A 140520-nucleotide genomic window follows, 5' to 3' on the forward strand; every position below is an offset into this window, starting at 1 on the left:
AAGATGCAACTTTTTGGTTTGAAGAAAACCAAAAAAGTGGAGTGCTATCGTACAGCACAATGGAGTCTATCACTATAGCGCTTACTTTGTGGCTTTTTTGGAGTTGTTCGGGGCGCAACAATACACAGCCCTACCGCAAGCCTAAAAGGTTTATTGCTTATGCAGCGCAAGGCAGTTCTGTTCTCGGGCATGTTTAGCGACCACACTGATGCGTAGCGTGCCTGAGTCCAACCGAACCATGCCCTGGCCCACCTATTTCAAGCTGGCACGGATTTAGCGTGCCCAGGCACGGTACGGAACGATCACACTAGTCAAACCAACCGGACTTTGGGGGTCAAACGTACTCGGAGTGTGAGTACGCCCTGACACTTAAGCCACAGTATATGTACAATAAGTACAAACTATAAACATATGTACACAAATATACATATTCAGTACATACACAAAACATCCATAACATGCAATATCCACACACATTTACACAATAAAAATCATATGAGACACACACACACGCGCACACACATACACGCGCACACACACGGCAAGATTGTGTTATGTCATATTATTAAAACTCCCTGCTTACACTTAATGCTGGCTTTTTATTATTAAATCCACCAAATAGGGACATTCTGGCCATTCCACTGAGACTACCCCGGGCTATTACCACAGCAACGAAGAGAGAGGAGCTGGAGGTCATCTCCGCAATGGGTGCAGGTAGATAAATCTACATTATTAGTGCATTGAAGTTGGGTCATTGCTGGAGCAACGAGCAGGATACAGCAATGAAAGACGGCGTGTATAAAAATATAGACACAGAATGAACATACACTTTGAAAAACTGAAAGTCAATATGAAAAGTATTAGGCACTGATAGAAGCAGTGTAAAATGTATCGTTTTAGCCCCTTTACAGGTATGAAACATTTCGACTACCTCCTCGCCTTGTGTGACTGAATACATTTTATGATGTGTCCACACTTGACATACAGCAAAATAATGCATTTTAAGTGTGTGTTCTGTGGCACCATATAGTGGAAAAAGTGGTAAAAAATTTGCAATACATCATCTCCAGCACTACAAACTCCACGCAGGTAATAATATCTGTGTGATGATTATATTATCGGAATGTAATCCAGTTAGTCCAGTAACATCTGGAATGTCTAGAAGAGCTGTGTGATTCAATTATTTTATGCCATCCATGTGTGTGGGGAGCCAACAGGAAGTTAGCCAGCTCGGCCAGCGGAAGTCTGGGATGCACATTCGCTCAACTGGCTCAGCGGAAGGAGGATTGTAGTCACTACTCCAGTGTAGTGTATATGCTCAATGGGCCCTATAATGGCTAAGCCTAAAAACTTAAAGCCACTGAGGGGCTGCTATACGGACTTGAAACATAACGTCTATGGCTAGTAAACTAGCTGACGTAGCCTACTGTTGAAATCACTGACTCCAATAGTCATCGTTGCGTTTTGATGGTCATTTATTGATCACAATGTTCTTCAAATGAACGTGCAAGAATGCATGTGTCCATTAATTAATGTGTCCAAGGTTGGACACATTAATTAATGGACACATGCATTCTATTCATTCATTCATTAATATGATTTCCCCCAGCCTGCCTATGGTCCCCAAGTGGCTAGAAATGGTGATAGGTGTAAACCGAGCCCTGGGTATCTTGCTCTGCCTTTGAGAAAATGAAATGATTGGCCGATCCGGAATCTTCTCCTTATGAGGTCATAAGGAGAAAGGTTACCTCCCCTTTCTCTGCTTTGCCCGCCCAGAGGATTTGGCCCACCCATGAGAGAGAGACATCATGGCTTTCAAACGAGCAAAGTGGCAGTTGGTCAAGGCCACCCCCCCCTCTCCTCCTCAATAGCTACAGACACAGAAATGGCACATACTAAGGAAAGCTCATTGTGGGACTGGCTCTAGTGGCTGTAATTCTGCACCAAGGCTGAATTTCGGAAAGAGAACTTCAGATACAGTATTAGGGGACCACTAAGGTCTATATAAAAGAGACTTCAGATACAGTATTAGGGGACCACTAAGGTCTATATAAAAGAGACTTCAGATACAGTATTAGGGGACCACTAAGGTCTATATAAAAGAGACTTCAGATACAGTATTAGGGGACCACTAAGGTCTATATAAAAGAGACTTCAGATACAGTATTAGGGGACCACTAAGGTCTATATAAAAGAGACTTCAGATACAGTATTAGGGGACCACTAAGGCCTATATAAAATAGACTTCAGACACAGTATTAGGGGACCACTAAGGTATATATAAAAGCATCCAAAGAGCACCATGTCATGGGACCTTTAAGCTCCATCAACAAACATTTACACATCCACATGAGCCTGTTACCTAAATAGACATCCCTCACAAGCACACTAGTGACACCAGTGGACAATTTGTACACCCACAACAACACAACAAATGAGAATGGCTCTTACAGGCCCAATACGCAGATGTGAGGAAGCCTGTGGGTTTTTTTTCTGTGTATGCGCTCAGTGAGCAAATTTAATAGGAATGAATAAAGATACTGAAGTTGACCTTGTGGTAAGAAGTTTTCCAAGGTCTACAATAAAACAGCGTTTCTATATAATCCTACAATGTGAGACAGGCGATTACGGAGAAATGTAAAAAAAATAAACAAATGAGTACATAGCAACTTTTTAAACACTGACTGCTTGTGTTGCAGATTTCTGGACGTCTGATCTGAACCAGCAGGCACAGAACCAGGACTTGGTTTTGGATCACAACCACAGCAAACTGTACGTGTACATCAACCCAGTCACTGTAGAGGAGAGCCCCCACAAAGACCTGAACCACTCCTCTACCTCCAAACTTGATAGCATCGCCAATCAAAACATCACTCCCTCCCTGCAGAATGGAGAAGCCTCACAGAAGATCAGCACAGCCAAGGTCAAAGGTCAGACTAAGACCACACCCAGCCACGAGATTAAATACAAGCGCCCCCCACCCCGACCCCCCAGCCTGGGCTCAGGGTCAGGCATGGGCCTTCTCTTCTCCTCTCCCCCCTCGCCTCACATTTCATCTTCTGTGACACCAGCAGTTGAGAGAAAAAAGGAAGGAAAGGGAGGAGCAGGAGAGAGAGAAGAGAGGAAGTCAACGTCAACATCACTTACTCCATCGAGGCCGCCCGTCCCGCTGCAGAGCCGAGCCGCTCCCCCGCTGCCTCCTGCTCCTCTCCGTCGCACCTCGTCCAAGAAAAGCACTGACCGAGAGGTAGGAGAGGGGACGGAGAGAGAGAAGGGAGAAAAACCTGCAAAGAAAACGGAGATAGAGGGGGGAGGAGAGAGAGGAGAGGAGAAAACGGGAAGTAAATCAGGTCAGCTGGATGAGGGGGTTGAGCAAGAGAACAGTAGCCAGCATCAAGAGGAGGAGGTCAAAAAGGACGGGGAAAAGAGAGAGAAAGAGGATGAGAAGGATGAAAGAGACGTGAAAATGGATGAAGAGGAGGACAAACAGAAATCCAGCTCCCCGTGTTCTCCGTCAGTGAAAAAGCCGTCCCGTCCAGTCCCTCCGCCGAGGAGGAAACCGTGTGCCCCAAAAGCACCTGTGTGCCCCAACCAGGCGGGAGGAGGATCAGCCAATCAGACTGCTGGGATGAGAGGGCCCCCTCCTTCCCCGGCGCGGCGGCCAGATGTGTCGCTGTACTCGCCGCAGGGCGGCGCTGTGCTAGGAACTGATCCCGACTCCTGCTCTGCCAGCAGCACAGAGGAAGAAGGAGAGCTGAAACAGGAGCAGGAGCAAAACCACAAGTAGGTTTGGATTGGCTGGTGTAGAGAGATACTAAAGTTCTGGGCTGTTTGAAATTGCATGCTAATATACTACTCATACTATTCATACTAAGCACGACGTTTAAATTGAGTATGTAGCGTGTTCCAGCTGCACAGTATGTGGATTTTGTGTACATGAGAAATGGCCATATGTACAGTATACTAGATAGAGTAAAATATTTTGCACTCAAATATTTTATCATTTGAATTTGCCTTAAAATAATAATGGAAAATATCACATTTAGTGGAAGTTGACTTACATTTGTGATATTTTGCTTCTTTTTTTTCTTGGTGAAATAACGTGACAAAAAGAAGAAAAAAGTGTAACATATAAACAAACTGTCTCTAACTAAATGCAAATGGATAGTTTGAGCTTGTGAAAGTTTGAAAACCTGAGGGCTCTAAGGACAAAGATAAGATAAGGGGAACTGCTGTGCAGCAGTACAAGAAGAGAAGAGTGCAAATATAAAGAGTGCAAATTAAAAAGTCTAAGATAAGATATGACACAAATGTGTCCTCAGCTTTGGTACTTACTCTGTTAACCCTGTAGGTGTTAAAAGGCCACTGCTCAATCATCATATACTGTATGTAACCAGGGGGACAAGTAATGAATTGTGAAATTCATTCTGAAATGCACAGATGGTTGAAACCTGTGGTAATATAAATCTTTCTGGTTGAAAGCCATGCTGCTACATTCTGGGCTAGGCCTTTTATCATGACTAGCAGTTGTTTGCATGTCAATTTCCAAGGAACAGATTTAATGGGGAGAGTGTCAATCATCTTTGAATTATTGTGCAATATCCAACATGTAATGCAAATATGCTTCTGAGTCTAACCCGTGCATAGCATTGTAGTATGTGAGTGAGTAGATGCATTTCTAGTACATTAAGAGGAAGAAGGGTTTTCAGAATAGACACTAGAGCAGAGGATGACACAAAGTTACACATACACAAACATATTTGTTTTTATTAATTGTGTAAAACGTAGCATCAATATCAGCTTAACTACATCCTCTTGAAACGCTTTTTAGGCCAGAAACTGTAACACTGTAGTCAAGGCATGCAGAATATCAGAATGTACGAGGTTGTGGTTTTTTGTCGGTTACCATTCACATTACACACACACAGGCCCGAAATACACACACATGCACACAGGACCTATACACATGCATTATAAAGAGAGATGTCAGAGCTACCAGTCCACACTCCGTACTTGTGGTGCATTCTTTTTGTCTTGTAATCGCGACTAGTAGCTCGAGCGTGACGTCACATCCGTGTCGAAAAACGAATAACCGCGGGTTGTTGCATTCTTTTGTCACACAATACTACGAGTCGGAGAAAAGATGGATTTTTGTAACATTTTTAGTAACATTTAGGATTCTATTCACCCAGTTATTGACACATTAAACACATATATTTCACAGTTTGATACATGAAAATTACGTTTTGATTAACGTTAACGTTAGGCTACTGCTCTGCTTTCTGCTCAAGACTCGGCTTAACGCCATTGTTGTCATATAGCAACCGAGCGTCTCTAGCCAATTTCAGCTGCACAAGCTACACAATAACTAATCAGGCGGTATTTAACTCCTAATAAGACTGTAGCGACATGCCTATAGGTAGCAGTATACAGCGCTATGTGTACGACTTCTTCATTTGGTTACAACAAAGACAAAAGTGCTTAAAATTGTAGATAACCACAATGTTTACTACGTGTGATGCACGACGTAGCCATCTTTGAAAGTGAGCTCGATGTCCTCTGAGTTCAGACGACTTGACGAGTCGTAAATACGACCTCGGGGGCGTTCTTTTTGCAACTTCCGTGTCGTAACTCCGGAAAACAACTCGTAAAACGACTTCGGTGGACAAAAAGAACGCACCATTGGTCCACATGCATTTATTAAGACAGAACTTTGTACAGAGTTCAAATCATCAAAAGGTGTTGCGCTATGCGTACAAATTCCTCTCTATATATGACATTTCCATGCACAGAAGGTCCCAGACGAGTGAAGACTGGACCTCATAATAATCAATGGGTACCACTATGTTTGGTCAAAGGATTCAAAGTCACGAGTCATGTATTACAGAATGATTCTATATTTGAATGTTTCTAAAAGCGTGACATGAGTCACAAGGACACTGAATCAAACTGTATATTTCTTTCCAGTCGCCCTGCAGAGAGTCACAACCCAGTAAAGAGAACCTCCACCACTGTCATGTTGGACCGAGCACGCTACCGCCTGTCCAACGTCATCACGGGCCTCATCAGCCACGACCGCCGCCTCACACAGCGCATCGTAGAGCTGGCCAGGGACCCCCTGAGCTACTTTGGGAACCTGGTGAGTGAGTACACAGAGGGGAAAAGATCCTCATCCGTTTTGAGTTCAACAACCAGCGGATATATTTGGATTTCTCTGGATAACAACATCAACCAAAGGTTTCAAAATACAATTGGCATCAGGTTTAGCTTTCCTTTTTTGTATTTAGGTCAAAGAGCACCGTGCATTCACCCTGGAGACCATGTCGAACCACTCCTCCTCCACCGAGCTGTTGCAGGAGATCAGACAGATGATGACTCAGCTGAAGAGTTACCTACTGCAGAGTACCGAGCTGCAAGCTATGCTGGAGCTGCAACATCAGTATGCACAAGACAAACTGGGTAACTCTAAGACTATGTCATGTTTTATTAAAGATGTTTGTCTGTTTTGTTTCCCAAATGAATTCTTCAAAATCAGAATCAAAAAAGGTTTTATTGCCACAATAAGTACACTTATGTGGAATTTGCCTCGGTGAAAGGTGCATCCATAAACAGACAAACAAACATACATTAATATGAAATAAACAATAAATACAGAAAAAACAAATATATACATACAAAATAAATGTTGCATAAGAAAAGAAGAGGCTAAGTGGGTTGAGTGCAAAATTTGCAAAGAATATATAGTATATGCAATGGGCAGATGTAAAGTCCAGGATGAATGTTAGTGCAAGTGTAGTGACAAGGGATGGGGGGAGGGGGTTAAGAGTCAGTGGGGGTCCGGGGCCTTATGGCCATATGGGGAATTCTCTAAACCTGTTAATTCCTTTGTATATTTTACTTATTTATATTGTACTACTACTCAGCCTGTCGAAACAGTTGTGCCATGTCTTCTGTCTTTGTGAAATCTGAGAAAATAGCCCTGATGATGTCACAAGCCTGCGCAAAGAACTGGGAGCAGGAGGTTTGAAATATGTTAATATGTATATGAAAACATACTATTGAGTTGCAGTAGTAGGTTATGTCAGTCACGATGGTATTAAGATATTTTTTATCGCAGGATAAATCGTTACATCCCTACAATATTGTCATAAGTACTAATTAACGATGTATCAGTTTATTCTTACACCTGGGCAACAACTTTGTTGAAACCACCGCTGAGAGGCTGAGACAGGGAACAGTCAACACCTGTATGACGCACCGTTTTGTCCATTTAAAAAAATATGTGCCTAGGTGAACGTGGATAGGGTGAAATTTGGAGGGGCATTTTGTGGCCAACTGTAAATGTAGGAACCCAAACTCCGCCATGCGCACAGGTGTATAGTAGACAATCATAATTGTTAGACCCACCCCTGTGACGTGCTACCTTATATAATAGGTGAAATGAGAAACAAACAAAAATATACATGACTCCTATTAATTGGGCTCTGTATCATTCAAGAAATGTCGATACCGGTACCGATATCAATACTGTGACTTCGATACCAGTTCCTAAACGAGACTTTTTTCAATACCAATTTTTATTATAACAAAAATAAATTGCAATATAACACGTTACGGCACAAATCTTTTTATTTATTTTTCAGCTCTTACTACGTGAGCCCCGTCTCTGTGTGTAACATCAAGTTTTTCCTGCCTGCCTCTACAACGTGTAACGCCAAACAGCCAATCACAGACATTATTAGATCTTGGTACTGTAGAAGCATAATGCATGCTTATTGGCTCACTGACTCTGATGAGATTTACTTCCTAGGAATTGAAATTGGGCATTTAATGACGATGCATTTTTCGATACTCGACACTTTAGAGGCAATTTGGTCAGTGCCTAAAAGAAATGGAATTAGGTACCCAGCCCTACCTATAGCCTGTACAGTCTAATAGAATCCAATAGATCAAACCTGCAGTAGTTTGAGGTTTTGTGAAGCCCATACAATAGTGTTTAGTTTTTGTTGACTGTCAGAGAGGTGCTGATTCAACTACATGGTCATTTTCAAAGGCGTAGCGTTAGTTAGCGGGGGTTGTTTTCCATTTGTTGTCCATTTAGCAAATTAGAAACAATTGAATGAATTATACATGTGTGTGTCCATGCAGAGAGCATGGTAGAAGCTGCTCTGTGTAAGAGTGTACTGAAGCCACTGAGGGAGCCAATTTACCAGTGTCTGGAGAAACTGCACACCGACGACGGCAGCCTGAAACAACTGGCACAGAATCAGGTACAGTACAGTACATTTATATTCAAAGTAGTAGCAGCAGCAGCAGCAGCAGCAGCAGCAGTTGTGATGCTGATAGTGTGTGTTTTGTTGTGTGTGTCAGTCTGCCGTCCTAGGCAGCACCACCACGGCATTAGGAGTAACCACTGCCATCCCCGAGGCCTCTACTATGGAGAAGATCAGCATCAAACTGAACAGCCTCCATATGGAGTATTCTCCCCAGAAAAAGATTGAGTTTATGCTGAAGGCCTGCAAGATGATCTATGACTCCATGTCTGCCAGCAGCCCAGGTCAGAGCCATTCATTTAATATTGTATGTGGTGTTTTTCTTTTGCGGGATGCAAATGTTCCACCAAAAACAAGTATCTTTGCAACTGGAGCTCAGCGCTGCCAAGGACGATTTTTGATTTGTTTAAAGAAATGCACGGTCTCCCATCCCAGAATGTATCTGTGGTGTAGCCAGACCTATGCAAGACTATGGGAGACAGCAGCTGTGTGATAAGACAGGGCTGCCTGGAGCGCTCTCATCCCACCAAGGTCAGAGGGGGAAGTTAACACACAACACATACTCACATTCATACACACACACACACACACACACACACACACACACACACACACACACACACACACACACACACACACACACACACACACACACACCTAATGATAGGCTGTACTGCAGTTTGGTCTCGCTGACATTGTTTTCAGTCTGTGCTGAGGTGTTTGGGTTAATGATTTATCTTTGTTTACATTGAAGGGTTCAGCTAAACTTTAACACATCCATCATGAGTTTAAATACACCTACCGAAAGACAGGAACTTCTGAAGTTGGGATGGCACTAATCTATATCCCCGACGTTCCACTTCCGGGATCGCTCCGTTACCTTGGGCTTCCTTTGTGTTGGCATTTTAAACTTTATGAGGCCTATGGTTAACCATTTCTTAGATCTCTGCAGGATAAATCCAGACAGCTAGCTAGTGCCAATAAACCAGAGCACGTTTTTTTTTTTCCATCCTGGAATGCTTTGTGGACTCGCCAGACCCTCCTCCGCAGCGCTGTGGAGGAGGGTCTGGCAAAGCGAGACTAGGGTGGCACCAAACTGTACTGTTTAATCCTAAATTCTCCTCGATCAAGATTTCACTAAATGCTTCTGTGTAAGTCATCAAAGTCTCCTGAATCGTCTTCAAGTATGTGAATATGACTTGTGCTGCTCCTGAGTTTGTCCATAACAATTACTATTATTTTGTTTTTTAAAGTAAAGTCGCAAGGAGACATGTTTGCTGCTTCCTTCTTGGCTTGTGTTCCAGGTGTCTGTGTTTTTGGCTTCATAGCGATATGAAGCATTAGAGTCCTTCTCTGGCTGATTGGATATTAAACAGCTCTTTCATTGTTATTGACCTAATGGTTCAAATTGTTATAGTAGTAGAATTATTTCAGAAAAAAATTTACTTATTGTTCTAAAGCTGTTTTCTGTCATAAGGATTTTCTATGAGAAAAGGGCATTTTGGGCGAGTGGGCATCACGTAAACTGCAATTCAACTGCGGCTACTATGCCATATCACCTCACAGCCCAATGCTGTTTCTGGGGGGCTTGTGGTGGTCTCAATTGAGTTAATCTCTCATTGCCAGACCTATCTCTACAGCGCTGTTGAGTCTGGCTACACCACATATACATTCCAGGATAGGAGAAAGAAAAAAAACGCTCTGGGTTGTTTGCATTTCCTTAGACCAATCACAATCGTCTTGGGCGGTGCTAAGCTCCGGACACAGCGATGGTGGCTCTGCAAAATGGAAAGGAACAACCTAAAAAAGAAAACATATCCTTTGTAAATCTTTACATTCATTCTCCGAAAGAACCAAGCAGGCCTCCCTTGTTGCACGATCCAGATTTTCTTCAAAACTTTCAGCGTGAAGTTCTGGAAATGTACTTCTGTTGTTCCAGACTACAACTGAATCAAGAGAATCTTAAGTAATTAAGAAAAAAATCAATGTGCCATTATCCTGTAATTGACACCTGTAGCCACGGTGGCCGAGGCTTTACTACCCTGACAACAATAAAAAACCTGAGAGTGGCGATTTATTCTTAACATTTCTCAACTGCTCTTACTTAAAAAAAAAACAAAAAAACTACACATTGGCACAAAACATCGAGAATCTGCTGATTTTAGACTTACATGAATACGTGTATCTCAAATCTCAAATCATTTCCTCTCTGGAGTTTACCCTGGCAATATAGTTGTGTGTGTGTGTGTGTGTGTGTGTGTGTGTGTGTGTGTGTGTGTGTGTGTGTGTGTGTGTGTGTGTGTGTGTGTGTGTGTGTGTGTAGGGCGGGCCCATGGCGCTGATGACTTCCTGCCTGTAATGATGTATGTCCTGGCTAGATGCAATCTGTCCACCCTGAAGCTGGATGTTGAATATATGATGGAGTTGATGGACCCATCATTAGCCCTAGGAGAAGGTACCCTGAAAACACATCAAGATTTTCTCCGGTTGACTCATCTATATATCACATTTATTGACCATGTTCTTGTGTGTGTGTGTGTGTGTGTGTGTGTGTGTGTGTGTGTGTGTGTGTGTGTAGGTTCCTATTATCTGACCACCACCTACGGGGCTCTGGAGCACATCAAGACTTTTGACCAGCAGAGGACAGCAACACGGCAGCTCAGCAGAGAGGTTCAGGACTCCATCCACCGCTGGGAGAGACGACGCACACTCAACCAGGAACGCATGGCCCAAGGATCTATTCGGGTATACGCGCACACAGACACACAGACACACAGACATACAGACATACACACACAAACAGGTTTGTGGCACTATCTTTGTGGGGACCCATCATTGACATAATAATTTGCCAAATTCTGCACGGCGGTGTCACATAATTACAGTATGAAAACCAGTTTCCTGGTTTTTGGTGTGGTGCACAACTAAACACAAAATTTGCTGTGAACCTAAATTGAAATGCAGACCGGATCAAAATTTGCAAGGGGCTGGATTTGGCCCCCGGGCCTTGAGTTTGACACATGTGCCCTAGACCCTTACCCTAACCTTAACCATCAGAACTAAATGCCTAACCTTAACCCTTACCCTAACCTTAACCATCACAACTAAATTCCTAACCCTAACCATAACCTAATTCTATCCCTAATCCTACAACCAAGTCTTAACCCTCAAACAGCCCTTTAAAGTTGTGGGGTCCAGCATTTTGGCCCCACAAAGGTGTCGGGACCCCACAAGTATACTGGACTCCCACACACACACACACACACACACACCCAAACACAAGACATTATCAACAATGGCACACATCACATGCTCAAAGATACTGTACAAGGAAGTGTGGTATTTTATGCTGCCAGTCTTATGTGCTTTGGCTTAAAGCACATTTAAAGAAAATTCACAAATGAACAAATACACACTGATAAACATTTTTTTTTTGTATTTCTGTTGTGCAGGACTTTCTGACAGTGTGTTGTCCAGAGATTGGAACCAACCCAAAAACTCTGGGCGTCCTCCCCACCACGACAATGGAACAGCTAGCTGAGCAGTGTGCTGCACGCTTTGAACAAGGTGAATGTCTGAAAGATGCTGTCACATGTTACTGTCAGCACTGGCTTTTTACACTTTCTATTGTTTTATTTTTCATTTGGTCAGTTCCTGACCTTATACAGAAAATCCAGATTTTTATAGTGTTACGCTCAAATTCAAGACGTTACGTCTGTCTTCCGAAACCCAGCTATTTAACCTCTGTGAGGTAGTTTTTCAAAATGATCGATACAGCTTGGTCCGTGGATGCACCTGTGTTTAACCTATAGGGCTGGGCGATATGGACAATATCAGGATATATATATATATATATATATATTAGAATTAGAACAAGACAGTTGTAGACAGAAAAGTCGGGCAAGTGAGAGATAGGGGGAAGACATACAGCAAAGGGCCACAGGTCGGATTTGAACCCTGGGCCGCTGCAGTAAGGACTGAGCCTTTGTAAATGGGGCGCACGCTCTACCAGGTGAGCTACCAGGGTGCCCCAGATATCACGATATTCTTGACCAAATACCTTGATATCGATATTACGACGATATCCTAGGGTTGACAATTGATGCTTTCACAAAATATTTTCACAATGAGATTTTAGATAAATAATCATCAGCAATGTGGACATAATGACTAAGTGGGTAAAGGCAAATAATAGAACAGTTACAACAGCCTGTAAGTTCAGGCAATTACATCACTTTACTGTAATGTAGCCTTTAAAACCAGGAAAAGACAACACTTATGCCATATTACCATATCCAAAGTCTAAGACGATATCTAGTCTCATATCATGATTTCGATATACTGTAATATTGATATTATATCGTGATATGATATCTGATTTCATATCACGTTATCAATATAATATTGATATATTGCCCAGCCCTAGTTTAACCCTTCCTTGGATAACAATGACCTGGATGACTCAGAACCTTCACAGACAACTTCCTAACATTGTTGACAAGCAGAGGCTGCAATCTCTTCTAGATATCAAAATGACTGAAATTACATTACTGCTAATACTCCAAGAAACAAGATAGATAGATAGATAGATAGATAGATAGATAGATAGATAGATAGATAGATAGATAGATACTTTATTGATCCCCAAGGGGAAATTCAAGGTCCCAGTAGCTTACAGACATCACACACAACATACACATACATCATAAACAGGATGATAAAATAACAAATAACAAAAAAGAAAAAAAATCCACATGAATAATATGGACGATAAAAGTAAAAGCTACTAAATAAAAAATCCACATGAATGTACTAAGGGTACTAATGTATAAGCATGAGACGCTTGCAGTGACAGGGCAGGTAAGATGCTCTATGAGAGTGTGTGTCAGGGTGGTAGTGCAAATAAGTCCAATAGTGCAAGGAATGTAGACGTAGTAATATAAAAACTATACAGCAGTGCAAGGATACAGTTTAAAAAAAGACAGCATTAAATATGGGCATTATAAGGGAATAAAGTAAACAGTAGGATAGACACAAATCAACGGTTGATATTAGAGGTTTGAAGTAATAGGGTTACAGCCTTTTTTCAGTATTAAGTTAGACAAGTCATATTTGAGTCGTGTTTAAGTTCACCAGCGTCAAGAATTTGGTATTGACTGTTATTTTATTATCACTACAGTATTATCATATCAGTAACGTCATGCCTCATTGTTTCTTTCCCCCCAGACGGCTACGTGCTCAATGTGTACATGGATGGTGTTCACCAGCCCGTGGCTCCTACAGAGCTGGCCCTCACTGTTAAGAACAGTTCCCAACCTGGAGCCTACTGCTTTGTCTATCACCCTATCGACCAACCCATCAAGCAGCCTGGCCGCAGCTGCCCTACTGACCCGCCTCCGGGTCCACCCGCAGAAAGCTTCTCCCCATCTGACTTTGCAGCTGTCGACACTGTGGAGCCAGAGGCGGAAGAGGAGAGTCTGATTAGCTTGTAACTGCTCCAGCTGGTGACTGCATTTACAAGCAAAAATGTAGGAAAGGGTTTTAATCTCAGGTCTCGCTTGAAAGGTTGATCTAATTTAAACTTCATTGAAAAATAGAACTGATGTGGAGTAGCGCATGCAGGATTACAAAATATTGTGTGTGATGAAAAGGTGTAGTTTGTGGCTCCCTTCTTTTGAATCCATTTTACCTGCATCACCAAAGCGAGCAGTGACCAACTAAAATGACACAACAAAAGTGATAAATGACTGATTTTGTATCTCCAAATGGGGTCTGGAACCCCAGCGACTGCAGGAGGATATGGTTTTATAGAATGTAAAAACTATATGTTATTCTAACATGCACATATATGATCATGTTTATACTGTTTGTACTCTTTGATACTTGATGCTACTCTCTCTGATGCTCACAACTGTCTCCCGGGGTAGACTGTAATTTACCGATTATTGGTTCATGATTATATTAACAGGATGAATCTGTAATTTCTTAAAAAAAAAAAAGTTCACAGCATTCAGATCAATTTTACTTTGTGAAAAATAGCTGCAAAAGCCCTTGTTTAAGGGGGGTTAAAAAGGACTAAAAAGGCAATTTCTTTATTTAATACACAGCTATAAAGAAGAAGACACACTGTATTGAACCCCGAGGGGAAATGAGAAAGAAAATCACTTATTAAGTTAATTTTACACATTACACAGGCCCACACCTCTCCAGCTACCAGTCCACACTCTGTACTTGGTCCCGTACGGGGACTTGAACCGACGACCCTTCAATTCCCCAAGCCAAGTCCCCAAGTAGACAGAGCTACTGCCGCCCCAGTAGTATATGACACATAGTAGCAGCTATATGGACAATATATTTCATTTTCTTTTCTTTTTTAAGATTATATTTTGCGCATTTTTAGGCCTTTGTTGACAGGAGAGCTGAAGAAATGAAAGGAAAGAGAGAAAGAGGGAACGACATGCAGCAAAGGCGCGCAGGTGGACCCGGAGCCAACGCACGCGCCGAGGACTAAACCCCCATACATGGGCGCCCGCTCCACCAACTGAGCTGTCCGGGCGCCCAATCTATTTCATTTTCAATACAACATTCCCAGTAAGCGTCAAGCAGTTTCTTTCCCCATTTGTCTATATACTCATACTGATTGTAATGTAAATAAACTGGCATGTAAGATTTGAACTTCTTTCTCAAGGTGTATTTCACTCTTTCACAAAAAAATTAAAATATACAACCAAGTGTAATGCCACGAATGCTTCCAGCGAGAGACTACGGAAGTGTGCACCCTTAAAGCCATTTGTACTGTTCATTGTATTGAGGCTACAAAGGCACACAGAATTCTTGGAGAGAGATGTGGAATAAAGCCAGAAAGGGACTACGGTGTGTGTGTGTGTGTGTGTGTGTGTGTGTGTGTGTGTGTGTGTGTGTGTGTGTGTGTGTGTGTGTGTGTGTGTGTGTGTGTGTGTGTAGTAGGTTTGTGTGAATGTTGTTGGTCACTACGTCACCTGCGCACCTGTGTGTATGTGTGCTAATTACCGCAATCACAGAGGTTAGAAAGAGGGAATCACAGGTGAGCGGCGAGAGCGAATTAGGGCCTGGGAAGCCACACGGTTGTTCAACCGTAGCTGTGTGCGTGTGACAGTCTGCGTGTTTTTTGGTCTAGTCTGATTGTTTTTAACTTTTTCAGTGGGCAAAGTCAGTTTTTCAATTTAGATGTTTTGAAACGTATTGCTGAATAAAGTGTTGAACTCAGACGTCATGGCGGACCTCACTTGCAGGAGCACGAGTTGGAAATGCCTTCAAATTCCCTCCAGTGGCATTTTTGCTGTTGTTGTTAGATTGCCACCTCATTTTGTTGAAATACTACGCTTCAAAGGACTGAACAACTGGGTTTGCAAGACTGGAATCACGGTAGGACATAACAAGAATTGTTACAAGCTGTGTTGAAAAGATTGGCCTTCTCACAAAAGGAATAGATGGGGGGGGGGGGGCTACATCCTGCTACAATTTTAAATAAAGCCTTTGACAGTTCTGCTAAATCAATATCAAAATAGTGAAGTGTCTACAGCTGTCAATTAAAGTGAAAAGTCATTTTTTTTAATTCTTTATTCTTTATTGTATAATAGTGATACAAACAATCAAGGCACAATGTGTTTGTACATTTGTCAAAAAAAAGTGTTGACAGCTTTGAGGTAGAGACAAGGAATTTCTCCCATCTAGCGTTGAGATCATATATCGCAATCAACTGTCTCGCACCATGCAGTTCAAAGTAGGTATTACAGCTACGGTAGCCTTCACGCTTCAAAAAGCCGTCTCTTGCTCTTTTCAATCTCCTTTTTCTTTTTCTGGGTGAAGAAGAAGACTCCTGTTCCTGAAATTTGGATATTGAATACGTGTGGTCCTCCACGTTTCCTTCTTCAAACTTGCCGGGGCCGGGAAGCTACGATACCCGTTAGCAGCATTAGCAGCACCAGGCGGAGCAGTATGTCCTGTATGTCCCTTAATGGCTAATGTATTTCAAGATGGCGCATGAATATGGAGCGTCTACCCCAGTTCACGCAAATGTAAAATTTCAAGCCAAAAAATTTATGGTGGTGGTAAATATTCATGGAAAAGGACAAGTTTGTGAACGGGCAACACAGATTTTGATACTTAACACAACTAAACACATTACACACTGGACCTTTTTAAGCTCATTTTACCGTTGATGTGGGGTTTGACCTTTTTAAATACTTACACCTATGAATAAAATGTTTCCCATGTTCAATCAAGTTATTTATCAAGAACTCTAAATTCTTATCCTTTAAAAGTATTCCAGCTTTAATTGACATTTCATGTAATGGGTGCAGCAGTATACCTTTTTGAAGCCAGCATTGAAAAGACAGCCAAGTCATTTATCGGTTCACACTGAATGAAAATATGTTCAACCGTCTCAATATCGCTCTCACAGAAAACACAAGTTACTTTCCCAATTCAATTGTACATGTAGGAAGTGAATTGATGGATAAATATCATTTAATAAATGTTACTTCTTTGGCTTTTGGTGGGAGAGGATAGGATAAGGATTGTTTCCTAATCTTTTGTGCCTCTTCATCACTATAGTCTCAGAGAATATTTTCTTTTCCAGATGAAAGGGATAATATTTTATACATATTTTTATACATTTCTAACAAACTTGTTAGTGAACTGCTTGCTGTTCAAACTGACACCTTCAAGTGAAACATAAAATGTAGGTGGTAAATTGGAAGCAAAAATAATATCGCACCAAAAGGAATTCCAGGATAAAGAAACTTTACAAACTAACAAAGGAAGTTGGACAAATGTGTCTGAGTTGCAAACAGAGTGAAATGTTTTTGAAAACTGTGTTGCATGAATCATTATTGAAACCAATATAGGCCTAACGGAGTATGAAATGACAAAACAAAATGAATGGTTTGAAACCCAAGTGCACAGCAATCAAGCAATAATGGCCTTCAATAAATGGGGAAAGTGGTTGCTTGACAAAAAGGAGCAATGCAAAGATGGTGGGGGTGGTGATGACAATGATTTTGGCAGACTGAATAGAACTGTGCTCAAAGCTGCACCAGCCACAACTGTGGTCACTGATGATATTGGTCCAGGTGACAGCATTTCTAATGTTGGTGGTAAAATGGGCTTGAACCCCGAGGGGAAATGAGAAAGAAAATCACTTATTAAGTTAATTTTACACATTACACAGGCCCACACCTCTCCAGCTACCAGTCCACACTCTGTACTTGGTCCCGTACGGGGACTTGAACCGACGACCCTTCAATTCCCCAAGCCAAGTCCCCAAGTAGACAGAGCTACTGCCGCCCCAGTAGTATATGACACATAGTAGCAGCTATATGGACAATATATTTCATTTTCTTTTCTTTTTTAAGATTATATTTTGCGCATTTTTAGGCCTTTGTTGACAGGAGAGCTGAAGAAATGAAAGGGGAGAGAGAGAGAGGGGGGAACGACATGCAGCAAAGGGCCGCAGGTCGGAGCCGAACCAGGGCACGCTGCGCCGAGGACTAAACCCCCATACATGGGCGCCCGCTCCACCAACTGAGCTGTCCGGGCGCCCAATCTATTTCATTTTCAATACAACATTCCCAGTAAGCGTCAAGCAGTTTCTTTCCCCATTTGTCTATATACTCATACTGATTGTAATGTAAATAAACTGGCATGTAAGATTTGAACTTCTTTCTCAAGGTGTATTTCACTCTTTCACAAAAAAATTAAAATATACAACCAAGTGTAATGCCACGAATGCTTCCAGCGAGAGACTACGGAAGTGTGCACCCTTAAAGCCATTTGTACTGTTCATTGTATTGAGGCTACAAAGGCACACAGAATTCTTGGAGAGAGATGTGGAATAAAGCCAGAAAGGGACTACTGTGTGTGTGTGTGTGTGTGTGTGTGTGTGTGTGTTAGAAAGAGGGGATCACATGTGAGAGGGGAATTAGGATCTGAGAAGCCAGTTTTTCAGCCGTTGATGTGTGCTAGTCTGCGTATTTTCGTTCTAGTCTAATTGTTTTTAACTTCTCAGTGGGCAAAGTCAGTTTTTGTAGATTTAAAAAAAAAAAATTATTCATCAACCAGCACGAGTTGGAGATGCCTTCAAAATCCCTCCAGTGGCATTTTGTTGTTGTTGTTAGACTGCCACTACAGAAGTGTTCCAAAAACACAAAATACCACGATTCACTCCAATTTCTCCAGAACACTGGTTTTAATGTCATTTCCAACTGATGATTAAAACAATTCAGTGACGATGGCACCGATGGGACTTGACCGTGTTTCTGATGAGAATAGGCATTGTGAGGTGATACTACGTTGTGTCTGAAGCTTGTTATCCTGTATAAATCAGTGTGCTGCAGAGCCATTGTTAGGGCCAGCTGCTTCCTGTCTGCAGGTCATTATTTTCAGCAAGGACCATAATGAGGTACTTAAATGGTAACAAGCTACCTGTATGACCACCAACTCGGCACCCTTTGTCGTCTTCCGTTTCCATTTCAGTAGGCATCCACGCAAAGAAAATGTATCCAGGGTCAAAGTATCAAATACACGTGTGCGAATGGATCCATCCTTTTTTCTTTTTATTTTCTTTTATTTTTTTAATCCTGATGTTTGGAGATGATACTGACATACGAACAAGGCGTCTTTGTACAGTAGCAATGGCGGACGAGTGTCAACAAGCTCTCCATACATTGTAGATGCCATTGAGTGTAATAAATTCAGAGAAAATTAAAATTAAACTGATATAGGAAATGTTAGCTATGCAGCATTGTTTCAAATCTAACCATACATTGAGTCTACAGGTCTAAATGCAGCCTTAGTCTTTGAACATAAACACTGGCTCAGATGTGTAACGTGATAAACCAATATAGAATAATTACCATATCTTCATTCTGCTCATTGTTTTGGTGATGGAGTCCTTAACCAATTTTGATTCACTCTCTTAGCGTCGTTTTCAGCTGCAACAGTTAGCTATTTTCGGTATAAAATAATCCAAAAACCTGCTGTAGGCTTACATGACTTGCCCCAGCACCAAACAGCCGACAGACACCGTTAGCATCTAGCTGGTGAACATAGCTGATATATGGGAAAATATCTGGAAATGAGATGGAGACTAGAACAAATGCTGAGTTCAATGAGTTCAGACTAATGCAGCTTTATTCACACAACAAACACACTTTCATGAAAGAGAGAACAGTTGACCCACAAAAAATGCACAGTATATGCCAAGGTTTCTCTCCTAGAAAGGAAGATAACCATGTGTAGACACTCCTAAGAGCATGTACTCATAGTGTCTCTACGAACATCAGAATAACTCCTCCTTTATACTTTTTGTCCTCACACACTTCAGGCTATCTATTTCAGTGCAACAGTTTACTTCCAAACTACACCTTTTATGGCCGATGCTCCCTAATAGATTCCCACATTCCTGGCTCCAATTCCTCTGAAAGTTCTCATAATAGATTCTACACATTCTAAGCTGTTCCTGTGGGTGAAGGTTGTCCCCAGACTAACCTTCTTGTGTAGTACCCTACATACAAGATATGAAATACATTTGAAAACCTGAATGCTGAAATATCCAACCTATCAATAGCGGATCATTTAAGCAGAGCCAGATGGTTCCCTCGAGAGTCGATGAGGACCAAAAGAGAGCTACAAGGAGAGGAAATATTATCAGGTGGACACCAACAGGACTCCAAGTCAATGCTGAAAATAGGCACCTGTAGGCTAACAAGTTGGCCATATCAAGTTAAAATGTGACAATATACTGGTGTCAAGTCAGTCAAGCCAATTATTGCAGGTTGGATTTTGTGTTGTCTTACCTGGAATATTATATCCATAAAAAATAAGACTTATCGCGCTCAACTCGCACTGAAACTTATAAGACTTTGAAGGTTGCTGGATCCTAAATGTGGATAATAATATATAAAGGTACTTTGGACAGAATTCCAATTAATACATTTTGTTTTATTTTTTTTTATTTTTTTTGCCACGCAGACGTTTCAGGCAGGACGCCCTTCTTCAGCATGTTTCACAGGCAATACAACAAACAGGTGGGGTTGATTATAACCCACCAATACTCCCCTCCTGTGTAGTATAATACATAATATATCGGTGTCTAGTCAGTCAAGCCAGTTATAGCAGGTTGAATCTATTATTTTATCGGTTTTACATGATTTAGTTTCGTTTTATCTGGATTATTATATCCATATAAATGGGCTATCTTTTTTTTTACTGCATAGACAGCAATGGTTTATCCAGTGTTTGGTTAACGTGCCACAGGGTAATGAATAAACACACTCGCACATACACACAAGCACTATAATGATTTTCAGTAATAAGATGTCGGGCTCTCCAGAACAGCACCATGACTAAGAGCCTTTGAAACAGGACACTAACAAGCTAACGGCACTTCCGCTAGGCCTGTCCTCTTGCACGCTAAACTCAAAGTTGGTTTGATCTGGTGAAGGGTGTGTATGCTTGCGTATGTGTGGGTGGGTTAGGGGAGATGGGGGGGTTAAAACACTCCAGTCCAGGGGTATATAAGTATGTATGACAAGAAGCCGATACTTTTCAACCACCGTAGACCTGCACACAGACACTTAACAGAAGCAACCAGCAGTCCAAACGCATAATCCAAGTTTTTATCCAAACTTTTTTTTTTTTTCATTTAGAGTAGAGCGGAGAAGAAATAAGGTTTTGACGGGAATCGGCAAGAAACAGAAAGTACCTGACTGCACATACAGTACTCGCTGTGATTAGTCGCTGGAACCTATCTCCGCTTGTGTGACGCCTGACCTTTGACCCCTGAAGTCCAGCACTGAGAAGCGCCTTGATGGTACAAACTTTTAACAGACAGACAGACCAACACATCCACCTGAGAATCAGGTAAGAAATCAGCCAACTACCAACCGGTTATCAACTTTTAACAAATTCCATTACCAACACCTTTGCATGAAGCTAATTTTACATTTTTTAATGTGCCGCATGTTAGTCTATTAATTCTCTTCACCAAGCGGCTTGAGAATGCATTCTCAGAAAACCCATTTGTTTTTGAAGAATTAGAAAAAATGTGTCATTGATTGTTTATGATTGACAGATTTGGTTCCAGCTGAGCACATACTAAACCTCAAGAGAAAAGGCTTTTCAAATGTTGGGTTTTGTTACTGACTCTGTATTGAAGCACAGTTGCTGGTTATGTGGCCTTACATTTCTCATTAAAATATAATTTTTTTTTTAATCACACGTACACAGTATGTATGAATCACACATTCATACATACTGTAAATATCCTTTAGGCAGGGTAGAGCACCGCCTATTGTGTATTTAGTATTTAGTATTTATTTGAAGTGTGAGGATTTTGTATGTTTTCATTGTTAAAAACATACTGATATTTATTAATGATGATGAAATATAGGTTTTGCCTTTTTGTTTTATTTAGTTGTTAATAAGTTTGAAGATTATATATCACTTACACAACTCTGTTAACATGTAACGTGTATTATGTTAAGGAAGCATCTTTCTTCTATTTTTTTAAGGATGTCTGAGCTGCCTGCTTTCCCCCGAATGACCTTCCTCTTGCTTTGCATTCTGGGTATGACCTTGGTGACATCTGGCTTCCCTCAGTCTCGACTACCTCTCAGGTGGTTAATCACTTAATCTCACCTAGGCAGCAGCAACATATGCCTATATGCTTTAATGGTACAATTGTACCAAAATAACAGACCACTGAACTAACTAATACTTCAGATGCATAATTAGTAAATAATGTACTCATTTTGATATTCCTACATAATTCAACCAAATGTGTTTCCCAAGGAATCATTCAATTACATTTGATTTGATTGCAGAAGTCTTGATGATTCAGAGGAACCCACACGAGATGACTGGGATGTCCTCTTCCCCACCATCTCTCTCCGTGATTGGAGCATTCAAATGATGTCACCGCCCAGCCTCGGAGCAGCAGCCGACAGCAAGGCAGGACTGATGAGGGAGGCGTGGCTGTTTGGCCCCGAGAGGCCAGAGGCCAGGTAACTGCACAGCGAGGGGAAATGCTCTCATGAAGTTCTTATCAAAATGGATGTTACAAAGCAGCCACAGCACATTCTTACATTCAGTGACACTAATGTGTTCTAATAACATGTCCCCCACTGACTATGGGCTTGGCATCACATTTAGCTGGCTATTCCTCTCATTTCCTTGTTTGTTTCCCCATCATCTGGCAGAACTTCAGATTGTATTCACTATATTTCATTTAATGGGCCTGTTGAGTTAGATGAAAAGATTGATATTGCTCTGATGGTTAGCTTAGCGCAAAGACATGTTCCCACAGCCCAATATTCCCACAGCCCTATGTTCCCACATCCCAATGTTCCCACATCCCAGTGGTCCCACAGCCCTATGTTCCCATATCCCAATGGTCCCACAGCCCTATGTTCCCACATATCTAAGATTTTTCTTAAAATTAGGCCCTATGTTCCCACATTTCTAGGACATTTTCAAAATTAGGTCTTGTGTTCCTACATTTCCCTTCAATGTAAGCCCTATCCTCCCACAACATTTTTTAGGGTTAGGGGGATCAAATCTGATACAAATTTATGAAAGGAAATGTGGGAACATAGGGCCTAATTTTGAAAAAAATCTTAGAAATGTGGGAGTGAGAACATAGGCACGATCCTATTAGAAACAACTAGTTTTGTCCAAAGGTAACAAAGTCCGCTATTCATTAATCTGTACAAAAACCAAAGTGTAAAACATGACACAGGGAGTTTTGGCAGAGGTGGATTTTGTTACCTTTGGACAGAGCCAGGCTAGCCATTCTTCATGCTAGGCTAACTGGCTACTGGCTGTAGCTTCATATTTAACCAGCGGTATTGACTCGCTTCATCTAACTTTCGGTAAGAGAGTGAATAAGGGTATTTCCCAAAATGTCAGACTGTTCCTTTTAACAGGTAGTCTCAAAGGAAATGAGGTGCATGGTGCTATTGTGAGCTATACCAACATCAAGCAGTGCATCCTAAAGAAAAAAACATTTTATGACTATTAGGTTTCAGGGGTTTGTCAACTCAAACTTGAATAAAAAAAATAACAAACGGCAGTAATATATATTAGTGTTGGGAGACTCTGGTACATGGATTGTTTTCTGGTCACTGAACTTGTGGTCTTGTTCTTTGTATCTCTAGCGTGGAGAGGGCGTGGCCGGCCGAGTGGTCGCCTCAGGGTGCCGGCATGGTGAAGAGGAACATGGTGGTGGCTGATGATTCTGCCTTCAGAGAGAAGAGTAAACTCCTCACCTCCATGGAGAGACAGAAGTGGCTCAACTCCTACATGCAGAAACTACTGGTGGTTAATTCATAATGATAATTTATTCTTTACAGCCCTTTATTCAAATCAAACCACCTCTGCACCCTGGCCTGGCAAAAAGTTTTTTTTAAGGTATACCCGAAGTCTTATTATTATTGCTCAGTCGCTAACTTATGAGACAAGAATATACTGTAGACATCAATGGTCATTAACCCTGTGCTCAAGTCTAGCATCTTAATACTCATATTCCTATTTTTTGCAGCACTTTCACCATCTTATGGTGCTGAAAATAATTTGGTGTTCTAATGAATAATGAATAAATAAAAGGTGTAAATTATGTTTTCAATGACTGTAGCTTGTGTTTGACTTCATACAGTAGTACTGCTGCAATGACGGCTGGATTTTATAGTATTGCTATTCTAAAAAACAAAGTCTTTACGCAATTAAAGTCCAGTCAAAAGGAGGATTTTAGTGTTGGTATTTGGTTATGTAAAGGTCCATTGACACATTTTAGAGCAACATTTAGCTTTTAAATTAAGGTACAAAACGTTAAATGATAACAGATTGGAAGATACGCTTGTTTGCTTTCTTTGTGAGAGTGAGATGACAAGATTGATATGGTTGATGTATGGATTAAACAAGAGATCCATGTTGATAAATGAGATTTTTTTAGATTTTTTTTTTTGTTCACTTTGGACAAAACCAGGCTAGCTGTTTCCCCTTGATTTCAGTCTTTACGCTAAGCTAGGCTAACCATGTCTTGACACCCGCTTCGTACTTGATGTACAAGTGTATTTCCCAAAATGTTGTACTATCCAGTTCTTAAAACACTCCTACCCATTCTGAGGACACAGGGACTTTAATTCCTTCTCTCATCAACCTACACTGGCTGTGACTGCTGATCTTGTTAATATTCGCTGATGTTTGTGATGTAGGAATTTAATTTCATTCTGTTAAATTCAATGCAAGTTGTTTTGTGAATTAGATAAATGTCTAAAGTATTTATTTTTTTAAATTTGCTTGTAAACATTGAGGATAGCTTGCATAAGGAATTATGTATTTGCTTCATGTTAATGTTTTTTTTCTGCTGTATCTGAAATATCTTCTGTTTGTGAAGCCCTTAACTTTGTTAAAATAAAATAACAAAGGTTATAATAGTTTTCAGCCTCTGAACTCAAGGTGTTGAAAGCTTATTTGTGAAAGAGTATATGGTTTTCATCCAAATGTCAAGTGAATATTTGGCAAACTACAAAAATGAAAGTCCATATTGTGTTTATTTCTGAATTTTAAAAAATCAGCAGTTTGAGGATTAAAAAAAAAAAAGTCTATGGTGGTATCAACATCAGTTGGTCCAGCCTGCCAATCATCTTCTGCAGCTGCATCCTATTGGCCAGTCTCTGCCTGTCCCGCCTCTCCACCAGCAGAGCCTCTGTCTGAAGGAGCTCCTGCACAGCCTGAGACGCTGGGAGCTCGTCCGGATTCTCGGCCCCGCCGCGGGCCCCCTCTCCCGGGAGGCGGCCGTGTCTGACTGGCTTCTCAGTCTGGAGCATGGCTCGGTAGACCTGGGGGCGGCGGGGCAGGCAGGGGAGAGAGGAGAGAAGAGGAGGGAGGCAAAAGGAGTCCGATCCACCATGTAACCTGTCTCGTCCTTCTCGGTCCTCATCATCCCCTCTGCCTCTCCTCTGTGCTTCCTGGAGCATAAGATGAAAGGAAGAGACCGAAACACACAGCAGGAGCACAGATATTACAAACAATAACACTCCGGTCAATGTATTGTAGTACAGAATGCTATGTTAAAGGACAATTCCGGCGCAAAATGAACCTAGGGGTTAATAACCCGTGTGTACCGAGTCGACCATTCTCTGGGATATGTTTTCATGCTGATCAAATGTGTCTCTAGCTTTAAACAACCTGCCACAAAAGCGGTGGTTACCTGCTAACGCTAGCTTTCAGGGCAGATGATAAATCACTATTTGTACACCAGTAACAAGGCTCAAAATAGCACCACACTTCCACGGTAGCATAATGAGGGTCCCTACATATAAACCGAAGCATTGAGAACTTTGTAAGTGTACAGACAGTTTATTAAAAAAATTTATTATAAAGACCGTAGCATTCAGTTTTACATGTGGGCGCCATCTTGGAAAACCGCCATGACCAGTCGAACGACGAACGCCGTGTTTGAGCCATGTTACTGGTTGCACAGCGTCAGTGGTCGTCATACTGCCATATTTCCTTTTTTTCCATTACTATGGAGGCATAAGTAGTTTTAAGAGTGGGCTAGACATCAATACTTTTAGTACTAAACGAAATGTGTTTAAAGTACTTTTTTCGTAAAGTAACAAAGCTGGCATCAAATACGTAGTCCGATTTGTAATGTTTAATTCAGACAGCTAATGATTTAAATCAAGTTTGGTTTTCCAATGCTAGACTATTTAATTACCTCCGAAAACTTTCGTTTTGGTTTGTCTGTTTTTTTTTTTGTTTGTGGGTTTACGGAAAAACTACGGCCTGGTTTTCGTTAAATGATGTAGTATGTAAATGTAGTAGTATGTGTATGTAGTAGATGTAGTATGTAAATGCTCCGAATCACGGGGTGGCTACACAAATTATGTTTCACTTTCATCAACATTGCAATATTTAATTGGTCTGCGCTCTCTGAGTGCCTTTCTAGTTTAAGCTTAAAGGTGCTCTAAGTGATGTGACGCGTTTTTAGGTTAAACATTTTTTTGTCACATAGAGCAAACATCTCCTCCCTATCTGCTAGCTGCCTGTCCCCTGAACACACTGTAAAAAACAAAACAAAAAAAACACGGTCTCTGTAGACAGCCCAGGCTCCACAAACGCCAACAAAAACAAACTGCGCCAACCTGCACCACCAAACATAAACAGTGTTCCAGCCAATAACCAACCAGAAGGATTTGGTTGAGTCATGAACGCGCATTGTGGAAGTAGCCTACGTGCTAACGCCGCTGCAGTGATGGCTTGGCATTTGTTATGTTTGGTGGAGCCTGGGCTGTCTACAGAGACCGCGTTTTTTTACAGTGTGTTCAGGGGACAGGCAGCTAGTAGATAGGGAGGAGATGTTTGCTGTTTGTTTTGCAAAAAATGTTGTAGCCTAAAAAACACGTGACATCTTTTAGAGCACCTTTAAGCAGTCCTTCCAGAAAAAGAAAAAGAGTTTTTTGTGATTATTGCGGCCAAAAATCCTTGATTATGCAGCACGTTTTCTTAAAAAATGCGATGGAATATGCGGGATATTTATGCAATTTTATCTGATGAAATTGCGGGAACTTGCAAAAACTGCGGTTTGATGAAAAAAAGAAAAAGTGATTCCCCCAACACCCTGCTTTTTTAAACTTAATTTCCAAAAATAGTTTAGATATTCAGTCATTGCAATAAGTAAACAAATAAGATACAAAAATATATACAAATAATATAATATTAAAGTAAAAGTAATAGTCTAAACAGAGGGAAATAAAAGATACAAAAGAGACAGACTTTCAAAAATCGTTAATAATATCGACAGCAGGAGCACTTAAAGACATTTGAGTAGACCTCAGATATTAAGATAGCTTTCTTATTGGATACCAACTTAAGAGACTCAAAGTACATGTCAAATTCAACCTCCAACACCCTGCTTTTCGATGATGTTCAGGTCGCTTAATTACGTCACTTCATAACGTTCCCATGGCAACAGTGGCTGCTCAATGGCTGCCCTTGTGTGAAGTAAACGCAAAAATTTTTCAACTTTCTGCTAAGATATGTGACTTTTTTGCAACGAAAATGCGGGGATTATGAAATCATGCAAGCGTATCATATTTTGCGCGGAAATTGGCAATTTATGCGGCGATAGTGCGGCATATTTGAAAAAATGCGGCCCCCGCATAAATATGCGGACTTTGGCTGATTATGCATTGAATTATGCCATTGCATAATCGCGTTTTTCTGGATGGACTGTTTAAGTTCATGTATAGCTATGGTAACATAATGTTACTCTACTGTGCTAGAAATGGTATAAAGTGGACAGCAGAGGTTTGGAAAGATATAAATGGACGAGTTGGTCTTTTAAGTTCCATGCTTGTTTTAATGAAGTTAATGGGGGGTTTGGAAAAGATATCCCTGAAAGACGAATCCCATTTAGAACGTGCCAGTGTCTAAGAATTGTTTGTTTCATCAGTACAGATGCTTGACTATAAACAGCTGAAAAGCAAACTCATTTGGCCTCATTTTTGACCTGTAGGGAATGTCCATCTGCGCTCACTGCTCTCTGACAGGCTGAATCGATGTAACAGTGTGAGTATGCCCCGGTCCTGAAGCATTCCTTTAGTTCAATAGCTTTTGTTTGGAGATCGTCATCGTCACTGCAGTACAGTTTCGGCATAGCCTGAGAAACTCTCCTATGAAGAGGTTTTCTTGAGTGATACTGTCTGCTCTGAGGGGTGTGTATTTGCTGATTGCTATAGCCAGAAGGGAATGGGAATGACCTCTGTAGGGATCAACAACCTCTGTGTGTGTGTGTGTGTGTGTGTGTGTGTGTGTGTGTGTGTGTGTGTGTGTGTGTGTGTGTGTGTGCGTGTGTGAGTGTGTCTCGCACCTGTCCTGTAGGCAGTCTCAATAGCATGTCCTCCAATTTCTCTAAGCCGCGGTTTCTGTGGTGACACACTCTTGCGCCCGTATTGGGTGAATGTGTAGGCCTCTTGACGACAGGATCTGTCAGATGGCAATCCACCACACTGTCCTACACATTCACAAACACACACGTTTTGCGTCACATTTCCGGGCCCACGTCGTGGCTGCTGCCGTCTTGGAGGACACGGCGAGGAGAATCTGTTGGCTGATAGTAATACTGTATAACTGGGTCCAAAAATCCAGTCACACATAGGCCTACTCTTTGGTATGAATTTGCACATTTACTTTTTCAAAATGAACAATTTAAAATATTTTTCTTACGACATTAAACTACATCGCCTCAACTCACCATCCAGGTCCAGAAGACGTTCTCCACCTGTTTCCAGTTCAGATATGCTTCTAGGAGGTCACAGAGCTGCTGCATACAAACACAGTCCTATAAACACACACACACACACACACACACACACACACACACACACACACACACACACACACAATCACACCTGTTGTGTTAGCTCCGTATGAAGATATGCTCTCGGATGGAACATTAACACAGCATTTAATAAGATTCAGAAATTACGCAAACAACAATACAGACTTGCGACGACAGAGCAACTTTTTTGCGTGGAAAATTCTCACTAAATGTTTAATATTTAGTTGTAACACTGAGTAATGTATTGAGCCCAACTTCATTATCATGGTATTGCTACACACTGCTTTTCTTTTCACATGTATACAAACAACCAAAGGCTTGGTAATAAAGTGTCAAATAAACAAAGAACACGATACACTAGAATTGTATTTTGGTTGCCGTTTTGTTATTTTACTCTATGTATAGGCAGATCATATTAGTAATTCATTTTGATAACAACACACACACACACACACTCTTACCTTCCTTAGCACTGTTGAGCTTTGATCAGAGGACGAGGATACAGAGGAGGGAAGGCTGGCAACAACAACCTGAGAAAAATATAGATTTCTTGGTTAGACTTAAATATAACTTATTTTTAATCTGATTTTATGCTGAAAAATACTTAACAGCAAACAAAGGGATTTAACGCTGTGTGTCCATTGATGTGCCTATTCTGTATTTTGGGATGTTTGCATTATTGAGGAGAAAGGGATTTTGTGTACTTTGGCTACAGTTGAATGGAATGGAATGGAGACTTCTGTCATTTGCAGCATCCTGCACATACATATGCTCCAAAACTTCTAATCTGTCGAACTTTGAGCAATGGTTTCCATTGCAGCGACTGACAAACACAGAATAGCAGCATGCGCAAAACGTTGGAAAAGAGAAGATTTTCTCACAGCATGGAGCAAGCGAGTTCGCTCTTCTTGCATGGACAGCAGCGTCCGCCCCTGGTATCTCAGACAACCAACGAGCCACTGAAGCTTCCTCAGGGATGCCGAGTCTAACTGGAGCTCACTGGGAAGCTGAGGGTTAACCTAACGGAGAGAAAAATTATAGCTATGCCCATTTGCCAATACAGAATGCATCTGTATAATGTGGTTTACCAGTGGTACTTACAGGTGTAGGTGTGAGTAGGGTTTTGTCCAGTTGCTGTACTCGCTGTGTCAGCAGTATCTCCAGTTTTCCTGTAGCCAGCAGCCAGCCCAGGGCCAGGAGGAGGTCTCTGCTGGAGCATCTCCCTCCCTCTCCTCCCTCCTCTCCTTCTCCTCCCTGCCTCCCATACATCCAGTCAGCATGGTAGCCAGTCTGCCAGAGGCCTGCAGCTACCAGCTTCCTGTAGTCTGTGGCTATGCACAGACAGAAAACAACAACACAAACAGTCACTCAGCAAGTCCACTTAACTATTTTCAACCCTTTAAGACATGTCAGTCAGTTGGTCCAGATCTGTGCAAAGAGCGGCAAGCCTAATTGTTAGTGAGTGTCAACAGTTAAACTCAAAATCTGAGGGACTGCAGTGGTAATCAGTGGACTTAAACAAGGTTATCTACAAAGTGGGTACATGGCTGACAGGTTGTGAGCAAAAGACAACATGGAGTAAATGCTGAAAAGTTGTTTTTATAAGCACACAACAGATATTGCATTTTGGACAATGTGTCATTTCTCAATTTGGGTGCTTTTACATGTAGGCCTACCAATTTCAAGACTTTTAAAGGTCCAGTGTGTAACGTGTTTAGTTGTTCATTATCAAAATCTGTGTTGCCCGTTCACAAACTTGTCCTTTTTCATGAATATTTACCACCACCATCAATTCCAAGTATTCCTTTTGGCTTTTTGTTTGCATGAACTGGGGTAGACCCTCCATATTCATGCGCCATCTGAAATACGTTAGCCGGTAAGGGACATACAGGACATGCTACTCCGCCTATTGCGTTATCGCTGTCACATGATAACCTCACAGGTGCTGCTAATGCTGCTAACTGGTATCGTAGCTTCCCGGCCCCCAGCAAGTTTGAAGAAGGAAACATGGAGGACCACACATTCAAAATCCAAATTTCAGGAAGAGGAGTCTTCTTCTTCGCCCAGAAAAAGAAAAAGGATATAAGGAGCAAGAGACCGGCTTTTTGAAGCGTGAAGGCTACCGTAGCTGTAATACCTACTTTGAACTGCGTGGCGCGAGAGAGTTGATTGCGATATATGATCTCAACGCTAGATGGGAGAAATTCCCACACATTGCAATGTGTAAAGACAAATAATTGTTATTTTTGGGGGAATTTACACGTGTTTTGTATATAGGGATGTTATCAAGTCATGGGGGGAAAAAAACATCTAAGGGATAATCAGTAAAGTCCTGAACAAATATTAAAAAGCCATGAACAGATCTAGAAAAATAAACAAATGTGTGACTTACCTCCTCCTAGCTGTGCACTAGCTTCACAGGAAACACTGCTCGATGTCTGAAGGATATCGGCAAGGAGCTGCCAAAACTGATCCTCCTGGGAAACAGCAACAAGAGAGATGTCTGTAAAGTATGTCAATATATGCAACGTTAGAACAAGAACACACACTGCTTAAAAAAAAGAAAAAAAAAAGAAAAAAGGTCTAAAACTCAGACCTTTTTTGTGCTTCTTTTTTTGACACACTGTTGATTTTATTGTTGTTGTATTCCTTGCCACTTTTTATCCTGTATGTACATGTCTGCTCCTGCAGTGATCCAATTGGGATCATTGGAAATCATTAAAATTTGATCATTCATTTTACCAGAACACCATACTGTGATGACTTGTATGGCCATAAGTGATCATATATTTTGTATGTAAAATCAAGTTACTAGCAACCTGAAAAATAACAGTACTTATCTACCGTTTCGAGAAAGAGAAAATGCAATAACATTCCACCCCTGACAGTGACAACAGATGATGAACGTTACGTACCACCTCGAGTCCACCACCGAACTTGGCCCGTCGGAAGTTCTCCGGTGTGGGGACAGATTCCAGCCCGGTGGCCGCTAGCAGTCTGCACAGAGCTCCAATCACCTGCTTCACTTCCACTCTCACGGACGCTTTACTCCGCTGCATTACAGCCACCGTAGTTGACCAAACGTTTTTATCAATTTAGCCTTCACGGTTAGTTCAGCAGAGACTACATTTTAAAGACATTTTCTATTGTATTTCTACCGCTGTGAAGTTGAGCTGTTGATATTTCGCGGTGAAGACAACAACTTCCGGGTACGGGGCCGTTGCCAGGAAAGGGAATTGGAAGTTGTGATTGATATTTACGTTGGCCAATTATCAGTGGGATTCTGAAAGAGGTAGGCTGAACTTAATTTTCATTGGAGCGCTATCTGTTTATCCAACTGTTAAGTGTTTTCCATATCCTCAAACGATAAGATTATTTCTTAACCCGACTTGAGTTGTCTTTCCGGGTGAAAATTGACACTTTTTTTGACACGTTTTTGTGACTTAATACACAATATTAATATTAATAATATTATTATTAAAATGATATACTTAAAAAAACACACAACAACGTTTTTGTCTCTTTTCGACGTTATTTTTCAATGTTCTTGTAGCGTTTTCTTGCGCTTCCGCCCCCCCCCCCCCATTATCACCATTATACACTACACCAATTTATTACCACTATTTTTACACTCCATTTAGATCATTTAAGATCAGAGGATGTTGATGGATAATCACAGACTGTCAAAGTTTAGTCAGAATAATAATATACAATTAAATAAAACACCCAAAAGTCAGTGATAGTAGTGAACTGAGCCCTCATTTGACTTGTGAAGAGCGTTTCATGGAACCATCCCTGTTGATTTTGAGCAATTTGGTTGAAAGAAAAACCCAAATTTCTGCTATAGAAACTTTGAAAACAGTGGCAACTTGTGTAGACAAAATATGCCATTGGTTTGAAATACAAAAAACAACAGTTAACTCCTGTTTGTATCTAGTCAAACTCAAGTTACTCTAGAATATTGTATTTCAAGTGACAAGGTTCAACTGATGTACTTAAATAGTCTTTATTTCAAATAGCAAAATCATTTAAAAAAAAAAACACCTCACAATTGTATGTACAAACATGCCTGAGAAAATCATTTTTACACAGACGATGTAACTGATGAGGACATGCTACATGCATTAACCTTGGTATCACATCTTGAATAACAGCAGGAACAATGTGCAGTCTATGGATTTAAAATGAACCCAAAACGGACAGTAGAAAACAGTAAAAGTGCCTGTCCTTCAAAAAGTTTAGACAAATACTACATGACCTCAAACACAGTGCCAAACAGAGCTGTGAATGTATTTTGGTCATGAAAGGTTTCACTCTCAGCTATGTTGGCCCCACAGTCCTGCCCAAAGGCCGTTGTAATGTAGCTGCGTGGTCCCTTCACGTCCCGTGACGAGTGACGTAAATACTAATTTAATGCTACTAGCGCTAACTACCTGAGAAGTCAGAGTTTGGTAATAGGCCGTGATTTCATTGTATTCTTGAACATTGATAACAACTAGGAAAAACAGTACACTGTTTAAGTACCATGGCAAGATGCAACTATTTGCTGGAGTTTTCATTTTTGTGGTCGACACAAAAATTAATCACTCCAAGTCACTTTTTCTAACCATCAGTTGTTCCGCTGCTTAGTCCAATATGATTTAAAAGTAGCATAATATAGGTAATATTTAGCTTAATCTGGCCAGCTCTTCATAGTGATGATATGGAAGAAGGATGGTGTTAGGGATTTACAGCTAACTACTATTAGATTAGAGAAGGTCCAGCAGCATGGAGCTAATAGTATTAACTGATTAACATCTGGTCCATGCTAATGTCTGTGCTAACTAATGTGTGTGCTACACTGTGCTTTAGTTCTTGCTAGAGGAACATAAAGAGGCATATAAAATCAAGGAAACACTTTGTAGATTTACACTGTTCTTGGCCCAAAAATAGGACTGAACCACCAATCCCACAGTCAATTTTCAGTTAACAAGAACAAGTAATGCCAATATCCTTCATAGTTTTATAGTAAAAAAACAAAATCATAATGCTGTAGCATTAGGAAATGTGCCCAGTGCTGTGGAGATCAGTCTGGCAATGCGAGACTAGGATATGTGTAGTCATGTATTTCCACTTATATGGTCTCTTTATGGTCCCAAGCCCACAAGGACTTAGGTATTGACAACTTAACAGACTTTTCTAATTGTAAAACATACACATCTGTGTATGTATTGGTTATCTTGTGCTTGTCCATCTACAACAAAGTCTATGCTGTTTAAAAAGTAATTTAATATAAACAAAAGCACCATGACAAACCATACAAAAACTTTAAAAAAGGGAAGACTCTTCAGGGACAGGGTTGTAGTTTTGCAGAAAATAGTCATGCTTCTCGGCTCTCTCAATCTCCTTCGGCCACATCCTTGATGACTGGGGTTCCTGGAATAAACAGGAAAAGAGATCTCCAGTCATGGGCGTAATTTATAGTAGGGATGGCGGGGATATTTCCCTACCACTTTTCTGATTGCCTAAAATGATCCCCTAATGATCCTAATTTGATATTAATTGCATATGCGTTCAAATCAAATATAATTTCCATCGCCTCAAAGGGTTAACTCTCTCATGTTCTCTCTGGATGAGAAATAGTTTATATTTGTGTTTAGTTGCTTTGTTCCTGCCCTCGTTTGTAGATGCAGCGATGTGATTGCTGCGGTGCATGTTGGATGAATACAAAACAGCGCAGTGGTGGCCGGGTTTGCTCAGTTGGTAGAGCAGGCGCACATATATAGAGGTGTATATGCCTTGACGCAGAAGGTCCAGGGTTCGAGTCCAACCTGGACAATTTCCTGCATGTCTTTCCCATCTCTGTCTCCCCTTTCATATACAGCTGTCCTTTCCATTAAAGGCTGAAATGCCCAAAACACATCGTTTAAAAAAACAAACAGCACAGTGCACTAAGCTTAGTCAGTTGAGAGCGCTCGAGGCTAAAGCACGGGACAATCCAGGCTGTCTTGGCCTCATGTGATAATGTTTCAAGACCGGCAGCTCTGTGTCGCTGTCTCTGCGTCCCCCTCACTCATAGACACCTTTGCATTGTTTGGGACTGCCTCCCTACTCCAGGATGCTTCCCAGTGAAAAACTCGGGGAAGCGGCTGTGAGCTGCTCTTTAGCAAAGGTGGTGAAGTTAAGCCGTAGGTAGGACTGTGAAGATCCAGGACTTAGCCAAAAAATGTGAACATCGACAACTTCTCAGTCCCTCCCCCTTTTCCGCTAAAGCCCAAAACGGTCTCCTAAGCCCCTCCCCCCAAAAGGGAGAATGAATGCGTGTGCATGAGCAGTGATTGACACGCAGTTAGACACCCGGCCCTGATTGGTGCATCTGAACAGGGAGCTGTGGATTTTTGCAAATCACACTACAGGCTGTAGGTGGTGCCAGAGGAGCTGGATTTTTTTTAATTACCAGCTTCATGTAGTTCTACTGGAACATAGGGTCAGTTTCAGCAAATATGACAGAAAGTTAGTTTTATAAGGCTTACCTACTGCACCTTTAAACATTTTTGTCGACAAAAAGCCACACAATGGTGTGATTTATGCCTTATGTTTTCTGTTAGTTTGGGTTTTCCAGCTGTGATGATGAGCAGTGCACAGCCGGTTTACCTTAACTTTATCTCATCCAGCCTCATTACAGACACTTTTTAAGTCTGAAATCATATCTTATCTCAGTTTAGGATAACATTTGGAATTTTTTGTATTACAGAAGCATGTTTCCTTTTAAGAAAAAAAAATCCTACCTTATCTTAGGATAGGAATTTTATTTTATTAAACGTCCTAATTTTCCCAAGTTAATGCTATAGTGCGTAGTTTCTGCCGCTCCCATGAGGAATTCGAAGTAATGAAAGCAAAACTGTTGGCCTTCTACATGATACAATCCTTCCATGACCCCCCTCCCCACCCCAATAATATAAGGAGAACAAATATTTGAAAGCTTTACAGAATGCCTGAGAGTATTAATCTTCCTTATTAGTTGTACAGGAGTTTCTTGCCAAGTTAGTGTCTTGGAATTGGAATGTCCTTGAAAAAAACCCAGCTCTATTTAAACCAAAGTAAATATTAATTTATTATTATATATTTCACGTTACCTCAGCTGACTAATGAAGAGACTCTCAGGTTATGTTTGCAATTCATTTAAATTCATACAGAAATTACGGGCCAGTACAGTGTTGCCACCTTGTTTTTCAAAACACCCTGAAATCTCATAGTAATGATAGCTATTGGTTTAGTTTTGTATTAGTTCTATATCGAGCAATGTCTATACTGACAAGGGATGACTATAGCAGTAGGAATATAGAATAAACAGTAGCCGTTCTTACACACTGCCGCTGAAATACTCTTACCATCTAGTTTTTTCAGATTAGGTAGTCTTTTAGAGGCTTCATCCATCCAGTTTCCCTCAGCTGAATGCTTCTCCTCTAGGGGATTTCCAACAAACACCAGGTCTGCGAGACATGGCAGGTCAGCTAGCCTCACAAACTCTCCTACACAAAACAGAACATTGCCACATTGAGGAATTCCAACAGACCATCAACACATTAAACTTAAAAAATGAATTACTAAAGAGACCATTGCTAAAAACTAGAAACCTGTCCTAGCCTTAATTAAGCCTTTAAAGGTGCCGTAGGTAGGATTGTGAAGATCCAGGACTTTGAACATCGGCAACTTCTCAGTCCCTCCCCCCTTTCTGCTAAAGCCCAAAACGGTCTCCTGAGCCCCTCCCCCCCACAAGGGAGAATGAATGCGTGTGCATGAGCAGTGATTGATACGCAGTTAGACATCCCCCCCCCACCCCCCCGGCCCTGATTGGTGCATCTGAACAGGGAGCGGTGGATTTTTGCAAACCGCCCTACAGGCTAAAGGTGGTGCCAGAGGAGCCGGATATTTTTTTTTAAATATCCTGCTTCATCTAGTTCTAGTAGAACATAGGGTCAGTTTCAGCAAATATGACACAACGTTAGTTTTATAAGTCTTACCTACTGCACCTTTAACATTGTGTGACAGATTCAATAAAAAAAACTTCTCCATACTAGGGTTGCCCCGAATGATTGTGTAATGAACTGTGTAACTAACTGTGGCTGCCAAAAAAACGTGATCGGACCATCACTAAGAGGGTCCTGTGCTACCAGCAGAAAATCCAGTGAAGGTTTGTAGTGTCAAACAATGGAAGGAATAGACGGCTGATTTTAAAAAATCACTGCTGACATATTTAACCTCTTCATAAAACAATAATATGTTAGGCAACAAGTAACCAGGAATAAACACAACATTTTTTTATTATAATTGTGCAATCTAATTAGCTATGTCTATTTCAATTTGAATGTGTGTTGATTATATTTATGAATGTAGCTTACCCCATTCTTTGACCAGGTTGTTGGCCATATAGAGGACTTTTAAGTTCTTCATAGATTGAATTCCCTTCAGTTTCTCTATCAAGTTATAGGAGATCCACAACTCTTCTAATGTGTCCCCTATTGTCTCCTGCAAACACAAACACACACACACACACACACACACACACACACACACACACACACTTGATGCAAAATAATGAGCATTCAAAGTATGTATTCAGCATGTGTTACTACTGAAAATGCTTTAAGTTAGAAAAAGTGACAATCTGTGTCAAGAAAGAAAGAAATCAACAAGGAAGGGAAAGGGAAATAATTTAACTAAGTCACTATTACTGTTATTTATGTTTCATATGTAACTTACCAGCCCAGTGAGGGCCTTTATATTATTTCTTCCTAATGACAATATCCTCAAGTTCTCTGGAAGAACACAATACAACATCACATTACAACACCCCATTCCATCAGTGAATAGTGTGTTTGTGGTTATATGTATTTATGCAGTCAGTACTCACTCAGGCCATTCAGATTGGTTATTTTTTCAATGCAATTTGTAGACAGAGAGAGCTTTCTGTAAAGAATACAGTACAATAACATATTAGGTATTTGAAGGGTGGTTTTAAAACATTGGTGACTAAACACTATCAGTGTGATAGCTCCTCAGTTACAGTGATTCTCAGATCACAGATCTGAGACACTCACTCGCAATTGATGAGTGTGGAGAGAGAGGCATCCATCTTCTCTATAGGAGGAACCTGACCATACAGTTTTATGGCTTTAGCCTCGCCCACTTTCTCGCCTGCCTTCTCCTCCTGCACACACACACACACACACACACACACACACACAAATGATATGTTACAATCATGCAAATACACAATACAAATTAAGTATGGTATTCTGGCTGTGTTTGTATGCCACTCACCCATTTGGCCAGTGCTTCTCTCACAGTCGTTGCTTTGGCCTGGAGACATTACATGACATTCAATTAGACAGAGACAGGCTAGATTATATTGTGATGATTAAAATAGCAGATAGGTACAGGTACTATAGACAAGCTAGCAACAGTGTTAACATTACATTAAACACGCAATTTTTACTGAGCTGTAACGTTATGCCAGGCTTTTTATATACACTGTTTTTATTTGTATTATGTTTTTTTGTCATTTGACATTCTCAGTAAGCAGCCATTCGAACTAGTCCTCCCAATGCTAGTTAGATTTAGCAGTAGGAAAACTGGCAAACTAGACGGACATCTAGCTATACACTCTGCAGAGTTGATGTTAGCTAACGATAGCTAGCTAGCTATTATTAATGTTAGGTTAACTGACATTTAAGGTTAGCTAACTAGCTAGCTAATTCAAATTTGTCAACGACAATGATGTTACATGTAAGGTCAGCTATAGCTCTCATAAACGAAGCCATTGCATGTTCAGAAAGGTGGTTACAGTTAGCTAGGGTCGTAAATCTTCGCTTAAAAAACACGAAATAGCAACGATAAACACTCACCATGTTGATGGTTGATGTCTACTTTTGGTTGCTATGGCACTGACTGGCAGCCTTCAAGCTGCGCCTGCGTAGTGTAACGGACTCGGCTTGACCCCGTTTAGAAAACAAAATTTAACTGCAGAGGAACAAGACAACAGTTGGCTACTTTTATCATTACTGAAAGATAAAGATTTATCATCCAGTATCACCATTTTAACTCGCAGATGAAGTGGATTAAAGTTAGATCAGTTATACCTTTTTAAGAGATAAGGGGTGAACATGAAAAAGGACCGCACCCACTAATGTGGAGTCCCACCCATAGGCCCCACCTAGGATACTAGCCTGTCTGATATACAAGCTGACTTGGTGATGCATGCTACAGAATATTATTTAATCAATAATGCAAGGAAAAGGGGATAAGATGGGCAAAAGGCAAAAATCTATAGAATGAAGCATGCCATTGTTTCATTCGGATGCCCCTTCAGATTCAAACAGTAAGAGCCTGCCTGTGCCTGCCACATAAAAACATATTGCAGCCATTACTGTTATGATGTAGGCCTATTCTTTTATTTTTATTTTATTTTTTACAGTGTTTTAAACTAACACCTTAATACTTTTCTCACAGGATATTTTCCTGCAAACCTGTCAAGTTAAAAAGAAAGGAAAGTTATCAGATACTGGCCTTCTGTACTTGCAAAGTGAAGATGGCTCTTAATTCACAATGCTAAGAGGTTTGGGTGTACATAAAGACAAGAATGTGTGTTGAGTATGCTTTACTGCAGCTGATACAGCATTGCAATACTGCCCTCCAGTGATAAGACTTTAGTATTGCATCTAAGTCTGTACTCGGGCCTTGGTGTGCCTTGACTTTAACCTTGAATCAGCTCAGAGATTTCGTTCACATTTTAAACTGTTATTCCAATTAACTCTTGCTGTACAGTAATATGGATGTGGAAATACTGTAGTCAACTGTATATAAAAGGTACCAATGAAACATAATTGCGGCAATACTTTACTGTAATAATAATGAATTCAATTATATAACTTATTGTACACACAGATTATTTCAAGGAAGACATTTAATAATAAATTAGATTAGTTTGAATTGTGACAAAAAAAATGTTGTCACATAGAGCAAACATCTCCTCACTATCTACTAGCTGCCTGTCCCCTGAACACACTGTAAATAAAAAAAAGCGGTCTCTGTAGACAGCCCAGGCTCCACAAATGGCAACAAAAACAAACTGCGCCAACCTGCACCACCAAACGTAACAAACTGGTGTTCCAGCCAATAACTGACAAGAAGGAATTGGTTGAGCCATCACCGCAGCAGCGTTAGCACGTAGGCTACTTCCACAATGCGCGGAATCATTTATTTTCATTCCATCCATAAGGAACACAATGATATAATGTATGACTATTTTGGCCATGAGTTTCATACACTTTCAGTAATAAAACAGCTAAAAGCAAAAGTCCTGTCAGATGGGGACCCCTGGGACATAATCTTATCAAATGGAGGTCCGTGTTTTAATTTGGAAAAAGGCATAATCCGTCAATGCTACACATTTATACCATTCAACCATCCTGTTCACTCTGTTTGTCATGAGTCTTACACGGTATCTGAAATTTGTTTCCAACTTTTATCAAGAAAGACACTGTGGTAAACGCCAATGCACTTGGATACCTCCACCCCACTGTTCTGACCCAGGGACACTGCAATGACAGGATTCACATTAAAGTAACACACATATTACACTCGTTATCACTGGGGCTGTCTTATTTTTCAACAAACAAATATGACGGCAAACATTTTGCAATAGATTATCCTTTGTTGATACCTTCTAATGCCACACACTAGGGGTATAAGCCAAAGGCAGCTTACAACATTCCTGTGATAAAATTTCCTTCCTTTGCGAAAGTCACTACATCCAGATGATAGCCTACTAAGAATAGCTCTGACCTTTTAACTACATCATGGGTTGCCCCCGGGGCTCTTAAACTACTATACTGTATACTCAACAGTAGCCTATATTCCGATCTTGTACCATATAATCCGTTCTCATGATGGCATCTATTAAAGCAATAATTCTGACCTAATTCAAGTCACTGTTCTTTTGCAAGGATCATAGTGTATCATAATAATGTTATTGTGTCCACAAAGAGAGCACCTTTATTTTATGTCCTCCCATTGCTCATCCACTAGTAATGATCCTATGATCTTTGTGTGTGTGTGTGTGTGTGTGTGTGTCTGTGAGAGAGAGAGTGAGTGTCCTGTGAGCTAATGTAAGTCCCAACGCTCATGCATCATGTTAAATGGTCAGACTTGTTGACCCTAATAGACCTAAGAGTGCAAGAGTTTTGAGTCAGGCTGCCTTGTGTATTCTATTCTTTTTTTAAATACACTCACCTTAAAGATTATTAGGAACACCTGTTCAATTTTTCATTAATGCTATTATCTAATCAACCAATTACATGGCAACTGCTTCAATGCATTTAGGGGTGTGGTCCAGGTTTAGACAATCTCCTTAACTCCAAACTGAATGTCAGAATGGGAAAGAAAGGTGATCTAAGCAACTTTGAGCGTGGCATGGTTGTTGGTGCCAGACGGGCTGGTCTGAGTATTTCACAATCTGCTCAGTTACTGGGATTTTCATGCACAACCATTTCTAGGGTTTACAAAGAATGGTCTGAAAAAGTAAAAACATCCAGTATGAGGCAGTCCTGGGGGGCGAAAATGCCTTGTTGATGCTAGACGTCAGAGGAGAATGGGCCGAGTGCTTCAAGCTGATAGAAGCTCAACTTTGACTCAAATAACCACTCGTTACAACCGAGGTATGCAGCAAAACATTTGTGAAGCCACAACACGCACAACCTTGAGGCGGATGGGCTACACCAGCAGAAGACCCCACCGGGTACCACTCATCTCCACTAAAAATAGGAAAATGAGGCTACAATTTGCACAAGCTCACCAAAATTGGACCTTTCAAGACTGGAAAAATGTTGCCTGGTCTGATGAGTCTCGATTTCTGTTGAGACATTCAGATGGTAGAGTCAGAATTTGGCGTAAACAGAATGAGAACATGGATCCGTCATGCCTTGTTACCACTGGGCAGGCTGGTGGTGTAATGGTGTGGGGGATGTTTTCTTGGCACACTTTAGGCCTTTAGTCCTATTAATATGGGCCAACGTATCTAGAGAATGCTTCCAGCACCTTGTTGAATCAATGCCATGAAGAATTAAGGCAGTTCTTAAGGCGAAAGGGGGTCAAACACGCTATTAGTAGAGTGTTCCTAATAATCTATAAGGTGAGTGTATATTGTGCATTTGGAATAAATGTAGATTTGACATGTTTATTACAAAAGACAGTTGAGATGAAGACCTCCAAATCAAACAACAAAATGTTATTTGTCATTGTCTTTCAAAATAACACACAGTTATCTTTAGAACATCTTTAGTTTATTAGAATTAGTAAGATCTATTGATCAGAAAGACATGTTGGTAACACTTTCTACAACGCCCATGTCAATAATGCTATATAAACATAGTTATAATGTGTTATAATCAAAACAAGCCAAGTTAAATTTGATTGAAATAATAATGTCTACACCATCTCACATCTCACACATACACATCCCTCACTGGCTGTCAGTGGAAGAAGTGAGCTCACCATGGCCAGTAGGCTGGCCAGTCCATGCAGCTGGTGTACAGTGTCACAGACAAACACACACAGCTCATTAGACATCCACTGCAACATTAGCTGATGACTGTTGTGTACAGCGTCACAGAAAACATGTTTAGTGACGTACACGTCTAAACAAACTGAAAGGAAAGATATTATCTTCATTAATGGACAAATCCGGCGCAAAATGAACCTAGGGGTTAATAACACATGTGTACCGAGTTGACCGTTCTCTGGGATTTGTTTTCATGCTAATCGAATGTGATCAGTTTTAGCCCAAACGGCTAATTAGCTTATAACACTAGTCGTCGGGGCAGAGGGTAAAGTAAAAGAAATCTCTATTTCTATACCACTAACAAGGCTCAAAATAGCACCACACTTCCACTGTAGCATAATGAGAGTCCCTACATGTAAACCGAAGCATTGAGAACTTTGTAAGTGTACAGACAGTTTATTAAAAAGATAGATTATAAAGACAGTAGCGTTCACGTATACAGGCAGGCGCCATCTTGGGAAAACAGTCACGACCAGTCGAACGACGAACACCGTGCTTGAGCTATGTTGCTGGTTACTTGTTACACGGCGTTCGACTGGTCGTGACTGTTTTCCCAAGATGGCGCCCGCATATATACGTGAACGGTACTGTCTTTATAAACTATCTTTTTAATATAAAAGCTAATTAGCGGTTTGCGCTAAAACTGGTCACATTCGATTAGCATGAAAACAAATCCCAGAGAACAGTTGACTCAGTACATGTGTTATTAACCCCTAGGTTCATTTTGTGCCGGATTTGCCCTTTAAATGGCAGTTATTTTGTGGTGGACAGTCTATGTCAGAACATATGAGACTGACAGTGATGCATTAATACCAACATTTGGTAGATTATGTCAAAATTGGAGACATTCTAAAGTTTCTTGTCAGAATATATTGATACATTTTTTTTGTCCATTTCACTCAGTGTATGCTGCAATGGAAGTGCACACAGTCAGTGACAGCTGCTAAATAATCCCTCCTTCCTTTTCCACATTTGAGCAGAGCTTTAATTAAATGACGAGGAAGTGGATTTAGATGTCACTGAGGAGCTCGCAAGAACGTGACCTGAAACTAAAAACCTCAGCCTTAGGTTTGCGGTGCAGACCAAGTCCTTTCCTGCTCTGATGATTTCGTCCTATATATCCACAGTGCCAGATCAGATATCCTAAGTGGTGAATATTTTACAGGAGGCTCCATCTGGCAGACATGTTTGGAAGACTGTGCTGTCAGGTCAAGTCAAGTCAATTTTATTTATATAGCCCAATATTCCAATTTTGCCTCAAGGGGCTTTATAATATGTATAGCATACGACACCCTCTTTAACAGGGAAACAATGGTAGAAGCCTCAGGAAGAGCAACAGAGGAGGGATCATTCTCCCAGGAGTCTTTATGCTAAGCTAACCATGTCCTGGTGATTTGTCAAAGTCTGTTTCCCCACCAATTTGTGTTTTCCCGTGCCTTGATCTTAACTCAACCTGTCGTCTTTTGCAATGCTCAACCTGGAACCAACTTTTTCCTATCCCCCAACTGGTTAGCTTTGCAACGCTAACCATAACCTTACTAAGACCTAACTCCAACAATGGGGGCAACGCGACAGAAAACTCATGGAGAAAGACTCATCAAAGGGGAATTACAGTATGTTCATTTCCATTGAATTTGCATTTTTATTATGCACATTAAAAAACACAGGAAATTTGAGAGAAAAACATCCAAAATATCGTTTCTACATCAAGGGCCGATAAAAAGGAGAATGAAAAGTCACATTAATACATAGAATAAACATAAATGTCATATTTCCATTTCCATCATGTTTTTGTTCATTTAATGTTTGACTGGGGCTCTTTAAATTATACGCCATCTCGGTGCACCCTCTTCTTCTGCAATGGTTAAGTGACACCCCACTGGCGAAGTAGCACCACCAATTGTTTATATCAATGAACCAACTCCTAACATTTGCATAAAAGTTAATGGAAATAGAAAATAATTTGCATTATTTTTGACAATATTCTGTAAATTAGATTTAAAGTTTTAAGTTTACAGAATGTAGAAATGTAGCTTCTGACTCAAGACCGACTCCAGCTCTGTTCTGTACACACAGAAATGACATTGATATTTATATTCTCATCTCACTCTTAAAAAAAAAGCTTATCAGCCTATTTCTCAAAAAAAGTACTCCTTTAAGTGGTAAATTCATTTGAAGATCAAAAGTAAATTCATGTGACTTCACAGTATAGCAGGGGTTTTCAAAATGTTTTTAAACCAAGGCCTCCTCCTGTATTAAATGAAGTTGCATATTAAACTGGGCCTACAATAACGTCTAGGGCAGGCTAAAGCCTTTATAAATACCTTTTTTGCATAGAATACTAAGCTATTAAAATAATAATTGTCATGATTTTATAAATCATTATTTTAATGTTACACATACATGTGGCATAGTAAATCCTTATCTGTGGATGACTACCTTAGTGATTATTTTACCTATAGGCTTTCAAAAATTAACAATAATTTAGAGAGCCCCCCCTGCATTGACTCTCAGGACCCCCTAGGGGTTCCGGACCCCCTGTTGAAGATCTCTACAGTAGAGCATTAGAAGGAGGTGGGGTCAGATTGGAAAGGGGTTGGCCCCCCTGACCTCCCTGCTAGCAGTGACACTTCCAGTGAATTAAAGTGGTCTTAACAATCAAAGATCAACCTCTCCATTTACATCAGCAATTGACACTGACATGAAGGACTGACAAATGGTTCTCCTTTGTGGTTGTGTGATGGTGATGCATGGCTCTTCATCAACTGTGAAAGCGTTTGGGTCCTTACAGGTTACCAATAAAGGGTAATGTTACAGATCAAGTGACTGATCAGGGTTGTGTTGGAGTGTGTTTGTGTGTGTATGTGAGTTGGGAGGGGGGGCAGTGGGTGGGTCTTGAAGGGACAGGCAATATAAAGACAGGCTGACAGTTGACAGTCAAGTGGGTCCATGTGCGTCAAAGATGGATCCGTTTCTCGACAGAGGATGCAATAAGCTGTTGAAGCTATGACAAGTTCACACGCCGTTGTTCCCAACAAGCAGGACCGGTTAGATTTAAACAGAAGCAGAAGGTCCAGACGATGGGGATCAAATGTCAATGAAAGGAGAATTCGAACTTTGGAGATCAGCGTCCAAAGGATCGATTTACCAGTCGTCACAGACATCAAAACGCGGCCATCCATTTATCTCCAAGCAGCTGCGGCATTAGCTGACACTGCACACGTCCTAACCAGGTCAAAATGTCTCATGGGCCTGTCTAAACCAAGACAAACTGCGACAAGCATCCCTCTTCCACCTATCAGCCAATCGAGAACCATCTATGGCAAAGTTGAATGCTCTGATGCTCTACCATCACACAGAAAGGAGTCAGCCAAACCAAAAGGACATAGCACCCATTTACCAACTGGAAACACAGTGTTTCATGTGTCGGTTACACAACGCGGGAAAGTAAATCAGGAGTCTCACAAATATAGTAAAATCAGTGTTGCTCTTGCAGCAAGAAACAAAGCAGCTGTCCAGGACTCAGAGACTAGCAGCAGACTAATTAAACGGACCTTTGATGGTCTGCCAGCTGCAACGTTGACTCCAGCACCAGTGGACCCTCCGGTACGACAAAAGAAGAATGACGCTAGTGATCCTGGTGCCAATTACAGCAGTACGATGATGCCAGTCAGGGTAAAAGACAATACCAGTCTCTGCGAAGCAAGGCAACAACAAGCCTTCTGCTCCGATGACTCAGCTATTGAAACAGAATCTGAAGGCTGCGAAGGCAAAGGTCGTCCGGAGAGGCTGACGGAGGACAGTGATGATGAGTACTACACCGACCAGAGGATCACAGAATGGGTCCTTAAAGTCAACTCCAGCCTCTTCTCAACAGGAAATGATGAGCTGAAATGCTCAAAACCTGCAGAGGAGCAAGATGTGGCGACCATAAAGATAATCTACAGCGGAAACTGAACTGATATAGTACTGGTACTTTTCAAAAAACAAAATAGTTTCAACTCAAGTTTCACTTACTAGCTTTTCTTTTATCTTCCAATCACATCAACGCGGTCCTTTATAAGTGGATGGAGTTACGTATCAATCTCAAGTATTATCGCTATTGACTCTCCATTGATCCATATAGTTGCAATACAACAGTTTTATTAGAACAATATTCATTTAAATAAAAGAAATAGAATAGTCCTCATATTATTGAGGAGTCCAAAATGGATTATATATTATCTATCATAGCAAATTAGCTGTGTTGCACATTCCATTTTATTTAACCTCCTCTTTCAGGAGTGTAAACTGCTCCACGGAAGAGGAATGGTTTTCAGACAGGTATGAGATAAGAATTGAAGGTACTAATACGCCTTTTAAATTAAACTGTGTGAACTTATTGGGTTACACTTTACTTGAAGGTATCTACATAAGAGTGACATGACAGTGACAACATGTCATAAACATTATAAAAAAGTCATAAACGTACATGACATGACATAACGGCAACAGCCACTGCTAATGCTTGCTCTTGAGGGAATCACTGGAATTGTTGTGGCTTTGTAAATTATAGAGTGTGGTCTAGACCTACTCTATCTGTAAAGTGTCTCGAGATAACTCTTGTTATGATTTGATACTATAAATAAAATTGAATTGAATTCTTTCAGTAAGTGTCATTCGGTTTTTGTCATGACAAGTTATGGTTATGGTTATGGTTATGGTTAGAGTTAGGGTTAGGGTTAGAGTTAGGGTTAGGGTTAGGGTTCATGTGTCATGACTGTGTCATGAACACATAGATGTAGATACCTTCAAGTAAAGTCTTACCACTTATTGTCCTATTAGCCCTATGCTATTGTCCTATATAAAGAGCATTTATCCCCCTGCAGTTATTGAATAAATGATGTATCCAAAATACCAATGCAGTTTAGTTTGTAAGGGAACGTAATTTTTTAGGAGACAGGGTTGACAGAGAAAACTAAAAGAAGTTTGGAGAGCTATTCTGACTGACTTAGCGGTTGGCTCGGCAGCTACAGGACTTTACAGGCTGTGTGTCATTGAGCTTCTAGAACTGTAATGTATATTTTATAGTTATAGTTAAATACATAATTTAAACATTTAAATATCTGTCAAGCATACACTGTATATGTCATATACACCTACCTCAAAGTAAGCAACCTGCATTTATTTCAGCACCATTTACACTTTTGCATTGCCCCATTGTATTACTGTTTAAAATCCTCACAGAGGATTGTAAACTTCATCTACAGAAGACATCATACAGGATTTGCCAACCTTCCCTCAAAAAACTGGATGTGTAATCTGTGTTCTGCATTTGTATCTTGTATGTGTGGACACTTACTTGTTGGGGTGGCATTTGGGGATGTGGCTGAGGACAAACCAGGCCTGTGAACCTGTATGCATACATACATACATCTATATATGCTAATAATGTGCTATAGTGTCTGTGTGTGCAAAGCATGTGCAAATGGGGCATTGTGCAATCTATATCAGCATGTTATAAACTTGTGCAATAGGGCAATGTGCAACAACACTAGCACTCTTAATACATTAGCACTTAAGCACTTTAGCAGTTAACACCAAATTTGTTTGGTCCCCCAAATCTTGGTTTGTCGTGAGCAACATTTATCGTTTGTCAGTTTGATTATTGTACTCTTTTACAGCTATTTTTGTTTTTGTGTTGGCATTTGTTATTTTAAAATCAATCTGACAAAGGGACTTAAGATGTAAATTAGCCACCGGCTATAATCTTGTATATTTAAATAATATGAATATGTACTGTCACTATTTTAAATAAATAAATCTCAATATGTAAATGCATAATGTGTCTACCGTATGCATGTGTATGCAATATATTATGTACACGCTTTTATATACATTATATCTGTACATAGCAGTCCAATGTTTGTTTACCTTGGTTAGCTTTGTCCTTGTTTTTAGCCATAAGTCTATTTCTGTTTGTGTACATTGAAAGCAACAAAAAGCTGGGGTCAAATTTCTTGTATGTGTTCAAAATGTTGTACACTTCTGCCTCCTTATGGACAGCCACCATGCCACTGAACTCCTGCCGGGGACCAGAATGGCTTCCTGAGAGGTAAGAACATATCATGCAAACTTTAACATTGCAAGAGTCAGAGTCAAGAATGTTTCCCTGAGTTACAGCAAATATGGACATTACCCGGAGCACAGCAAACAAAAAGGGGGGCAGGCATGAGTAAAGTACTGGGCTTCTGGAGCAACAATGTCCTCTGTATGGCTACAAAATGCTTTGATTATACAACGGGATGTTGGAGAAGTTTTATGATCTACTATTAACAATAAAACTCAATGAGGTGTTTAACAAATCACAGCATAATTTGATCAACTGTACAAAACAAACAGCTGCACTTGATCATGTATTGTAAATAACTTAACTTAATATTTTTAAATGAGTGAGAAGTAAATGTATCAGGACAATAGTTACAATAATTAGAAATTTGTTACCACTTTGTAATGTGGCATACTTTGTAATGTGGCATACTTTATAAAGGGTTTACAAGTTGTAACTAATGGTCTTAATAATTGTATTGACGCCTTAGAGATTTGTAAAATGCCAATAATAACAACATTTAGCTTTATAGGTATTAAAAATTCTCATTCGCTGGTGTAAATTCTCCTCCAGCATAACTTGTTTTGTCCTTTTAAAATACCTCTTAAATTCATCATGCCATAAGACGAGAATAGACAGTTTAACTACTTGCAAAGCTCAAGTGCATCTCAACCGAAATCCATTTATTAATAGCTTATTAACATTTAAGCTGCACAACTTTTTTTTTTGTCCAGCATCAACTCTACTTGGGCTCACCACATGAGCACACAGGCCAAGAGGGCAATTGGGCTGAGGGGCACTTGAGCTCACCAGAGAGGAACATGTGTGACCCAGAAGGACATTTGTGCGGACCAGACACTAATGAGAGGAGCGCTATAGGGCTCTTTGGCTGACCAGAGCGCCAGTGCCGATGAGAGGGCAACAAGAGGAACACTTGGGCAAATCACAGGTCACAAAGACTAACAAGAAGGTACTTGAGCTGACCAAAAGGAACTGGGTCAACAACAGGGACACTGGGCCAAAAAGAAAGCACTCGGTCTGTTAGTGGTAATTGTTATACTTTAATGTGAAGTTGAATAGTAAATAGTCTTCAGGTTTAATATTGGGGCTATCATGAATAAGGGATTGTTTTGGTTAAGAGTAAAGAATAGTGTATTAGTGCAATAGTACATTACTCACAAATATATTGAGTGAGAAATGCCATTATAACTAAAACCACAAAGATACAAGCTCCAACATTATTTTATGAACACAGGTGTTGTCGTGTTTTTAGTTTTAGCTGATTGGACCTCTTCTCGGGTTGAAGTTGATGAAGCTATGCTGGGAATTACATGACTTCATTTAACTCTGTGTACTAATAAAGGTGCAAACAGGCTGAAATCTACTCATTTGACGAGGCAGTTTTCCTTGAATTTTTCCAATGAATTGATCACCCTTTCGATTTAAATCTGTGACTTGTGAAATTTCAAGGGTCACTTCACCCAAAAATCAAATGTACATATTTCTCCTCTTACCTGTAGTGCTATTTATTAATTTAGATTGTTTTGGTGCGAGTTTCCCAGTGTCGAAAAATATCAGCTGTTACAGTTCTTCTGAATTGCTAAAACAGTAAACCCCATTCTCTGAGCCAAATGCTCAGTGGCCTAAACCCATTTGTCGAATCAATCTCTCTTCTTGCAAAACTCTAAAAACATTCTCACTTGCTAAAACCAAGGGGATAAGTGAGCATCCGGAAAGCCTACCTCCTATGGGGAGATTGTAGGCTAACAAGCCATCACTTTCCACTAGCATTCCATTGACTCCCATTCATTTTGGTGTCACTTTGACAGCGAATAACTTTACATCTGAAGCGTTTAAAGACTCTATTTGTCCATTGTTTATTTCTAAAGAAACACGACAATGTATAACAGGCTCCATTACCTTGTACCTTCACGTTATGGCTCCGTAGCAGACGTTTTTGTAAAGATAGGCTAACGATTGTTTCATAACCACGCGACTTTCTGTCGCACAGCAGATAAATGACCGTATAGTCAGGAGAAGCTTGCAGGCAGTTTGGACTTACATTAGCTGTTTAAGTTGAATTACTAATGTTAACTAGCATTTTAGTTAGCAATAATTAGCCAGCGCCCATGTTATCTCCTTACACATACCTACACTCTCTGTCTCTGTAAGATTGGGAATGATTGAGATTTCTCTTGGCACAGCTACCAGAAGACTTCCAACTTTCAGACAGGTTGCTCACGTCACATCTACGTCTTCAAGCTCAGTTTGAGGCTGCGCAGTAATGCTCAGCCATCACCGGAAAAGTGACTTCACTGGTCTCTGTCGAAGTATATGGCATTGCTGTGTCGCTATGAGAATTTGGTTTTGTGTTTACAGATTTGAGAAAATGGGTGAGGGTTTTAATTTGATCCGTTTTCAAAAACATTTTAGTCAGAAATATGTTTCTTTCAACCAAATTGCCCAAAAATAAAATGGATGCATGTACATTGTATAGGACCCATGCAACATTCTTCACAGGTAAAATTAATTGTTTTTTTTTTCAATTTTATATCATTTGAAAAAAATGTTTTAATGGTTTCAAAAACAATATCCTGACTAAACTTTGACATATACCCGTCATTGATCTGCTTAACATCCTCTGATCTAAACTATTAGTCAAAAATAATTCATAATATCTGCTTTAGGTACAATGTCATTTAAATTGGGTTTATTGACCATGCATTAAAAAACAACAACTTTGAAATAAGTGGCAAACATGTTTTTAAGAAGCGCCAAAAATTCAATTCTTTACCCTGAAGAACAACAAGTTCATGGTCGACGGGACAACAACACAAGGGTTAAGTAATGTGTCTTAGCAATCGAGAAAAACTGTAAGATGTCTGCCTTGTCTCCAATATAATAGAACTAGATGGCACTCAGCTTGTAGTGCTCAAAGTGCCAAAAAATACATTTGAAAAACTCAACAGTAATGTCTCTTTCCACTAATCATGAGCTGGTAATTCAATATAATCCACATACCTTGTTGTGAGCATTATCATGTAGGAACTATTTTCTTTCTACCAAACTACAACTGCCAACTGTATCACCGCGCAGAAGGAAGCAGTCTAAAGCAGCTGAGTGGAGGGGCCAACGGACTGCCGTGCCGCTGATGATAGCAGGCAGGTGAATGTCAGATCTGTGCAGAATGCTGGGACAAAAACACAGACTGAGTAACGTTAATGCATCCCCTATATTATTGTAGCTCAGGTAATTAATTATTGCATTGTATAGAATTCACACTTTTGAGGCAAAACGGCCGAAAATATGTGCTGGTAAAACCATCAAGATTCCATGCAAAAGACGGAGAAATCAAAAATTGGCTTTGCTGTGTCCAGGAACAAAAACGTTAGCTGCTGTGGCTGAGATGCTCGCGATTAGCTTCATAGCTGGGTTAACGTTAGTGTTCAGCAATCAAAAGAAAGGATATAGCCAATCAGAGACAGAGCAGGGGAGGCTCTTCCCACAAGGCATACTGGGTAAGTGCGTTCAGCGAGTCAATTTCTCTCCCGACAAGATCGATTTTCGTGTGATCCCACGATTATCGTGTGATCTTGTGATCTATTGCGAGAATCCAGCTGCTGTGCAAGATAAATGGATACCCTACATGCTCGAAAATGTACTGTGCGCTGGTGCCTCTCTGCCTGCAGCTGGTTCCTTTTTTTTTTTTTTTTGCCCCTGTCCTTCAGACAGCCTACATCTGCCACTGTCCATCCTCTTCACTGTGTGTGTATGTCAGGGCTGGATTAACTGGCTAGGGGGGCCCAAATGTCCCCTTCAATATAACTAGAAACTCAACTTTTTTGTATTCAGTGAAGACATTTTACTGCTGGTGTTATGAAACTTTGTCCTATAAGAGACTAAATTTGGTACAAAAAGGAGTACTGACTCTGTGATAGGTTACTTCACACATAGGATCACCTTACTCTTATTTGGGGGTTTCACAAAGTACGAGTCCTGACGTCCTAGTGTCTACCACAGTGTTTTTGAGGCGGTCCCAAATCTTCACTTATTAGTGGAGGACACTTACACCAAAGGACACGCACGCACGCACACATACACACACACAGTCGTCCTCCAGAGGTGCAGCAGCAGCAGCCCGCACACCACCACACTGTTTCTATGTATGTGCCCCGGCACAGTGCAGACAGAGGTTGTAAACATGGCGGCGGACGGGATGGTGCTTACCAACCACGACCATCAGACCCGAGTGGGGATTCTGACGGGTAAGGAGACTGTTTGATAAAATTCTTCTTAATAGTGCACCTCTGTGGCGTTTTGCCGACGGTTGCCCGTGCACGTCGGTGTCACGATACGAGCTGTCTTCGCTGCCGAGCTAGCTATCGTTAGCCAGTATGCTAAGCTAACCGGTTTCGTTGACTGTCATTGCTCTAACCGCAGCTAACGTTAGCTTCCTGCCTCTTGACAGGTTGGATAGATATGGAATTTGCTTTGTAACGACGTTATTTGCAATTGTGTAGTGCAGTTTATGACGTATTTACATGGGAAGACTGGCTGTCACCATAATGCATCCATGGTCATATTCAGTGTTGTACGAGATAGCTACACTACATTGTAGTGATATATTTTAATTAACATTAGCGTCAATTGAGACAGTAGGAAAAAGACCGCCCAGCAAAGACTTTCAAAATTAGGGGGTTCAATGTTATTGCTTGGCGAGAAGTACTGCATTGAGTTTTTAACTAAGATTGGCGCTTTTATTTTGAAATCAAAACCACCGTTCTTCCGATCTTGTTGTGCTGTATGTTGCGATATTGACGCAAGGGAACGTTATATTTTCTAGCAATGTAACGAAACCGAGCCTACATCAGCTGCATTATTCATGTCCCTTTGCAGATCCGATATGTTTGCAGCTCTTGAGGGTGCTCTTCATTAACATTTCTTTTATGGTTCCCTTTGACGGCCATTTCATTCGGGCTTCATGTGTGTTTTTGGTTGAACTCAGAAATGTAACCTTACATTTATTAACGTTAATCATAAATTGTGCGTTTGGTAGCTATTAAAAGCTATTTAGAAGGCAAGGCGCAATGCCAAAGCGAAATGAATTCTGTTGTGCAGGTTGTTTTAGCAGCTTCCCTAATTAGCTCAGCTGATGTTCGCCTCGACTGGGACCACAGTATAACGTTACAGTCGTGTGACAGCCACCAGTCACCAGCAGCCCTGCTGCCTCCTCGACAAGGCAGGGGGAGACGTGAGAATAATGTTAAGAGGATTCGCCCCAGCAGCTGGCTGGGAAGTCTGTCGAGGTTTTGATGAGCTAGCATATGGGCTAACAGCAGCTAACCCTGCTGCCCATACAGCTGACAACTACAGCTTCATGTCACATGTTAACACACGTTCCTAACCCATTCGTGTGTGTGTGTGTGTGTGTGTGTGTGTGTGTGTGTGTGTGTGTGTGTGTGTGTGTGTGTGTGTGTGTGTGTGTGTGTGTGTGTGTGTGTGTGTGTGTGTGTGTGTGTGTGTGTGTGTGTGTGTGTGTTTTGACGGGTTTACACAAGACATTTTAACTGAGCAATTAAGTCAAGTTTGGGGTCACATATGGGGTTTAGAAAAGTTGAGGTAAGGCTTGCTTAAGGTTGCATATATGGAGCAAAAGGTGTAATAAAAATTATATAAAATAATATTGACAATGAAACAATTTGTTTTAGGCAAATTGTTAGACAGCATTAGGAAAACTAAAGATATGAGAAATTGCCTTCTGTGATAACTGGACAGAAGGAGCCAGGCTACACACTGTACGAGGTGTGCTAAATTTAGGCCAAATACTTTTGGAAATACTTCAAACACAGGCTATGGCTTTGCCAAAGAGAGCAATGTCCAAAGGGGAAACTACTTATGACGAAAGCTGCTGAAATTCTATATTTTACAACATATTCCATTAAAAATACCCAAACCAACAATGAATTGACCCTACTAAGAACTATTGTGTATGTATCCAAAGCCTGACATATGACTCCTCCGACAACACCATTGCAGTGGGTGACGTTCACTGTAGTTTATTTCGACTCAATACCTATACACCTTCCTGTTTCTGTAAATACTGACTAAAGCACCAAATGTCTATTAATCTGTAGCCAAAAATAGTCTCCAACAGTATTTCCCCGAACCGAGGAGCATTTGTGAAAAACTAGCTATATTCTCAGCTCAGCTGTTTCAGGAAATTTCTTACTTTGTAATACTTTTGTACTTTAACTTAATTTAGATTTTGAATGCATTACTTTTACTTACGTAACAGAGTATTTCTACACTGTGGCATTACTACTTTGACTTAAGTAAAAATCTGAGTAGCCTACATCTTCCACCATTGCAATTAAAGTATATTTAGCAGTCAGCTGACATTAGCTTATCACAGATGGTGTATATGTTGGCCAATAATTAACAAGAAATAGCAGTATAGAAATATAGAAATATATATATATATATATATATATTTTGTCATTTAGAAAATCACAGTTTGTTCTCCAGAGAGCTCTGACAAGTTTATTTTTTAACTGTAAAATGTCAGACTCAGTAAATAACCTGGTTACAATTCTTTAAAAAAAAGTAATTTAAGAGATCCTTATCAAAAATATTTGTTTATGTAAGTTTTGTGCCATAAAAAATCCTGTTTTGGAGGGTGTTTAAAATGAATAGGAAGGTACATCCAGGTGCCCCTAGTTTGTGTCAAAGCCAAAAAGCTTCACAACAGTTACCTAATTTAGCTTTGATTTATCCATTACTGAGAGATTATATATCAGTATGTGACATTTGTTTTCTCAGTTTTTGGAGAGAAGGGAGGCAATCTCAGTTGGCTTCACTCTATCAAATCAGCACACTGTGTAGTCACACAGGATCTAACCATTCTGTTCATTTTACAATAAGCTCATCAGTTTTATTAGTAAAATACAATAGGCACAGATTAATAAAGCCAATGTACTAATACATCATATACTGTATCATATATACTTTTCTATATTTTCTATTGCAATTTCAAAAAAACAGCAGCAGAACTGAGGCAATATTTACATCATTTGGACGACACTACGTTTTGATCTTTGCACATTATTTCATTCATTCATTTTGCACTTAGGTTCTTAATAAAATGAGAAAATACTCAGTGCTTTTCATTTGTCAAGTATTTCATTCACATGTAGGAGTATACAAAAATAGGCTCCGCCATGTGGTTATTTCATATAGAATATTTATGTATTGAATTACCAGAAAACATGTTATATAGTGATATATATTGTTATTGAGATATGAAACGACCTACTGTATATCGGGATAGAAGATTTTGGCCATATCGCCCAGCCCTAATCTAACCTTTGGTAGAAGCCAGGAAGTCTCATTGTTGAATCCCCACTATTGGATACAGCCAAACCTGCCAAAACTGCATTTAATGCAGTTTCCCTTTATATCAGAATAATCTATTTGGAAAATAGGGATCTGAATGGGATTATTTTTGTGGTGTCAAACATGGCTAAATTCTTAAATTCTCTCTGATGATAAAAGTCTAAAGAGCAAGAGAAATGAGAGAAGTTGTTAAGGTGAATTCCTCTATTCACACTCACTGACCAGTGATCAACTTGACTTGATATGTTAATACAGAACATTTCTTATGCATGTTTGGGTCTGTGAGTGATATGTTCAGGCTGGTTGTATCCACGCATGTGTTTGCTACTATTGTTCCAGAGCTATTGTAACATCTTAATATCATTTGGAAAGCTGGAAATAAACTCTCCTACCTTCTTGGAGAGTATAATCTGCAGAGTTAGTTTTTGAAGATGTTTATGTTCTGGTACTTTTGAGATTATTTGAAACTGAGGTATGTAAATACAAAATATCAACATTGGGATCAATATTCAAATCAAGCATATAACACTTATATAACACATAGGCCTACTTATGTGTATAAATTTCACTTTTAGACCGCTTGGGTTTTCTGTTATGAAGTCAGTTTAGTCACTTAGATTTGTGTTAGTGTTTAAAAATTTCATTTTAATATTGATTTAAAGCTTTAGTGCGTAACTTTTTTTATATTAAAGAACGTCTGTTACATTCAAGCCATTGCCAAATGAGCTGATACAAAGCTATTTCTCTCTGGATTTCTCAGCATGGCTGTGTTTAGAAATTGTTGTCGTCCGGCAACATTCTCGTGCAGAAACTCGAGAAAAGATAATTACCTCTTCTGAAGAGTCCATCAGGTTTTTTTAATTCTCAGTGTCCTCTTTGGCTACTAGCAACTGCATGGAGGAGGGGTGGGCATGTGCACGATAACGGAAGGCTTGTGTCATGTGGGTGCAACAACAGTGGTGTTGTCATTACTTAGAATTCCTCATGGGGGCGACAGAAACTATGCACTATAGCTGTAAATTGAATTTTTTTTTATTTGTATAAAGAAATGTTGACATTTTGGGAAGTACGATTATTCGCTTTCTTGCAAAGAGTTAGATGAGAAGATTGATACATCTCTGGACTTAAAGTGATGGTTCGGAGTAATTCACCCTAGGGTCCTTTGCACCATGACCTCGAGCCAAACACCCCCCCAGAAGCTTTTTTCACCTGGGTCGAACATTGGGAGAGTTAGCTAGAGTAGCGTTATCAGCGGAATAGCTTAGCGCAGGGGCTAATGGACCCACGTTTGTATCTTGTAAGTTACCCCACTAATAATGCCCGAAATGATACCAAATGTCTACAGTAGTACAAATAGGTTATGCTCTCATAAAACGATGGATTGGAAAGTTTGTAAGTACACCAGAAGTTTATGAACACTTGCCTGCTCTCCTCAGCTCTCTGTTGCTGCTGCTGCTACCTGCAGTTAGACGAGTGCTTAGGGCCGTCTACAAATTACTACACCGAAAAGAGATACAACAAAAATATTTATTAATTTAATGATTAAATAAGGTAATGTCTCCAAACTTACCTCAATTATTACTTGTCTCCTGCTAGTTATACTACAACACTTACTTTAAAAAAAAAAGTTAAATTAAAAAATATTTTTGTTGCATCTCTTTTCGGTGTTGTAATTTGTAGACGGCCCTAAGCACTCGTCTTACAGCAGCAACAACAGCAGAGAGCAGAAGCAAGCAGGCAATTGTTATTTACACAAACTTCTGGTGTACTTACAAACTTTCCAATCCATTGTTTTATGAGAGCATAACCTATTTGTACTACTTGTAGATGTTTGGTATCATTTAGATTTAGTTGGGTAACTTTCTAGACGATTATCCTAACCATAACTTATCAATGCTCTTATACTAGCGTTAGAGTATTAAAGACTGGAAACATGGAGACACAGCCAGAACCAGGCTAGAACAAAGTCTGAAGTTTGACTGATTAAATTGTAAGACACGCTGGGCAACTTTTTTAAATCACCGTTACACAATATCTTTAAAGTGGATCTAGACAATCTGAAGTTTTTACTTTAGCAATTCATAATAAAATAATAATAGACCATGAGTGAATAGATATCCGCTGTTCGTAGACTATAAAGGAATACTGTAGCTTCATATATTCAGGCATGTAAAACAGTAATTAGACACTGAGATGCAAACACGGTCAATTAAAATGCTGGGCAATAACATTAATAAAGTATACATGTGTGAACTTTAATTGAAATGTCTCATTAGTATCAGCCGGGGTTCCAATCTCTTTGTAGACAACCAATGTCAATGATCAGTTTTATTTTAAATATGTAGTAAAAGTGCATCGTATTCATGCTTGTTCTGTTCTGAACTTCTCTCTTCTTCAGTCAGTGACAGCTGTTTCAATAACTTGGCTGAGGACAGGAGTGGAGTCAACCTGAAAGACCTGGTCCATGATCCCTCACTGTGAGTCTACACACGGTCTATTATAGAGTCAGATCAGTCTCAATGTTAATGAATCCACACATTCACAAATGTATTTTGTGATTTATATACAAATGACTATACTCAAAAATAGTTACTGTTATACATAAATGTAAAAATAAATCCACATATAACAAAATAAGGTCCACAAATTCTGATGCACACGCAAATATTTTTTGCTTTAAATCAAATTAAATAAAAAATTAGATGCATATAAATAAAATGTTTTCCCCAGGATGGCGAAGGCATGTCCCGCCCTACTCTGTCTTTGTTTTCGGCTTACCCTGACATTCTAATCTCGATTTTCCTCTGGGAACGTCTGTGCTTCGTTCTGGTTGCTCACAGGGGTGGCGGTGCATCCGGAACGCATGCAGACGCGCCCAGTGGAAAATGGCTGCGATCAATCGAACCATTCAAGTCGTTGCTTGATATTCCACCAGCCGCACCCCGACATGTCCAAGAAGCGGCTCTCCGCTCTGCTAAAGATACGTGCCAGTTCTATTTTCTCGCGAGTCACGGGCCGTTTGGAAAGCCGGACAGGAAGTGAAGCGAGAGTATCCAGTCAATTTACAAGACCCCCCTATTATTATATACGTCTCCATTACAACACCACAGATGATCAGAGATTAATCTTGGAGGTGGAAAAACATAACAGACATCACAGATCCTTTTTTGATTTGATTTGATTTATTGGTTTATTTAGAAGGGGACAGTGCAATTTCATAAAACACATGAACAAACATGGTTAAAAAAGCCAGAATTAGCCAAATGGCTATTTTTCATCTGTAGTCCCCTGGCCAAGATGTAAAAGAAGCAATAAAATACATTCATGAAGAAACATTAACAAGTCTAGGGCAGATTGATAGCCACAATATAAACAACACTGTAAAATACCTAAGGTACACAGCACCTGTTACAATATTAAAACACATAAAAAACAAGTTCAAAAAGCTACGTTATATAGAATATGTAATACAGTGCGATAGGCTCTGATTTTAATGTTGGCAGACATAAGTGTTAATGAGCCAAATTTTTTGTGAAGGCCTTGTAAGTGGTGAGCTTTTTAACTTCTTCAGGAATTGAATTCCATTCTGAAGCGCCCCTCACTGACCAGGCCGAGCGACTGAAAGCGCTCGTGCGCAGAGGGATAACACAGTCCCCTCTGGCCGCGCCTCGAGTAACACGATCAGAGCCGTTTCTTTGGCTGATGAACTCTGCTAGAGGAGCTGGGGCCAAATCATGTGTTACTTTATATATGAGACTCATATCTACAAACTTATGAATAGTGTCCCAGTTTAGAAGACTGTGTTTTTTCAAAATAGCACAGTGATGATAGTGCCTTGGTTTTTTATCCATGACTTTAATGGCTTGTTTGTATAACCTTTCGAGAGGTCTTTTTGCGGTCTGACTTGCTTGACACCAACTTGTTAGGCAGTAGTTGAAGTGGCTAAAAATCATGGACAACACCAGAAAAGAGAAGGCATGGAGTTACCTGTAGGAGTGCCTGGAGTGGAAGGTAGATGCTAGCTTAATAAACAAATTGTTCTGTAAAGTACTTAGAGAGACATTATAATCTGCGATATGTTCCCAGTGTGGTATGGCGCGTGGCAGAGGACGGAACAAAGCCGGAACACAGCACAGACGTGCCCAGTGGAAAATCGCGGTTATCCTCCCCTAAGTAATCCCACTCCTCTTGCCTAAACCTAACCAACCTAACTAACGAAGGCAACAAGTACTAGCCAATCAGAGGGAGAGTAGGGCGGTTCATGCCTTCTTCATGCCTTCGCCATCTTATTAAACAAATGTTGGCATGTGTAATGGGAATTATGTCTACAATAAGGCCCTAAGGGCTGTCAAATCTGACTCCAATTACCTAATTCCTTAATGTTTACCAAAACACGTTTTGGTAAACAATTGTGGGTCCACAAACAGCACCTAAGTTTCCCTGGCAACAGACATTAAGTCAGAGCTGGTCCACCAAGATCTCCTCCGAAATGAACTTTGATCTAAGATTTCCCTGCGTTTTTATTCTCTCCTAACAGGGGGGTGTTTCTTAGACAGAAACTGTTATATTTCACACACACACACACACACACACACACACACACACACACACACACACACACACACACACACACACACACCAAGGTCCTCTGTGTGGTGCAACTTCTTCTTCTATTCTCTTAACTTGAACTGTCTTTCCTGTTTTTCTGCTTATCTCTCTGTTACCCAATGCATTCTTATAGAGAGCCGAAATCCCGCCCTTCTACTTCCGGTCCATGGGACCTTAATTTGGAAAAAATATGAACGAGAGTCAATGGAGAGATAATAATTTTTATTGGATTCCCGTCTGAATTGAGCAATGGATTACAAATATGATGTTCGTCAATTTAAAAGAAGAAAGTCTCAGTTTATTGTTAAACTGTTGAAGTATAAGACTGTGAAAATACGTAATTAGAAAGACTACACGCTTCATGGATGACGTCTCGCTGAAGCTACGATGTCTGTGTGTATTGTACCGGGGATGTAACGTTACTCTCGCTTGTTCTTTTGCTTATCTGCTGAAAACACTTCAGATAAAACACATCAGGTAAGATAACATTACAGGTGTTGTTTAACAGAGCTAAGCTAGCTAGCTAGCTAGCAAGCCAAGCATCAAGCTAGGTGAGGTAGATTGTGTGAGACAGGAGATGTAGTTCACTGAGCGGTTTCACACAACAACAAAAAAAAATGACAAACCTACGGCTAACTGAGACTTTCTTCGGTTGAAAAATTATCTTTTAAATTGACGAACATCATATTTGTAATCCATGGCTCAATTCAAACGGGATCAAAAATCAATCACTGCCGTTCATATTTTTTCTGAGTTAAGGTCCCATGAGGTCCACCGGAAGGGGCAGGACTTTGGCTCTCTATGTCCATCAGAGTTCACCCGGAGTACAGCCACTTCCTCAATGACTGCACACAGCCTTTTTGTAACCTAATGCAACTTTTATTCTACACATACACATGCATGTACGCCGACATTACACTTGCTCTATCTTTGTCCCCTCCTGCAGGCTGGGAGGAGTCATAGCAGCCTACAAGATTGTTCCAGATGAGATCGATGAAATAAAGGTACGTGTCGTCACTTTGAGCTCTCTAGAAATCGCATCACTCACAGTCAAGGAGACCCATACCAATAAGCGGTGAAAATAGTGTGGACTTTACACACTTTTCCACTGGCATTAAAACATGTTTCACTGTTTCACAAGTGTGTCATAGAAGACACACTTGATAACCGTGACACAGGCACTGAATGTAAAGAGTGGCAAATTCCTCCTCACATACTTCTTGAATCTTCATTTGGCTCACAAGTCTTATTAGCTGTTGCAGCAACCATCCGTCTGTCATCCAACACTTATCCAGTCATGATTCCTCAATGCTTTTCTAGCAAGTGAATGCACTAGATATGATCCTGTGTTAATCCCTGTGGGGAAATTCTCTCCTGAGGTACTGAGCAGCACCTTAGAGCAGGCCAGATGTTTGTCACTACTGAAGTATGACCCCAGGTGTTTCTTTGAAGGAAAGTGTCTTTATTTATTGCAGCTGCCTGTCAGGCCCATAGTATGTCAGGTAAAGAGGATGCATGGTGTAGTTGTTAACTGTGTGTGTGTGTGTGTGTGTGTGTGTGTGTGTGTGTGTGTGTGTGTGTGTGTGTGTGTGTATGTGTGTATGTGTGTATGTGTGTATGTGTGTGTGTGTGTGTGTGTGTGTGTGTGTGTGTGTGTGTGTTTACATGTGTACAGGACACTCTTTTGGAGTGGTGCGATGAACAGCAGCTGAATCTCATTCTCACTACTGGAGGAACTGGCTTTGCACCACGAGATGTTACACCTGAGGTACAGACAGCCACAAAATTTAAACAAAAGTGTAATTAAAACAATAAATAATAACTATGATTGACCACAGGACAGTTGGAGACTTAACTAGCAAGCCCCGTCTGATCTGAGCGAATTGAACCAATTGCTTTGAAAATGTATCCTATATACCAACTACAATTCTTTGGGACATTTCAAGCACTTGTTTGTCCCAAAGAATTAAAACTAGTTAACTAACTGAGAACCGGTGTTTGTGTTGTAGGCCACCAGAGAGGTGATAGAGCGAGAGGCTCCGGGTATGGCTCTCGCCATGCTGATGGGATCACTCAACGTTACACCGCTAGGCATGCTGTCCAGGTGAAGATTACTGTGTTCACTGTCACTTAGACAGTTAGACTGTGTACACCAGGATGTGCGGTGGTAATCTGCTAATCTGTTTTTATCTAACCAGATTAGTGTGTGTGGTATCCTCTCATGCTCTAATCTGCTTTCTACTGCATTGTCTTCAGGCCAGTGTGTGGTATCCGTGGTAAAACTCTGATCATCAACCTGCCAGGGAGCAAGAAGGGCTCTCAGGTGGGATTATTGAACTGTGCTTACTCTGAACTCTGCTACACCCTTACTCATGTCATGTACGTTATTATGAGAATCTAAAGCTCTACAGGACTTTGTTGAGTCACAGATCTTATATGTTTTGGCTAGACTTGAAATAAAATAAAATGTATTGTTCTGTTTTGATTACTATTACATTAACTATTAAAAGGTGATCTAATTTGGCAAGTATAATTCATTTGAAATTGCATTAAGTTTGGTGATGAACGCATGATGACTTGTTAAGGACTTGAAAATCAAAGTTTAGGACTTGGACTTGATTTACGGCCGGAATACATGGGGCATGGAAGAGGCGCAACATTTTTGGCGCAGCAGAGGGCGTCCATTATACTTTAATACTTTAACTTTTTATTGATCCCCGGTGGGGAAATTACCATTTTACACTCTGTTAGAACACACTACACACAGGCCTGAAATACACACACACATTCTCAGGTCCTTTAAAGATATCACAGTGAGTGGGCTGCTACTGCTGGACAGGCGCCCTGAGCGGTTGGGGGGGGGGGTTTGGTGCCTTGCTCAAGAGCACCTTGGCAGTGCCCAGGAGGTCAGCTGGCACCTCTCTAGCTACCAGTCCACACTCTTCGGTCCGTACAGGGACTTTATAATCCACTAAAACTGCTACACTGACCACAGAGGCCACGCACACGTGGCTGGTTTATCTTTGTTTCTCTAGCTAGGCTGCCCTCCAACGGTCAAAAACAAAGATGGACTCTGTGTAGCAGGTAACAAACGGTAAACACCACACTGCCGCCCTTATATGGCGTGTTGCGTCCCTGTCCTAAGTATTTCGGCCGTTACTTGGGTCTTCCAAAACCGTTGCTTTTTCCCCCTCTTTAGATTCTGTATTTTGCTCTTTTATGCTGTACAAAGTACCGCACTATTAGGGAACCAAAAGTTATTAGACTTTTTTTTTTAATGTAAATAAACCCCAGTATGGGAGTGATCTGATGTTTCATCGTAGCTATACGATAGGCCTCTTCCTGACAAAAATCTGTTGTTGTTTTTTCAAAAGCAGGCAGCTGTTTTCAGTGGAAAAGCTCCATAAAATGACTGTACGCTACCTGCCCAGCATCAAATGATATCAATATTTTTATTTATTTTTACATTATAAGTAATAAAAGCATGGGGCTATTGCAATCCCGCTACTGCCAGAAATCAGAAAGTGACTACATGTCACAAAACCTCAAACTTTGGCGTCATCAAAATTAAATTATTACTGTCAACAACCACTGATGTATTTTTGAAATATTTACTAATTTCTCATTCGTTCTTCTCTTAGATCAAACCCAGTATCTTTGGTAATAGCAGTTTAATATTGACATGATGCAATTATTAATTGGTTGATGAAACAACGTATCTCACCACAGTGTTTCAAAACCTTTAGGGGTGCTGCAAATCCAGGGTGAAAGAAGGTGACGTTTGTTCCTGACTAATGGGACGGCATCATTTATAGTTGACTAGTTCTAAGTTCACGGTTTATGTCAAGTCTTTGATTTCTGTTTGGAAGGGCTCTAGAGTTTAACGCGTGCGCGGTACTGTTTCCTCCAGGAGTGTTTTCAGTTCATCCTGCCCGCTCTGCCCCACGCCATTGACCTGCTGCGTGAAGCCGCGGTCAGGGTTAAATCCACACATGCCGCCCTGGAGCAGCTGCCCTCCCCTTCCCCTCTGCTGGCCAACACGCACATCGACACAAACGCCAACATGCACACCATGGAGCGCGGCACCCAGTGTGAGGAAGAGGAGGACGAGGAGGAGGAGGAGGACCGGAGGAGAGTTCGACATGCGCACAACCACCACCACCACCACCATCACCAGCATGGTACCTCCCACATCACCGCAGCTGCTATCGCTGCCAAGGTAACCAGTCGACAGGAAACACCACTACCAATGCTGCTGCTGCTGGAGACTTGACATGAAACTTTAATGATCCCTGTGGGGAAATTGGGTCATTGCAGCAGCAGGGTACTGTACTACAGACAACTCCTGCTCGAATGCTATAGGCTGCTGCAGGACTCCAAAAAAAAAAAGAAAAATCACATACAAGTTGTAAAAAATAAAATTGAAAGGCAGCAGGGCATTTCACTAAATGTTCAGAAACATTCCTGCCTTTATTTCTCCTTTTAATTAGATACAAATATTTCTAGTGTAGAAAAACTGCTGTTTGATCAAATAATACTTGATAATTTTTTTACAACATTTCTTGGCATGTTAATTTGCAGCCTAAATATGAGACATTAAGAGATTTACAGCTGGTATTTTAATACAACTGTATCTGAAGATCTTATCTGGATAACACTAACGCATTGGGATTTACTGTACAGTATATCGCAGCCAAAGTTCGCATAAATTGCAGATTTCCGCGCAAAATATTCAGGGCTTGCATTTCATAATCCCCACATTTTTGTTGCAAAATAGTCACATATATCTTAGCAGAAAGTTGAAAAACGTTGCGTTTACTTCACACAAGAACAGCCATTTCCCCCTGTTGCCATGGGAACGTTATGAAGTTAAGTAATTATGCGATGTGAACATCATCGAAAAGCTGCAAACCCCGTGATGAAGCCATGATGAAACCACAGTTTTTGCAAGTTCCCGCAATTTCATCGCATAAAATTGCATAAATATCCCGCATATTCCATCGCATTTTTTAAGAAAACGTGCCGCATAATCAAGGATTTTTGCCCGCAACAATAAAAAAAAAACTCTGCATTTTTCTGGAAGGACCGATTAAGGCTGTGACGGTATGGATCCTTTCTTACCGCAGTAAAAAAGCAACGTTTCCCCACAGTATGGCGGTTAAGCACGCGACCAATGTATATGTTTTTTATTCTTGAATTTTTGCCCAAAAGTTGCACTGGATACAACTTTACTCTCTCCTACAGTGCTCTGATTATGGTCGACTTTGTACTTACTAGCTATATATACTGTGTTGACATTACACTCACACCTACTTCCAGCTGGTGCAGTAGGCTGCAGGCGGAAATGCAAAGGCCCATGTTCAGATGTCGGTGTCCAGATAACGTATTAAGATACAGATGGCCTACTCTCACAAGCCAACTCCAAACACTTGATTGAATTTGAAAGTCATGTAGGAATCAGTAGGATCCACATTTTTAATATTTAGAAGTGGTCCATGGAGCAGCTATTTCATTTTGTGTCTTTATTCATTAACTAGATTGAAGCCCTCCATTTCATCTCATTCACCTGTCTGTGTATGGGGACATGTGTCTGTCTGTCTGTCTGTCTGTCTGTCTGTCTGTGTGTGTGTGTTTGTACGTGCCCACATTTGTGTGTGTGTGTGTGTCCATCAGACGAGCCATGCTGTGGTCATGGCTAAGGGGGGTCCCTACTTTGCCGCCAACACACCTGACCCGCCCACTCATTTCACCTGCTCCTGTACTCATGACCAGCAGGTGAGACACTCACACGCACCCCTCCTCTCCTGCCATTGGTCAGTTCATCATGTCTTTCAGATACACACCCTGTCCGTCATACAAGTATAACAGTTCTTTTAAAATATGCCTTTCTCGGAATTGCTTAAAATGTATCTTGGAGCTTCAGCGGAAAAAGCTGTGACTAGAAAAGTGCACTCAGTAGAGTGCAGATCTCCGCCGGGTGTGTCTCCCTCTCTCCTCCCAAACAAAGAAGAGTTAGATTTCACTCAATTGTCTCTCCCGGGTGGAGCCCTGCACAGGACTGTTTTCTTAATCCCGCAAACATTCTGACCATGCATACACGCCTGGCCTCGCACAACAGAGTTCATCAGTACTCAGGCTTCTGTCCCTGATTGGTTTTAGTGATATTTGTGTGTTAGTGAAACAGCGCCCTGCGTGTGCATCAGTAAGTACAGTAGTCGTAGATAAGTAGTTTACATTCCATAAATCCAATTGTCATGTAGACACAACTTTAGTTGACAGTAAAACAACTGAACGACATTATTTGACTAGCATTGTGTGTGTGTGTGTGTGTGTGTGTGTGTGTGTGTGTGTGTGTGTGTGTGTGTGTGTGTGTGTGTGTGTGTGTGTGTTTGTTTGTGTGTGTGTGTGTGTGGGTGTGTGTGTGTGTGTGTGTGTGTGTGTGTAGATCCCGGACTCTATCATTTCCCGAGGCGTTCAGGTGCTTCCTCGAGATTCAGCCTCTTTAAGCTCCACCCCTTCCGAGTCACCACGAGCCACACAGGCGACCTCCCGTCTTTCCACCGCCTCATGCCCGACACCCAAGGTACACACACACTTATATATGCTTTGCAAGAGTCATGGAACATGCCAACAATATATGTATCGTTGCTGCTGACAGTAGTGAAAAGCTATCTCAGCAGTTCCTAGTAAAAAAAACAAACAAGCAGGACGGTTCCTGCATGATTAGAGATTTCTCTTATTTCTTGGGTTCTCCAACTTTTTGTGCTCACTGTAGGTTGGAGACGTTTTTATCACTTCTTTTTAAATACTCCCAATAAAAAAGATGTTGCCAATTTGAAGGTTTCATTCGGGATTGTTCGGAGAATTGTTTGGTCCCAATGTAACCACCAAGATCACTTGCCAAAAGTGTCCTAGTGAATATTAAATGTTACTCCCAATCCTGTCTCAATTTGGCTTTCGAATGGGTATATTAATGTGAGACCAATCACAAAAGTTAGTAGTCGGACGTGACTGTCGGCCTCTCGCACAGTGATGGATTACCCTTGGGCTAAAAGTCTCGGGACTTGTGTGCTGTTTGGAATTGAATGGGAGTGAATGAGACTGTGAGGTTTGGCAAAACTGAAATAGAAATATCTTCAGTTGTTGTACATTCACGTAAAATTTGTCTCAATTAATATCATGGGATGATGGAGATCCAGGCCTTTATTTATATGAGAATTTTTTTTTAGGCCTTCATTCCTAATTTTTCCTGTTGTGTAAGCACTGGATATTTTACATCAACAGATACAACAGATTCATGTCTCACTCACCACGCTGCTGCTCTGAATTAAGTCCTAAATAATAATTACTCCTGAAAATGTAATGATGCAATATTGAAGGTCTTCTTCAGGCAAACATCTGACGCAGACCTTGTTGCTTGAAATGTTGCAACATTGCATTACATTTTTGGGTGCTTGCAAAATTCAGTGTGTGGACTACGTCTCCTTTTTCTTTTTGTAAAGGAATTAATTAGTGATTAATTAGTGAATTAGTGAATGGAAACAGTATTTCTGTTAAAAAAAGAAAGAGTGAGCGGCAGAGTTGTGCGGAGGACATGGCTCTGTTGGCATTAGTGCTGAGGAAATTTACCTAAAGCTGAATTTTACCATGTTAGTCACGGGAATACAGGGATTTTCACCAATCCTCACTGTTTTTTAATTGTCTTTTTATTGTTGACCGGCCTTATTTGTTTGTACCAGACATGGCTATTATTTGAATACTGGCTTTATTTAATATCTATTTATTTACGGTATTCAATTTGTATGCAATGGCACGCTACGTTTTTAACATTCAAATCAAGACAAAGAGACAACTTACATAAATGAAAAGCAATGAAGAAAATCATTGATGAATGAACTTCCATAGCAGATAGGGACAACACACCAGAAGATATCTGAAATGTTATTAAGGATCAGCATTAGACTGGTACATCAATCAAACCCCATACTGATTCCTGTTTTAATTTCTAATAATCCTGTGTTGTTCTATGCAGTCACAGAATTAGACACACAGCTGCTGGTGTGCTGGTTTTGAACGTCACAGCTAGAATTCATGTTATTTATGTCTCCATGTCCTGTGTATTAGACATTATTAATAGATACATCAACATGAAAGCCTTTGCCAGACTGTCCTGTTATGAAGGAGGAGGTATTAAAATCATCCCCTCCATATATTTGCATCAAACAATGACCAAATATAGAACATGTGTCTGTCTCTCTGCAGGTTCAGTCACGATGTGGCAGTAATGAGAACATTCTGAGAGCCAGTAAGTTCAGAGAGAGAGAGAGAGAAAGTGTGTGTGTGTGTGTGTGTGTGTGTGTGTGTGTGTGTGTGTGTGTGTGTGTGTGTGTGTGTGTGTGTGTGTGTGTGTGTGTGTGTGTGTGTGTGTGTGTGTGTTGTGTGTGGCGTTGGGGGCGTGGGGTGGTGCGCGCGTGTCTCATTAACATGCCAGCCTTGTAAGGGCTCCTGTACACTGCCTGCGTGGCGTGTCCGTTTTTATTTCGGCTCCCATGTTAACAGGTTAGAGCGTACACACTGCCTGTGTGACACGCACGGCTCAAGCCGCGCTGAAAACGCGTACATGATAGAAATAGATCCGACGCCTATTTTTCACGCAACACGCAGCATGTTGGAAGCGTTTCCAGGCAAAATGGAATACGAAAAGATGTCATTGACACATGTCATTTTGACACAAATACATATTAATAAATGACATTTTGATGTTTGAAAGTCTCTAGGTTTTGACATAAATGCAGATGTAAATGTAATTAATAAAAAAAAAATAAAATGATTTGATGAATGATGATGATGATTTTCAAATATTGCAAGTCAATACTGCCGACATTGTCTTTGCTGTAATCAAATCAGTATAAATTTAAGTTTATGTTCATGGGAAACGTACATGTGTACAGACAAGGCTAGCAGCAGCAGCGCCGCGTCAGACACGTTTCTGGTGTGAAAAGACGTAGAAAACGCCACGCAACAGAAACGCCACGCTCACGCCACGCAGGCAGTGTGCAGGAGCCCTAACAGTAACTTTCATAACTGTGGAACATTTTTAAACTTCACGGTAAAGGTATTCACTACTTACTCACATACTCTGTGTGTGTGTGTGTGTTTGTGTGTGTCTGTGTGTAGGCCACAGTGCGGTGGACATCAGTAAAGTGGCACGTCGTCATCGCATGTCTCCGTTCCCATTGACTTCAATGGACAAAGCCTTCATCACTGTTCTAGAGATGACACCTATTCTGGGAATTGAAGTCATTAACTACAGAGGTGAGTCTTCTGTGTATGTGTGTTGTTCTGTTCTGTTTGTCTCGTTTATGCACAGGCATATAGACATTGCATTATCATTGTGTGTTATTGGTAATATTTGTAGTTAGGGTTCCCGTGGTCATGGAATTAGTGAAAGTTTTGGAAACGGCATTGAATTTTGTCGTGTTTAATTAAATTAATTGTTACAGTAATCTTCCGTGGATAACCTTTTTTCGTAATTATTTCCTGTAGCTGACGTAACGTATCTCTAATATGCGTTGATGCGCGACAGTGTTTTGTAAACTATCACGTACGTTTCTCATCTTCTCATTTGTCCTTTTTTCTCATTTTCGTTCCGTCTCTCCCTCCGTGTATGCCAGCTAAATAAAATCATGTTTGAATAGAGTTTGAATCTGATATGTTTGAATAATGCCAGGTAAGTGTATATTTCATTTCATGGCTCTCTAGTGACCGATACAATACAATTTGTATCGGTCACTAGAGGCCGTGGAAAGGTTTTTGTCGTGGAATTTTGTCCATGAAAATGTGTGTAGTGTTTGTTGTTCAAATGTGGTTTGCACTAAATTGACCTGGTTTGGGCCAATTTCTTTAGATGGTTTCGGTCGAGTGCTCGCTCAGGACATCTATGCCAAAGACAACCTTCCTCCGTTCCCTGCTTCCGTTAAAGATGGCTACGCTGTACGAGGTGAGACCACTAATACTATCTATTACTAAACAACAACAGATAAACAGTTCATGGGGGACACAAATGTAAAACAGGGTAAATGTAACTTTGCTGACATCTGCATTCATCTACACATTTACATGTATTCACTTGTTGGCATTGAATGAATTTAAGATCAAATTCTTCACACAGCATTCTGTACGTAAACTGGGCTCTTGGCTGCAACTTGAGTTTTAACCCTTGTGTTGTCTTCGGGTCAAATTTGACCAGTTTTCTAAATTTCTATTTTAGAAATATGGATTTCTTTTTAACTCCCTAATTTCATTTACCCAAAAATAACACAGATGATTCCTTACAACTTCCTTTGCAAGTACAACAAGAGATCGGATCTCTACTTTTTTTGTTTTTTTCAATTTTTTAGCATTTGAAAAACAAATTGAAATGTTGTCGAAACAATATCCTCTCTGAACTTTCATATACGTTAGGTTTATTGACCATGAATTCCAAAAATAAGTGTAAAAGTAATAATAAGTTGGTGTGAGTGTTGTTTATACATGGTAGTCTAGTGAAAAGAAGCGTTCAACGGCAAAAAAGCGCCAGAAACATTGAAAAAAGTGCGAATGAAGGGACAAAAACATCAGATAAAGTGTTGATTTTCAGTTTTGACCCAGGAGGACCTGCGTGCATGGTCCATTGGAAGACAACCCAAGGGTTAAAAATCAATAGTCATGGTCTAATTTCCGTAATTGACTTAATCAACATCATTATCATTGACCTGTAGCTGCTGACGGCCCGGGAGATCGCTTCATCATGGGAGAATCACAGGCCGGACAACAGGTCAGCTCTAATCCACTAACACTGTGATAAGTTCCAGTCGTGATCAACACAGCCTAGTGCCATTAGTGTTACATTTAGCAGTACAGATACTAGCAGTGCTAACAACACAACTATTAGCATTTCTACTAATACAAATCCCACCATCTACGTTTGTACATCAAGCACGGTGAGTAACGCTGTGACATTATGTAAGAAGTGGCTAGGGCTGGGTTCAAATAATGGATTCTCCAATTAAAATCGATCTTTGTTTGAGTGTTCTGATATGGATTCATAAAAAACAGAAATTAATCTTTTAATATATGCCTTTTCACCATGCATGTATAAATAAAAAGTACTTTAAATACATTTACAGTACATTTTGGGGGGTCAATTCTTAATATAAAGATTAACCTGATGCATTATAAAAAATTATTTGAGGGTTGCTTTTTTGTACAATTTCCAGCATAAGTTCTCCGAGAAGCTCTTTTATATCCAAGCAAAGTTGGTATTGTAATCGAATCGGGAGCTTGTGATTAGGAATTGAATCGATTCGGGAAATCATTGACGATACCCAGCCCTAGAAGTGCTATTAAAAATTCTAATGCTGCTACGAGTAGGACTATGGGTCCTATTTTAATGGCGCAAGCAAGGCCAGCGACAAGTGGAAGGTCTTGAACACACAGCCTGTGTGTCCAAGTGGGTGTATCTGCGTGATTATCATTCAGTCACATCACTGGTCTCATAGCTCTAAAACAGCTGAGCCAATCGTAGTGAATTGGCTCCCTGTTGAATACAGCAAGCCTTTTAGATTGTAGGAAAGGCAACACAGTTCAAAGCATTAAAACACAACCTGTGATGTCTGTCAACAATGACAACGACTCAACAAATGGAGAGAGCTTCTCCAGGAAATCATCTTGTTGTCTGGTTGCTGCAGAGCGGCCCTACGTGAACACACAACCCCATAAATCACAAATTAGAGGCAGATGGTGTGTTTTACAGTTGAGTTTATGTCTGTGGATATATTCAAAGGCTAATCCTATCATTCAACTAATGTTGCCAGTTATCTTTCGAAACAGGGATTTAATCAGACTCAATAAGGTGTGTGTCTGTGTGTGTCTGTGTGTGTCTGCAGCCCACTCACACAGTGATGCCAGGTCAGGTGATGAGGGTGACGACCGGGGCTCCGATTCCTTGTGGAGCCGACGCTGTGGTCCAGATAGAAGATACAGAACTTCTGAGGGAGTCTGAGGATGTAAGTACCTTGAATTCTGTCTACTTTTATAGTATGCGTTTGTTTGCAGGTATGATGATAGTAACAGTGTGGTTTGTTTCAGGGCACGGAGGAGCTGGAGGTGAGGATCATGGTCCAGGCCCGGCCCGGACAGGACATCAGGTAAAAACAAACTTCTATATGCTAAAGGAACCAAGTGGAGGCTAATTCATATCAGAGCTGTGTAAAATCCTCCAGCTAATTATGATTGTAACGTTGTGTGTCTGCACAGGCCAATAGGCCATGACATCAGGCGAGGGGAGTGTGTGTTGGCTAAAGGAACACATATGGGCCCGTCAGAGATCGGCCTGCTAGCTACAGTGGGAGTGACTGAGGTCAGCGTGCACAAGTTCCCTGTGGTGGCTGTCATGTCCACTGGAAACGAGGTACATAAACAGATGAAAATACACACAGACTTTTCCTATGATCTTTGCATTCAGAGTTATGGGTTTCCTACTGCATGTAGATATCAGCTGAATTCCTTTTACGTTTGTGTGTGAGTAGCTGTTGAATCCAGAGGATGACCTCCACCCAGGGAAAATACGAGACTCCAACCGCTCCACCCTGCTGTCCACCATCCAGGAACATGGATATCCCACCATCAACCTGGGCATCGTTGGAGACAAGTAGGGGCACTTGGCTTATACAGATTACTTCTAAAATAAGCTTCCTAAGGAGCAGAGCAGTGAAGGTCTGCAGAGATTTGGCATCTCCGCAGACCACGGTTTCAGCTAAACCATGGATGTATAATAAAACCTGGATACAGCGTTTGAGGCGGAGCCCCGTTCATTCCTATGAGAGTTGCTCAGTGGCGCATGAAGCCAAAAAAGTTCAACTGCCCCATATAAGATTATCTTGATGATCAGTGCTGCTTCTGCACTATGGGGCCCATAGAGCAGGCTCACTAGAGACCTCCGCCGGCCGAGCCGGCTACTTCCGGTTAAGCTCCTCGGCTAAGTTGAATGGGGATTCATTTATTTAATCGTGCCGCTCTTCTAGATTTTCCAAATGTTATCGGATCGAATGGATCAAATTCTGAAAGTGAAACGAGTCATTTCGCAGGGCTTGTGATGCTCAAAATGAATTACCCACTGATTTACACACTCTTTCGCCATGTACGTCTATATGGAATAATCTTTTTGGGCCCCATGGCATCACGTGACTGACACGGAAGTATTAATGTTTGGCCGCTATGTGAAATTGGCTTCAAAGCCTGACACTTCCTGGGGGTCTGATCTAAACCCACTGCCCACACTGCCATGACACAGAGCTGGATTTAAATCGACAAAGTATCCCTTTAAGTAGTGGGCATTGCAAGAGATAGAGTAAAAAAAGAATGGACAAAATTGATGCAGCAAAGTCCCAAGTAAAACTGGATCCTTCGCTTCCCGTAATGCCACTTGGTTGTGTCTTTTTTTGTTAAGACCTCCTTGCATGGTAAACACCCACCTCTTTTAAATTACACTTCTCCAGTTTGTAACACAAGCTTTCCATTAATAATCAAACATAATCAAATCAACATAACCCTGATGACATCACTGTGACATCAACAGGGTTATTTTCTCAGACTTTACAAATACCCGTCACAGCCACAGAAGATATTACACAGATGTTTTCGTAGGCTGAGTAGCACTCCCCATTTAGTAGTGAGCTGAGTTTAATGTATCATGCGTGTTTGCAGCCCTGATGACTTGCTGTCAGCGCTCCACGAGGGAATCAGTCGTGCCGACGTCATCATCACTTCGGGGGGTGTGTCCATGGGAGAGAAGGTAACCTCTCGCCTATGACCCATCTCTTCTAACTTACTAAATAATTTACTGACAATGTTGAGTAGATATTCTGATCTTTAATAAGGAAGCAGCCAAATTCTCACCAACCCTTTTCACAGAATATTTGTTTGCCTGCTGTTCATCCTCCAGGTTTGTTTTTCTGCTCTAACAACACAGTGTATGAAAGCACTACTGTCTCACAGCTTCCTTTTTTTTTTTTTTTACAGTATTATTGTTCTCCATCTGTGTGTGTGTTTGTGTGTCTTATCAGGACTACCTAAAGCAGGTGCTGGATATTGACCTTCATGCTCAGATCCACTTTGGACGAGTCTTTATGAAGCCAGGGTGAGATTGGGAAGGGTACCAATGGATTCCTTAGGTATTCTAGTATCATGTGATAAAGACAGAGATCGATTCTGGATTATTTTGAATCAATATTGGATCATCTTAATGAAAATCGATTTCAACGGATTTCTTTTTTAAAAACCCAAGCCTAAGTATTACTGCTGCTACTACTATTGCTGACGCTACCACTGCCTTTGATACTGTTCTGAGACCTGGAGGAAAAGTAATCACCTGTGGGTTTCTGTTCCGCAGTCTTCCTACTACATTTGCCACAGTTGACATTGATGGAATACGGAAACTCATCTTTGCTCTGCCAGGTAATATATTTATGTCCGAAGTAACTGGGTGTGTGTTATTTGGGTGTCTGTAAGTGTGTCCTCTCCTTGCTCAAAACCCCCTGGACCATCTCCGATACCCCTTTGCTTTACCCTGATAATCTATTTTGTGTTATTTTGTCTCAACGCCCACTAAGGAGCGCTTTCTCAAGTATAGTTCGGTAGACCCGGTGCGATTCGTGGGGTAAAGTTGCAACATTGTTCCTTTTTTTTGTTTGCGTTCAGACTGCACTTTGTCAGACACACCTAATATTGTAAACAAATGTTATGTGCTCGAATGGATGTTTGTTTGTTTATTGGACAAAATATCTGAGTTTCCTGGTCTCAGAAATAACGGAGCAACAACAAATGTATACCGTATAGGGTTTTCTGGTTTTGCTTTACTGTTTTAAATATTTTAAAATAATGCAAACAATATGAGCAGAAAACAGACAGCGAGTGAAGGAAAGGGCGGCCCTGATGAGAGAGATGATGATGATGCGTCGTCACACAGACGACCGGCGATGTGGTCATATTAGTAGGGTATGGATTTGAAAGTTATCATCCCTTAAATCATATATAAGTCTGTAAATTTTCTGTGTATCGCAGGTTTGATAAATTGTGCGTAATTTTTTGGTTTAATTCGTATATTTTTGTATTTGGTTAGGTGGCATTTATACCAGAAATGGATGTATAGCATGACGGTTAGATGTTTATGGCCAGAGTGACACTATCGCAAAGGCGTTTCGCAAATATTGACACGGATGTGACTCAATAATGTCAGCAGAGCAATACGCCTCCAGGGTGTGTATTCTGACAATCTGACTTGCTTGTCTGTAAATGGGTGCCTAAACTTACCCATTGGTTTATAATGGTTCGCTCCTACCTCAGCATACTGTCGCTAGTTAGGGCAACATTGGCCATTCCTCTTGTTTCCCTCCAGCCCTGGACCCACATGTAGCATCATCCCCTGTCTTGTTTGTCTGTACTCTAGCTGTCCTCATCCTTGGTTTGTATGGTTTGCTTATGGAACTGTTGGAATTGCTATATTGCTGATATACTGGGGTAAAGGCAAAATAAGGTTGCTCTTATTTTATTCAAGCAGTCTAAGGCCTGGACTATGTGTAAAACCTGCCTCACTCTGCGTTTTAAGACAGTTCTTCCCATTTTTGCCCTGGACCCTGTATCTCTTGATCAGTTACCAGCAAACAAATAAATTCAGACCTAATCGTGTCAGTCGGTTTATTTTTTATAGCATACTGCTTAAGAAATCTCTAATGTACATCTTTTTCAACATATTATGACAAAAGGAGTCAGTCTGGCTCTCCATTGTGTAGTGGCATTTGATATCCATAGAACACGCTGCATGTGCTACAGTATGCAGACAGAAGAAGTCACACGGTAGCCTGGATGCGCCTCTCCATGGCTCAGATGTGATCAAATGGCTGCTTATCTGGAACGTAGATGCACCTTGACCCTGGAATATATATATGACAGTGGTGTAACCTGACTCGGGATGCTACTTTTATGTGGGCTTGCATAGTAAACAATTGGTTTTGACGACATATGTCTCCAATGGCTGTTGCGTATTGCTCTCTGCTGGAGCTACATGCAGCGTTTTGAGTGAAACTCACTGAAACTCTCCAGCAGGGCTTTTTTCAATGACCGATGCCGATATTTAAAGAGCAGGACAGCCGATATATATTGCTGATATTAAGTTGTTGTCTGATAGAATACAACAGTAACAAGTAATAACAAATGAGAAACAAAATTGCTGAACTTAAATGCACATTTATTGTCTGCATTGTCTCTGTCTGGAATGTCTTCAGTTGCAGGCTTTAACTTTAACAGCATAGTTTTGAAAATGCAAAGGAAAAACGTTTTCAAAACACTTCACACTTCAAACGGCTTCACAGTTACACTTATTCACCGTCCTACAACCATCCCAAATGACGAATCTGATAACCGTTGTAACTGGTCGGGAGAAGAAGGCAGTGCTGGGGACGCCCATACAATAGTTTTTCGAGCCTTGTAAACTAGTTTAGCTGGTTGGAGGCTTGCTGCCGTTATGCTGCCGTATGCCCTTATATTGGAGAAATTGATAAGAGGGAGCGCTAACTTTGTTCTACAGCAGCCACACTGAAGAGGCTGCATGCAGATGTGTCTGCAGAAATCTTTTTGTAAATCGGCCTCTTGAACGCAGGCATCGGCCGAGTGATTAAACGCTCTATCGCTAAACTCTGGGTTTTGTGGGTAGCAGCAGACATTATTTTTTGGGGCTTTTCCCTTCATTATAGTCACAGTGGATAGACATGAAAGGGGTAGAGAGATGGGGGACGACACGCAGCAAAGGGCCGCAGGTCGGATTCGAACCCGGGCCGCCGTAGGACTCAGCCAACATGGGGCGAACGCTCTTACTGGGTGAGCTAGAGGCCGCCCCACAGCAGACATTTAGACTTGTCATAGTAGGAAAAGCACAGCTGAAATAGATAACCTTAACGATGGCTCAATTCCATCAAGTGTCCCAGTAAGCTGTTTCAGTGAGTCAGCATGCACAACACCAGGACCTCTCCTAAGTGGAATGCAGCCATCATTAATGGGTTTAAATACACCTGTGCTTTTCCTACTATGACCATGTCAACATGTCTGCCGTGAAAAAGGTCTATAGCTAGCAAGCACTTCTTTACAAATCACACAGTGAGGCTGTGGCGAGTCAGTCCAAGTAAACCTGAGCTTCAGGTAAAGTTCATTATATACCATTCATATTTCAATTCATTTTAGTTAAGGTCCCGTAGTTTTAGGCTGCAATTCCTTTGGTATCAAAAATCTCTTTATTGTGTTACTCCAAGTAACTTTATCGCCTCCATGAGCTTTGTGTTAAAGCCACTGCTGCAGCTTCAACTGTTGACCATGTTTTGTTAGCAGAGGAAATCGGTGGGCCAAACTACAAGAACTACATTTCTGTTGTTTTCAGAACACCTGCATGCAGCTGTCCCTTTCTCCAAACACAGTCTCTACCTCTGCCCCTCAAACTGTAAAAACCTCTGCTCTATAGATCTAAGATTGTCTTTATTAGAAACAACTAACTGATACAGTGGAAAACATTAACAAGATTGCAAGGGTTACAAATGGGCAGAACTGTCCTTTTGAAGAGCTGCCAACAACAAGATTTTGAAGATCTGTATAAAGTTTTGGTTTAAGAAGCTACTATAGAACCCCCCCAGTCTCTCTTTGACTCTAAAGGCCTTTTTATAGTTGTGCGTCGAATCGACGGCGCAGGGTCCGGCGTAGACGCAGATCCCTCTGCGTCTACGCCGGACCCTACGCCGTAGCCTGACGTGCACCTCTCAAAAAATGTAACTACACGTCGCTCAGCCGTGGCTTGGTAGTGTTGCATTTCCCCCGACTCATTTCCTGGTTCTTCTCCATAAACAACATGAAATCAAGGAGAGGGTTAACTTCTCTTGCTGCAGATTCCCCACTGTGGTCAGAAAGCACAGGAGAGACACTTAGATTCTCTCACTATGACTCTAGAGTTGCTACTCGCTCCGAAGATAATCCCCGTCACTCTCTCACTTCTCCCTCTACCACACACTCCCCACACACACACGCGCGGCTCGACGCACACACCAGCGCACAAGTATAAACATCAGGCCACTTATGTAGGCTACGGCGAGAGCTCTGCGTGGAGCCTCCGCACAACTGTAAAACGGCCTTTAGGCACAGCAGTCCTTTACTGCTGCGTTGCAGTTCCACTGTTGTTTTCAGTGCTAGATGTCAGTATGTCGCCATGGCAATGTAAAGGAATCCTACAGTATAGTGTGTCCTTTGGCCTTGATCTGGGCACTTGTGATTTGGAGTGTGTTGGTCTTTGCTCCAGTCCCAGCACTGTGTATGTATTGCTATTGTTATTAAAGGAAACTTCAACTTCAGAGAGACTGGGCCCTCCCTGCTGGAGGTCGTAGCCCCGAGTGAGACCGAGGCCAGACAACCACTAACCCCTGCACCTATGGGAAGTAGGTCCTAAAAAATCAACCCACAATAAGGTCAATTTATGCTCCTGCGTTAAATCGACACGGTGGGTACCTAAGTAGGTACGTGGAGATACGGACCCTACGCCGTAGCCTGACCGTAGCCGCACCTCTTGAAAAATGTAACTACACATCGCGGCATTTAGCGTTGCATTTCATCCTCCTCATTTCCTGGTTCTCCTTCTCCATATACAACATGAAATCAAGGAGAGGGTTAACTTTTCCTGCTACAGATTTCCCACTGTGGTCAGAAAACACGGGGAGACACTTTGATTCTCTCACTATGACTCTAGAGTTGCTACTCGCTCCGAAGATAATCCCCGTCACCCTCTCACTCGCTCTACCACACACTCCCCCCCCCCCCCCCACGCACACACCCATGCCGGCCATGCTATTCTCTTAAAGAGATTCTCTAGAACGACGCAGACAACAACGCACAAGTATGAACCTCAGACGTAGGCTACGGCGAAAGCTCTGCGTAAAGCCCCCGCAGAAGCATAAATCCGCCTTCACCCACAAATGACCTCTGACTTCCATCCTGCTTGGAAGACCTTTTCAACTTTGACGTTGTTGCCACTGACCTTTCAAGGCGCAACCAAAGCCTGAAGCAATGATGACGTATGCCTCTCTGTGAAGGTGGCTTACTGTGGTTGTGTTGGGTGTGTACTCTCTCTGTTGGTTATGACTATAACAGCAAAACACATTTATGGATAGTACAATCATGGGTGTAGGTTTCGTTTCAACATTGGTGGGGACATGTATTAAGCTGGGGGTCTGGTGTCCTCCCCCAGGATTTTAAATGTCAAACACTTACCTGAATTCTGGTCAATTTTTCTGAACCAAAATATGGTGAAAAATAAAATAGAAAAACATAATGGGATATAAAGCAGTAAAGCCGCCTACACATGATAAGCGCTCTCTGCGCAGAGCAAAGCGCAGCGCAGGTATTCATCATCGAGGGTGTGCAAGGAAGCTATTTACCATTGCTAGGTAACGATAGCTGTTATCTTATTGGTTGCGCTTTCGAAAAGGTCAGCAGCAACTAGGTCAAAGTTGAAATAATTTGAACTTTGAGCCAAGCGCAAAGCGTCAAATCTAAGCAGTGCGCGATGCCAGGTGCGCGATGCCAGGTGCGCGATGCCAGGTGCGCGATGCCAGGTGCGCGATACCAGGTGCGCGATGCCAGGTGCAGCGCCGCGCTCTCCCCCGTAGGAAATCAATGGAGCGTCCAGCGCAAAGCGGTTTTGAGGGCTTTAAGGCTCTCAGGCATTCTGTATTGCTTTCAAATATTTATTCTCCTGTAGATCAACTTTTTCTCATTCAATGTTATCTTAACACACATGTAGGCTTGATTTACTCTTCTGTCCTCTTTGGCGTCTTTTGTTTGGGGAAGTAACCTCTTTAAATGTGCACGTTTCACTCGTTCACGTCAATGATGAATTCATTTATAAACCCCTGGACTTTAATAGCTCATGTGTTTCTGCTCACGTTCAAAATGTATATATATATATATATATATATATCCCCATATAACTTATCCTATCTGTGTTCTCTGAGATTTGGAGAATAAATAGTTGTTATATTTTGAAAAACAATGTTATTTGTTGTTAATGTTACAAGAATGAAGTCGTAAATTAATGAGAATAAAGTTACAATTTCAAGAAGAAATCGACCTGCCTATAGTCTGATGTGCATTACGTTATTGCTCGGCTGATATTCCGACCATCCGACAGACACAGAGCCGTGTTTGGGACTCTGGTCTCTGGATGAGACAGCATTTAGAGAAGCGCTTGTGTGCTCTTCATTGGAGGTGGAAATCGAAACTAACTGAAAACAGTTCTGATCAGGCATAAATCTCACCATTGTGTGGCTTACTGTCCACACAAATGGTAACTTCACCACCTCCGATAAAGTGCAGTTCGCAGCCTCTTCCCCAGGCTTTTCAGTGGGAAGCATCCTGGAGTAGGGAGGCAGTCCCAAACAGTGTCCAAAAGGGTGGGGGACGCAGAGACAGCGGCACAGAGCTGCCGGGCAGAGGAAAGACGCTACAAAGCAATCCAAACCTTTTACAATTCTAAATAACTGGGGCACACTAGGCAGCTCTCGCCTCCTCCATGTCTGGCAGTAAGTACAATATTTGCACGTGATGTGAACCTTCAGATTGCCCCCTCCCTTTCAGCCAATCAAATGCTAGCATGCTAGGTCATCATGGAGGAGTAGCCTCTGGGAGGGCACATCATGAATGATCTAATATGACTTCACTCCAAAGATGATGCGAATGAGCTCGCTCAAATATTGGTAGGGACAATTCTGTCCTCCTAAAATATGGAAAGGGACAAGTCCCCACCGTCCATTTGCAAACCTACACCCTTGAGTACAATACATGTACAGGGATGTGTCTGGGTTACACTAGTGTAAAGAGATATCAGCAGCTAACACACACACGCAGACATGTACAGGAATAACATGTTTAATGCAAATGGGGATAGTGCAAGACAGACTAGATATTAGTGTACACATACAGGAGACACTGTGCTGTGTATGCACTAATATAAATGATCTACTGATGCTGAACCTTGTAGATAGTTGTTGTTGCGGGTTAACCTTTAGTAACCCTGTTTTGTTTTGTTTTGTTTTCCAGGTAACCCAGTGTCTGCAGTGGTGACATGTAACCTGTTTGTGATTCCTGCTCTGAGGAAGATGCAAGGCATTCTGGACCCTAGACCTACAATTATTAAAGCTAGGGTAACACACACACACACACACACACACACACACACACACACACACACACACACACACAATGAACTGTCATAACAACACAGATTATTAACACAGCTTCCACAGATGGCAGGTGTAAATAGAAAATAGGCTTTAAACAGTGCAAACTGAAATTTAAAACATAGCTTACTCACCACGATAAAACGCCATAATGAAAGTGCAAAAATAGAAAATATTCTACACGTCGGTCAGCCGTGGCTTGGTAGCGTTGCATTTACCCCGACTCATTTCCTGGTTCTTCTCTATAAGCAACATGAAATCAAGGAGAGGGTTAACTTTTCCTGCTGCAGATTTCCCACCGTGGTCAGAAAGCACAGGGGAGACACTTAGTTTCTCCCACTATGACTCTAGAGTCGCTACTCGCTCTGAAGCTAATCGTCAACCACACACTCCCCACACACACACACACACACACACACACACGTGCGTGCACACATACACATGTCGGCCCTGCTAAGAGATCGACGCACACACCAACGCACAAGTATACACTTCAGGCCACTTACGTAGGCTATGGCGAAAGCTCTGTGTGGAGCCTCCGCAGAACCATAAATCAAGTTTATCACACACACACATATATATATACACACACACACACACACACACACACACACACACACACACACACACACACACACACACACACACAGAACATTGCCAACCCAAGCTATCAACCCCTATCTTGCTGATGTATCTTTGAGCAAGACACTGAATTCCTAGGTACTAGATAGTACTAGATACTGTATCTTGGGCTGCTAATTTGTAAAATTTTGTAATATGTAATAACTGTTAAAGCAGAATTTAGACCTTTTGGGAGATGCGCTTATTTGCTTTCTTGTTGAGAGTTACATCAGAAGATCAATACTTCTCTAATGTTTGTACTGTAAATATGGGTTAGCAGTGGGTTAGCTTAGCTTATAACTGAGACTGGAAACCGCTACAGCCATCCCAACAGCTAGCCTGGCTCTGTCCTAAAGGTAACAACATCCTCCTACCAGCACCTCTAAAGCTCATCGATTAACACGTTTATATATCTAATTTGTTGAAACTGCTTCATATTTAGTGTACAGATGCGAGAATGTTATTGATCTTCTCAGCTAACTCTCGGTGAGAAAGAATGAATGTATGTCCTTGAAAATTCCTTTAAGTGTGAAGCAATATACCTAGACAACAATGTTTTAAATCAATTAAGCCCTTCAATTTGTTGGACAATATAAAACCTATATTTAATATGTCGGTAACATTTTCGGTGTGTTTTTTCAGCTTTCCTGTGACGTGAAGCTGGATCCCAGGCCAGAGTACCACCGCTGTATTCTCACCTGGCATCACCAGGAGCCACTGCCCTGGGCACAAAGCACAGGTAAGCACAGGACACACACACACACACACACACACACACACACACACACACACACACACAGTTTGTGGCACTATCATTGTGGGGCCCCGTCATTGACATAATGCATTCCCTAGCCCCTTACCCTAACCTTAACCATCCCAACTAAATGCCTAACCTTAACCCTTACCCTAACCTTAACCATCCCAACTAAATGCCTAACCTTAACCCTTACCCTAACTATCCCAACTAAATGCCTAACCTTAACCCTTACCCTAACCTTAACCATCCCAACTAAATGCCTAACCTTAACCCTTACCCTAACCTTAACTATCCCAACTAAATGCCTAACCTTAACCCTTACCCTAACCTTAACCATCCCAACTAAATGCCTAACCTTAACCCTTACCCTAACCTTAACCCTTACCCTAACCTTAACCATCCCAACTAAATGCCAACCTTAACCCTTACCCTAACCTTAACCATCCCAACTAAATGCCAACCTTAACCCTTACCCTAACCTTAACCATCCCAACTAAATGCCTAACCTTAACCCTTACCCTCACCCTAACCATAACCTAATTCTATCCCTAATCCTACAACCAAGTCTTAACCCTCAAACAGCCCTTTAAACTTTTGGGTCCAGCATTTTGGCCCCACAAAGCTGTCTGAACCCAACAAGTATACTGGACTCCTGTTTTTTGGACCCCACGAATATAGTTAAACAAGCACACACGCACACGCACACACACACACACGCACACACACACAAAATTCCACTGATGGGGGAAGGGGGAAGGGAGTGTGTCCCGTGTGTCTAATTGAGCGATCAAAACATTAAACAAATAATTGTGTCATGAAAAGCATACTGCAGAGATAAGCGCAACGTATAAATACTCAAACACCTACCTTTTTAAAATAGGTGGTGTTTTGAAAAAGGGGTCTGTTTTGACAGGACCTTAATTATTGGTGGACCATTGTTGCTATGATTAATAGTAGGGGAAATTAAACATGCATGCACTACATACAACAAAAATGATGTGTATTAAATGTTAAAGTCACTTAATTCCTAATTTATATTCACTATATGTTTATTTGTATAATAGGGTGCAAAATTGCACAAACACACAAGCTCACACATACATAGGGCTGCAACTAGAAAATATTCACATTTAAACCCGGGTCAAAACTGAAAATCAACACTTTATTTTTTTTATTTTTTTACCGTTTTGGTCGCTTTTTAAAACATTGTTAGTGCCTTGTTTGACTCTTTTTTTCAAACCTTTATTCTGCTGTTTTCTAGGCTTTCAATGCCTTTAGTCGCTTTTTTTCAATGTTTTTGTCACTTTTGTCACTTTTACCTGTATGCCATTTTAGTCAACATTCTTTGATTGCGAAGAGCGCTGCATTGAACCGTCCGTGTTATTTTTGGGCAATTTTGTTGAAAGAAACCCACATTTCTGATATAGAAAACTTTGAAAAGGGGTCCGACTTGACCTGAGGAGAGGGTTAAGAGGGTTAAGAAGCTGGAATCATTAAAAAAAAAAAAATGACTCAGACCGATTAATCAATTATCAACATAGTTGACCATTAATTTAATAGTTGACAACTAATCGATTTTTGCAGCTCTACATAAACACCGTCTCTCTCTCTCTCTCTCTCTCTCTCTCTCTCTCTCTCTCTCTCTCTCTCTCTCTCTCCAGGCAACCAGGTATCCAGCAGGCTAATGTCAATGCGTAGCGCTAATGGTCTGCTGATGTTACCTCCCAAAACGGAGCAGTACGTGGAACTGCATAAGGGAGAGGTCGTGGACGTCATGGTCATCGGACGGCTATGATGCAGGTACGTTATATTCTCATCATTTCATTCGAGTCACCTGTAAGAGAGAGGGGGGGTAGGGGGACACATCCAACCGTAACACCAAAATACTTTCTCCCCAGACTTCAATGTCACTCGCTACCGATTACCGTGGCAGTGCCAGGACTTCCTGTCTGGACAGGAAACGAGCGGGGGCAGGAAGTGATGCATGTCTACCTGGTCGCCATTAGCTGTGATGTCATATGCAACAGCCAATCGGAGCCAGCGGAGGCTGAAACCTCATTGGTCTGCTCTGAGGAGATCACTGTATTTCAATGGAGAAAAAATGTGAAAAAAAATATAAAATATGAGATTTATTCTGTAATAATATTATTATTATTATTATTATTATCCTGATGATAATGATTATTAATATTCTATTTATTATTATTATTACCATGGTTCTGATTGAATATTATCATCTTAGTAGTACTCATGCCCTCTTCTCTCCTGTTCATTTGCTTTGTGCGTTTGATATTCTTCCCTGGTAGATATAGAGACCTTCCTCCCAATCCCCCTGACCTCTTTTTTTCCTTTTCTCTCCCTCTTCTTTCTCTCTTCTTCTTTTCTGCTCTAGCATCCTCTACCCAGATATAGAAACTCCTTGATAACCCTTCCCTGCAGTATCCCTACATCTCCCCCTTGAACACACTGACCTTAACATCAGTATTGACAGAAATATGAACTATATGCTTATAAAGACATCTTTTGATTAAAGCTGCAGATATAGTTTGTGCCAGTACAGTATATAACTTTTTATTTATTTTTTTTGCCAAAAAAAGAGGAAAACATACAAGGATACTTGTTAAATTTTGTTTTCCAGCTATAATATTTTTAATCCATACTGATACACTAAAACTCATCATGACTCTCAGTAAAAGCCATGCAACTCTTTAAGGTGGTTCGGTGGTTAGGCAGGACTCATTTCACCACACTGGAATGATTTCTGTGGTCTGACATCAGATATAAACGCATATGTCATCATAAAATACATAATGTCTTCTATGATCTGATTCTTATATCACAGGTGGGCCACGGAGACCGTATCAGTATGACCTTAACCCTGCACTCCGTTTATAGTTTACATCATGAAACTACAGTGCGAAATTTGAAACTGATAAATGTATTTGCATTTTTACAACTATTAGAGGATATCGTGGTGACATTGTTTTCCTTATTATCAAGAAATCCCATAAAATGGCCGACACCAACTAACACTAATTGTCATTTTTATGCTTAGATTTTTGAACAAATTAAACAAACTATATTTAGACAAAAATGTCTACATTTAGACATTAAAGTATATTTAAAGCCAGGCAAACTTCGTCTTTATGCGGGCTTTAGCTTCATATTTAGTATACAAACATCTGTGGTAGAGAGAGCTTCATATTAATAAATCGTTTCATCTAATTTTGGTAAGCGGATTTACCAAAACGTCAAACAATTCCTTTAAAGCAGGTCAGATTAGCTCCAATTTATCAAAGAAAAATCTCCGTAATTTCCTAATGCAGCTGGGAACTGTAGTTTTTTAGCAAACATTGCATTGCGTTTGTTGGGGACTATTTTAAGCCACGGATTATTATACATATGCTGCTCCTCTGTATTCGGAGCAGACGGTGTATGTGGGATTGAGACAAAAAAAATATATATACAATGCAACAGTGTGGATCATTTGTTTTAATAGTTTTTGGACAAAATTGTAGCTCTATGGCACAGAGGAATAAGTTCTAGGCTTAGGCTTTGATACACACACGATACGTAGGAGGAATTCATTGTTGGTTTCGGTCTTTTCATGTGATTTGTTGACAGAAAAATGTAGAATATGATCAGATCCTTTAAAGGACCAGTGTGTAGGATTTAGGGGGCTCTATTGGCTGAAATGGAATATAATATTCATAATTATGTTTTTCATTACTTTATAATTACCCGACACTACCAATCGTTGTGTTTTCGTTAGCTAAACAATGAGCCATTCATATCTACATAGTTCCTCTTCCACAGAGCCCGCCAAGTTGCACCGCCATGTTTCTACAGTAGCTCAGAACGGACAAACCAAACACTGGCTCTCAAGAGGGCCTTTTGTATTCTTTACGTTACCCGACAGCCACCGTAGCTTCTACTACACACTTGGAAAGGGAGGGGTGAGGGGGTATTCAGTGGTTGCTATCTGCGATGCCACTAAATCATACACACTGCTCCTTTAAGTAGCCAAAGATGAATTACTATACCTAGTTGACAACTTGTCTCAAAGGCTGGCGGCCAATCAGCCGCCTCCCATCTTTTTTTTTTTTTTCCAAACCACATGAACGAGAGCTGTTTTGAATGAGTTGTGACATACCGTTTTCCCAACTCAGAGAAAACTCCAACCCGACATCACTTGAAAGCAGGGTGTCGCGTTCAGGTGCTCGTAAACTACACAGCTGGTGTATTTCTACCATGACAGTGTTAAGGTGCTTGTTAAAAGTCAAAAGAATCAACGCAGTTCTAGGCTGTAAAATAAACTACGTCATTTGACTGCTTTTCTCTCAATGTACTGTACATAGTCTGAGCATCACTGAGAAATAAAGGAAACCTTTGATATTTAGCCCACAGTAAAACCTTAGTTCACTATTAGCATCAACAAAGTAGTAGGTCGGCTGGCTGCTGAATTCTGCTGATTGAACACTCGACTTAAATTGTTTACCAATTAACAAGGACCGTTTAAATGCATAATATGCAATCTGTGAGTCCCAAGCATTCACCAATGCACCATACCTTAACTAGTTCCTCTGATTCTCCCTATCAGTGTGGTCAGTACCAAACAAACCCACATGGTCGAAGGTCTAATGCTGCATTAGGGTCATATTGTGATAATGGTACAAAATTCTGGTACTTATTTGAATTTTACGGTACTTAAAGACACCGAGGGGACATAATTGATGTTTTTAAAAGTCGGTTGCTGCTGCTGATCTTTACGCTTCAGTTACCCCCCAGAGATATGAAGTGTTAACTTCCAGATCAGAAGCTCGCGTCTACTATCTTTCGTCCATGACTGTAATGCAGCACCAGTCCCAACTTCTGAGCTTTGATCCCTCTCCTGATAGGCTGATGCAGTCTTCCTCCACCCTACTCCTTTTCATCTTCCTTTTTCCCCCTCCCCTCCTTCTCCACACTTGCATGCCCATAAAAGGGGGCGTGTCTTTCTCGTTGGGCAGGTTTCTTCCCAGGCGTCAAACAAGGGTGCAGCACCTGGGCGGGACTTCTGATCTGACTAAATGTTAACATTTCTGGCAGTTCTTCATGCGATTATTGGTGTGTAAGAAGAGTTTTCCAAAAGTCCTGGCCCTAGTACCAACACTGTCTTCTCATTTATTCCTCTAGTTCAGACACCAGAAACTTCCCAGTTACCTCAAATGCACCATATCTGTATCAGTGGCGCGTAATTTACGAATCCCACTGCTTTTCTTGCTAAGACACGCCCTGCAAGCGCCAGCATTGGACAGGCGTCCGTGCCCGAGTGTTCGGGTCCTATCCCCTGATCAATGGGCTATCCTAACACTTAACCATTTGAGGTACCTAACCTCAACCATCTGCCCACCACTTGGCTGCTACGCGGCTGTGTGTCTCGCCAAGAAAAGTAGCGGGATTAAAGGACAAATCCGGCGCAAAATGAACCTAGGGGTTAATAACACGTGTACCGTTAATAACCGTACCATTCACGTATACAGACGGGCGCCATCTTGGGAAAACAGTCAGGACCAGACGAACGCCGTGCAACCAGTAACATAGCTCAAGCACGGCGTTCGTCGTTCGACTGGTCATGACTGTTTACCCAAGATGGCGCCCACCTGTATACCTGTCTTTCTAAACTATCTTTTTAATCTGTACACTTACAAAGTTCTCAATGCTTCAGTTTACATGTAGGGACCCTCATTATGCTACCGTGGAAGTGTGGTGCTATTTTGAGCCTTGTTAGTGGTATAGAAATAATGATTAATTTTTACTTTACCTGTGCCCTTACAACTAGCGTTATAAGCTAATTAGCGGTTTGCGCTAAAACTGGTCACATTCGATTAGCATGAAAACAAATCCCAGAGAACGGTCGACTCAGTACACATGTATTATTAACCCCTAGGTTCATTTTGGGCCGGATTTGTTCTTTAATAATAACGCGTCAGAGGCTCATGCTGGGTTCATGTCACGTAAGACCAAGTGGAAGAACAGGGTGACAGTTTAAAGGAGGTCGTTCATTGAGTAGAAGGACCACGTCCAAATGGAATTTAAAAAAAAGTATTCAATTATAACACTTTCCACATTTATGTTTTTGGCAGCTCCTGTTTACGATAAACCCATTATGACATGAACGCAGCATCAGAGCACGTCCAGGCACCTGCCCAAGGAGGACCAATCAAACCCAGATAGATTTATTTGAGTAAGAAGAAGCAGGTTATTGTTAAACTGCCTTTGTACTGAGTGATTCGTAACACTGGACTGAACTCAGTGTCACACTGCACACACTAAACTATGACCAGCACTTGTAATGAAGCAATGACACAGCATTCTACTACTAATGTATAAATATAATGAAAAGGATGTTTTTTTTTCTGTAATGATATTATTGAAACTGAAGATGAATTAATAAAAATAATCCTGATTATTCTGTAAATTCTATTTGGGCAAGTTGTTTTTTTGTAATTATCTGTGATATATGACAAAAAAAAATGTAATATTGAAGTAATTTTACTAGTTTCAATCATGAGGGAAAGCTGATACAAGGTGTGCCAAGCCAGTCAGGCAGTTATTTCAGATCTTTAGGCATTTTGTATTCAACACCACAGAGAACTAGTATACAACTTCCTTAAGCGAAAAAAAGGTAACAGAAAGATTGTGAAAAATATTTAAATATATTTTTCAATCATTCAAACAATGCAAAAAAATCAGATTTTTTTTCTGTTTCATAATTGTGCATTACATTTATTTTAAAGTTTATTTTTCACCTTGATATGAAAATACTATTAATTTTAACCACTCCCAAGTAAATGTTTCATGAAATAATTTTGAAATCAAAGAACATGCCAAATCCCATTTTTGTACTTGCAGGGAATGCAGATTTTGTTGTTGTTGTCTTACAAAGACAAGAGTGCCGCATGGCTGTTATGAATGACTGTGAAGATGGAGGTGTCCCTATGGGATTTTAACTCAATTTTAAAATGGTTTTGTCTTCATTATGACCCTACTTGTGTTATTACTTTCCTTTGAATAATGCAACATCTGTCGTATAGTCAGTATATATGTCCCCTTTTCTGAACATTCAATATACAATGGCCTATAAGGCCAACCTTGAATGAGAACTGAACTGTAGGGTGACAAGATATTAATTTAAATATTTTACAAGATGTAATGTAATTTAAATGTAATACATCTAAATTATCTTCAACGAAAGTCTAAAATGTCATGCATATGAAATGAGCTATACATTTTTAATTTTGCTCATGTTTGTGGTTAATTTTGGCTTCTGTTTTTATACTAATTTATCAATAGTAATACTTCCACTGTAGCGTTCACTTGCTAGCTACATTCCACCGATGTAGCAGGGTGGTTGATTGGTTTAGACAAGATTCCTTTCATCGCTGTATCCAATCAGCATCATTGTTTTATCTACTTGGTGGTATGTTGTCTCCTCCCCCTGTCTGGAGTGGGAAATGACAGTCTGGGAGGAGGAGGAGAAGAAGAGAGAGGTTTGCGTTACCGTGTCCGATAAACGAGCAGCACGTCTGTCAGAGTGAAACTGTGAATTAGAAAACTAGAACCCGAACTACGACTGGTTGGGTTAAAACTAACTCTTAATTGCGAGTTCCCTCTTGGATTAAGCAGCTAAAGGAGTGCGCGGACGGCTCTGAAACAGAGTGAGTATTCCAGTGTTTTCTGTCTAGACTGAAGCGGCTTTGTTATCAACAGGTGCTGCAGGAAGCAGAAAGCTAGCTAGTTAGCTGCTAACATTAGCCTGATAACGTTAAGTAAAATTAACCCACACTTGCTAAATAAGGTAAGTTTTGGTTATAATAGCTAATCGCTAAACTGTTGCTAAGTGTTTGTACCAACTGAAGACACTTTATTTCTACTGAAAAGGAAGCTAATTAGCCCTTAGCTCAGCTAACGTTACTTCTGGGTTACTTTGATAGTGGAACTGGCTACCCAAAACAGTAATTCCCCTTAGCTAGCTGTCACACCGCCCTGTCAAATACAGAGAGAAACTCTAACTTACAATGTAAAATTACACGTTGACGTAATGTAACTGTCTACAATTACAACAGAGGACTGTGTTTAAAAAACGGTATTTTGCGTTTTGTAACGCTAGCTACACATTTCAACACGTAGCGTTGGTTAATGTTAAGTTACGGTAACGTTAAGTTTAACGTTAGTCCTTTCACGTATGATCCTAATAAAGTTACAATGCTACCGTTAGGATTCTAGTTTTGTTAATGACAACTAACATAGTTTCTCCCTACTATATAAAGTTGTTGTCAACACTATCAGACACTGAACTCCACTCACATTAAAAATGAAAGCTGTTTTGTGGTTATCGGAACATTAGTTTTCCCTTGTAGTTTTCCAACAAACTTGGCATGTGAAATGTGTGATTGGTCGGTTTGCATATTTGATCTTGCATTGAATTCCAGGTGGTGGCATACAATTCTTTATCGTCTTTGTCTTTCCGCATTGTAGACATTGAAAATTGACTGAAACCTGGGCTTGTCACATGTCAAACCTGTCCAGCACGCTGCTGTTGCAATGATTATTTTTTTTTGGTGAAAGTGAGACATTTTGACTGACAGTTTGGATCTATATATTTATAGGTGTTGATTCAAAGTACATACTGTGGAAAAGACTGAGCATTTGCGTGTGTATTGTTTCCATTGTGAGTGTTTGTATGTTGCTTCTGAATGTTACAGAATGAGTGCAGTATCTGTAGGGAGTTTAACCTAAAAGGGTTGGGTTTTTGTTATGTTGCATTGTGGCATACTTATTAGTCGATACGTTACTGACAAGTTTGGACTTGAGCCTAACTTAATGAATGAAATGAAAAAGTATAGAAGGAGTTCCAGTTTGTGTGTGTTCACTTTGCTTTTATCAGCAGCTTAGAAGCGTTTTTCATGTATCACATTTCACAAGTTTATACAATGAAAAATAATATTTCATGAAGTATGGGGTGCTACAAAATGAATAGGTTTTTATAGGATAGGATTAGGCTTTTGTTACGTGGTAGGAATACTGAGCTAGCCAACTGAAGGTACCTTTCGGTTAAAGTCTGTCTGCATAGCGCCTGAGCTGCAGGTGCATGTGGTTCATCACCTACAGTTGTATAGAACAGTAAGTGAACAGCACGGTGCACCAAAACTCCGAACTGACCTTTTAGATAGTCTCTACTGCAGGTATGAGGTCACATCGCTATGGTGATAGGGTCAAAGCGGACTTTTACGGACACACGCGTACACGTACACACACTGTGAGCTAGTGAAGCGGAGAGGTGAGGACAGGCACAATGGGCCACAAGCCAGCGAAATACAGAAGTCCTCTGTTCTCTGGAATGCTCTCAATCACTCTCTCACTCTCATTCTCACTCTGGTTCTCTGACCTGATTGGGACCTAAATTTAGGCTGCTGCCAAATCAAAATGTGTCACCAAATCAGGGTTAGACTTACACTGGGGCTAGGGCTGCGTGATTATGAAGGAAGGAAAAAAAAAACATGATTGCAATTATTTTGGTCAATATTGAAATCACGACTATTTAACACAATTACTCATTGAGTAACTTAACAGTGAAACAAATCAACAGTGGAAATTTCCCTTTTAATAACTTTTCCATTTTGAATTCCCCTTCAGAACACAAGACAGAATAAGAGTTTACTTGCAAAACTTAATGTGCAAAAAAACTAGGGCTGGACCCGAATATTCGAATATTCGTTCGGTGGGTTGGTATTCGATTAGAATTTTTTTTTTTGCACAACCTGCCCAAACGGTTCTCATTCACGCTTGAATATGTTCGAAATTATAATACTCTCTTTCACAATTTTCTTATATAGCCTAGCCATTTTAATAGGATGGACAACCCAACCTCGTTCGGAGTATTCTCTGGCTAGAGCGCAGAACAGCGCAGTTTGCATGGACAGAAGTGCATGCCTGAGCTTGTATTTTGGGCTAAGATGCATTGCTTTGACATTGTGGAAATTAAAAAATAGAAACAAAATGTATTATCCTTTTTACCCATTATTATCAATCTAAATGAATCTACTGCGAAATATAGGACACTTTAAGATTTTACTGGGACGTCACGTCACATGCCCCAGTTAAAACGCCCATGAGTTGAACGTCATTACTGTCACGATTCAGCGAAAAGAAGACAAAAATGCCGAAGACTTCATCTGTGTGGGAGAACTTTAAATTAAGTGAGGACAAGACAAAGGCAGAGTGTCAGATATACAATTTGAAACTGGCCTACCACAACAGCACATCAAGCTTGAGAAATCACCTGAGTTCTATAAGTAGAACGAGCTGCTTTTATCCGCCATTTACACGTGATAAAAATGTGCACTTAATTTTCATGGAAAATAACGTGACTAGCGAATAGGCTACGGCAGTTAATGACGAACAGTAAAAATGTAGCCTACTGTAGTAACTGGGGACTGTGTCCTGCAACAACAAAGCAGTTGCTTCATCTCGCTTGTCTCTTTTACCGTGAAAAAAAGCCTTTAGGTGCGATTTGGAAATGTTGGTTTCCCCCGGCGCTGCGGCCGCCACCGAAGCTTCGAATATTCGCTGTTGAAAAGCACCGAAGCTTCGAAGATCCAAAACTGGTATTCGGTACAGCCCTAAAAAAAAAAAAACATTGTTTTTATGATCGATAGGAGCCAAAATCGAAATCGCCATCAGAATTTGATTGATTGCACAGCCCTAACTGTGGCTGATACTGTCACCTGGCCATTGTCGTCCTATACCTGAGATAAAGGTTCCTCCCTGGCCGTGGCTAGTCAGTGCTTAATTCTGGTGTGCTGTTTTGGGCATTTGTTAGCAGTTTCGGGCTGTCAGTGAAACGGGCCTCAGTCAGCCGAAACAACAGGTTGGGTGGTAATTCAAGTCCTCTTACTACTTTGCTTGACTACTTTGCCTGACTTTAGGTATCACTAATTGTAAAAATGAAATGCTGTTTCTGAGGATATTCCACCATTCAAAAAATGAACATGAGTTTAACATTAACGCTTAGTTAGTTTAACAGTTTAACACTTAGTTTAACAGTTGGTATGTTTAAAATAACAATATAACCGACTGATGGTCATACAGCCAGATTAGAGCAGGCATTTACCTAGGGCTGCAACTAGCCTAACAATTATTTTCATTGTCTATTAAACTGTTTATTGTTTCCCCGATTAATCAATAAGTTGTTTGGTCTATAAAATATCAGAAAATGGTAAAAAAAAAATATTGGTCAGTGTTTTCCAAAGCCCAAGACAACATCCTCAAATGTCTTGTTTTGTCCACAGCTCAAAGATGTTCAGTTTACTGTTGTAAAGGTGAAAAGAAACCAGAACATATTCACATTCAAGAAGCTGGATTTAGATACATTTAATTTTTTTTAGGACACTGACGAAAACTTATTGAAATCATATCATCATTTATGTCATATTCTCAAATTTATTGCATCATAATTAGCCTGGGAAAACCCTGACGAACTTCCAGCAAATTTGAGATTTGCTCTGCAAGTCCGTATGGCCAAGAGCCCATTCAAGCCCATTTCCAATTCTTCCAAATCGAGGCACCAGTCACAACCGTTGAGGCGGGCTTTACACTATGACGATATAGCGCAGCGAAGGCAAGCACCGAAGCACAACAACCCGTTGATGTCGCTGCTACATCATCCAGATCGTTGGTCTGATTGGTTGAAGGACTACCCAATCGATAGAGGCATTTGAGCGGCGTCCGTTGGTGACGGCCCTTTGGAAATGGGAACACTCTAAGTTACAACTGAGAAGGGTCTGGTGTCATAGCCTCATGAGACCGTCCTGATCTCGCGAGCTCCAGTTTTCCACTCGCAGATCAGTCTGGCATCTTGAGATAGTGGAAATTTGGAGCCGTTCGCCAAACGACCGACCAATCAGTGTTTGTTTTGAGGCGGGTTTAGGTGTGATGCAACGAGAAGCGTGGGTAAGAAGCGTGGTAGGTGGTGACAGATGGTTTATCCAATCAGCTAACCAGTATTTTTGGACAGCAGTAGCCCTAATTCTGTTAGCCGCTCGCTAATGCTTTTTTCTCTTGAATCCTTCTTTTGGAATATGGACCGGGAACCTGAAATGGTGTCTTTTATTTGTAAATTCTCGTTACACAAACGGCAAATATCCTTTACCGACATGCTGCTAGCTTGCTGAGCTAACAAGCTATGTTTTGCCTGCAGCAGCAGGGGTAGCCTGGCTTGTGGTTGTATTGCCATACGCTTCGTTGATCTGATTGGTTGATTTGGCCCGTCTATCACCAACTATAGGTGGTGATAGACTAGGGCTGTGCAATTAATTGAATTTCAATTTCGGCTCCCAACGATCACCAAAATAGTATAATCGCACGCGCACATCCGCCCCTCCCGAAGGGAGGCAAGTCGTGTGCATATCATCCGCTGGAATTTAAAAACTCAGCGCGAGTGAAGATGGCAGCAGCGTTTGGTGAGCAAAAAAAGGCAAAACCAACTCAGTTGTCTGGGAACAGCTAGTTAGCTAACCCTGCGGTCCCTCTGCCTTTGCCCCTCGCCTTAGTAGAGGTATTCCCCGGCACCCTGTATTCACTTACTGTTTAAAACTTTTTCCAGCTTAGTGGGGGGCATAGGCATACTGCTCAAAAACGACATGAAAAAACATAGTAATGTTCCCTCAGCATTTAGTTTTGTTGTTAAACTGTATGTAAATGAGCAGGGACGTTAAATCACCTGTTTCAGGTAACGTTACTCTAAGGTACCGTCTATGTGCTGGATTTTTCCTAAGGTTAACTAGCAAATAAGCCCACCGACGGCGACATTATTGTTGATATTTTGGCACAATGTTTAGTAATGCCAGTAGTAGTGGTCATAGTGAGTGAACATGTGATGTGAGCTGCACGTTGTGTTATGTCTGTGGAACTGTTCATTAGCTGTGTAACGTTATGTGTGATATCCGTAAAGCTGAACAGACTCACAGTAGTAAAACAGATTTTATTCTGATCCAAAGACTCTTTCTGTGAAATAAAAGGACACTAACAGATTATACCCTGGACACTATCCATTATATCCAAATGTTAATGAGTAATCGTGTTAAATAATCGGGATTTCAATATTGACCAAAATAATCGTGATTATTATTTTTTCCATAATCGAGCAGCCCTATGATAGACAGACAGATGGTTTATCCAATCAGCTAACCAGTATTTTCGCCCCTTCCCAAAAGTTCTCCAATGCTAAGTTCCCAGATGGATATGCCGAGCAAATGCGACGCAATCCATCTGGCGGAGTCAGGTTACTGGTGTCAACCAGGCTACATCAAAATAGGAGTGGGCGTTGTGGCCAAAATATCACAATCTGCTTAAATGGGAGGATCTAAATTGCGATCTTTTTTTCTCTGATTTGAAATGCCCTATACACTAATGCCGGACTTGAAATGGCCTATGAATTTATCCATTTCTACCATGAAAACACAGTACAGCATTAATACATAGGTTTCAATATGGTGATTAAAACTTGAGTTTAATTTGAAGTTGTAAAGAGAAGCCAAAATATAACGTAATCCAAAAAGAACGCTTTTCAAGTTAGCGAGTTGTTCACGACCGAGCCTGTTTGGAACCGGTAGGCTACGGACGACATTATCTTTACTTCACCTGTCTCTCCTGTGCTCCTCTTCGTGTGGAGAAGCCCGGCCCCCGGTGAAACACAAGCTTTCAAACAACAAGTAACCAATAACAGTAGGGCTGACCGTTGCCAGGGTAAGCATGTCCATATCAGTGTTTGAATGCTTCGTTGCTGTTGTTTGATTGTTTTGGGGTCAGTTTATTTGTTGGTTTGTTACCTCAGCAGGTGTTACGGGAAAACTACTGGCCCGATTGTCATGAAACTTGGAGGAAGGGTATAACATGGGCCAACCCATTTAAAATTTGGAGCCTTTCCGAATCATAGGGCTGATGATACAATAAATATTTGTCACGGGCATTAGTAACTTAGTAAATTTACATCATGAATTAAAATATTTTAATAGAAAGCCAAAGAGCAGTATCTGCAAAACCTGAGAAAAACTGCTTTTTGTGTTTTTCTTACACAGAGTGTAAACATCAAATTATATTCAACAACAAAGGGTATAATTGGATAGATCAAAGTGAGGTGAATATTAAACATATAGTTATTTGACATTCAGGCAAAATTTGGTAGTTTTATAGGCTATACTGCGCTTTGCCTTTGCATTACTGCTTATACTTACATGGCCATACAATAACCTATTGCCGTAAGTGTAGCAAGTGATCATAATCACTCAGTTTTTATATTAATTGAGGAGGCACTTACTACATTTTCAGTGAAGATATGCTGCTTGATGGCACAACTCCGTCATTTATAAAAATGTATGTCTGTATTCCCCTCTCTCCCTTGTTTTGGCTCTTTTTCTCTTTGTCTGGTACAGGGTGGTACAGCCCTTTTTAAGTGTGTGTGTGTGTGTGTGTGTGTGTGTGTGTGTGTGTGTGTGTGTGTGTGTGTGTGTGTGTGTGTGTGTGTGTGTGTGTGTGTGTGTGTGTGTGTGTGTGTGTGTGTGTGTGTGTGTGTGTGTGTGTGTGTGTGTCACAAGATAAGAGGCAGCTCTGCTTCTACTCCTCTTCCGATGACATTGACAGTACACAGACAGACACGCTGCTTTACTCACTCTTTGTGTCAAATCATGTTTTTTTTTTTGTTTTTAAGGGCCTTTTCACACCTAAAAGTCCGACCCAAGGTTCATGTTTTTGTTACATTGTATACATTTGATCCAGTTAGTTTTGCTTTCAAACTGCGGTTATGCAAGCGCACCAAAGAACTATACGTGACATACGTCCTGTCGCCATCATGTACGTGAGCCGCGTCTCCCGATACTTGTAATTGATTGGTTTGTAGACGGGCTTCCCCGTCCTCTCCTATTCTCTCCCTGGTGTCGGACTATTTTCTGACTTCTGCTCTCCCCGTGCTACCGCAAATCTTTTAGTTTTGTTGCGTTGTGGAGAAGCAAGACACGGGAACTTTACTTGGGTTTTGAGAAGCCACAGCATTTATTCAGAGACAGACTGCAACCTACTCTTCACTACCACTTAACAGTTAAACTGCTAATTTATTCTCTGCTCTGATTGCCGACAGCTGTCTGCTCTGAACACATTTACCGTCACTCTCTTTCACGTTCACACTTAGCACTGAGCTATTCCTTAAAGGAGCTTCCCCGGTCTTATAACCCCACGATAGCCTGCCAGAACTTCTTGTATTTGGTTCGATAGTCCAAACCACAAAAAAAAATGCTTTCACACTACATAAGTTGTACAGATTAAGGGCCCTATTTTAACGATCTAAGCGCATGGCGCAGGTGCGTGTCCAAATCCACTTTTGCTAGTTTGACGGCGGAAAAAAGGGTCCGTGCGCCGGGCGCCTGGTTTAAAAGGGTTGTACTTAGTGTCTTCATTAATTCATAGGTGTGTTTTGGGCGTAACATGCAATAAACCAATCAGAGTGTCATCTCCAATTCCCTTTTAAAAGCCAGGCGTGTTTGGACCTTGGCGCATTGCTATTATGATGGCGGATTTGCACCGTAATATTTTTATTTGTAATCTCCTTGTGTGTGTAACAAGCATAGTGTGAGCGCGCTGTGCATAAGCCTAGGCACATTTTACTAATTCGTTGTTAAAATAACAATGAAATGCTGCGTTATTGACTTTAGACCAGGTTTTTGTTGGTCAATGGCGCAATCATTTACCGCTGCCTCAAGATAGCCATACGCCAAGAATGCTCCTGAACACACCTCCCTGTAAGACCAGCACGCCCATGGGCGCACAGATGGGCGCAGGTGCATTTGCTATTTAAACGACGTGGGTGCTGGACGGGAAATTGACAACTGCGTCGGTCTTAAATCAGCAAAGACACTTTTATCGGGCTTTGCGCTGTGCTGCGCCGGGTGCAAGATAGGGCCCTAAGCCTGATTTTAACCCAGCATTGTCCATGACTAATTTCAGAATCGGGCCAAGTTTCTGACAGGACCATTGTCGTATAATGTGCAGTTTGAGGGGGATCATGACATCTGATTGATTGAAGTGAACGATCAGCAATCTGGCTGTCAGACATTCAGTTACATTTCGGGCAGATCAGACATGTTCGTTGGTAGTCTGTCTGCCTTTTTAGCAGTTCCGTGGTATGATTGGTGGTGTATGATTGTTCTGCTCATCTGCATGTGATGGTTGGCTAGTGTTAATTTCCCCACACACACACACACACACACACACACACACACACACACACACACACACACACTCACATTTATACATGCACACCAGGGGGTAAGCTATGGCAGCAGATGGTGTTGTGTGTATGAGGGATCGTCATGTTGGGTTGTAGCTCAGCAGTGTGCAGTCCAGCAGGTCCTATTGAACTAGTCACTGGTCTGAGGGACGAGATAAGAAACGGCTGCAAGTCTGCATCAGAAATAACACAGGCTTTTCCAGCTAAACTGGATGTCAAAACCAAACCCTGCCTCATCCTTTCTCCCGCATCTACAGCACATTCAGCCAGAAACAGTGATCTTCAGAAGAACGCTTTCAGTCACAATGTATGGATCACTACTCAAAGTAGGTCATGGATCTGTTTCTGCTAGCTTTCCACATCAGTAGAGCAATAGTATTTTAATGAGCCCATCTCTGAGTGGGAGAAAATACATTTATTCAGTTAAGACACCTCCTGGATAAGTCAAAGTTAGCAAAATCAACATTCTGGCTCACCAGCAAAGGGTTAATGAACTACAAAACTACTGAGAATTATCGATACAAGTCTTACAAAAGGCATTCAACATATTACCTCCGCCAAGGAGGTTATCTTTTAGGCTTGGTTTGTCCGTTTGTTTGATTGTTTGTCAGCAGGATTACGGAAAAACTACTGGCAATGTTTAAAGCATTTACATATTTGACTTTTTGACAGAATAATGGGAAGGAAGTGTTGTCAGGAGAAAGGCAGCTCGCTCAGCTAATAGCTAACCCGAACCTGATAAAAGCAAAAGGGCCTTGTATCGGAGCTGCAGGTCATTCAGTCAGCCGTGGATGTTTTGTTTTTTTATAGTCCTATAACATTTTTGTCTTTTATTTGACATGCCCTGCACATTCAAATCCTGATAGCCCAGGTTGTGCTGAAATTATATGTGTACCTGGATTGCAGAACGCTGAATTGCATACTGGTGACTTCATTGCGCAATTATTTGCATAAAGCTTAGTGGTTGTCTGTTGCAGTGAGGGAGAGACAACTAAAGCAAAACTTGGAGGAGCGGCTTGTCCCTAAAATGAGAAGAGCTAGTCCACGCTGGAACTTGGCTTGGGTCTTGAGGAGTTGTAGTATTTAATCAGTGACAAACTATACACACTATACGTTCACCTGTGTAACGGCTGCAACACTAAGTTTGCTGATCTGGAAGGGAGTCGAAGTCCTGGATCAGCAAACTTTCTTTTAACCCTAACCCTTTCCTCCTGCTGCTAGAGGAAATCCACTGGAAACCAAGAGATACACATATTAATAAACTTGGAAAAAGAATGAGGGCTTTCCATGGTGTAGCATTGTTAATTGATAATGCACAGATATTTTAGAGAAACTGCATGTTCACCAAATGAGAAGTGAATGGAGTGAGTTTCATTACTAATAAAAGGCCGATATCCCAGCCTTTTTAGTGAAAGCAATATAAAGGTTAAAGTAGTTAAACATGAATTTCCGGAGGATTGTTCAGTGATTTCATTGCTGTCTCCTGGTGGGATAGACATATTTGTCTGCCTGACCTAAGGCATCCAGAGAAAGCTTTAGCACTGAAAAACCAGGAGGTGTGCAAGCTTGTTACTGATATGTGTTCCTATTATTGTCAACTTATAATGAAAATAATGGCAAATGACAAATAAGTTTACCATTCCAAATGTCGAAACCCTTGTTAATTTTTTCCACTGATGTCGTAAGGGCCTAATACACTGTGCGATAACACCAATCTTCCAGGTTCATTACAAGTCACGCTGTGTGGGTTGTGTTTGATAAAATCATGGTTGCAGTACAAATCAAGTAAAGGGCATGTCCAGTTGTGCAATAAACTTCTGGTGATTCACAGCTCTATGGTGTAACCTTAATATAAACAAATATGCATACTTTTTCAAATGTATTCAGAAACAACACTTGCAAGAATTTCACTGCAGATTGTCTTTGGCGTAGCAAAGCTCTTAATCGGTCCTCAGCGTGTCATTTGGATTTCACCACGTGTCCAACAATTGTTAACTTTCACCTGGGGGACAGCCCAAAATATAATAGTAGTAGTAAATGAAAGCAGTGTTGCTCTGCTCCTGTTGACTCTGGGTTTGTGTCGATGCTGATGGGGTCCAACCTTTCAAGGCTTCACGATGATCAGTGCAAAATATACTGAGAAAGCAAGCAAAGTGTGTTTTGATCGCTCACTCTCAGACACACGGGACACACTCCCTTCCCCCATCAGTGGAATTTTGTTCCCAGGGCTGCCTGGCATTCATCATTTTTTTTTTTTTTTTTTTTTTTTTTTTTTTTTTTTTTTTTTTTTTTTTTTTTTTTTTTTGTGTGTGTGTCTGTGTGTGTGTGTGTGTGTGTGTGTGTGTGTGTGTGTGTGTGTGTGTGTGTCCTGCTGGTAAGAGATAGCATATCAACATGCTGTTATTGTGGCACTGAAAGATAAGCCATCCATCCATCTCACCTGTTTGTTTTTATCTCTCTCTCCCTTCAACACTAGAACCGCCAGAGCCAACCTCATTGGACGTTGATATTTCAAAACGGCTTTGTTTCCCTCCTGCCCTGACTTTTATTCAAATGCCTTTTCTGCACATTCCTATATTGTCATGATAGAAAAACATTTAGAAATCCAAATGAACAGAGTTTTGGTGTTGTTTTTCACCCCCTTAGCCGCCGGAAGCAGATGAATTTGAGCCATTTGCATAATGGCCGTACAGCGCATTGAGACAATGAATGGAACATAAAAACTAATTTGCAGCCAATATTCACTCACATTCACTTATAATCACACTAATGTATGTAGGCCCACAGTATTCATCGTTTAAATAACAGAGTTGAAAGTAATACTTACGCTTTCTGTCTGACTCTAAAAGTTGTGTCCCGACACTGGAGTCCGATGTGTGTGCTATACCGTATAATAATATCAGAAATATTTTGTATATAACTCATTTGAACAAAACACTAACTTACAAATTGTAATACATGGTGTGGATGTGCACGATCAGATGGCAGGTTGTGTGTAGACTGTTGAACTGAACGGCATACGGGAGAGCTAGAGAGACAAATATAAATGCCGGGGGGACTTATTGTCGTTCGACAAAATGTGATAATGCAAAACATTGCAGCAAGATTATGTTTATTTTAGTTTACTTGCAAAAATAAAACCCACTGCATCATCAGATAGGACCAAACTGTTTTGTTTTTTTTCTTTTCATGAAAAGCGATTTATTTGCGGGTTTTCACATAATCTCCACTACTTTGTGAGTACTGAACTGAACAACTATTCTAGGACTATTACTGTATCGGGTGGCAGAATGAAAATAAGAATTTTTCCAAAAGTAGATAGCACAATTTAAAAATAGCACATATTACACAGCTAAGAGTATACCAGTTTTGTGTGTCTGTGTCTGTCTGTGTGTCTGTCTGTGTGTCTGTCTGTCTGTCTGTCTGTCTGTCTCCCTCCTTGCTGCTATAAGGAATAACGCAGCGCTACAGATGGAGAGGGATGATGCATTAATGGCCCATCAGCCAAATCAAAGGACACAGACTCTGGTGCGCGGTCTGGCAGTTATAGTACCACTAAAGCGTCTGGTGGTGCTAGCGTTAATCATCTTACCTTGCTTGCCCTCTTTTGTCCCTCCCTCTGTTTTCTCATCCACCCACTCTTCCCTCCCACGTGTGTGTGTGTGTGTGTGTGTGTGTGTGTGTGTGTGTGTGTGTGTGTGTGTGTGTGTGTGTGTGTGTGTGTGTGTGTGTGTGTGTGTGTGTGTGTGTGTGTGTGTGTGTGTGTGTGTGTGTGTGTGTGTGTGTGTGTGTGTGTGTGTGTGTGTAACCACCCGGCTGCTGACAAAGCTGTTGTGCTGTCATGGTTAAGTGTTAAGAGCGGGGGGGTGTTGTTATGATGACGTTGTCGTCTCTGAACTACTTAAGAGAGAAATATAGAAAATGACTTGGATGGAGAGAAAGTGGCTGTGTCATGAATGTGTAGTGGTGTTAAACTGGTCTGTTAGTCAGTGTACCAATTAATCAGTTAATCACCCTAACACAGCCTGCTATACTCCATGGTTACTGTCAGTCAGTACACCAGTTGCTCATTAAGTAGGTCAGTTTGTGAACCAGCAGTCATCCAGTCTGTTTACAAACCAGTAAGTAAACTAGTTAGGAGACTCTGTAAAACGATCACTCGCTAAACAAGTAAACTGTTAGATGTTATCCAGAGTAAACATGACCAGTTAGTAAGTTAACCAGTAAAGTAATTATCCAGTACATCATCAGTCAGTCGACCAGTAAGTTGTGTGTTTTGCTTTTAGCATTGGTGTCGAGTATGACGTGTTGTAGTGGTACAGTGAACACTCATTCACCCTGTGTTTGACCACTCGTAACCAGACTGTTGACCACAGGTAAATAGATACCTGAAAATCACCGCTCAAGAGACCCTGGGTCTGATGGTATGGGTGTAAGAAGGACACACCCGCTTATTTTGTTGCTGTCTTCTAATCCTTGTTGTTGGAGGAATGTTGGGATGCAGTCACCAACTAGATTAATGACATAATGTCTTGCTTTTTCCACAGGTGAAGATATCATGGCCGCCCTGTTTACTGAGCTGCCCTCCTAGACTTGCCTGATATATAGACATACATACCTTAACATCCCTGCAGTCCACACAAACACACCCACTTTTGACTCTTGGAGTGTGTGCGGGATGACAACCTCCCATCTGAACGGCCATGTTGCTGGGGAGGGAGGAGGAGGAGGAGATGAAGAGCTAAGGGGAGGACAGCAGCACAGGGAAATGGCTGTCGACTGTCCCGGAGAGCTGGGAAGTCGAACGCTACCGCTCCGACGTTCTGCGCAGCTGGAGAGGATACGACAGCACCAGGTATGTACACACACACACACATAGACACACACCCTTTTTACTTGTGCTTATTTTACTCAACAGTAAAGCTGCGACAAAAAACACGCAAGTCAAATTTATTCATAAAGCGTTTTAAGAACAACCAAGGCTGCTAACATTGCTTTCAAATAGTAAGCAAAAGCAAAGTAAGCAAAAGTAGAATGGAAACCGACAAAAAGAGTGCAAATAAAAGACCATTGTACTATGTCACAGTCACTACGCAGTGCCAGCATAGTCTGCATATCTTTGCACTAGCTGACTTCACAAGAGCTTATAGTAGTCATGGAATGTAACCAAGTACAGGAGCATATTTGTGCCCCCCAGCCTTTTTAGATGCTCATTTCTTTAAAATACCAATTATACTAAATTAATCTACTAACTCTGGGGCCTTGTTGTTGAGGCTGACTGCTGAGGGGAAGAAACTGTTTTTATGGCGTGAGGTTTTGGTCCTGATGCACCGCAGCCTCCTGCCAGAGTGGTGGGGTTCAAAGAGTTTGTGTCAGGGGTGAGAGGGCTCGGCTACAATCTTTCCCATCGCCTCAGCGTCCTGGGAAAAAAAAAGATAAATTACATGTCATTTAGCTGACGCTTTTATCCAAAGCGACTTAACAATTGCTATATGTGTCACATTGGTTGATGTATCGCAGTGGGAATCAAACCCAGGTCTCCCACACCAAAGGCACGTGTCATATCCACTGTGCCATCACCACACCTGATACAGAGAAGTGTTCTTTTATTTAATGCCAAGTTTGAAGATGGGATACTTAAATTTACCACTGGCTAAAAGTGACCAATCAATAAACCAATCACATGTCAACAAGAATGGGTCCAGGGTTAGCCTATTTTTAAATAAGAAAAAATGAAACTACTCATTTCCATGGAGAAATGCTGTCATTTTTGCGGTTGGCTATTTTTGTTATACTTAAATGTTTGATAGCAAAGTAATCTTGGTTATAGATTGGCAGATTATTCAATGTAAGAATTAGCTTTTGTAAAGGAATTAAGCCTTATGATGTCAACAGTGCATCAAACTAGATAACTGGATGATAGAAGACATCGACTAAGAATGAGCGCCTTAAAAAACCTCATATCGCATAGAAAATCTAAGTTTGGAGTTTTTGTTTCTGTCCATTCATATATTCAATTTTTGTTTCTACCTATGATGCATTTATTTGTTTGTGCAGGAGGATCTTCGTCGTCGTAGAGAGGAGGAGGGTCGGCAGTTGGACCTAAACACCTCGCTCAGACTCAGGAAGCTTTCGCAGCATCCCCACATCGGCATCGACAACCCCACATTCCTGCAAGACTCATACACATCAGAGCAGCCAGCACTCAGCAACCAGCACACACATGCACTGCTGGGTAAAACACACACACACACACACACACACACACACACACACACACACACACACACACACACACACACACACACACACACACACACACACAAGGAGGCAAAGGAGAGTAGAATTGCAGATCATTGATGTAGTGAAGCTCTGATAGGAAAGAACAAAGAGGTGAGAGGGAAGTTAAAAATGTATAAATCGTGGATCGGTGGAGGGTGAACGTAAAGAGATGGTCTGACACAAAGCTGTCTGGGAAGGAAGGAATGTAAGGAGGACATGTCTGCCATTAGGGAGGGAATTTCTCAAGGAAGGATAGAAGGACATGAGTGGCTCTTGAGGGCGATTTAATTAAAACTTTGTTAGGGGTGGTAATGTTGACACACACTGTGGGAAGACACAATGTAGAACTAAAGTCTTGACTAAGAAATTAGATGCAGTCTCTCTCACACACATTAATCTTAAACCAGGACAAGCAGGCTCTCTTCTGCCATCATCTGATAATAAGCATTGATCGATTATCAATTGCAATATTCAGCATTTCTATTATTGGAATTGTTCTTTTTTTAAATCCGATTACCAATAAAGTACAGGGGTGTGATTCTTCCGGATAAATCCGGCTTTTCCGACCTGAAAATGACTCTCGTAAATCCGCAAAAAAACTGACTAACACCTAATCTAAAACTTAGGGTACTTAATTTACTAGAAAACACAACAAAATATCAATTTCACGGCTTGTGAAGCGGCGATATTCACGTCAGCGTCCTCACGTTCCAACATCAATTTTTTTGAAGTGGTAAATAGCTACATGTTTCTGAGTATCCTCAAGGTATATGGACTTTCAACACTTGTGTTTGACCCTTTTGAAAAAGTTTTTTATATAAAAAAACATGTTTCAACCAAATTGCAGAAAGTTATCATGGATGCATGGATATGTTTTATGGGTTCCATACAACGTTATATGCAGGTAAAATTAATGGTAACTTGCATTGAATTTTGGTTTGTTATATTTAATTTTATAGCATTTAAAAAAAAATGAAATGGTTTTAAAACAGTATCCTGACTAAACTTTAACATACACCAGTCTGTGATCCACTCAACATCCTCTGATCTTAACTCTTAGTCAAAATAATTAATAATTTCTGCTTTTTTACCTAAAAAAATAGGTTTAATGTCATAAATTCGGTTTATTGACCATGAATAAAGAAAGCTTTTTTGACAAAAACCTTTAAAAAAAAAGAAAAAAAAAAGCGACAAACAGGCCAGAAAAAAGCGCTAAAAAAGTGAATTTTCAATTTTGACCCGGAAGGACAAGGCAATACAACACAAGGGTTAAACGTGACAATGACTAAGACAAATAGTTAAAAAAAAACTGCAGTAAAACATATGATCATGTGAAATTGTATATATACAATACCTTGGCCACAATTTCTGTAGCTTCCTTTTCAACTAAAACAGTTAATTTTATTATGTGGTGCTAATGACATTTTTCCTTTGGAGAAACGAACAAAAATCAGTATATTCTCAAATAGTAAGGTCTTAGCCACTATTAGTTGTTTGATGATGACCTGGCCAAAGTAGTAAAGTTTAGTTTTCACAATGATTCATTGTAGGATTATGATATTATTGCAATATATAAATCCACATTGACTCTTTTTTTAACATATGGTTGGAAGAAGTAAATATTGATCCAAAACGTTTTTAAAAATTATGACTTTTATTATTGTGTAATGTCAGAAGGACTTTAACTGTTTTGCCAGTCAAATTAACTTTAATTAGTGCATATTGAAATATTACACTGTTGGTTGGCAAAAAATGCATCTCAAAATGCATCAGATTGATGCTTTAAAATATGGAATATTTAAAATTTTCTTCCAGGGGAGCATGCCCTGGACCGGGGGGTGCTGTCGCCTTATCATGGGTGCGCCGTATATTTTCCTGCTTTTTTGTCCTATGCCAATCACACCTATGAAAGTAAATATAATAATAATATAATAGATGCGCTACTTTGGCTCTGACGCAGCCACCTCCGTCTGTGTGCAGTTACCACTCTGTAGTCTCACTCAATGTCCCGCCCACAGCACTACCCGATTGGTTACACATCATGAGTAATAGCCTGTCAACACCACTCAAGGATAGTGTGCCTCTGACGGTGAAAGCTGCTCCTCTGAGCGAGCAGAGTTTTGTTTCGAACGCACAACAGCAGATACAACTGATGTTGCAATAAACATTACAGTACTCTACGCTGATATTGCAAAAACACAAAGTTTTGACCAGATTATCATAGTTTATAAAAATGCTGCGCAGTGACGATAGACATTTCATACACCTTACTGTACAACGCAGACCTACGATGCACATTCAAACAACGCTGGTCCCGTTTATGAGTCAGCCGTCACTCTGTTTGTCACCGTTATTTGAGACTTCAGTCTGCAGTGTAGTTCATATACATACATTTTTACTGCAAATGTATATATCGGTTGCAAATGTCAGTTCAGCCCTGAAAAAACATATTGCTCGATCCCTATCTGATAGTAAAGTAAATCTCTTTTGTTAAGCCCTTTTACCGTCTTTTCTTATGTGAAGGTTGATATGTAATAGTCAAAGGTTATTAATATGAGTGCATGTGTTGTTTTTTGCAGAGTTGGAGGAGTTGCTGCTGTCACTGAAGCAGGTCCGAGGCTGCCTGTCTGACCAGCAGAGTCAGAATGACATAGAGCTGGTTCTTGCACTACTAAACAAGGTAACATAAAGGGAAGTAGATGGAGAGAGTTTTGAATCCATGTGTTATTGTCAACGTGATCCAAAATTGGGGAGAAATAAACAACATCGGCGACAAAGATTAAAGGTTTCCGGGAGGTTAGCATGTAGCTACATGTAGCATTGGAATGACTGTAATTGAGTATAGCGCCACTTTCTACCGTGAAAAATCAAACCAACCAAAAACATGTTCCAGCAGGAATGTGATCTGAAACTGGGCTGACGTTAACGACAACTGCAACCAAGATTACAGGTTTCCCTGATATTAGCACGTAGCTACACGTAGCAGTGTATGTGATGTAAACACTCCAGTAACCTGCCTGGAGCAGATGACCATATAAAGAAATCCGGCATGAGTTGACGAACGCTTGAGCCGCTAGTAGAAAAAACTGTTGGAAATGTTCACAACAGTCTGAAATTTGAGGTTTTTGCTCTCAGGGATGACTTTTACATACGTTTGCAGCATTATTTGAAGCTTTGACTACATTAAGTATGAACATCAGATATTGTAACATTATATACATGACAGAAAATAATAGGGCTGTTTATTGGCAAGAACCTCACTATTAGATTTCGATACTATTCAATATTGATTCAATACTCCACATGAAATCAATATTCGTACATGTAGGTGATGAAAATACCCAGAAAATTCATAAGAGTACCTTCTGATATTTGTGATATAATATAATGTGCATTTTTGATATGCTTTTGGAAAAATTGAACCCAGAAGTGGGGCCTCTGTACAATGCTAAATCACGCTAGGGTGACTGCCACAGGAGCAGAACTTTTGACAACAAGCGAAAATTAAATCTGCTGTTATTCTACGCTTGAAAAAAACAATGTTGAAACAACTATCCAGGCATTTCCCTGGGCTTTTAGAGCACTTAGAGAACCATAATTCTTCTTAAACTCTGATAAAGTCTGTTGTGTCCAGAACCGTTGTATCTATTGCATTTTCAGTTTTAGTTTGATTAGCAGTGAGGTGGGCAAAATGTCTTTGTTCAGTCATGGTTGGTTAGTTCGTAATGCTCACCCTAACTGCCCTGTTCTTCTGTGTTTTCCAAAAGAACTGTAAATGATGATGATTGTTTTTTTTTCTACTGAGAAAGCCCTAGTGGACACCAGCATTGTGGAAACAGCAAAAGCTTTCATGAAAATTATATAAATGAAACACTTGTTTCATCAGTCAGTGATACATAGTAACACAAGTAGGAACATTTCACTTCTAAACAATGTACATACAGGTAATATAGGTATAGTGATGTGAAAGGGGGGACATGTATACTTAATGTGTGAGCTCCAGTTGAGTTGAATGACAGAACCTGCTGTTTTTCTTTTCTCTTTTTTTTTCTCCTTTTAGTCTGACTTCCAATCAGCGCTGAAGATCCATAATGCGGTGGCCACCAGCATGCACAGACCCTCTCCTCCATACCCACACACACAACAGGCACTTCAGCTGGCCATGGAGGTATATTCAAATTTATTTTATCTTAAAATGTTCAATTGTCATTCCTTGACAATTTTGTTACACACACACACACACACACACACACACACACACACACACACACACACACACACACACACACACACACACATATACAAACACACACACACACACACACACACACACACACACAGTGACAGTCCAGGTCAGCGAGTGTGTAATGTAATAACGAGGTTGGAGACAGAGCAGCTCTGTTCAGCATCAATTAGAGCTCAAACATGGGTGCCTACAGTATGTGCATGCACACACACATAGACACATTCCTGTCAGCCAACTCTTTTATTTTGTAATCATATTTCTAAACAACAGCCTGTTTATTTAATGAATGATACCAATGACAGCTTCAGCTCAAATTTGAGTTCATTCATCAGAAACAGACCGCTAAAGCTGTTGGACTGACAACAATGTTTAAAGCAAAGTAGAGAATCTAACTCTGTAAAGTTGGATTTTTTTATGGGTTATACTACCAGAAGACATCAGTGGCCTGTACTACGAAGCAGGATTAGGGTTTAAGCGAGGTAACTTCATGTTTAAAAACGTTTTACTTATGCTGCACACCTTCGTGGGCAGGGCGATTTAAGGCACTCAAAATACCTTAACCATAGTTTGTCTTCTCACTTAGCTTTAGATCATATTTGGCCAGTTGCAGATTGAAATCCTTCCCCATTTTGAAATTGGGGACAACTTTCACAGATTTTCTTCACACATTATGACATGACAATATTAGTGGATAGCAGACGATATATAATTTAGAACAGAAGTGGTCCTGCCACACTTTAACAAGCCTTTGCTACATCTTGCCTATCAAATACATTGATATTCCAACCTGTTGTTTCCTCATAGTTGTCATTTCAAAACTCCTTTCTTCTTCCTTGATGTTAACTACCAGATTTTATCCAACTTTAGTTTTAAATGTGTGTTCTGCAGCTCTTCAGGAGAGTTCAGATCTTGTTTGTAACCCCCTCACATTATCAGATCCTCTGTTACTGTTACTGACATTGATACAGACCAAAAGCCCAGACCAGATTACTCTTTCGATTGTGAATAGAGAATAAAGTAAACTCTCAATTCCTTGTAATCTGAGCCAAGCTTTACATGAACCCATAATTATTTGGTTGGGCAGTACCACAATTAATCAATTATAGCAAAAATGACTTGTGTTCAGAAATGTCTGCATTTGCTACGGTTATAATATATTATTGCAATAGTACTATTTCTGGTGATTCTCATCTATAATGTTTTATGTTGCTATGGTTCCAGGCTAGGAATCTCATCCAGTCAAGTCAGAACAAAGAAGGACTCGAACTCCACAGCCTGCTGTCAGACACACACATCCAGGTAGGTAGACACACACACACGCACACAGCTTTATTAGCAAATAAACAAAAGAATCCTGTAGTGACTGTCATTGCTCTAATCCTATAGCTAAAGTGTGTGTGTGTGTGTGTGTGTGTGTGTGTGTGTGTGTGTGTGTGTGTGTGTGTGTGTGTGTGTGTGTGTGTGTGTGTGTGTGTGTGTGTGTGTGTGTGTGTGTGTGTGTGTGTGTGTGTGTGTGTGTGTGTTGCAGTCATTGCTCGTGGCCCATGACAGCATAGCAGAGATGGAAATGCAGCCTGAGCCGCTGCCCGCCCAAGGAGAAACAATGACCCAGTGGGGAGGAGAGACTGTCAAGATGGTTCGCATAGAGAAAGCCCAAGACATACCACTGGTAAGACTAACACTCACTCAAAATCAGCGAAAAGGCAGTTATATGGAGAGCTGACATCCTAACACATAATTTTAGCTTTCAAACAAATACATTTGTTCTGTAAAGCGCACTATTTCATCATGTGTTTGTAAATAATCTGATTAAGTACCAGCTTTTTCCTTTCCTGGGGCTGATATACTGTAAATAATATGCCGTATATAACACAGGTTTGCAGTCATCCTATCCATGTTTGTCCATCATTCCACTGCATTTCTGTGTGTGTTCTGTAGGGGGCAACTGTTCGTAATGAAATGGAAAGTGTAGTGATCAGTCGTATTGTTCGAGGCGGAGCAGCTGAACGGAGTGGACTTTTATCAGAAGGAGATGAAATACTGGAGATAAATGGCATAGAGATCCGAGGAAAAGATGTCAACCAAGTATTTGATATTCTTGTAAGGATACTTTTTTCTTTTTTTTTAAATTCATTTTCTTTCTTTTTCTTTTTTTTAAATTGTTTGAAATAAAGATATTTGTGTTAAGATGATTATTTGTAGAATAGTTTCCTTTGAAGCTGATAAATAAATGCTTTTCCCTTTCTCTCTTTTGTGTGTGTGTGTGTGTGTGTGTGTGTGTGTGTGTGTGTGTGTGTGTGTCTGTGTGTGTGTGTGTGTGTGTGTGTGTGTGTGTGTGTGTGTGTGTGTGTGTGTGTGTGTGTGTGTGTGTGTGTGTGTGTGTGTGTGTGTGTGTGTGTGTGTGTGTGTGTGTGTGTGTGTGTGTGTGTGTGTGTGTGTGTCAGGCGGACATGCACGGCCTCCTGACCTTTGTGCTTATTCCCAGCACTCAGAGCAGACCTCCTCCTGTCAAAGAGTCCGTGGTGAGTGCTGAGCTGGGAACACTTGAGGGCTCTAAAAACAGACCCTAATAAAATAAACATTCATCAAATTAATATCAGACCCTTTTCTAAACACTTATGATCTACAACCATCCAATGAGATCAGCCTGCATTTACATAATGGTTTTTTTTCCCGTTGGAAATGTAATCTTTCTTCTTTCTCTTCAGATCCACGTGAAGGCACATTTCGACTATGACCCGTCAGATGACCCCTATGTGCCGTGCAGAGAGCTGGGCTTGTCTTTTCAGAAAGGAGATATTCTCCACATTATCAGCCAGTCAGACCCCAACTGGTGGCAGGCTTACAGGGACGGAGATGAGGATAACCAGCCACTAGCGGGACTGGTACCAGGTACTTCCCTCCGTCTGTCCATTCGTTTTTTTCTCTCCTTTTGTTAGAGCATTTGAAGACTGCTCATTCAAACTCTTGCGGGAAATTGCACAAGATGTTTGGCTATGGCACTCGACTGCATAAACTTGTGTCTCTCCCCTAGTTGCATAATATGATGATGATGATGATGATGATGATGATGATGATGATGATGATGATAATAATATGATATGCTTGTTTTCTCTCATATTCTCATTTCTTCCACAGGGAAGAGTTTCCAGCAGCAGAGAGAAGCCATGAAACAGACCATAGAAGAAGACAAGGAGCCGGAGAAGTCTGGTCCGTTGCTCTGCTCTCTACACTATAACCTGATGACTGTGAATAACCAGTTTAAGGTTCTAGTTGGATTATAGCGTGATGTACATTGTTCATAGTATAAACTTGGGCTAGATTTCTCATGCTGAAATAACATAACGTGTGTGTGTGTGTGTGTGTGTGTGTGTGTGTGTGTGTGTGTGTGTGTGTGTGTGTGTGTGTGTGTGTGTGTGTGTGTGTGTGTGTGTGTGTGTGTGTGTGTGTGTGTGTGTGTGTGTGTGTGTGTGTATATATATATATATATATATATATATATATATATATATATATATATATATGTATATATATATATATATATATATATATATATATGTATTATATGTTATATAGATATAGAGATATAGATATATATATGTATAGATGTATATATGTATGTGTGTATGTATGTGGATAGATAGATAGATAGATAGATAGATAGATAGATAGATAATATCTATCTATAATATTATCTATCTATCTATATATATATCTATATATATATTTAATCTATTATTATTAAAAAAAAAAAATACTATCTATATCTATCTATTATTATCTATTATTTGTGTGTGTATGTTCCTATACAGTAAATGCAGCTCGAAGGTGTGTTTTAAAGTTGTCTGCTTGTTTACAGGGAAGCTGTGGTGTGCAAAGAAGAACAAGAGGAAGAGAAAGAAGCTGCTGTACAACACTCACAGGAATGATGGTATGACGCTCTCTCTTTCTGTGACTCTCACCAGCATTTCATCAAATGCCACTGGGGCACAACTTTCATGTGCATATAAATGGCTAGTACTTGTAGTCAAGCATCTGCATGAAAGTGTAGACATGGATGACCAACTGTGAACAAACATAACTAAATTAGGCATGAATGGGTATCACATTTATGATTCTAATGGACAAAATATTTCTCCAAACAGTATTATAGTCCTTATTTTAGTATCGTCATTGAAAAGTTGCTATATGATCAAATGCACCTTAGTGTAAAGGAAATAATAGATATGACATGCTCCAGTATAGAGATCAGTTGGACACCTGAGTGTATATAATAGGAAGTGTTTGCTCTGCTTACATAAGACCCTGACCAGAATAAAATATTACCATTCACAGAGTCTAAATATAGTACTGTTTTTCCAAGCAAATAATAGAAACTAGTTCTCTTTGTTATCCTCTAGCCTGTCTTGTAACCATTTTTCCTTTGGACCATATTAAAATTTTTTCATTTGGTTTTTCCTTTCCATTTGCCCAGATATTGATAACGAGGAGATTCTCACCTATGAGGAGATGGCACTGTACCACCAGCCGGCTAATAGGAAGCGGCCGATTGCACTGATTGGTCCAGCCAGCTGTGGGCAGGTAGAGCTCCGACAGAGACTTCTCAACAGTCAACCAGAACGGTTCGCTGGAGCTGTACCCTGTAAGACACACACACACACACACACACACACACACACACACACACACACACACACACACACACACACACATTCATATACACACACAACATCATACAGTATACGCTTTATGTGTCGTGATATACTGACCTGTGTATGTTATAGACACCACACGGAGCCGTCGAGATGGCGAGCTGAGTGGTCGAGATTACCACTTTGTGTCTCGTCAGACCTTTGAGGCAGAAATGGCAGCAGGTATGGTTTTATGTTTGTGAATACTCGTTGAACAGCTCGTTGAAATAATGCTTCATTCCTCCTGTAAGGTGACATTAAAAGCTATTTTGTCATGTATACCTCCTGGCCTTTCATATGTCATAGAATAAAGCAGAGAAGCAAAGAAACTACTAAAAGAGATGAATTATTGCTTATTCTACAATGATATTCTAAAATGGCCTGGAAAAATTTGTTGGCAATCCTTAGAAAACCTAAATTAATAATTGATTTAGAACGATATGTAAGTATTAATTTAACATAGAAGTTTCTTTAATTAGTATCACACGTCTCTAATATTGTAATCAGTAATTCAGCCTATTTAAATTCAGAACAGTAGTCTACACTACTTTTTAAAGCAAAGGAGAGAGGCGTCTGAAGAGATGGGAAAGAAAATAATATACAAGCATGGTAAAGGTAAAGGCTAGATGAGCATCTCCAAAATGTTCCTGTGACAACAGTTGCAAATATTATTAAGCGTTTAAGGTCCGTGGAACTGTAGCTAACCTAGTCCATCACACCAGTTGTCAGTGACATAACTTTTTTCAAAATAATACATCTTGGATGTCTTGGATCTGGTCCTAGTGTGATGAAATGACATCTGTCAATGAAACTGTGTTTTTCCCAGGAAAGCTTATCGAGTCTGGTGATTTTGAGAAGAACCTGTACGGGACAAGTACAGATTCAGTGAGACAGGTCATCAACACTGGAAAAATCTGTGTGCTCTGTCTGCACACCCAGGTATGTACACACACATTGACTGAGCGGGGTGGTACAGTGAGTGGAGAGAGTATCTTTCCACTACAGATAACCGGTTAAAGGGTAACTTTTGTTTTATTAACATAGACCCTATTTTCCCAAGTTGGTTGTGTCCAATTGACAGATGGGAACAACAATCTTTGAAATTGGTCCAGCATTAAGCAAGACTGGGTTGGCAGCGCGAAACAAGCTAGACCTTTTTTGTTTTCAAAGTAATATCCTTTTTGTTTACCATGAAACAGTCCCAAAATTGCTATCCCCAAACCCACCAGACTCCATTTAAAAGAAACAGTAATTTTATCATTTTAAAATACACATTATTCAAATGGACAGAAACCAGACTAATCACAACCCGTCTTGATTCTTCTCTGATTTGGTTGAAATACACCCTTAATTCACCCATTTATTTGTATAAATATGTTTGCTCTGTACAGGCTAGAAGTATTTTATTATTTAAATGGAGTCTGGTAAGTTTGCCGATGGTGATTTTGGGCTGTTTCTGGTTACACAAAAAGGATCTTACTTTTTAAAGGTCTATCTCTGTAGGGATCCCTTCCATATTGGTGTCAGACCCTTCAAATTATAATACCTGTCAGTGAAGAAAAACCGCACTTTTAGTGATTACATTGCAGCCTGGTTCGCAGCTGCCGGTTATAGCGTTCTCGATGAATACAGAAATAATTTCAAAGATTTTTGTTCACATAAGTCAATTGGACACCAATGCATGGGAAAATAGGGTCCAGGTGTTTTTAAAAAAATAAAATAAATGTTTACTTTTAAAAGGTTCGTGTTTGAATCCTTACCTTTGTGAACATGTGTACAGGCTTTAAAGGTGCTGAGGAGTTCGGACTTAAAGCCCTACATCATCTTCATAGCTCCGCCCTCCCAGGAAAGACTCCGAGCCCTGTTGACTAAAGACAACAAAAACCCCAAGGTTCCAGTCTCATTTGCTTCACCGCCTGTTTACACTCGCTCAAAGATTAATATCACTGGTGTTTACATCTCTAGTTTGTCTCAATTGTGTGTGTGTGTGTGTGTGTGTGTGTGTGTGTGTGTGTGTGTGTGTGTGTGTGTGTGTGTGTGTGTGTGTGTGTGTGTGTGTGTGTGTGTGTGTGTGTGTGTGTGTGTGTGTTGGACAGCCCGAGGAGCTGCGGGACATCATTGAGAAAGCCCGGGAGATGGAACAGAGCTGCGGTCACCTGTTTGACGCCGTCATCGTCAACCTGGACCAGGACAAAGCCTACAACGAGCTGCTACGACTCATCAACAAACTGGACACTGAACCCCAGTGGGTGCCCTGCTCCTGGCTGCGCTGATAACACACACACACACATTTACACACCAGTCATAGAGTGACAATGGCGTACACATTTATAGAGATTCAACAAACTGGAAGCTGAACTGCTGCGTGAGAGTTGCGATCGAGTAGTCGGGCCTCTGTTAGGAGATAACTCATCTGAGATTTTGAGAGTTGAAATGTTATGAGATAAAGTTGTAATTTTATGAGAAAATATTAAAATATAAAGTTCTCATTTTACAATAAAAAGTCCTAATATTTTCATATGAATTCATAATTCTATGAAAACAAAACCATGATATTACAAGATTTTGGAGAAAAAGTCTGACAAGGAAATGACAGACAAGTCATAATATTACCAAATAACGGTGGAATTTTACAACAAACATTCCTACAAATTTGGGAATAAGGTTGTGATTTCACTAGAAAAAAGTCTTATTTAAAGAACAAAGTCATAATATTTCAGGGAAAAGGTGGTTATATTTTACTTTTCTTACTATTTCTTGCAAATCTAGCTTTATTCTCATAACATTACGACTTATTTTTTCTGGAATCTCAGAATGAGTTTTTCTTAACATTGACCCTAATACTCCCGTTGTGCTGCAGAGAGAGCAGATACTTGGCACATAATCAGCATTTTTTAACAATGTGTTGACCTGTTAATGGTAAAATACATGCAATTTCAACTTTTAGTGTCTTGACTGTCCTTAAAGGGAGAAAACCCCTCAACAAAGTGATCTTGGTTGGTGCCTGACCGGTTCATAATGTTTTTGTAACAGTGACATTTATACAACACTAATCTCTTTTTCCTGTCGTCACAATTCTTAGTGAGACGAAAATATGGACCTGGAAAATATATATATATATATACTTTTTTTTTTTTTTTTTTCTCTTATTTTAAGAGTTCTTTCTCGGACATGTGGGGCCTTATTCATGATGCTTCCTTTGCCTGTTATCCTGTGATCATTTCAACCATTATGATTAACAGTATTTAAATTATGACAGTCAAATTATTTTTAACTTTTTGCTGTGCTTGGGAATCGGTGTAAAAATTAGATTTTCTATTCAACCTTGTTAGTTATGTATTAAATCACTCAGCCTTGGTGTTGGTCTTGATCACAAATGTGTAGAAATGAGCCACAATGAGCCAACATCATTTATTGCTATGAAAAACACACACTCACACTCACACTCACACTCACACACACACACACACACACACACACACACACACACACACACACACACACACACACACACACACACACACACACACACACACACACACACACACACACACACACACACACACACACACACACACACACACACACACACACACACACACACACACACACACACACACACACACACAGAGAGAGAGTGTTCTGTATGTACACACGGCAACAGTGTGTTAGATGCTGACTTTCCTCTGCCGATTTCTGGCCTGAAGCTGCAGCCTTCCTAACCCTGACTGACTGGTTCTGACTGGCTCTCCTGATGACATGCACGCTATTGCAATAAACACTAAAATAAAAGACACAGCACTTGATATTTCCTGTCCGACGGTTTTATTTTCTGCCTGTTTTTTTCTGACTGACCTATGACAGACTATCTTGTCGGATGACTCTTTCTGTCCTGTCTGAGCCCATTTGAGTAGAAATGACCTCTGAGCCCCGAGGGGGGAGCAAGTAAAGAAAACGTGAAAGTTGTAGTTTTTAGTCGTGTTCCTGATCGGCACGTGATGCTGAATTTATTCTATATTTAGTGTGTGTGTGTGTCTGTGTGCGTCTGTGTGAATGTATATATGTATGTGTGTGTGTGTGTGTGTGTGTGTGTGTGTGTTTGTGTCTGTCTTTAAAGACAGTCAAGTATTATTATGACCTGAAGTAGACCTGACAAAATGTCACTGTTATCACTGGGTAGAGCCTTTATATATTTGTAATATTGAAAATAGATTTATGAAGTCCAGAATGCACCAATATGATTGCAGGTTTCACCGTTTGCCTCAGCTGCCATTGGTCCAGGAGGGAGTGGGGGTGGGGCTAAGTGGAATTAACTATTGAATGTAAAGTTAATTGATACCACTTGTTTATCAGATATCACTTCTTCCTGAGTAAATCTGCTTTTTGTATGACTATTCACAATGAATAAATAAATAAATAGATGATTGATAGAAAATGACTGACTCTGTGTATTTATTTATTTTTTGGTTTAAGGTTTCTTTAAGTACAGTGTTTTCCAAAACAGACCTGGCCAAGAAAATGGCCTCAAGACAGAGTGACCAACATCTTAAAGTTCCTGGTTGAACGACATGTTTCCTCTGAACGGTGTGCAGCGGCTCTAACGTATGCTTTCTCTCGTTTGGTGGGTGGGTCTCTCGTTTATTGGCTGCGTCACAGGTGATAACCAATCAGCAGAGACGTGACCGTAAACCCAGGGCCATGTTCAGACCCGACAAAAGCGAAACGTAGCAACGGGCGATTCTAGGATCCGACCTTTAGGGGGGGGGGGGGCTCAGCTCCTAATGAGAATGTGACACGGATACAGTGCCTTGCTAAATCTAAAATTGCATAAATATCCTGCATATTCCATCACATTTTTTAAGAAAACGTGCTGCATAATCAAGGATTTTTGCCCGCAACAATCACAAAAAAACTCCAAATTTTTCTGAAAGGACTGAGTATAAGATAAAAGCAAAAATATTGAACATATGAAAAAATTACAAAAGTCCCTTTATGGACAACCAGAATCAAATGAAATGATAATGAGGTGTAAACAATAAATAAATAGAAAATAAAACTTTCATAGCATAGCATTGGCGACAGCGACACAGGGTATTAAACCTGTTTCGGGCGCCCGGATAGCTCAGTTGGTAGAGCGGGCGCCCATATATAGAGGTTTACTCCTCGACGCAGTGGGCCGGGGTTGGACTCTGACCTGCGGCCCTTTGCTGCATGTCATCTCTCTCCTCTGTCCCTCCCCTTTCATGTCTTCATCTGTCCTGTCAAAAATAAAGGCTGAAAATGCCCAAAACAATAATCTTTAAAAAAAACAAGCCCTTTAAACCTGTAATTGTTTGCCCTCTGTCGCTAACAGACAAGTTCGCAAACTCTAACTTGAAGCACTAAAATTGATTAAATAATTTGTTTTTTATTATTATAATCTTTAGGTGGGGCTGAGATGAAATTTAGCTTGAACCCCCTTAAAAAGGGTCTAAAATCGCCACTGCGTAGCAAAGCGTTTTTCTTTAAACTGAAACGGGGGTGCGTTAAACACCCTGTTAGCGGTTCAAGTTCAGGAAGCTCCTATTAGGCCTACACCTTTGGAATTAGAGAAGAAACAGTTGGTTGCATTCAGTGGAGTCTGTGGATCAGACACAATCAGCTCCAACAGTCCCAGGCAGTGGTACGTTCACCTGCTAACACTGCAACACGCACCATCATTCAATAATGGCACAGATAACTGGACACACACACACCACTTGCAACTTTAATTCGTTTTAACAAAATCTTAAAGGTCCCATGACATGGTGCTCTTTGGATGCTTTTATATAGGCCTTAGTAGTCCCCTAATACTGTATCTGAAGTCTCTTTTATATAGACCTTAGTAGTCCCCTAATACTGTATCTGAAGTCTCTTTTATATAGACCTTAGTGGTCCCCTAATACTGTATCTGAAGTCTCTTTTATATAGACCTTAGTGGTCCCCTAATACTGTATCTGAAGTCTCTTTTATATAGACCTTAGTGGTCCCCTAATACTGTATCTGAAGTCTCTTTTATATAGACCTTAATGGTCCCCTAATACTGTATCTGAAGTCTCTTTTATATAGACCTTAGTGGTCCCCTAATACTGTATCTGAAGTCTCTTTTATATAGACCTTAGTGGTCCCCTAATACTGTATCTGAAGTCTCTTTCCCGAAATTCAGCCTTGGTGCAGAATTACAGCCACTAGAGCCAGTCCCATTAAAAAACCTCATAAAGTGTAATTTTCATGCCGTGGGACCTTTAAACATTGCAGTCAGAAATAGATGGTATAGGTTAAATATTAGAAAGTAGCCTACTACCACAGATAGAATTTTAGTATTCTTCTTTAAGTCAATGTAACGTCAGAAATAATTATTTAAACAGTTGAAGGATACATAAAAACTATCACTCCTATCCGTTTTATTACATTATAGTTACAGGTTTCACCCACCTTCCCCAGTGTGAAATTGTGAAAAAATTACATTTCACAGTAGGGCTGGACAATATATTGATATTATATCGATATCGTGATATGAGGCTAGATCTTCTTAGATTTTGGATATCGTAATATCGTGATATGACATAAGTGTTGTCTTTTCCTGATTTTAAAAGCTGCATTACAGTAAAGTGATGTCCTTTTCTGAACTTACCAGACTGTTGTAACTGTTCTATTATTTGCCTTTTCCCCACTTAGACATTATGTCCACATTACTGATGATTATTTATCTAAAATCTAAGTGTGAAGATAATTTGTTAAAGCACCAATAGTCAACACTACAATATCGCCACAATATCGATATCGAGGTATGTGGTAAAGAATATGGTGATATCTGATTTACTCCATATCGCCAAGCCCTATTTCATACAGTAGCCTATATACTGGCTTTCTGGTAGGGGGTGTAGTAACATAAAATGAGCCACAAGGGGGCGCTGCTTCACATTATCGTTGCCATGTGTTACCTTTGAAGTGGAAAAATGTCCACTGCTGTGCTACAGTAGGCTATGCTTTCCCAGATCCACCACTTCTGCGAAAAAGCTTTCCCGAAATACTTTGCTTTACTCAAAGAAAAAAACACGCCTGATGCAAATATTTTGCAACGTTTGCGTCGGCTACGTGTTTGGTCTGGTTCTAAACATGAAGCTGGTAAACTTGCTTCTTTCCTGTCTGGTCATGCCAAATCAAAGCACACTCTGGATTTAAGCAGTCTTCCAAAAAAAAATGACTAGGACCGATTTCTACAGGTCTGATCCCCCCCCCCGCCCCCTTTTACTCCTCCACATGTAGACTAAAGCTGTCAGTCAGCATCAAAACATGGAGAATCATGTTTACTAAAGGTTTTACTTTACAAGGTAATCAGTAGCCTTCATACAAAGTTCAAGACTTTATAAAAAGTACAATTGTCGCACAGAAATCAGTTGTTATCAGTTACTGCTGCTTTTTATTTGGTCTTTGTGTCCTTTTGATCTGATCTTTGGCTTCCTTTTCAACCTGTTTGAGGCGCAGTCAGAGATTATCGAGGCAGAGCAAGAGGTTTACTCTCAATCTTTGTCTCTGTTAGCTTTGAGGGAAAATACCTATGCCTATGTGGGACAGGTGAGTTGGTTGAATATGTTTGGAATCTATATATATATCTATATATATATATATACATATATAATATTTGTATTTTCATTTAATAATTCTCTTTCTCTCTCTCGTTTTTGTGTATTCAAATAAAGTAAATCTGGGAGCCTTAAGTTCTTCTGCTTTCTGCTTTAAGAAACCTGTTCTACGAAGACTATTAAAAACAAATGAAAAAGTAAACCCATTCATGATAACATCACTTAATTACATTCACTCACTACATTACCTCACTGCTAAAAATCCACTAATTTAAAAGTACCAAGTGGGACTCTTCCTTGACGCTCACCATCTTGTTCCGTATTTAAAGTCTTTGGCTGGTGGCAGACGGCGATGACGTCAGACTGAAAGAAAACGCTGCCAAATAACTGCACTGTAATTGGCCGATTTACCGCAAAGGGCGGGCCCCGCGCTTCTTGCAGTAGCGGATTGGTCGGTACTCCTGTCACTCAATCCTCCCCTGCCTCTGCTCGCACACACACAGTCAGGTTGATGGAGAGAAGGAGAGGAGAGAGGTAGAGAGATGTGACAAACAACGGAAACAACTTTTTTTTAAACGTTCACTGTTTTCCTTTGTCGTGCATTTGACTTTTCTCTACTTTGCTTACTTTTCTTTTCTCATTTCACGGCCGTTTCGCTGCTTTACGGTCAGAGTCGTGTATCCTGGCAACGCGAACAACTGCCCTGCGAAGTTTGGATCAAGTGTTACACCTTCGGCCGGAAATTAAACTGGATATTTACCCGCTCAACTAACGGAACCGACTCTGGGATGCATATGAGCGATTGTGGAACTATTTCCAATAGTTTGTATTCATATTCAATGCTTTCCTTTGTAAACTCAGTGTTTAGCGAAACGGGACAGCGCGAGACAATAGTGGTGTGAGCTCGCGAAGGCGCGCGGGAGGGGGTCGATGCCTCGCGGGGGCTTTGTTCTGTCCTGTGTGGTGACCCCACCGCGAGCCTGCTGCTGATATCGACTGATTGGCCGAGGATTTTAGCAGCCGTTGGTGATTAATAAACGGATTTTGGAAGCCGCTGGAACAACCATGGACGTGACTCTGTCCGAGTTACTGGCCACGTTCATGGAGTCGCCGCTGGTGGTGTGGGTGAGTGGGAACAGCACGCGCACACAGTTGCACACGAGTTGCAGACCTCTGCCTCTGTTTTAACTTTCTCTTTTCTGTTTGGTTCTCTCTCAGTTCGGTGCATTTGTTTACACTAACTACCTGACTAACCAGTAAAAAACAAGCAGCTTTAACCTGTAATGTAACGTTACCACTCTGCAGTAGTCTGCTCTCATTTACTAGCGACCCACTGATTGGCAATGTTTACATTTCCAGTGTATACACCTCAGATTAAGTGATCCATTGAGAGATATCGGCTAGTGCCTCAGGGACTTTCCCAAGTGAAGATCTTATGCTAACTGTCAAACAGAAAATAACTTTATTTCTGTTTCTTCTGCTTCACTGCACTTCTTGAGTTACTGCTGTTTCTTTACCTCTTCATCATCTTTTGACATTACATTAAAATGCTGATGTTCACAATAATATTCCCCAGTCGACCCACGTATTCTCACCTTCTGAATAATTTTAGCTGTCTTGCATGTCCAAGGGGCCAATGTGTTAAAAACATAACATTAAAAGAAAGCAACATTTTTTACCATTAAACATATTCATTCCCTAGTGTTATAGCTGTCAGTGTCTTCAGAGTTTACTTGGGACCCAGTTTAATCTTCCAGCTGGCCATCCCAGAGTATGACAACCCACAGAGCAGTCAACAGGTTATCTAACTTATTGGTACTTCCTGTTTCTCTGTAACCCCATCATGTTGACCTGACCGGTTGGCCAACCATTGTTTTTTTCCCCATCTTTGTTGGACTCTGACAAACACAACACAATTAACACAGCCACGCCGTAGAAAGCTGACACATGGAAAGTGACTAGCTGCTACCCGATTCTCATTCTGTTTTTTTCTTTTTTTTATTTCCACCTCCAACGTTAAAGAAATGGGTTTTGTGACCAGAAGGATGCCGATATAATCTCTATGGTTTTAGGGCATGTATGGGTGAGGGAGAAAAATGAAAGAGTAGTGCTTTCTCCTGTGGCCAGGAGCAGATCAGACTGTGGTTGTACTGGACACCTTCCAGCTGTGTCACTGTGTGAGCATGAGCAGGGCGTTCCTCAAAAAGAGAGAGCATTACTCTCAACAAACACTGCAGCTCAGCAAGGAAACGCTGCATGGCTGTCCTCGACTAAAACAATTCGTAGCCCATTGACACTCATGATTTTGTCGACTAATCAATTAGTCAGTTGTCTATATGGTTCATACTGAATATCCATATTTATTCTGTTTATCTTATATATTCTGCTAATACACTCCATCTATCTATATTATTCTTACTACTATTATAATTTTACTACTACCACATTGCACACATCTGTACATGTTGTTCATACATTGTTCATATTACATAGCCATATTTATTCTGTTCTTATAAGGTAACTGCTAATACACTGCACACATTTATATTTATATTTAATTGATATTACTCCAAACCACCTTCTGTAAACCAACTGTACACTACTGTCTACACTGCACTATATTTCTTGTCCTGTCTATGCACCACCTGTCTATACTTTGTATATCGCATTGCACTTTTCTCCTTTTTTTGCACTTCTGGTTGGACGCAAACTGCATAAAGTTGAATCTAATCTAGCTGATTTTATAATCAGATCTGTAAAACTTGAGTTTCTCCACAAAGAATCATGCAAAAGCACCCCTTTATATCTTGTGTTTACCAGAGATTTGCTGATAATAATCATAATAATCTTAGTCGACTAAGACCAAAAGGACCGATTAGTCGACTAATCGTCTTAGCAGGGGCAGCCCTAAAACACTGTCCATGAAAGGACCGTCCCTTTTGAAAGATACCCAGTTGATTTAACATGATTTAGAAATCTTGATTGAGAATTCAACAGGATGTTAACCAGCATATTGAGAGGAAAAACATCAAGTGTTTATCGAGTGCTCACTTCATGCTTGTTGGTGCGATGTTCTTGACGTCTCTTTCTGCCTCTAGGTGCGGACGCTGGGTCCTTTGGGTTCGTGTGACGAAGCCGGCTCAGAGGAGCGGGTCAACATGTTCATGGAGCTGGTGAATGGCGTCTTTCTGCACAAGATCATGACACACATGTAGGTGACGCCACACAGAGTGAGACTTTAATGTTCTATTGCATGAGTCAGTGAAAAAAAAGTCCTTTGGTGTGTGTTTTTGTGTCTCTGGACCGGGTTATATGAACGGTAAGTGAGTTAATCCAGCGTTTCCTGTGTGTGTCTGTGTAAGTGTGTTGGTGCGACCACATCCTGACTCGCTGGTTTCAGGGTGTAAGCGTCACCGCCAGATGTGCTGAAATCTGCATCAAGAGATCCAGTAGAGAGCAAACGTTAGATCATTAACAGTCCCTTTAGAACTGAGCTGCTGTCACTTTGTACTCGGTCTCAGGAGTTACACAGCTGCAGACACACAAAAGTCAGGGGTGTGAAACTCAAGGCACCTCACAATCCGATTCAGAGGGCTACAATGCGATTATTTTAAACGATCATCAATGCACAATCGATTCATCAAAATGTTTTATTTCTTCTCACTGTGTGACTTCTTGCTCCTTTTTTGAAACCGCTTATTTGTAATATCTATAATTAAATGAATTTACTTCCATTATCTTTCCACAACTTGCATTAGGGGTGTAAAAGAAAATGTATAAATATTTTATTTATTTTAAGACCATAGCTCATTGGCCATAATTCTTACTGTAAGAGTTGCTCAATTACTCTTACCTCTGGTGAGAGTGTGGTGCGACAACTCTTAACAGATTCAGTTTATGCAACAATATCTCCAGATACAATAAATCAAAAAGCTGTCAATGCACCGAGAGAATCAGTCGTAGCTATGAAGGTGATGCAACATGAGTGCAGGATGTACATTTCAGACAGCAGAATATGGTTTGACTTACATTACATTACTTGCATACTATGAGTATGCTCTGAAAATATCCAGGTTTTGTAAGTATGACCGTTTTTATGCAAACAAAACATGCAAAACTCATGGTAATTAAGGAGCATGTTACCCAGTGTGAACTGAGGAATGCAATATATCAGGCTTTGGATACACACACACACACACACACACACACACACACACGCACACACACAATGCTTGTTAGTAGGATGCATCCATTCATTGATGGTTTTGGACTTGTCATAGGATTTGTTGACAATCAAAGATATAGAATATTGTCCGGCTTATCCTTTTAATTCTTTCTGGTTTGAGCAGACAGCACTAATACTGTCCACAACAATAAAACTGAAACATACCTACTTGTGTGGAATCTAAATCTCCTCCCGTCCAGACGGCACTCTGTCCCCAATCAGACCACATGTCATATGTTATTGTCTTCAGAAACAATGATAATCACGCTATTGTTCTTCACACACTGAATGTAGGCTAGGTTAACAAGGGTGGGGGTGCAGGGGGTTATGGGAAAGTGGGTTACAGAGGAGGAGGCATGAGGAATATTACAGGAAAGCCACTCCGAGATCAGTCAGTCAGAGAGCCAGTCATCTGTTCCATCGGTCAGTCTGTAAGCCTATTATTCTCTCTAACCTTTTAACTGACCTGGAGCAGAAATTTGCAATTATATGGCAATTTAATGCGTCAATCTTTAATTGACTGTTGGTTTGCCTGACTTGTTGACTAGGAATAAAACTAGGAAAGGATATATTTCCTGAAGTAAATTTAGCATGGTTGTTGCTGATAATGAGCTGTCGTTGAAACATTAGAAAAAGTTAGGAGTTAAAATGGTGTTAAGTAGGGATGGGCATCGTTTGGATTTTAACGATTCTGATTCCAATTCCGATTCTTCCTTTCGATTCTGGTTCTTATCGATTCTCGATTACGATTCTTTGAGTGGTGGAGTTGAAACGGGTTAGATGCTTATTTCACAAATAAGAGGAAAGTTTTATTTTGATTCATAGGCGGGTTGCAGTTTTACAGCTTTAACAATGCAAAATAAAGCCACACTAGCGCTCCGCTTACTGTGCTGCACGGCTGCAACACAACAAGCGCCTGGCTGCTACGGAAACCAAAACTTGCGCATATTAAATTTGGAACCTATGATCAGATTTGAAACCAAATCCTCCAAACGATTCCAATAAAGAAACGATTCCGATGGAATCCTAATTTTTGAAACGATTCCGATTAGGAATCGGTTCTCGATGCCCAACCCTAGTGTTAAGTGATGAATTGAGTTAGAAGTGTCAATGGAAATGGAATTCCTCAAAGAAATTGGTGCAACTTGAAGTGTATATCCCGGGAAAAAATAGATGTCAGTTAAAGTTTCGGCTGAAGTGGAAGCACCAAAAGCAATTGGAGTACATTGTGAATGATAATGTAGGAAATAAATAAAATTGTGCAAGTTAAAAAAGCGGAGGATACAAAGCTAAAGGGTTTGAATCCCCAGGGAGCCGACTTGCCAACAATTTGGCAATTTGTGCATATGGTGTATTGTCAAGTGATCAGTGAGGTCATATTAAGTTGAAGATTGCCTATTGTAACCTGTGAACATTTTGTATGATTTTTTTTTTTTTAACTGATCTTAAGTTGTTTAAGATATTTTGATAGATTAATCTGTTTAAATTATACAAGCCAATCAATTTTTATCAAAATGGCTACAAATGTAGTCATGTGAAACACATCATGACAACGATGAATTATTATTTATTTTTTGGGGGCTTTTCCGCCTTTTTAATTTCGGATTCGAACCCAGGACCTCTGCGTCGAGGCATAAACCTCTCAGTACATGTGCACCTGCTCTACCAATGATCCAACCCGGCCACAACGATTAATTATTTGAAAGAAAATCCAGTCCATCCAAATGCTCGCAATCTGCATGGACCCCGATCATTGCCGCTTGCGTCTATATTTAGAATAGTTTCACCATCAAACGGACGGACGTCATGCCAGTCATAGTAGGTCAGCCAGACAGCGTTACACCCCCTGTTCACATGCAAATCAGCCTGGCACAGGCTGTGCTGTGTATCGATGTGAGCGTAAATCTTTCCCCAACACAAAAGTTGCTGTGTGTGTGTGTGTGTGTGTGTGTGTGTGTGTGTGTGTGTGTGTGTGTGTGTGTGTGTGTGTGTGTGTGTGTGTGTGTGTGTGTGTGTGTGTGTGTGTGTGTGTGTGTGTGTGTGTGTGTGTGTGTGTGTGTGTGTGTGTAATATGATCTTTGTCTTAAGGGGAAATAAGTAACGTCTATCTAAGTGCTCCTGTGGTTTGTGTGTGTCTCCATAGTGACCCCAGCCCAACCCATCAGAGGCTGAACAAGAATGTGAACAATGATGTGTCGCTTCGCCTTCACAACCTGACTGTTCTCACCAGACACATCAGGACGTACTACCAGGTATGCACACACACGATGGGAAACGTTCATTGGTCTAACTGCACCACAGTCGACAAGCAGGATTCCAGATTATCATTTATTTTTCACCCATGCAAAAAAACAAATCTTAGCCAAGTAGAATTAGTATATCATCTGCTAATCAATTGCTCCATTTCTTTTTTTCTAGTATCATGTAGAATTTTTACCAATATTACTGAACCATTCCTTGGTTTGAGTCTGTCTGAGATTGAGGCGATTAATGCACGGTTGTGTGTGAGTGTCAAATGGCCCATTTTCTATTGTGTTCCCTACGGTGCTAGCATTTTGCTGCACATTTTACACACTCCATTGTGTTTTACCTTATCAAAGGCAATGTGATTGGCCCCTGCAGCGTGACGTCGGGTTGCATATATCCAAAAGTTTTGGTTCCAATTTTTTGCCGCATAGCCACTGCATATTTTCCGGCATCCCCTGTGGTCCCTACTGCCGCAGAATACACTCTACAAACATTCAAATGAGCCAGAGGACTCGTAGGGCTTCCCAGTCTGGCTGAGCCGAGTTCTAACCGAGCAGTCTGATGTTTATAGAGATCTGGTTATACTGTTGCAGCCTGGTCTCGTTTTCAGATTATTCAATGAATTAAATGTTAACTAGCATCGCGTAAACATAGTCAACGGCCGCGCGTAGCAACACTGCACTCTGGCGCGGCACTGGTTGGCTGAGATTTTTTCAGACCACTTATTGTGTTGCATGCTTCTTACCTTGCTTCTAACCTTCTTGTCCTAGAATGCAGGCAAAAGTGAATATATATGGTTTCCATATTGTATGAAAGTAGCTTACTACATGCAAGCAATGCACTCCCATCACTGTATGGGGTTAGAACTCAGAGGAAGTGTGTGTGTGTCAACAGGACATGACTGCAGCTCAGCCAAATCAACTGTATCTGAGCACCTTATCACTGATTTATACAAAGGACACACTGTGTGCAGACACACACATGCACAAAGGATTTATGTATCCAACCAAGGAGCTCAGATTAGCTTTGAGGGAATGGTCACATTACATCATGGGCCTGGCATCAATACTCAAAATGCTCAAATTAAGGACACATTTGTCATTGCCAACACTCCTCTTATGAGGCATTTGTGAATATGTCATTCCTCTCTCAGAATCAGAATACTTTATTGATCCCCTCAGGGACATTATTTATTTAGTTGTGTCTATGTAATACTACAACATGTGGTCATGTCAATCAATCAATCCATTTATTTTGTCATGTAAAGTCATTAAAAATACAATTTCGTTACAATTTCAATTATAATACAATTTCAATAAACATATGCATTTGATGGATCCTAGTGGCCCGAGGGTAGAAGCTCCTCCTAAGCCTCTCAGTGCTGGCCTGGTGTAATCGGTACCTTTCATCCTGACCTCAACAGGGAGAATGGGCTATACCCCAGGTGGTTTGGATCTTTAATGATTCTCTCAGCCTTTTTTCTTGCGGCGCCTGGTGTAAAAAAAATCTTTTAGGCAGGGTAGAGCACCGCCTATTGCCACTCGCCATGATGTCTTGAGAGAGAGACATCATGGCTTTCAAACAAGCAAAGTGGCAGTTCGTCAAGGCCACACGCCCACCCTCCACCTTGCACCCCCTCCACCTTAATAGCTACAGACACAGAAATGGCACATTCTAAGGAAAGCTCACTGTGGGACTGGCTCTAGTGGCTGTAATTCTGCACCAAGGATGAATTTCTGAGAGAGGCTTCAGATACAGTATTAGGGGACCACTAAGGTCTATATAAAAGCAGCCAAAGAGCACCATGTCATGGGACCTTTAAGATTATTATTTATCAAGGAATAACTGACAGAATCACTGACATTTTCTCAAAGTTCGTTTAATTGCAAGTAGAGTCAGTTTTACAGCACTCACAGCATAAGTACAGAAAATGACTGACTAAAGCCTTCAACAAGAGCTTTTTATGAGTAAAATTAAGTCATAATACAGAGTCGAAGTCGTCTTTATCTCTGGTGCTCTGGTGCTTCCCACAAGGTCAGTCAGTGGCTCCCATGTTATCTCGTGAGAGTGCAAGCAGTATTTTGGGTTTCTACTATGCAAACAGTTTAATATTAACAGAAATGTGGAATGTTATCATAATTTTTCTAACAATTGTAGTTACATACATATATACATACATACATACATACGGCTGCTCAGAAATCTAATCCTTACCCACCTAACGTGTATGACAGTACAGGACACCTCTTAAGATCAAATTGTGCGTACGCACGATTTACGGAAGAGGCCTGTTATCTGGTTCATTTAGCTACCAAGGGAAAATGTCAGATAATACAGAATACTTCAGTATAGCATTGATCATGTGTAGCTGATGCAGATCAGACACAATAAAGACCACGTCTGCTGTCACGTCAGCTGTCGACTGTTGTGTGTGTACACAAGTGGGTCATTTTGGGCTGTATGGGGTTAATCTGTCCATGATGATTAAGCTCCAACCACAGTCAAATACCCTGGTTTTAACATACACTCAACCACACACATGCACATGGACACACACCTTAAGTCATTCAGTTATGAGCCTCAGAATGCCACTTAGTTTAATTTAGGATCAGCTGCAAGAACAGAACACACACACACAGAACACACAGACACACACAGACAGACAGACAGACAGACAGACAGACAGACAGACAGACAGACAGACAGACAGACACACACGCACACATACAACTGTTCATAAGGGGCTAGGCGTTGGCTTTCTCCTAATTAGCTGATGTCTCAGCAGACATACAAGCGGGTCCAGTGACTTCTCCTAGTCTCCCCAGAGACAAAGTGTGTGACTCTCTCTCTGTGTGTGTGTGTGTGTGTGTGTGTGTGTGTGTGTGTGTGGAAGGGGGGGGTTGTGTGAGTGAGTGCAAGGAGGGGGTGTCTCTTACCTCCCTTCTGTTCCCTCTCTGTTGTACACAGCACAGTAACCTGATATCACTAGCTCTGAATACTAAGCTATTTACTCTTTTCACACTCTTGCTGGGTTTTCCGTCTGACTGTTTTACCCAAATGCTGGAATAAGTAACTGATTCACTGATCAACAGAAAATTCATCAGAAATTTGAGACAGAATAAAATAAAAATAAAAATTAAAAAACATTTGGTGGTTACAGCTTCTAAAATGTGAGGGTTACCATTTACATTGTTTAATATAATCGTAAACGGGAAGCCTTACCAAATCCTTAGGGACTGGAGAAGTCATTGGGGAAATCTGGCATCTTTCATCTTGATAAATGACTTCAACAATTTTGACAATTGATTAACTGATTATTTCTGTCAATTGACTAATTGGTTGATTGAATATTTGTTTCAGCTCCAGTTCGTAGTACACCTACTTCTTCAGTTATCACTTTATATAATACTCCTTAAAATAGGATACACGTGGTAGTTTAAATTGCGCGCAAATGAATGATGAGCAGTGTATAAATTTGGCAATATATGTTCTGATGGAGACTTTTTTTTTTTTCTCATGTCACATGTTAACCATTGAAAATAAGCTTAATTTTACATTAAAACAGCTAGATTTCCGTGCTAGGGATAGGCGGTAATAAATAATAAAAATTGACACGGACAGTGCTAAAGTGATGGGACCAAATGACAAAGAAATTAATTGTTGGAAAAAAGCGATGCCTTACCTGTAGGTTGGTCAGATTACACTTATTTGCAGGCTGTCAATGGCAAGCAATACAAGCAACCTCTTTTGTCACCTCAAAATGAAATTTTGGTAAAACATTATTCAATTTGAGTAATTTGTTATGAAATAAAGTAAGAATTATCTTCTTAAATGTAAATATTTCCTAATTTCTTCTCTACTCTGTGACCGTAAACTGAATATCTTTAAGTTGTGGACAGAACAAGACATTTGAGGACGTCATCTTGGGCTTTGGGAAACACTGATTGACTTTTCTTTTCTTCTTCTTCTTTTTATACATTTTCTGACATTTTATAGGCCAAAAACCAGGAAGGACAGTATTGGTTTTTAGAACTTTTTTTTGTACTCTTTCTATCCGACCAGAGAGTCTATGTAATACTTCCACAACGTCTGGGTGGGACAGCTCTCTGGCTCATGTGAAAGAGATTTCATTGTTGTGTAGAAGGCTAACTTAGGCAGGACCCGCCCCTGCTCTCTTTCTTGTGCCCCTTTCCTTTCGCTTTACTCCTCCTTGGTTACCGTGGGAACTGCAGAACAAAACCCTGAGCCTACAGGAGATGTTTTGAACTCCATATCCTCTGGCCTACTTCACACACACACACACACACACACACACACACACACACACACACAAATAAAAAAAAAAAAAAAAAACACACACACACGATGTTGACCCTGGTCAAACTCGTCGACAGGGTTTTATTGCCAGCCACTGTCGGGAACGATTGCTGTTTTGTGTTCTGGGGGAACGAGGCTGCACCGTGAGGTTACTAGAGAGTAGTGTTCCCTTTTGTTTTTGATCTAAGTTAATGTACTGTGTGTGTTTATGTGGCCATCCCCAGGTTTTTGGCAGAGGGGAAGAACTGGGGGCTCAGAGACACAGTGCTAATGTTCCCTTTTATTCAGTAGAAAACAAGAAAGGAAAGAAAAGGAGTGACCAAGAGCATTCACTTGGAAAAGCGCTTCTGGTTGCTTCACGGTGTGATCCGAGTAGCCTTTCCGTCCTGTTGAGTTGTTTTGTAGTTGTCTTTTTGGCCGCGCTGCAGGGCGAGGTCCACCTCCAAAGCCATGATAGTCCCAGAAAAATCAGGAGGTTTGTCATTACTGTGCCTTCACTATGGATCAGAGCTTCTAAGGAGGAGGGGAATGGAAATAGAATTTTGATTTAGATTTTTAAAGTGGTGAGAAAGTTGTGAAACACAGAACTTAGCAGCTTAGTTAAAGTCAGATCTGCTGTTAGCCACCATCATTTTATTGATCTCGGATTAGAAATCTGAGCCCTGTGCGTTTGTGGGCCATGGATTTAGGCCTTGTGTGTATGTGTGCGTGTCTAAATGGGTCATGTAGCAGGCTGTATTGATCCCTTTTAAGTGTTAGATCCTGTGTTAGATCCTGCTGGTGATGATGCTGCGGGAGATTATTTATAGATCATCTGATCTATCACTAGTACACACACACACACACACACACACACACACACACACACACACACACACACACACACACACTCTCTATCTTCCCCCCCCCCCCCCCCCCCCCCCCCCCATTTTTCTTCCCAGCATCCCGTCGTTTAAATAGCAAATGCACCTGCGCCCATCTTTGCGCCCATGGGCGTGCTGGTTTTACAGGGAGGTGTGTTCAGGTGCATTCTTGGCAGCGGGAAGTGATTGCGCCATTGACCAAGAAAAACCTGGTCTAAAGTCAATAGCGCAGCATTTCATTGTTATTTTAACAGCAAATTAGTAAAATGCGCCTAGGCTTATGCACAGCGCGTGCACAATATGCTTGTTACACACACAGGGACGCGCAGCAGCACACAAACATGCAAAAGATTACAAATAAAAATATTACGGTGCAAATCCACCATCATGATAGCAATGTGCCAAGGTCCAAACGCGTCTGGCTTTTAAAGGGAATGGGAGATGACACACTGATTGGTTTATTGCATGTTACGCTGTGTGCTTAGATCGTTAAAATAGGGCCCTTAAAGTCAAACGGAGTGCATTTTGATCAGAGATTGACATTTACCTTATTCACACTGTTAGTATTTAATTTGTGACCACTGACATAATGCTTGCAAAAAAAAAAAACATATACTCCACAATTGTACACAACACAGGTCCAGGTGGTGTATGTCTGTCTAGCTCATCTACAATAAACAAAGGGCTAGTAACGGTGCGTTCTTTTTGTGCAGCGAAGTTAATCTACGAGTCGTTTTCCGGAGTTACGAACCGGAAGTTGCAAAAAGAATGGCCCCGAGGTCGTATATACGACTCGTCAAGTCGTCTGAACTCAGAGGACCCCGAGCTCACTTTCAAAGATGGCTACGTCGTGCATCACACGCATTAAAAACATTGTGGTTATCTACAATTTTAAGCACTTTTGTCTTTGTTGTAACCAAATGAAGAAGTCGTACACATAGCACTGTATACTGCTACCTATAGGCATGTCGCTGCAATCGTATTATGAGTTAAATACCGCCTAATTGGTTATTTTGTAGCTTGTGCAGCTGAAATTGGCTAGAGACGCTCGGTTGCTAAATGACAGAAAGCAGAGCAGTAGCCAACCCGCGGTTATTCGTTTTTTTCGACACGGATGTGACGTCACACTCGAGCTACTAATTGCGATTACAAGACAAAAAGAACGCACCATTAGCACTGACCTTAGCCATCTTTTTTTCCAAGTAGAAACATCAACCTAAACAAACCATACAGATCTAACTCAACAGAACTTCTCTCTCTTTCCTCCCCATTAAAGATGTGGCGGTATTAAAATAACTTAAAAATGGCCTCAGCCTGGAAGCTTACCACATCATCTTCCGTATTCGAAATACTGGTAAAATACGCTGGTAAAATGCTCCGTACGCTCTCCTTCCTCACTCTTTTAACTGCGACCAATATTCTGTCAAATCTGTTTGAAAAGTCAGCCTTCAGATCTTTGATAGCTTCAAGAATTGCCATGCTCTTTATTCCTTCTTCTTCGCCATTTTTAGCAGGCTCGTCATCGGGCATCGTGTTAGCTTCAGCTTCTCCACTCTCCTAGCTTCAGCTTCCTGTCCTTAGCCATCCAAAGTCTAATATTTTAGATTTCAGCCTCTTGGCAAGCTTCACTTGATTTTCCTGTTGCAGATGACATCTGAATTTATTTTTTTTTTTTTAATTCTGTTATTGTCTTTATTGTGGTTACAAATTAGGTATAAAACAGGGTTTAACTGAAGTTCAGTGGAGGAGAGAAACATGTCTAGCCATTACCGGAAGAAAGTAACTATTTTTTTTACAGCAGCCAACAGTATCGGTCAGTCATAGTAATGGAATATAGAACCACGAACATCTCATGTAAAATGGCATCTTGCTGTCTCCTTGAAATCATATTTTAGGTGTTTAGTAATTGGCTATCGTTGACTTAATCTGCAATGTGTCTTTATGAAACAAACTTTGTGACAAAGCTTCCAGACTGACGGTGGGTTTCAGCCGAACTCCCGCTGTGCCTTAAAGACATCTGGTAGCCAGCCCACATGTTTTATTCGCGTGTGTGTGTGTGTGTGTGTGTGTGTGTGTGTGTGTGTGTGTGTGTGTGTGTGTGTGTGTGTGTGTGTGTGTGTGTGTGTGTGTGTGTGTGTGTGTGTGTGTGTGTTCTCTCATTACCCCATGGTGTATAGGCCAGTGTAACAGTATCTGCAGGTATTGCACTACCTCTGCACTCGCTACCTCAAAGTTGTCCCTGCAGCTCGGTTCTAACCGTGGTGTAAGCCGATCTTAGCATTTATTTGCCTGGTTAGCACATGACACTCTAGACCAGAGCTTGATATCTCACAAAGTTGTGACCGTGACCTAATGTACAGTGGCATGAAAGTCTATGAAAGGGGAATGGGGTTTTCCAACTCGCAACGCAATTTTGATATCTGCGTGCGTGGGAGACTGTGTGCAGGTGTGTTTTTAAGTGTATTATTCCAGCCAGCCCTTCCCTGCTGACAGTCACTTCCCTCATTCCAAAACCGCTACACTAACGCACCTTTCCCTTTGCCAGGGGTCATCAGCTTGTCTCCTCCCATGTGTCCTTTCTGTAAACCTAATGTCTTTCTATGTGACCTTATTCCCCTGTCATGTTTCCTAATCTCAAAACAACTTGCTTTGGCAGTCAAATTACATGTTTGGATAAAGACATGCACTGGTTTCTGTGATTGCATTTGATGTATTAGAGTTGGTAAGATATTTGTTTAAAGTGTATTTATTCTCTGCCCTTCTGGACAATTGGGTGTGTTTTTGGAGACAGGAGAGGATATTCTGGAATGGAAAGCATTCCCTCCTAGTGGGCTGTCTTTTTCACCACACACACACACACACACACACACACACACACACACACACACACACACACACACACACACACACACACACACACACACACACACACACAACACACAACAGAGACACACACACACAAGAGACAGACATACATCGACAGCAGGGTGTTTCCTGTTGGCTGCTTGCCTAGACACACACACACACACACACACACACACACACACACACACACACACGACACATAGGTGCACAAGTCTGGGTCAGTTGGTGGCTGGACTTTGATTTGTTTCCCCTGGTAAAGACCAATATTTAATATGTAACACATTAGATTTTGCCCCACTAGTGGTAAGAATCTTACTTGAAACAATTTTAGAAACTGTTAATGTCAGAGAAAATTGTTCTCATCAATCAAAAGGTTTGAAAACTGCAAAATGTGCCCGATCACTACATATCTCGATCACAATTCTTTGAAAATGTTGATGTGTTTATGTTATAAAACGAATATTGGCCCATACGTTTTTTTTTTGTTTTTTTTTCATTCTCAAATATGGATATCGGCCTCAAAAGCCCAGTGGCTTTCAGGTCTAATAATATTTCATTGTGCTTTTGCGACAAGGACCCAACTTAATGCTTTAGTTGCCCGCCGGTTGGCTTCTGATGAACAGTTTCTAGTGCTCGTGCAGTGCTTGTTGTCAGTAACACTGCCTTTTTAATTTTTAAAAGATTATTTTTTGGGGCATTTTAGGCCTTTATTTGACAGGACAGCTGAAGACATGAAAGGGGAGAGAGAGGGGGGAATGACATGCAGCAAAGGGCCACAGGTCGGAGTTGAACCCGGGCACTCTGCGTCGAGGAGTGAACCTCTATATATAGGCGCCTGCTCTACCAACTGAGCTATCTGGGCACCCAGTAACGCCGCCTTTTGTATGGTTCTCATTATGACCACAACATTGAAAATGTTTGTTCTTTTTTTCCATGTCCCACCAACCTCATCGTCTGTGCTACAGGAGAACTTGCAGCAGTTAATAGTCATGCCCCTTCCTAACATCCTCTGCATCGCCAAGGATCCAATATCAGGTAATCCACTTCCACACATCATAAACCCTAACACGAATGAAGTGCTGCATATTTCCACTTCCTCCTTGTCTGTGCTTTAATATATCTTCCTATGGAACAAAACACTCACTTATGCCTGTACTGTGTGTTAGGATGGTCCTCATTAACCTTTTATTTGGGTGTCTACCATCCTATTTATATATTTACATTCACCACAATTGTGAGTAGTTATTTCCTTACCTTTAATCCCAGGACTTAATACTGGTCTCAGTTTCCAAGGCCTGTACTGAGTTAGTTGAATAAATATGCATACATTTTTTTTTTTCTTCTTTTAGAATAAAAATAAGGGCTGTTGCAAAGTATTTTTACAAGGGATTTGCTTTGGTGTTTGGTGCATAAAATAAACAATAAACATATTAAGTAGAAATACAAATAATGGCAAAGTACAGTCAAGTATATATATATATATATATATATATATATATATATATATATATATGTATGTGTGTGTATGAAAGAATAGACACATTACAATAAAAACTGTACAGTTTTGTGCAGGATGTGCAAAATATTGATCAAGGGATAAGTCAATCCACGGATAATGAGAGAAAAGGGGGAAATAAATCAGCTGGGGTTGTTTCCCTGATTTTTAGGAGCCGGTAACAAAACACCCCGAGGCAGCCATCTTGAGTAGGTATGCATATTAGGCACATGATTAGGTGATTAGCTGATTTATAAATTTACTGTTTTAATAGTTTTGAACTTAAATATGTAGTGAAGGGAATACCAGGTGTCTTGGTGGGGTAATTTGTTCATTTTTTTTACCTTTGCAAGAAACCAACCCTAAGGGGGAAAACACTTCAAAAATGATTCAGTGTGTGCATGCAACGAGCACCAATAGATAATGTATAAATGTCTAAAGTCTACTTTGAGATAGTCACTGTGGCAGATGTAGTATTATACAGATTAAAGGTGTCGATATTAGCTGCATCTTCGCAGAGTTCGAAACTGTTCTGTTGCTGTTAAATTGTGATTTAAATTAAATAACAATAGAGAGTTTGTAGTAGTCAGCAGTGAAAAGTTAGCTGTAGCATAGTATACTGTAACACTGCCTGATGTATGGAACAGTCTCAATCACCATCGACCTATAGATTATTTCTTCAAACGTTATATTCAAAAACCTGCTGTGTGACTTTCATTCAACTTTTTTCTTGAAGTGACTATATTCGGCAGTATCGTGGTTTCTGGATTTGAAGTGCTTTGTGCTCTCTGCTCTTCTCCGAAAAGTGTTACATGTTAGCATGTGTCTGATATACAGCACATCTCTGTGTTTTGTTTCCTCCAGCTAAGAGCATGGAGGAGCTGAAAAGACTTTTGTTGCTGCTACTAGGCTGTGCCGTCCAGGTAACCCACACACATGCTCACGCACACATGATCACACACACTAGATCACACACACACATGCCCAAACACAGCAGCTTACTGTACCACCCAGTCTCACAGCAGGAAGTGTATTTGTGTCTATTCAGTTTTGCATGTCTGAGCACAGCCGTACGGTGTGCCTGCTGATAAGGTGCAGGGTGGGACTGCAGGATCACAATGCATGTGGAGTTGCATCAATGGTTTATATATACAGTAATAACCATTAGTTTGAAGGTTTGAGAGCTTTGCTCGAGGGCACTATAACAAATGTTATTGTATGTATTGTAAGTACATGTAAGTAAATATTTGTATACTTTTAATTAAGTTAACACGTTTATTTTGAAATCTATTCTTTTCATTCAAGAATCAGCCAGATATGGCGAGTGAAGAGTTACTATTTGGGTTACCTTGTAATTAAAGAGGAGGGGCTAGTCATGTGGGAGGTCGGGTACAAGTGGTTTCTCTGTCTGTGTGTTAGTGCGTTCAGCTCTTTGTTGTCTCTCATTTTCACCTCTCCCATGGCTCTGAACCCACAAAAGTGTTTTTTATTTCCTTAATTTTTCCATCTGCATGTGACTGTTCGGTTTCTCCCTTTATCACTCCCTCCTATCTACTTTCCCTCCCTTCCCTCCTTTTGTCTCCCACCCTACCTGTACTGGTTCTACTGGTTACAGGAAAGAGGCCGCAAGGGAGCGATGAATGGAAATACCGATGGAGGATGGATGAATGAATGAATTTATTGGTCGTAACCAAAGGGTGGGGTCAGAAGCTTCAGCTTATATCAGGCCCCCCCTTCTCACATTTTTAAGAGTAACAAACAAATTGTCAAGGAAAAATTGACAAGAAAGAAAATAAATTAGAAAAGAAACTAAAGAACATATACACTTACCCAGATAACTTTCTACATACATGCATACATACAGTGTGTTTACATATGCATGCATACAATTACATACATACATACATACATACACGTCTACATATACCCATAAGGGTCAGTACTTATATACAGTACATTGCCACCATAAGGTGAATAATATTCTAAATAGTGATGATAACCGTAATGTTAATAATGCTGTTCATCATGGGGGTGGATGGGGGTGGATAAAGCTAAAAGAAAGTGTTGATGTTGTACAAAATAACACTATTCCACCCCAGCAGTGGCAACATAGAAAAACATGAACAACCATAATTGTATTGAAATCGGTTGCGCTATCATAATTTCCTGTTCTGTGTGTGTATGTGTGTGTGTCACCATGGTGTGGGCTGATTTATACAACATGATGGATTTTTTTTTTTTTAAATGATTAAAGCCAAAACGTGTGTGTGTGTTTGTCAGTGTGAGCGTAAGGAGGAGATGATAGAGAAGATCAAGCTGCTGGACATTGAGACC

General features: G+C 40.7%; 7 protein-coding genes across 12 annotated transcripts in view; 5 read left to right on the plus strand and 2 right to left on the minus strand.

Annotated features, from left to right (window-relative positions):
* rin3 (Ras and Rab interactor 3) overlaps positions 1-14311 on the plus strand; it is a 23560-nt gene extending 9249 nt beyond the window's left edge. For both annotated transcript variants that reach the window (XM_039785836.1, XM_039785835.1), the window contains exons 5-14: positions 623-714; positions 2700-3783; positions 5968-6139; positions 6288-6459; positions 8149-8270; positions 8371-8557; positions 10597-10728; positions 10852-11018; positions 11726-11840; positions 13500-14311. In XM_039785836.1, coding sequence (XP_039641770.1) covers positions 623-714; positions 2700-3783; positions 5968-6139; positions 6288-6459; positions 8149-8270; positions 8371-8557; positions 10597-10728; positions 10852-11018; positions 11726-11840; positions 13500-13765 — 2509 coding nt within the window. In that variant the 3' untranslated portion in view covers positions 13766-14311. The remainder of the gene's footprint in view (positions 1-622; positions 715-2699; positions 3784-5967; positions 6140-6287; positions 6460-8148; positions 8271-8370; positions 8558-10596; positions 10729-10851; positions 11019-11725; positions 11841-13499) is intronic.
* A 995-nt stretch (positions 14312-15306) lies between these two features.
* On the plus strand, positions 15307-23933 carry pth2 (parathyroid hormone 2). Of its 2 annotated transcripts, none has more exons than XM_039785838.1 (5): positions 15307-15677; positions 20968-21176; positions 21827-21931; positions 22139-22318; positions 23471-23645. In XM_039785838.1, the coding sequence occupies exons 2-5, from the start codon at positions 21124-21126 to the stop codon at positions 23643-23645; spliced, it is 513 nt and encodes a 170-aa protein (XP_039641772.1). In that variant the 5' UTR covers positions 15307-15677; positions 20968-21123. The 2 variants fall into 2 exon arrangements, with proteins under 2 accessions (XP_039641772.1, XP_039641773.1); XM_039785839.1 differs by having other exon boundaries at positions 15311-15677; positions 20963-21176; positions 23471-23933.
* Positions 23934-24846: 913 nt separating this feature from the next.
* Positions 24847-32044, minus strand: tedc1 (tubulin epsilon and delta complex 1). The gene is made up of 8 exons (XM_039785837.1): positions 31575-32044; positions 31052-31136; positions 29761-29990; positions 29541-29678; positions 29121-29189; positions 28573-28659; positions 28189-28332; positions 24847-25282 (listed from the first exon to the last, which is right to left on the minus strand). Exons 1-8 carry the CDS (start codon positions 31716-31718, stop codon positions 24917-24919), a joined length of 1263 nt encoding a protein of 420 aa, XP_039641771.1. The 5' UTR covers positions 31719-32044; the 3' UTR covers positions 24847-24916.
* A 605-nt stretch (positions 32045-32649) lies between these two features.
* dnal1 (dynein, axonemal, light chain 1) lies at positions 32650-38681 on the minus strand. The gene is made up of 8 exons (XM_039785840.1): positions 38547-38681; positions 37963-38001; positions 37740-37849; positions 37553-37608; positions 37402-37457; positions 37041-37167; positions 36030-36170; positions 32650-34074 (listed from the first exon to the last, which is right to left on the minus strand). Exons 1-8 carry the CDS (start codon positions 38547-38549, stop codon positions 34037-34039), a joined length of 570 nt encoding a protein of 189 aa, XP_039641774.1. The 5' UTR covers positions 38550-38681; the 3' UTR covers positions 32650-34036.
* Positions 38682-52329: 13648 nt separating this feature from the next.
* On the plus strand, positions 52330-85562 carry gphna (gephyrin a). Of its 4 annotated transcripts, XM_039786104.1 has the most exons (25): positions 52330-52612; positions 58138-58216; positions 61294-61351; positions 62023-62115; positions 62357-62451; positions 62604-62670; positions 64258-64566; positions 66021-66122; positions 66793-66930; positions 68610-68652; positions 69525-69662; positions 70255-70347; positions 71108-71163; positions 72275-72394; positions 72477-72535; positions 72645-72798; positions 72917-73038; positions 74094-74181; positions 74453-74526; positions 74779-74843; positions 78758-78856; positions 81513-81616; positions 82916-83012; positions 84692-84830; positions 84929-85562. In XM_039786104.1, exons 1-24 carry the CDS (start codon positions 52513-52515, stop codon positions 84823-84825), a joined length of 2487 nt encoding a protein of 828 aa, XP_039642038.1. In that variant the 5' UTR covers positions 52330-52512; the 3' UTR covers positions 84826-84830; positions 84929-85562. The 4 variants fall into 4 exon arrangements, with proteins under 4 accessions (XP_039642038.1, XP_039642040.1, XP_039642039.1 ...); XM_039786106.1 differs by lacking the exon at positions 66021-66122; XM_039786105.1 differs by lacking the exon at positions 78758-78856 and having other exon boundaries at positions 52331-52612.
* A 4961-nt stretch (positions 85563-90523) lies between these two features.
* On the plus strand, positions 90524-118082 carry mpp5a (membrane protein, palmitoylated 5a (MAGUK p55 subfamily member 5)). The gene is made up of 17 exons (XM_039786525.1): positions 90524-90730; positions 103899-104206; positions 105409-105586; positions 108213-108313; positions 109694-109801; positions 111101-111178; positions 111408-111548; positions 111818-111979; positions 112324-112401; positions 112588-112771; positions 113018-113089; positions 113739-113810; positions 114354-114521; positions 114664-114753; positions 115397-115509; positions 116351-116461; positions 116667-118082. Exons 2-17 carry the CDS (start codon positions 104030-104032, stop codon positions 116841-116843), a joined length of 2010 nt encoding a protein of 669 aa, XP_039642459.1. The 5' UTR covers positions 90524-90730; positions 103899-104029; the 3' UTR covers positions 116844-118082.
* Positions 118083-122682: 4600 nt separating this feature from the next.
* The window catches only part of LOC120549139 (protein Daple-like), a 46002-nt gene continuing 28164 nt past the window's right edge, over positions 122683-140520 (plus strand). Inside the window, 6 exon segments of the mRNA XM_039785795.1 lie at positions 122683-123299; positions 125273-125385; positions 128543-128651; positions 137657-137726; positions 139051-139109; positions 140467-140520. The exon segment at positions 140467-140520 is cut by the window's right edge and continues 30 nt beyond it. Of these exon segments, the coding sequence (XP_039641729.1) occupies positions 123240-123299; positions 125273-125385; positions 128543-128651; positions 137657-137726; positions 139051-139109; positions 140467-140520 (465 nt within the window). The 5' untranslated portion in view covers positions 122683-123239.

This window comes from Perca fluviatilis, chromosome 20, assembly GCF_010015445.1.
Source record: "Perca fluviatilis chromosome 20, GENO_Pfluv_1.0, whole genome shotgun sequence".
NCBI lineage: Eukaryota > Metazoa > Chordata > Actinopteri > Perciformes > Percidae > Perca > Perca fluviatilis.

Bases quoted from the DNA above. Each gene is read 5' to 3' on its own strand.
- dnal1 (XM_039785840.1), bottom strand. The intron at 37,168-37,401 runs GTAAGTTACATA...TTGTGTTTGCAG, and splicing joins TAAAGGCCCTCACTGGGCTG to GAGACAATAGGGGACACATT. The intron at 34,075-36,029 runs GTAAGAGTATTT...TGTTTATTCCAG, and splicing joins TAATCTGAAAAAACTAGATG to GAACCCCAGTCATCAAGGAT.
- mpp5a (XM_039786525.1), top strand. From the start codon at position 104,030: ATGACAACCTCCCATCTGAACGGCCATGTTGCTGGGGAGGGAGGAGGA. The intron at 108,314-109,693 runs GTAACATAAAGG...TTCTCCTTTTAG, and splicing joins TTCTTGCACTACTAAACAAG to TCTGACTTCCAATCAGCGCT. The intron at 111,549-111,817 runs GTAAGACTAACA...TGTGTTCTGTAG, and splicing joins AAGCCCAAGACATACCACTG to GGGGCAACTGTTCGTAATGA.
- tedc1 (XM_039785837.1), bottom strand. From the start codon at position 31,718: ATGCAGCGGAGTAAAGCGTCCGTGAGAGTGGAAGTGAAGCAGGTGATT. The intron at 31,137-31,574 runs GTACGTAACGTT...GCTGTTTCCCAG, and splicing joins TCGGTGGTGGACTCGAGGTG to GAGGATCAGTTTTGGCAGCT. The intron at 28,660-29,120 runs GTAAGAGTGTGT...GTGTGTTTATAG, and splicing joins GCTCAACAGTGCTAAGGAAG to GACTGTGTTTGTATGCAGCA.
- gphna (XM_039786104.1), top strand. From the start codon at position 52,513: ATGTGCCCCGGCACAGTGCAGACAGAGGTTGTAAACATGGCGGCGGAC. The intron at 52,613-58,137 runs GTAAGGAGACTG...TCTCTTCTTCAG, and splicing joins CCGAGTGGGGATTCTGACGG to TCAGTGACAGCTGTTTCAAT. The intron at 62,452-62,603 runs GTGAAGATTACT...CATTGTCTTCAG, and splicing joins CCGCTAGGCATGCTGTCCAG to GCCAGTGTGTGGTATCCGTG.
- pth2 (XM_039785838.1), top strand. From the start codon at position 21,124: ATGGTACAAACTTTTAACAGACAGACAGACCAACACATCCACCTGAGA. The intron at 21,177-21,826 runs GTAAGAAATCAG...TATTTTTTTAAG, and splicing joins CACATCCACCTGAGAATCAG to GATGTCTGAGCTGCCTGCTT. The intron at 22,319-23,470 runs GTAACTGCACAG...TTGTATCTCTAG, and splicing joins CCCGAGAGGCCAGAGGCCAG to CGTGGAGAGGGCGTGGCCGG.